This window comes from Typopeltis vanoorti, chromosome 22 (assembly GCF_054136105.1).
Source record: "Typopeltis vanoorti isolate ZY-2024b chromosome 22, IOZ_Tvanoo_1.0, whole genome shotgun sequence".
Lineage (NCBI taxonomy): Eukaryota > Metazoa > Arthropoda > Arachnida > Uropygi > Thelyphonidae > Typopeltis > Typopeltis vanoorti.
This window is the reverse complement of record NC_143570.1, coordinates 2,806,893-2,951,071: the sequence shown is the minus strand read 5'-3', so window position 1 is coordinate 2,951,071 and position 144,179 is coordinate 2,806,893. Positions and strand designations below refer to the sequence as shown.

At 35.5% G+C, this 144,179-nt stretch overlaps 2 protein-coding genes across 2 annotated transcripts in view; both read right to left on the bottom strand.

The window, feature by feature from the left end:
• LOC150094114 (lysozyme-like) overlaps positions 1-17,550 on the bottom strand; it is an 18,677-nt gene extending 1,127 nt beyond the window's left edge. The window contains exons 1-4 of the mRNA XM_090412332.1: positions 17,196-17,550; positions 11,559-11,647; positions 7,202-7,259; positions 3,376-3,451 (exon numbers count right to left, since the gene is read on the bottom strand). Of these exons, the coding sequence (XP_090268458.1) occupies positions 3,376-3,451; positions 7,202-7,259; positions 11,559-11,647; positions 17,196-17,364 (392 nt within the window). The 5' untranslated portion in view covers positions 17,365-17,550. The remainder of the gene's footprint in view (positions 1-3,375; positions 3,452-7,201; positions 7,260-11,558; positions 11,648-17,195) is intronic.
• A 27,691-nt stretch (positions 17,551-45,241) lies between these two features.
• On the bottom strand, positions 45,242-133,588 carry Ppt2 (palmitoyl-protein thioesterase 2). The gene is made up of 9 exons (XM_090412331.1): positions 133,460-133,588; positions 122,996-123,149; positions 113,960-114,055; positions 100,337-100,391; positions 87,530-87,582; positions 80,960-81,043; positions 68,942-69,026; positions 56,457-56,511; positions 45,242-45,591 (listed from the first exon to the last, which is right to left on the bottom strand). The coding sequence occupies exons 1-9, from the start codon at positions 133,583-133,585 to the stop codon at positions 45,448-45,450; spliced, it is 852 nt and encodes a 283-aa protein (XP_090268457.1). The 5' UTR covers positions 133,586-133,588; the 3' UTR covers positions 45,242-45,447.
• Between the last annotated feature and the right edge of the window lie 10,591 nt (positions 133,589-144,179).

The window sequence follows — 144,179 nt, the reverse complement described above, 5'->3', positions numbered from 1 at the left end:
CAAAATTATTTTATGATACATGAAATGTGGCCATTACTAGATCCCGAAAATATAAATGTGGATTATGAAATTGCCATTCATGAAGCTTCTCGTATAGTATTTCCACAAGCTAACATAAATGGTTGCTTTTTTCATCTCGTACAAAATCTTCGTAAGCATTTAGCTTCATGCAGTCTTTTAACCAGATAAACTTCTGATGCGCAATTCGCTTTAAATTCAAAAATGATCATTAACTTGCTTTCGTTTTAGAACGAGATATAATTTACGCTATTTCTGAACTTCAGAATCATTTATGCAATGAATTTGAACCAATTTTAGAATGGTTTACGAATACATACATAGGTCGTCTAGGAATAACAGAACCAGGGCTCCATAAATTTGCGGAAGTCTGTCATTAAAAATTGCAATTGAGCTTTGGCAGCAGCACAAGTCATCCAAATTTATGGATTTTTATAAATGGACTACAAAAAAATTCAAAAAACATATGATGTTGATTATGAAAGAGCAGTAGCAGGTTATCAGCATCAGCACAAACGTAGACGTTACGATGAAAAATATATTTTGAAAAAAGTTATAAATTACGATAGGGAAAATATAACAGAATATTTAAGGGTATTGCATATAACTAGAATCATCATCATCATCATAAAATTCCTGCCATGTACCCTCAAGGGGTGTACAGGATATGACAGTACTACATGAAAAATTTACATCATTACTAACTTCCTATCTACAATTTTCCTCCAAATCAGTCTGTTACTTGTCAAGACTCCAAACATTATCAGATCTTATATTTCTATCTTTTAAGACATTTTTTACCATATCAATCCACCTATATCTTGGTCTTCCTCTGGGTCGTTTTTCTGCCAACCTGGCAGAGAACACTTGTTTTGCTAATCTTTCCTCTCCCATTCTATTTAAGTGACCATACCACCTGAGATTAGCTCTGCTAACGCATTCCTGGATGAATACAATGTCAAGTTCTTTCCTAATATCCACGTTTTTAATATGATATTGCCATTGATGCCATCTGTTCATGCCTCTAATCTTTCTCAGGACTCTCATATCTGCAGTCTCTAGTCTTTGATCAAGTGTTTTACTTCTGATCCAGCTTTCAGATCCATAAGTTAAAACTGGTTTGAACACTGTCTTGTATACAACTAATTTAGTGTTCCGACTAATTTCTCTCTCATTCCATATGAATTTGTTCAGTTGACTTCCTACCATACCAGTTTTATTGATTCTGTTGTCTATTTCCATATTTAATTTGCCATCTTCACTAAAAATCGTGCCTTAGTAGCTGAAATGTTTTACTTGCTCGACAGGTTCGCCGTTCACAAAACAGTTGAATTTTCAACAATTCTACCTATTTTCATTGTCTTTGTCTTTTTAATGCTGACCTTCATACCATATCTATTACAACAGTTATTCAGTTTGGTCAGGGAATCTTGCAGACTTGTAGCGGATTTATTTAGAAGTATAACATCATCCGCATAAAGCAAAGAGCTGACATTAACATCTCCAATTTTGATATCATGTTTAATACCACTTTCCTTCATAATGTGATCCATATAGATAATGAATAACAGAGGGGATAATGTACATCCCTGTCTGAGTTGTAAGTCACAAATCATGTTTGTGACTTACAACTCAAATAATGACACCATATAACTGCAGCGTATTGAATAGCTTCTCCCTTGGCATTTTATCATATGCCTTTTCCAAATCGACAAAACTTAAATACAGATTTGTTATATTCCCATGCTTTCTCGACTATTTGTCGTAAAGTGAAGATCTGATTCTGACTGCCTCTATTTGGCCTGAATCCAGCTTGTTCTTCACCAAGCATTTCTTCCACAATTCTTCTCAACCGTTTCTCAAGTATACTTGCATAGATCTTGCCAGGAACACTCAGTAGGGAAATACCTCTGTAATTCTCACATTCAGTTTTATTTCCCTTTTTATATATGGGTACTATGAGAGCTCTACTCCAATCATCGGGAATTCGTCCCTCTGCCCAGGCTTTCTGAACTATGCAGTGCAGCCACTGTAAGACTCTTATACCACCATACTTCAGCATTTCTGGTCGAATATCATCTACTCCTGCTGCCTTTTCACATTTCAAGCCTTTAATGGCTTTTTCCTTCAAGTATGGATATGAATTCCTGACTATGCCTGTTGAGTGTTTTTTACCATATGTTGTTATGTAACATGTGTAAATATGTTTGTTCATTACAAAATAATATTAATAGATGAATTAAAAAACTATTTTTTTTCTTTATTTTAATATTGTGCGATTATACCTTTTCATTTCTAAATAATTTTCGGGCGACTCTTTTCAACCATCTCTTCGAAAACGAATTTTCCGAAGGAACGTTTTCGAATGATCAATTCTTCGAACTAATGGATTTTTTTAATTTATCGAAAATTAGAATATCGGAGGAAAATTCACGCAGGTAAGCTTAGGTGAAATTAGGTCGTTAGATCTGGATTAATTTTAGTCTTTTTTTTTTCAATTATGTGAAAATAACTCATAACTCATAGTTCATAACTTATAATTCATAAGTCTTAACCATATTTATATTTATATATATTTTACCAATATTTATAAAAAAAAATTAAAAAAACAAAAACACGCCAAATCGTATGTCTGCTATGCGTGCAAAAAATTTTGTTTCTGCGGTTCAAATTACGGTCGCCCAATTAACAGTCGCCCGCTTGGTTATCGCCCAGTTGTCGTGTACCCTGGAAAGATGTCTGCACACTAATACACATTGTCCAAAAAAGAAATGGGTTCGAACCGTGTGTGGAACAACGCTTGTCCAGATCGGACCCCAGTAAACTAATGATGGTAAGCTGTTCTATGGAGCGACAAACCAAAAATCCACACGAAATACCTCTTCTGATATCTCATGGACATGTTCAGACATGACGGTTACAGAAAAAAAAATGTTATTCTTCGATGCATCATCTCATCCGTTGAGTGTGATTATGATGTAGGACTGATTTTCTTGGCTTCCACTACAGATGACTCATGAAAAAAAAAAAAAAATGAACGGCAAAGGTTATATTGATATAATTGGACTTTGTTTGAGCTGTGGCAACACGATGTAAGGAAACACAAGTTTGAAATATCAGAATTGACAGCACAGAGTCATGAATTCTATAGAATCCTATTTGAATTCTTAATTTTCCTCTAAGAAGTGAGTGCTATTTTGGCGTAGCAATGAGTCAAGGTGTTAAAAGGTGGCATCTGTAAGCGACCGCAGGTGCACTCAATTTTGTGAAATGCGCAGATGTTTATAATTTTTATATAAATGATGTTTATAATTTATATAAAACAGGGTGCGTATGATGGATTAATGGTCTACTTACCACGCTTTGAAGCCTCGCTTCTTATAGATCTTGAGAGCACAGCTTGCAGCTTTACTGATATCGTCTATAACAATATCTGGGGAAAAAAGGAAATAAATAAAATAAGGAAGTTGTTTTTAGTATCGCCATCTGAAACCCTCAACCATGAGTTCAAGACTAATATTATGAAGCCAATGGCCTCGTGATATTATGATCAATCTCTTAATCTCATGTGTTCTTCTAGCAAGTCTGCCTGTTTGCGGCATACAACAACAACAACAAAAAAAAAAAACCTCTAGTTTCTATGAGGGAAAACCTTCCACCTCCATATGAAACTGGATAACTCACATTTGGTGGAAAAATGTTGCCCTAGACGAGATTCCAACCCAGGTCTTTCCTGGCCGAACGGCAAATATCGAGATGTCCTAAGGACTGCACTATCGAGTAACCTGATAATCAGTTGTGGCTCGTGGCTTGAAATCGTGGGGTGCTGCAACTTTCGAAATACACATACACACTGTAACTACAGTGTATACGTGTTTGGATAAAATATCAAAATTAGGTTAAAAATTTAAAAAAAAAAGTAAACATGAAAAAAACATTGTTTATTATCGATAAAATTATACAGTTTGGATAATTCAAATTTACTTAAAAATAAAATCCATTATCATAACCCCAATAATGTTCTAAAACAATAACTATAACAAATGTCTTTAATTGTAACGTCCACATATTTAAATAGACGGAGTAAACACGATAAGCACTACGAACACTCTACTACTGGCGCAAACTGCACATAAACAACAGTGGAACTGCGTGAGGGACAGTACAGCATTAAGCTAATAGCTCGCATCTCACTATGACGTGCATATGCTTGCGCGCGTAGCAATATGGCATTTTGATTATTTTGACTACTTGTCATATATTGAAACTTTTCACTTGCATCAATTTTATGAAACCCCTTCAATATTTTAAAAGTTTCTATCGTGTCTGTCTCCTGTTTTCTGTCTATCAACTAAACTTTATAACCACACACCTTCAGCCTATCCTCGTAGGAGTATTCCACAGACTGTCTTCATCTTGGTCACTTCTCTCTGAATCCTCTCGACCACCTACTGATTCCCAAGAAACCCAGGGAAGTTAGTAAATAACCTTGCGTGGGTAGGAGCAACATTAAAAAAAAAAAAAAAATGGAACCCTCAAAAACAAAAATGAATATTTTAATTTTATCTGACGCTTTTACGAAGTAGGGCGGACTGACAAGTTCTGTATATACAGCAAGAACAAAGATGTGAGCTGTGTGTGTGTGTGTGTGTGTGTGGTGGAGGGGAATCAAAGACTACAGCATTATTTTAAGGGAAGGAAGTACGACAGGGATGGGTAACAGGGAAACTGCCGCTGGAAGAAAGAGCCAGAGCCGCCTAGTTGTTAATAAAAGAATTAAATGAGTGGCTCATTACGAGAAGTTTAACCGGGAAAAGATTTTGTTTCATTTTCTGCATACTTTCTCTCTATTAATGTAAATCTTTCTCGTTCTTTTTTTTTTTTGTTAGCAGAGAATTCTTTTTTGGTCGACAGGCACGATGGCAACATACGAAAGGCATGTGCGTGTGGCCTCCCTGTTTTCATAGTAGCGAGCTCTTCCGGTTCCTCCTTCGAATCTGCTGCCGACAATCATTGATCTTGGAGAAGTGCCCGCTTCGGGATTACGTTCTGTGCTCACAGTTTCTTTCTTCTGTACTTTTTCGATGTTGGCAATCCTTCGCCAGCAGTTTGTCATTATAGTAGGATTGAAGTCGTGGTTTGTTTTTTTTTTTTCTTCCTTTCTGTTTCTCTCGAACACCTTGACTTTGTTTGGCTCAACAACGTAACAGCTGCCTTTGTTATTTCAGTTCTTCGGGCGGATCTCTCTCTGTAGTTAAGTCAGTTGCAGGTGGGTCGAAATCGAAATGTCTAAACTAAAAATACGCAGACTAAATTAGCTAAATATAAAGTTACGCACTTAAAAATAAACAAATAAGAAATGTTTTGAAGCTTCGGAGATAAATTGAAATCTGGGACGAAAAAAATTGGCACGAGCGGGGAAAAAAAAAAAAAAAAAAAAAGGAATGTTATGATGGTATTCATACCTCGCAATTTCAGATAATAAACTATACCCAAGCCAATGCTAACGACTGACTTTCTGAATGAAATAAATAAAAGAAATCATAGACACTTAATCTTGGGGGTCGTCGATTCGAGCTCCTAGTCGGACAGTTTCTGTTTACCCGAGGAATAGAATATTTATTCCCCTTTATGTCACTGCAAAGGAGGCTTCAAACCAGCAGTGTCCAACTATCGACCGTTTCTATTTCAAGGATAATGGTGAAGGTGGAATGGTTGGTTTAGGGTTAGAACACAAGACTGGATCGATGAAAGTAAAAATCTATAGAGAACGCAACGTGGTTTTGTTTATCTTGTTTCAGTAATCTAATTTTGAGAAGGCATTTGATAGAATACCGAGAGATAAACTGATAGTGGAAGTGAGGAAATAGGAATAAAGAATAAATTGGTAGTATTGGAATGGTTGGTTTGAGAGATATCATTCAAAATTTGCAGGGGGGGAAGTCGTCAACATATAACTTTATATGGTGACGATCTAGTTCAAGGTTTGTAAGAGAATATACAGTACTCGTTTGCAGATGGCGCAAAATTTGGAAAGATAATAGCAGAGAACTCTGATATACGAGTAGTGTTACTTCAAGGTGATTTAAACAAGCTGGTTCAAATGTGCAGAGATGGGAATGTCCGTTGAATGTGGCCAAATGTAGTTTTACACTTAGTAAGAGGAAAAAGAAAAGAAATGCGCGTGTCGTAAACGGGAAGACTTGTAATCAGGAGGTAGAGCAAGTGAAGAACTCAGATTAATCAGAGGTCAAGGGCTAAGTTTAAAATAAACATTGTGACAGTTGTGAAAATCATCGTGAAGAATGCTGACGAGTGGAAATAAAAATGTGAGTGCGCGTTGTATAAGGCATTCATCAGCTTGCACTTGGTTACTGTACACAAATGTGGTTTCCTAAATATCTAGTAAATGAAATACTGGAGACGATCCAGATGTGAATACTTATAGCAGGGCTGTCAATATTGCATATAAGGATAGATTGAGGAAGTATATGGTTGCGTAACTTAGCAGCAGGAAGAAGAAGAAGAAAGGAGGTTATCATATTATGTAGAGAAAGTGCTGTGTTTGACATTGAGTAATAGGAGGACAAAAGGCAAGGGTGCATGATCAAGAGGAAAGAGACGTGCATTTCTTGGGAGGAGGGGTAGGAGATTGGAATATGAGTTTCTAGAGTGGATTGTCAGAGTACACTCATAAGAATCAAAGTTAGATATGATAGGCAACATTTGTGTGTAAAATGAAAAGCCCTTCCATGATGAATCTGGTGACGGTGACATGTCAGACAGTATCTTTAACTGAATGCAAAAGAAAACATCTTCATATAAAGAGTGCCATAGAGGAACTTGAAGTTGGAATAGATGAGGTATTGGTTAAAATCATACTGAATCTGTTGCAACTGCAACAGTAATAACCTTTGATTCATGGATAGCTTGAACTGCTTATTGAACTAGTGAAGGCTTGAAGGATAGAGATTGGCTTCCCCCAATTGTCTTTATAAAATCAGCTACGGTTGGAACTTCGCTTTGGAACAGGACGTAACCATTTGGTGCATTCGTTTCTCATATTTCATAATGTTAACCTTAAAGTTGACTTAGAGGTATTTGCCGGCAGTCCTGTACTAGAAAAGAATTGTGAAGTATTAAATGGGTTTTCTGCTAATAGCATAAAAATGCTCATACTTACCGGTACAAGGAACGCCGCATGTGCTCTTTGCTCCCTTTAAGCAATCTTTTTCATTTATCTGCAATAATTAAAAGATAAACAAACTGTAGACAATAATTGCTAATCAGAAATTATATGTACAAAGATACAAACGCCCAGTGTGTGTGTAGTTTAAAATTAAAAAAAAATAAATTTAAAATAAAAATTTTAATTTAAAAATATATAAGGAATAAAAATAAATAAGGAATATAGATGAAGTTTTATGGTGTTATTCCAAACTTCATTAATTTCAAACGGAGATTTCAAATCCCTATGGTGGGAGTACGACATCTCCTTTTATGAGCGTATCGCTAACACAAAAAGTTGGCTTAGTAATGGAAGAGCTTGAAAATATTTTGGATACAACTTCGTGACAGAATATTATTTTCTTACTCAAATACACAAGCAGATAGGAAGACTTGAAAGAAACTAAGTTCACCAGAATGTTTCATTTTGTAAAAGCGGAACAGATAAGCACGATCCAGTCTTGTAGTCGAGGAATCCTTTAGATAAAATCGTTGTGAATAAGCCTAAATCCGCAGCAGAACAAGTGATTCTTTAAAAAGACCTGAATTTTGTAGTCTGTCCAAAAAAACTACCAAAAGAACTTATTTTAATAAAAACTAAGTGGGCAACTTCCTTCTTAATTCCACAGGAAGCTTCTGTTGCCCATCGTTTTAAATGGACTCTGAAGCCTCCAACTGACAATATTATACCACCAGAGAGGATTTACAGTAATCCTTGATACTGATGAACATAATAGAAAGATCAAGCAACTCTCTCCACACTACTGATACGTTCTCCGTGCTGGATTACAATCCTGCCAGACTCGCTAGAGAATCTTACCTGGTGAATTCAATATACCATATTACCACTCAGGTCTCTTCATCCTCTTATCCCACGACTTTACAGGACTCCAAAAATTCACAAAGATATGCATCCGCGCCCATTTGTTGAAAGTATAACTCCTCAATATAAAATCTTTACAAATGCTTAGCAAACCGCTTCTTAAAGGGCTTGATAGGGCAGTTCATTATCTGTGATTAAAAACTATGAACTTCGTTTCTACCACCCACAACATCGATTTAATGAACAGAATATCTTAATGAGTTTTGATGTCGTTAGTTTGTTGATCAACATCCTAAATGATGAACTTTTCAGGTTTCTCTAAGATAAATTCTCTTAAAAAAAATCACTGACCTTCTTAAACATTGTATAACATTTGAGTATTTTAAGTATAATTTTAAATAAAATTTATTCAACTGATATCCCCCCAATAGAATGGAAAAAAGCAATTGTGATTCCTATCTTTAAAAAAGGTAATAGAGATGACCCTAAAAACTACAGAGATATCAGTATACTAAATTCCTGTTACAAAATATGCAGCAGAATCTTAAATAACAAACTAATGAAATATTCCGAAAACTTTATTCTAGAGGTACAAAATGGATTTAGAAAAGGACGATCATGTATAGACCCGGCCTTTTGCCTAAAATTAATAATAGAGAAAAGAAGAGAATATAATTTAGAAACACATATTGCATTTACTGACTTTGAAAAAGCATTTGACAAAGTTAAAAGAAACATTTTATTTAGCATATTAAAAGAAAGACAAATACCAAATAATATCCTAAAAGCTATCACAAGTATATATGAAAATAATCAAATACAAATAAGATTAAATCACGAGCTATCATATACGAGAGAGATAAACCAAGGGGTCAGACAGGGATGTTCCCTCTCAGCAACTCTTTAATATCTACTTAAATGAAATAATAATAAAATGGAATAAAAATTTACATCAAGGAATTAAACTTTCTCCTACAGTAAACTTAAACACTCTCCTCTTTGCCGACGACCAAATAATAATTACAAATTCTGAAGATAAACTACAGAAAGCTATTTTAGATCTAAATGAGATATCCAAAGATTATGGTATGATAATATCAACAGAAAAATCAAAAACTATAACCTTTAAAGGACAAGATCCAGCAAGAACTAAAATAGTAATAGATAACAAGATCTTAGAACAGGTGAATTCATTTAACTACCTAGGATGTACGATCACATATGAAAAAGATATAAACGTAAAAATTGCAAAATATTTAAAAATAACAGGTGTAATTAACTCTATATTTAAACCAAACCTAGTTCAAAAACAAACCAGACTAAAAGTATACAATACATTAGCCCTATCAGTCTTAATGTGTGGAAGCGAAATCTGGACAATAAAACAAAAAGAGAAACAAAAATTAACAAACAGCAGAAATGAAGTTTATGAAAAAAACTGCAAAGTATACCCTATTTGATCACAAAAGAAACGCAGATATTATGAAAGAATTAAACCAAGAACCAGTAATAGAAAAAATTACAAAATATAAACATAAATGGATGGAACACGTTCAAAGAATGAAAACAGAAAGATTACCAAAACAAGCCTTAAAGTACAAGATATTAGGAAAAAGAAAACCAAGACGTCCTCTTAAACGATGACTTCTAAGGCTGGAACAGACCATGCTAGGCCTAAATCCTTGATACCATGATGATGATGATGAAGTATAATGATTTCACAGGTCTAGCATTCCACAGAACTCGGGTCCAGCAATGATGTTTCTCAGATATTAGCAAGCTTTTATATGGAAATGTTTGAGAAGAAAGCCTTAGAATAATACTTTCTCAAACTTAAGATCTGGATGAGGTATAATGATGACGTTTCCTTAATATGGAGTCACCAATCACTTTTAAGTATTGTTTTGTGTTAACCTTTTTTTTCCTGTTTAGTCATATTAATCTTATATGTATATACGAGTGCATATATATATATATATATATACACATACACTAGAGGGCCCCTGTCCCTGGCGCCCCCCCCGCCGAGTTCCTGGCTGGTAAGACAAAAAACGTGACATAAAAATGTTTCAAATTTCGGCTTATCTTTATATATAGAGAGAGTAGATATATATATACCTTTAGTGGTCAGTTGTTTATTGAGAACACCTACACGATTCATGAAATCCACCGCTTGGTTGAAGGCAATTAATGCAAGTAGGCAAATATTGAAGGTGTGTGTGTGTGGTCCATGTTGACATGATGGACTAATTTCTAGAGTATGAAGTATGTGGTAAACGCATGTAGGACAGAAGAATAAAAGCTACATATGCTTGATGTTATCTCTGGAGAAGTAATGTACTACTTCTGCACATTACTTCTCCAGTAATGTACAGAAATAGTACAGATTGTACCGTCATATTCTGCTATGTGCAGGCTGGAAAACATACCGGATCAAATGATGCAAGTCCTTTGGATGCTGTCCGTCCCAAAAGATTCAATGAAAGACTATTGTAGGAAGATGGGAAAAATTGTAGTTATGACACTTCTCTAAAACGCGCATTGCAGAATTACCATTGAGGCCGAAAGAAATTTTTGATGTCTGGTTGCTCACGATTTTTTTAATCCCCCGTTGACAAAAGATTACGGAAGGCATCGACTCTAAATTACTTGGTGTATCAGGAGATCTCCTTATTCACCAGTACAGTTGATGGAGAAGTATGATGCCGGGAGGATCAATCTATCGCGAATGCTGCAAAGATTAAGTTACAAGCTTCGATTATCTCAAAGCTGTAAGCTTAATTATTCCAAATGATGTTCATACGTGAAAAATATTTATATTAAAACAAGTACTAAAACATGCAGAAGTGAGACTAACTCCATTGAAAACCGTTTCCTAAATTTCGTACGTCTGCGAGACGGTGAAGTAATTGACTACCAGATACGCATGTTTGGTCAAAACCCTGATGGCTCAATTGCAGAAATCCTTGTGGAGCCGAATTCGGACTCGTTCGGATACGGTTACGTGAAAAGTTTAATGTTTAACTATCCTGTCGGTTCCTTTTATTTCTGACATCAGCGCTCTACAAAGAAAAGTTGATGATGCCAAATATCGTGGACCGAACAGAACTGTTTGCCATTCGTGTTTGGATTATGATAAATATCCTCTTAATATTTAACCAATATCAACTGATCTTCATGAACTGAAAGGCGATTCCGGCTATTTGTTGACGTGCAAATATTAAGCAATGAGTGGAAAGAAATCATTTACTCTTAGGGATATGTTTGAGGAGGATCCAGTGTCGCTCCCTTACAAATGAAAAAGAGATTAGTTAATCTTAATGGTTAATTTTTCTTAATAATTAATGTTTTCTTAATGTTTTAAAAAACTATTTTTTAACTCCATATACATGAATTTAATTTACAATTTTAATTTAAAAAGAAACGAACGATCAGATTACATCTTGGAAATGTTTTGCCAACATATTAAGTTACATAAATATCTTCTCACCTGGAACAGACCAAAACTATGAGTTCCGTCCGGATTTTGTGTTAGAGAAGTAGTACTGAATCCGCTTTCAACCTGAATCAGGCATATCCCTGAAAAGAAAAAAAAAATCTATTTGTATAATATTAAAATGCTAATAATAAAGACCAAAAGTGGAAAAATTACACGCATATTCCAATTTTTCCCGAAAATCACTGGTTTGACGATACTTCAATTCTGTATCTGGCTATTCTTCTCTTGACCAAGTGTTCAGGGCTCCTATAGCTTTAGATGCTAGATATTTATGCGGAACCATACAGCCTCGGTTTCCATGGTAAACCAGCTGCATACAAGCCGCATAATACCACCAGCAAATTCTATTCTGACTTGACTTGGTGGGTACAGAACCAGCCATAACTGATTCACTACCAGTTATGGCGTTCTGATATATTTATTGTTAATATTGTGATGTAACACCTCCAAGGAGTTCTGACTCATCGTGGGAGAACACACACACACACACACACACACACACACACACACACACACACACACACACACACACACACACACACACACACACACACACACACAAAAAAAAAAAAAAACGCACAACAGCATCTACTGCTCATCACCACCTCCAATAGTATTTTTTGTTTGTAAATTACGCATTTCTTTTCCTCAAGGGCTCACTTTAGTGAGTACGGGCATGGCAAACCCGAGGTACCAGATGCTGTACCATGCCTTACTTCATGTAATATACATCTATAATATTATTCTGTAGACTGGTCCCTCCTCTTCTTTCTCCTCTCCTTTCTCCTTCCCCCTGATACTATTAGAGTATTCGAGGCTTAGGAGTGAGTCTTCCCTATCTTCCTAAGTCATTTCGTCTTATGCAGCCACCGAAGGAGACAAGCTAGCCTCAATAGGTGACGATCCCAAGCCCGGATAAATGGCGAGGGTTGATGTCAGGAAAGGCATCCGGTCATAAAACTTCAATGCCAGCTCAAACTATGATATGATTCAAAGAGAAAATAATATAAGGGCTAGGGCGTACCCCTTAAGCGAAGAGCAGCCACATCGCCCTACAGCTGCGAGAAGTGGACGAGGGCTACCGCATCAAGGGCGGGTGTGGTTAAAGAAGCGAGCCCAGCAGGTGGAGAGGATGTTGCGAGTGGGAACACTGAATGTTGGAAGCATGACTGGAAGGGGAAGAGAGGTGGCAGACATAATGAGGAATTTGGACATTTTATGTGTGCAGGAGACAAGGTGGAAGGGGGTAAAGGCAAAGGAACTGGGAGATGGATATAAATTGTTCCACTCCGGAGCGAATAACGAGGGAAGAAATGGTGTAGGAATTGTGGTGTGTGGCAGAATGAAGGGCGAAGTACTGGAAGTGGGTAGAAGGAACGACAGCATCATGCGAATGAAATTGTGTTTTGGAGAAGAGCGGGTGGTCGTATTATGTGTATATGCCCCGCAAGTTGGTTGTACAGCAGAGGAGAAAGATGAGTTCTGGAACGTGTTAGATGAAGAAATGAGGGAACTGGAAGAAAATGAGATGGTGATTGTCGGAGGAGACTTGAACGGACACATAGGGAGACAGAATAGAGACTGTGAAAGGGTGCATGGTGGCCATGGAGTGGGAATGATGAACCAGGAGGAGAGAGGGTTGTGGACTTTGCAGTAGCGTTTGATCTGGCAATTGTGAACTCGTTTTTCTACAAGAGGGAAGAACATTTGATAACATTTAGGAGTGGTAACAACAGTTCACAAATGGACTATATTTTGACTAGAAGAACACATCTTAAGGTTGTGACAAATTGTAAAGTAAATCAAACAGATCAAATAGCAGAGCAACACCGACTGCTGTGCGCAGACTTTAAAATAAGATCGAAGATAAGAACCTCTGGATGCCATGGGATGAAGACAATTAAGTGGTTTTGCTTAAAAGAGGAGAGTGTGAGGAATCGTTTTAGGGAGAGGGTGTTAGAGAGGATTTTGGATGGATTGGAAAGTGTACAAGATTGGTGGAAACATTATTTAAAACTAATCCTGAGCTGTGCAATCGAAGTGCTTGGTGAGACATCTGGAAAGATTAGAGAGCAGAAGGAGGATTGGTGGTGGAATAATAATGTACAAGTGGCAGTGACAGCTAAGAGGAAGGCAAAGCAGAAGTGGGATGAGTCAAGAGTGGAAGAGGACAGAGAGGTGTACAGAGAGAGAAAGCAAGAAGCCACGAGAGTTGTGGCACAGGCGAAGGCCATGGCATATCAAGATCTGTATGATCAATTAGAAACAAAGGAAGAACAGAGAAAGATTTACCAACTAGAGAAATGTAGAAATAAAGCAGCAAAGGACATCTTACATGTGAGGTAGATCAAGGACGCTGAAGGAAGAGTATTAGGGAGGGATGTGGACATAAAAAACACATGGAAAATATACTTTGAGGGACTTTTGAATAAGGAAATGCAAGGACTCAGAGAAGATGGGTAGCCTTCTGAGGATGGTGCAGAACATCAGTAGAGTGGAAGTGACGGAGGCCATGAAGAGGACGAGGAATGGAAAATCGGTGGCCCCAGAAGAATCCCAGTGGAGGCATGGAAGGCACTGGGGGAAGTGGGAATTGACCTGCTGTGGAAACTGTTCATGAAAGTTTACCAACAGGAAAATATACCCGAGGAATGGAGGGAGAGTACTCTTGTCTCCCATCTACAAGGGTAAAGGGGATGCACAAGACTGTAAAAATTACAGAGGAATAAAGTTGATGTCCCACACAATGAAAATCCTAGAAAGGGTTCTTGATGGAAGACTGAGGAAGGAGGTGGAAATTGCAAAGGAACAATTTGCCTTCATGCCTGGTAGATTAACAACAGATGCTATCTTTGGGTTACGGCAGATGATGGAAAAGTATCGAGAGTAACAAAGGGGGCTACATCTGGCATTTATTGATCTGGAGAACGCATACGATAGAGTGCCAAGGCAAGAAGTCTGGAGGTGTCTGAGGGAGAAGAAGGTGCCGGAGAAATGTCAGGTTGGTGCGGGAAATGTACAGAAATGTGAAGACAAGTGTTCGGACCTGTCTGGGACAGACAGAAAGTTTTCAAGTAACAGTTGGCTTGCATCAAGGATCAGCATTAAGTCCGTTTCTGTTTAATATTGTGATGGAGGTGGTAACAGAGGAGGTGAAGGAATATGCGCCTTGGACAATGTTGTATGCAGATGACATCTTGCTGTGTGCAGATTCAAGAGAAGAAGCGGGAACTAAACTGGAAAGATGGAGAAAAGTACTGGAAGAGAGAGGTATGAGACTGAGCAGAAGTAAGACAGAGTATATGTGTTGCACAGTGGGCAGTGGCCAGGAGACAGATCTGGATCTGGAAGGAAATGTCATCAGGAAGGTGAGAGACTTTAGATACTTAGGTTCAACAGTGGAAGAAGATGGAGGAGCTGAGAAGGAAGTGGGATGCAGGATACAAGCGGGTTGGAGGAACTGGAGGGAGATGGCTGGAGTGTTATGCGATAAGAGGGTGCCGATCAATCTGAAAGGCAAAATCTATAGGACAGTAGTGAGGCCAGCTATGACATATGCTATAGAAACTGTGGCCCTGAGGAAAAATAACATCAGCAGGATGGAAGTAGCAGAGATGAGAATGCTTAGGTGGATGTGCGGTGTGACCAGAAAGGATCGTCTGAAAAATGACTATGTGAGGGGAACAGTGAAAGTTACGAACTTAGGAGCGAAGATACAGGAAGAAAGGTTGAGATGGTTTGGTCATGTGATGAGGAGGGAGGACGAATATGTGGGAAGAAGGGTCATGCAGATGGATGTGCAAGGAAGGCGGAAGCGTGGGCGGCCAAAGAAGAGATGGAGGGAGCTGGTAGAAGAGGACTTGAAGATGAAGAACTTGGATGTGGTGACAGCCCAAGACAGGAAGGTGAGGTATATATATACGGGATCAAAATTTCCCGTTTCGGGAGAAAAATTCCTGCTACCACAGTATGTGATTGGCTAACTCTCCAAATTATGGTATGGATTGACGATAGTTCTTCAATCCCTATCAGTCACTGGTGTTTTTAAGAGTATATATATATATCATAGTCCGCGCGGTTAGCCTAGTGGCTTTGCGCTTCGCAACCATATGCCTGGGGAAGGAGTGTCCTAGGTTCGATTCCCGTCGGAGACGTGAGGAGCTGAAGGATCTTTCTCAGCCATAGCCAAGTTAGCCGGTCTTGGGCGCGGGCAGTAGGGTTTTTTTCCGCCAGTTTATCTGGTGTTTTTCATCCCGCAAGCAGGCAAACCGGCCCCTTGAACACACAGGGATACAGCCAAGAATACCTTGAGGCATAGGAGTGACCATTCTATCCTCGTATTTCGGTTACGAAATCCAAGCATGCTTGGAAGGTTGTGGGCCTTAAAGGCCTGTTAAAGCCAATGGGATAGGATATATATCATATGCATGTAAATAAATCAACATGCAAAACATAAGTCTTTACTATTTATGCTATGAGTGCTAAGAAAAAGAAAATAAACAAAAGGTCAGGTGAAACATAAATATTTGCATTTCTTTACATGCTTTATATGTAAACCTGTTTACGAAGATGACAAACATGCCCCTGAAAATTAGCAAACAGTTCTCAAACCATACCTAATTGTATTAAACTACCAGTTCAACAACAACAAAAAAAAAAAAAAAAAAAATTAAAACGTTTACAAAACGGCGTAGAAAAGCATTCTAGCTCACCATGTATAAAATCCCATAATTTGTTGGCGTGAGATTTGAAATTGTCCATTTTACAATAGCGTGCAATTTCTAAAAGTATTAAAAGAAATATAAAATAAATAAATCCACTAACGCCTTTTATTCTCTTATATAGGGGATAGGCGAGGCCTTTTCAGTCTTAATTTTAGAGAATGAGGGGACATGCAGTCTCTATCATAGGCAATCAGAGATAGCTGGCCCATGATTACCACTCATTATATAAACGGGCACAGGCAAAGAAAGGGAGACAAGTGTCATCATCTAGTGATCCCTAATCCTAACACAGTATATTATTCGTCTGAAATAGCGGAGGTTCTAGTGTCGATTTTCTTGAGTTTAAAACCTGAGTTTTCAGGTTTTAAACTCAAATCGAGAAAACAAAATCGCTCTCCCGTGCCAGGGATTAGCGGAGGGTTAGTTTCTATAGGCTGACTAGATTCGAAAACGTTTCTTCGGGCAGCCTGGTGCTATGGGCTCAACGTCACTTCCACATTGCTACACAGGAGAGTTCTCAACTGGAGTTTCATGCGGCAAAGCAGGCAAATCGATATGAGAATACACGCAATTCACAGACAAAATACTGTGTAGAGTGAAATTCGATTGGGTTTGCAGAGTAATTCCCACATGGAGTCGTGAGATAAAAGGTAAAGGAGGATTCTCCTCCGAAATAGATTTGAGTAGGCAATTATAATTAAGATCGTCATTGAAATTACGAAAACAATGTAACAAATAATCAAATACGTTAACCTGGAGATATAGGAAAACACGTATATCTAATTTAAATAGAATAGAAATCTATATTAGCTTTATATAAAAAAATACAAAAAAAAAAAGGTTTTAATGCTTGTTTTGAATATTTGGGTGAAATTTTCGAAAACAATAGTCTGTCTATACTTACAATGGGCTATTGTGTCCTTACTGAATCCATGCTTTTCTATCAATTCTTGGGCAAGTGCACAGGGCTGATAAACTTTAGCCTCAGTAAACGCTACTGCAATGCATACTAAAACCCACAACGATTTCATTGTAAAACTCGAAGGTAGAAAGCAATGTCCACTATATAGCATATTGTCGTAAGTTTTGTGTTTTAGTTATCTAAAAATAACGTTTTACAAGTCGAACAAAGTTCGGTTATGAGTTCGTGCCTCGAATACGTTTACAATGATATCTTTCATACACATGCATGATTCTGATAATAACTTACAGGAACGGTACCGCAATTTAAAAGCTGTCTTAGAAATATATCACTTAGATTTTATCCTCTCCCCCCCCTACTCGAAATAGTGTAAGTAGTCTAACATGTGCAGTCGCAATCTTGTAAAAATTTGCTTGTCACTTGCCAAAAGGTAGTTCATTTTCGTACTTGATCGTGTGGTTATTACATTTTATCTTTAAAAAAAAAGTCTCTCCAGGATTTCTGAATTATTTTTAGTTTACAGGAAAAATGCACTTTACAAAGCAGAAGCGATTTTTTTAAAGTCATTATTAATGTTTGTTTATCACTATTATTTTACGATTATACTCCAGCTCTTTCTACTGTTGGCATGTTTGTTTATTGTCTTTGAATCGCCCACAGGCGTCTAGAAATAAAACTTTCCCCTTTTCTAGAAGACTACTTAACCATAATTGGAATTCGGTTCTAAACAAAAAAAAAAAAAAAAAAAAAAAGCAAATAAATAAATAGAAGCTTAAAGAGATGTTTAGCTTATCGCGTTATAATGCAATGGGAAGGAGGTTAAAATGGAAATAAATAAAAGTTCGGAACAGATGGCACCAGCTGTTCGACGGCATATTAGAGAATATTTGCACCTGTTTAATGGCGTGGAAACATCTGTCTTATCGATAGTATATCAGAATATTTGCATTTGCAGCTGTTTTACTTGATTAAACATACGAAAAGTTGCTAGATTTTGACGAAATGATATCTGATAATCTTAGAACCATGAAGGTAATTTGAAATTTGATTTACCCAACATAATTCTAATACCAGAATTTTCTAGGTGCGTTTCGTAATGACTAACCGACAAATTTTAAGTGATCCTAAATACAGTATCATCAAACTAGGGAGAATTACTGTTATTGTTTTAATTGTTTTTGACAATAAAAGAATAGGGAACGGAAAAATCTATTAGGGTCAGCAGATGCATACACGTTTATTAAAAGTAAATTTCTCCGTCCATGCGCAAATTATTTTGAAACTTTGAATGGATTGATTTTACGCAGATTTCGAATCGTTAATAAATGTCAGATTCTCAGTTTTGTTTCAGTTTAACTTTCTGAAGGGACTTCAAAAGATAAAACGTTTCGAGATTATAGTTTGCAATAACTTATTTTCGACTGGACGGCGTTTCATTAAATTTGAGATTTAGGATGCACACGATAAACTATTTATATGTATTTCAATTGCGAATTTTTAAAATATGGTAAAAAGTTCAACTGTATTAAAATTTACTGTACTGGTTGTAGTTAATAAAGCGCATTATAAATTAAGTCAAAATAGTGTAACACTACTCTGTCTTTGAATAAGAACTGGCATAATAGTTCTACCAAAAACAATGGAAATACGATAGAAAATTCTGTGCTAATTATTAGAATACTGTCCGCCTGGTTAGCTAGTGGCTGTGCGCTTCGCAACTATATGACTGGGGAAGGAGTGTCCCAGGTTCGAAGACGTGAGGAATTTGAGGATCTTCCTCAGCCATAGCCAAGTTAGTCGGTCTTGGGTGCGGGCAGTAGGTTTTTTTCCGGCAGTTTATCTGGCGTTTTTCATCCCACAAGCAGGCAAACCGGCCCTATATACAGCCATAAATCCTTAACCCCCCTCATGGGGGCTCAACTCGCCCCAATAGGGACGGGGGGGGGGAAGGGAGGAAACTCCATAGGAATAAATAAATTAGAATACTATATTGTAGGGTTCCCCAAAGCGGGCTCCGCGAATCTTCTTTACAAACATTCACTTATTTTCAATTGATGATATGATGCTACTACAAGTTACGTCTCCATCATACCGGACTTTGAAAAACTGCAGTTCAAAGCAACAACTGCACTGTAGTCATTAAAATGAACTTACATTTTTTTTTCAATTACGGAGCACTGAATTGTAAAATGATGAGTGTTTGATTTCTTCCTTTTCTTTTTTCATGTTTATTTTAAAGATTGAGTTGTGAAGACTCCGAAAAAAAAAAAAAAAAAAAAATGCTTGCTTTAGGGCTCCACTTCAGCAAGAAGTTTAGGAAATTCTGTATTGTATATAAACACTTATGAGTGATCAGGCCTAACAATATGGTGGGATGGATATTCTAAATGAGAAAGATAAAATATAATAATCTTTATTATATTTTATCTTTCTTCTTTTTCTAAAAAAAAAAAAAAATCTGTAGTTCATCCTTGATGCTAGGCCATTATGAGATTACTAGACTATATGTGTATTTCGGCTTTTAATTTGCATATCTTTAATTTCTACATTTTTAGTTCTCAAAAAAAAAAAAAAAAAAAATTAAAGATATGCAAAATGTATTTCTCAAAAATCTCCATATTTTTCTGCCCCGTTTTATTTTTATTAAAAAAAAAAAAATAAGCTCTGATGTATTCTATCCAAATGACAGCCCCAAATGGTTGTAGTCCAGAGTTCATTCTAAAGGTCTAAAGTTCAGTTATATAACCATTTAGGGCTGTCATTTGGATAGAATACATTAGAGCTTTTTTTTTTTTAATAAAAAAAAAAAACGATGCAGAAAAATATGGAGATTTTTGAGAAATACATTTTGCATATCTTTATTTTATTTTATTTTATTTTTGAGAACTGAAAATGTAGAAATTAAAGATATGCAAGTTAAAAGCCAAAGTACACATATAGTATAGTAATCTCATAGTGATATGATGATGCTGATCCATAAAAATATAATCTCGAAGATTCTACAAAGATATGTCAAAAAATTATTCCTTCCATATTTTCCTTTAATTTATGTGTCTTTAAAATATCATTAATGTTTTAAGTTAATTGGAGCAAAACAAAGCCAATGATGTAACAAGGGGTACTCCTTAAGAAAATAGACAAAATAGCCATAAATAATCATTATTATTACATAGGCATCCCAAGCAATCATAGACTCATAAGGATATTAAGCCCTTGTAGGTAACATATGCCATGAAAAGAACCTAGACTTCACATGCTTCCTACTCATTTTCCAAGCATGACCAGTTCTCTCTCAACTTCCATGAACTACAGCATTCTCCATATCTATACTGCAAGATTCCCTTGCTGGTTTGTATGTTTCTCCTTCAATTTCTCACACTTTGAAAGACACGCTTCTTCAGTGTTTCCTATACGAAATTCCCACAAGCCAGGTATGATTTTCATTAGCCAGTACTGAATTTTTTAGTACATCATCAATTTTCTAATGTTTCATCATCTTTATGGAACCCAAGTATAAGTGTGTGCTAAAAAGTTGTGATAATCACAAAGAAGGAATTGACATGTCTTCTTACATATCCTAAAAGAAAAAGAACAAATTTGTACAATTTGATGCAAGATGGGGTTAAAGGGTTTTAAGATATGTTCTTTCTTGTGGTATTATCAGTTGCTTTAATATCAGTTTTGTTCTAGGTGTTTATCAGAACTGAAAAGTTCTGATAAATACCTAGAACCCCCCCCCCCCCCGTAACTATATTTGTACAGATTGGTGCAAATATGGTCTCATCGAGACTCTGTAACAGGGGGAAAATAATTTCCTTATTTCTAAAATTTAGTGTTCTTTACAATATTGCAGTTATTTGATGTAATGTCCTCACTACCTTAGCAGTGTGGCTTCTAAACTTTAACTCCCCCCCCCATAACCCCTAAGTTTATTTTATCAATCACTTACAGTAAATTTCCATGCATACTCAGTCTACAACCTCTTCAATTCAAAATGCATAACTTTGCACTTAGTAACATTAACTGAACAATGTAACATTTGTTCGTGCAAGGATTCTGTACCAGACATCTCCTTAAAACTCGACACAGCATTGCATTATCACATATAATTTGCATGTTTCCCTCCAGGCAATTGCCAATGTCATTAATATATAATGCAAAGCATAAAAATCTGCAATGTCCCACAGACGGTCTATCTCTAAAAGTTAATCACATATAATCTCATCATCCAAACAGTAAGATAATCTTCCCTGAAGATTTGAACATCCACAATTCTGACTAAATCTTCTCCAACTTCACAAGACCAGGCTGGAAGACAAACTGAACTGTTTGCTGTCAGCAATGATCTAATGTATATTGTTAACCTACTACAATTCCAGATAATACCTAGCATTTTCCCAACATCCTAGGTCTTCTCTCCCTCCAAATAGCTGCATGTTCTCTCTCTCCTCTTGACAACTTCTGATCACAACCAAGTTTTTTTTTTTTTTCCCCCTACAGATCCTAAATTTTCCAGCCAATCTCAGCATCATATATTATGGCAGCAAGTTGGATGACCTCTTGGATTTCTGCCTCTTTTCCGTGGTGTGATTATTGTTTCTACTCTTCCAATCAGAGTACTTGCCCTGATCTAATAAATAAAATTATTCCTGTTGGAATGAGTGCCTTCATTGCCCATTCCACTCAAAATTCCCAACTTTTATCCTTGCTTCTTTTACAAATGTGACACTGCAGTCACATTTGTAAAACAAATGTGATTATCTAAACTCCTGTTTAGATAATCAAGGTAAATATTTCCTTACCACGTCACAAACCATCCTTGGTATGCTTCCTCTGATCTTTTGAGGAAAGGACATTTAAAAAAAAAAAAAAAAACAGCCTTGATAATAAGTCCTCTGGCTCAGATGATATATCTTTAGTTGTACCAAGAACATGTGCTCAAGAATTAACCTATAATTGTATCACCTTTCTGCTAACCTGACATCTATCCAACATCATAGTAGAAAGTTTTTATCCATTCTTTTCTAAAAAAAAGGATGCTATATCAGTCATTGAACTATTGTCCCACCCTCACCTCAATACTCTTAAAAGTGATGTTCATCAGCAATCAGCCTCTTCACCACCTGAAGACCCATCAGTGATCACCAACATGGATTTTGCCATTCTCACTCTAGAGCAGACCTAATCACCAACCTTACTCACCTCTGGACACAAGTCATGGAAAGGTCTGGAGAAGCTCATGTGGTTACTTATTTTCAAACTATCACTGTATGGTCTTCTTCCCACCCCTTTGTATGGCTCATGGTGGATGGTTCTCTCTTATCTGATTTTCAATCGATGCCAGAGTACCCAAGTCTCCTCTGTGCTGATAGATGATGCACTCTATTCCCTATACATCACTGATCTTCTCTCTCTCACTAATGTCTAATCCTAATCATAGCTCTGCTGATGAAAGTATACCTTGTAGTACTCAGATGCCTCAAGATCTTCTATGGCCAGTGCCTTAAATGCTGACCTTCTAGCCATTCTCAAGTGGAATGAAGATAATTTAGCAAATTTTAATGCTCCTAAAACACAATGCCTTATTTTCCTGAAGAAAGATCATGCCTCATTTTCCCTCACTTTTGATACCATTCTGCTCATCCAACAAGATTAGTTTTCTCTTCTTAGGCTGACTTTCACATCTAGCCTATCTCTGGCATGAAAACATGTCCACAGCATCTTAAAGAAAAGCTGGATATTCTTTTTCATTCTAAATATTACTTCTTTTCTGTTCAACTCCTAATACTTTATAAATCCCAAATCCACCCAGCCTTATTGCTCTCACTTGATGGTGTATCAAAAACCTACCTCAGAATGCTAGACTATATCTAGAAGAGAGCTTCACTTAATAATAACCCTTCTCTCACTGCCTCCTAATCACTTTCTTATAGACACTGTTTCTGCATGGTCTTTTCTATAGGTATGAACTGTTTGCTATTATTTCTCCATTTCCTTTAAATCATACATCAACACAGGCTGGTCAACATCCATTCGTTTGGCTCTGGACTTATCAAACCAACTTCTTATCCTCTTCCTTTATTCCAATTCTTAAGACCTATAACACTTCTCAAGATCTATATGTGGGAAGGGATCAGAGAGAGAGAGAGATGGGGCAGAAAAGAAAGGAATCTGTTAACGTGTTTCTTGAAGTGTTGGAATGGTAAAGGGGAGAAGATTGTTTCAATGGACAGAAACACACTAATAGATTTCTTTCTTCCCTCTAATCCCTTGCTGACACACAGCAATGTTGTGTTATAGGTCTTGAGACTGCTCATGTGTGGGGTTGATATAAGCGAAATAAGATAAATTACAACTCCTACATTAAAGTAGCAACAATTTCAATGTTACTTTTTTTTTTTTTTTTTCAGCACTGCAAAGAGAAATTCTAAATAACAGCTGAATGAGAACATGGCAGATTTATTTTAGAACTGACTAAATTTATATGACTTTCCTGATAACCATTTATAAAAAAGACATCCCATCTTCCGTATTAGCCTCAATGACCTCTCATGGCTTCCTCTGGAACCTCAGAGTGGTTAATTCTATCTGCATTCATAGCCATAGCAGACAATGCAGATCTGCAGATTTTGTTTGGCAGGAAGGAAGATTCTGCTATTTCCATGGGACTAGTCAACTCAGCTTCAACTGGAAAGTCATGATGAAGGTTCTTGTGTCCTAGACAGGATTCAAATCCAGGTCTTTCCAACCCAAGGGTTTTATCTATAATGTCTGAGCCATATATGGAGGCTCTTGAAAAAAAAAAAAAAAAGATATTTGATCTGTAAATATTAATGTCACCTTTTGGAAAAGACAATAGCAGCTTGATGCATCATGGGTGAGCTAATCTAAAGTGAACACGTTTCTCTTTGTGCTGAACCATGTGCTAGAGCAATGCATGTGCCAGAAGTTCAGCTTGATATACACAGATTTTCTGAAACAGCGGGTTAACTAAGATCAAAGAAAGTAAGGCAGGTCTAGTTAAATGTAAATACTAATTTTATTTGAAATGGAGAAGATGATGCATAAAGAATTTCCTTTCCCAAAACAAAACTATAAATCATCTACAGAGTTTTTTCCTCTAATGCCTTCAAGCTGCAGGTCATCAGAAACAACTTCACAAATGGTCTTCTGGTATGTTAGTGTCTGCACATAAAAATGTAACATGGTGCATGGCCTGAATTTCCAGTAATTCTTAGACAAGTATCTCTGCTGTTCCCCCCCCCCATAACTTTCTCTTCCTACATACTGAAAAGCGCTCTGAAGGGAAAAGAAATTCAATGCAAGAGGCTTCATTCGCCATGTAACTTATCTGTCAATACTAAACCTTAAATTCACAGTACATTCATAAAAAATTATATTAAAGCAATGAACAAGCAAGGTCAACAATTTAATTTGAGGAACAAGTTTCCAAGATTTACCGACACTAAAAAAATTTAAAAAAAAGCACTTTTATCAGCAGTGAAATTTGAAAAGACACTGAATGATGTCAAGAAAAACAGCCTCAATGTAGGTGAATTCTTTAAAAAAAAAAGAAAATTTCTAGAAATATGTCAAATCGGCAAAAATCTGCTGATGCTTATATCAGGCAATAGAATATACTGTATCCTTAAAAAGGTTTTCTTTTTTCTTGTATTCCATTTTAACTTCTGATGAATTTAAGGTGCAATTCAGTGACAAGAATAAAATATTCCATCAGGAAGCATCAGTATGAAAAATCAGTACTAGGGGAGATAGAATATGGCTATGCTGGTAGATTACAGCTGAACTGTAACAAAGACTGATTTTCCGAGTCCAATTATCCAGCATAATAACAAAAATATGCTTTCAATTTCCATGAAATTAGTACATGATACAATTTTTCAAAGAGCCTGTGTAGCTCAGTGGATGTGGCGTTTGCACACCATCGCGCTAGGCCGCACGAAGGAAGTCTTGGTTTCGAGTCTAGTCGGCGACTAGAGGAAATTTTTCTAAGCCTTTTTTCGACCGGTTCCCGAGTTAGTCGATCTCTGGCACGGGCAAGCAGGTTTTTCCTCCCGGAAACTCGGGTTTTTCGTCCTGTAAACTCAAGAAAATCGACCGTAGAACCCACATTATTTCAGACATTAAATATGTTGTGTTAGGGTTAGTCACCACGAGATGGCGGCACATTTGAGCCGTCTCTCTTCACAGCGTACCGCTTAATTAGTGATAGGCTTGGGCCATCTGTCTCTGATTGGGTACCAGTGGAGATTGAACTGCCCACTCAGTCTCCAAAAGTTAGATAGGGCTAAATGGCCTCGCCTACTCCCGTATTTACGGGAATAAAAAGGCGTTAGCTGATTTTTTTTTTTTTTTTACAATTTTTCAAAACTTACTTCTGAATTCAATGCATTAAATTCCATTAAGAACATTTCTTTTCACTCTTCAATAAAAATATTTCCAATTTGTACAAACTGGAAAATTTAGAATGGAATAGGTTAATAAGCAGTACAAATATTCCTTATTAAATGGCTACCCCTTGAGATGCAAAAACAACCCCCCCCCCCCCCCCGCCAGAGCTAATTAACAAAATTAAGCCATTTGTCTGTTGTCTTAAGTAAAATTTTATTGTTTTAATAGAGAGGTATTTTCCTAAATAAGTTATACATGGTTAATATTTTTTATAGTTAAAGCAAGAAACTTGTGTGTATCAGCAATATTATGGAGAATAAAATTTTTCTTTATTACTTTCCTCCTCTTCCCTTCTGAAGATGCCTTGGAGGAATAAGACAAAATAACAGTGCTCAATACTAAATATCATTACTAATATTTTGTTCTCTGTGTAAGGTTTTCTTCTTAATAAAATTTACTCTAAAAATCTTATTTCATACATGATGAAAAACAACCATCTGGTAAGTACAAATCTGATATACACAAACACGGATAATTTTTATTAATATCAAGAATAATAAACCTTTACAGCATAAAATGTACATCAGCACCAATATTTGAGTGTATAAATTATGACTGCTAGTTAAAAATATATTTATTTAAACTAGTCATATCAGTTTATTGTTAACAATACATTTATAACAAGGCATGAAATATAACTTATGATTAATTAAAATGGTGATTCTGACATCTAGTTTTGTTTGATGTTTTTATGAAAGAATTTACTGCAAAAATGAATATGAATATATATATATATATTAGTCATTTTTTTCTATTAACATCAACAAACGGATTCACAAGATGGAATTTTAAAAATACATACATTTCATTACACACAAAAGTTATGGCATCCATCCTCAAAAAAACAATTGCTTTCTCTCTGTTACAAGTTTTATCCATCCTGAATGGAAGTTCTATGAATATTATACCTGTAGTACAAAGCTACATATGAGTTAAGCAATATTTCATGTGCCCCTGTCTATCTTACAGATGTCAATTTTATGATAAAAAAGGTGCAAATCACCTGCCTAATATATAAATATTCTTTAGTCATGTTTTATAATTATTTTTCTAACTATTCAAACTGAGCTCATCTAGAGATCCACTTCAACGATTTTTGTGATGTGCATTTTTGTTTCCTTTCTAATGATAAGTACATAAAAAAAGACTTTCAAATTAAGGTTAATTAAAATGAAAAGTGAAGAAATCAAATGTCCCTCATATGGATCTGATGTGCAGGAGGGAGATATTTGGGAACTGAAGAAAGTCTTGTGAAGACTTTCTTCAGTTTAATAAACAGACATGCAAAAGTTTTATATCACTTTAGAAAGGAAAAGACAACAGGTGACCCACTATTTGTTCACTTTCATGTGAATATGTAAACTAAATAGCAAAATATTTACTTATATATATTAAGGTATCTATCTTCTCATACCAGAAATGCAGATTAATATCTATTTAAACTAATAAAAAACTTAACCAATAAGTTTAATCAACTGTATCCTGCATGAGAAATAATCTTAACATATCTTTACTATCAGTTATGAGTAACATAAGTATATACTGCCAAAAATTTGTGCTCATTATATAAATAAGGTAATTATCAATATAATTATTCAAAATAATTCATTACATATGTACAATATTCAAATATACAATACTGGTAGCATAGTCTTGAGGATTCCCATATAAAGACCACATAACTAATTCTAAGATAAAATGTTATCAGTTCCATAATCAGCCGGCCTGGTTAGTAGTCGAGTGGTTAGCGTATCCGCTCTCCAGCCAAAAGGCTGCGGGTTCGAATCCCGCTGTAGGCATCGATGTTGTGATTATCTGGGAAAGTACTAGTGGTGGTAGTCGGTGGTAGATGGCATTGGTGTTAGATGATGAAGGCTGGTAGAGTAGTGAGACAAAGATTTGTAGAGTAGATACCCTCCCTCGATGAGTCTTTGGACTCCCTGGAGGTGTGATGTATTAATATTAATGCTCTAATAGTTTCATATACTTTTGTGTACACTTCTGTGGGAGAGTTTGTTAGAAATAAGGTAAATGACAAAAGACCTTTACTGTGATAAAGCTGGAACAGAAACAATGGTTGAAAAATGGTTTGATAATAGACATGTACTTAGCTGGAAACTAACAGAGAATTAATTTTTATCTTAGGATTATATTTGTGTCTTTATATCAGAACTCTAAAGAATTTCAACATAACTACAGAAATTTTAGAAGCTTGTATCATATTTTAAATATATACATATAAATTGTCACATAATAATAATAATAAAAAATTGTAGCTAAAATGAAGACATCATGAATTTTTTGAATTCATGACAAATTTATTTGGAAAATGATATCTCTAAAATTTTGCATATGATAATTTGGATAAATCTAAGATAAATTTATCACTTATATTACAAGAGACTGAATCAAAGGTAATGTTTGATCATTTAGGAAAAGAGGTCAGAAATATCTGGAATAAAAAGTTTGAAAAATTTTTATCCTTTTCATCCTTGATAAAGGAATTGTGCAAAAGTGGAAATGCAAGGGGATGGTCATGAAAGCAGTTTTGAAACTGTTTGGTGTGTGAGAGAGAGACATGAGTGAGAAATGTGGAGGTGATCATTATGGAAGATTTTAAGTATAGAACCAAGAAATGGCATATGAGAATAAATGGTGAATTCCTTGAATTCCACAGAAATAACTGATGGTGAGGAAATGGTGAGGACACAAGTAGAATTATTAACAATACAGCCACTCCCTGACTTATGTAAATTCAACTTTATGTTAATTTTTGCTGGCTGATACAAACTAATAAAAACCATGGCAATGTACGTAGGCTGTTCAATAAGTAATAAGACTATATTTATACAGAAAACAGATTACCTTTAATCGTCATCATTTACTTGGTCTTTTTTGAAGTAACTACCGTGAGACTCTATGCATTTGTCCCAACGTTGCGTCCACTTCTTAAACACATGTGAAAGTCCATTTTTTGAGAGTTCTTTCAAAACCGCCTCTGCAGCTTTTACACATGCTTCGTTGCTTTCAAAATGGCGGCCTCTTAGTGGTTTCTTGGGCTGAGGAAACAGCCAGAAATCGCGCGGTGCGAGATCAGGACTGTATGGAGGGTGTGATAGGATATCTGTGTTGTTGTTCTTCTTCTTCTGCAAAACGTCCACTACACAACCAGCAATATGTGGCGTTGCATTATCGTGGTGCAAAAAGAAGCCATTCTTCAACAATGGACGCTTCCTTTTGACGTGCTTGATGATAATCGCTACTGTGTTGATCATTTTCTCTGTGATGGATGTTGAAAGTCTTCCCTCACGTTCAAGATCTTCCACATTTTGCCTTCCTTCCTTAAAAGTTTTATGCCAGCGAAAAATACTTGCCCTCGACATTACTTCATCGTGGAAAGCTTCGTGATCATGTTAAAAGTGTCCGATGCCGATTTTTGCAAACGCACACAAAATTTAATCGCATAACGCTGTTCCAAGGATGCTTCTGTTTCGAAGACTGGTCACATCTCGTAGGCGCACCAATGAGCACTTGCGTTTAGTCACGTGACACCCTGGCACATCATCCCGTATATGCCATCTATCAACCTCTTTTGTTAATACAGACAGCAACATTTCTTTATTCCACAGAAATTAATATTGTGATGAGTGGTTTTACCACAGTAAAATTAGTCTTATTACTTATTGAAAAGCCCACGTATTTTGCATCTCACAGGAAATAAATGGAGGACCTGACTAGGATGGCAAAAATATACAGACAGTGTAATTCCATAGTCCTCTGGAAGTTTGCACCTCTTGGTTGATGCTGATAATGAATAACATTAGTTGAATGAATACTTATTGTATGCTACTAGTGTTTCAGATTGGAGAGCTGAGGTTGTGCTGTCAGTGTCCTTTTTAACCTGATGTCAAGTCAACGTTGATGTTTTTTTTTTTATTCTTATTACAATGATGAAGGGAAAGTGACCAAAGGAAAGTACAAGTGGTAGCAATACTAGGAAATGAAACAAAATTGATTTAGAAATGAAGATTAAAATGATTAAGTAGAACAAAGTTTGTCATCTATTGCTGGGAATTAGGTCTCACTGCTTCAACAGTGAATACCATTTTAAAGGACAGAGTGCATATCAAAGAACATGTTAAAAGATCCACAAAACTTTTGTAATTTTTCCTGTGTGCAAGATAAAAAAAAAAAGAAAAATAATTCTGTTTACATGTTTATTTAATGAACAATTAATAACAATAATTCAACAAACATTCATATGTTCATTGAATATTTCTTTTTGGCTTCAATCAAATTCAGTGCACACAGCTGAGAGTGCTGCATAAGCATTTAGGGAAATTCTGACAGGTAAAATTTGACTTGTACAAAGTTTCGTGAAATGCAACCCTAATGTAAGTCAGGGAGTAGCTGTATCTCAGTCAGTTTGTGTTGCTGCAAGCTTCACAATATAATTTGCAATAAATGTTGACAATTTTCATCTACTGTGTATTCAGAGATATGGTTACAATAACAAATTCAAATACTCTCACTTTAGGTAAATGGTTAATATTTTGAATATGAATAGTTTTGCAGAAAGCCCCATACATGGTTCATTTAAAAATAGCGACTATTTTTTTTATAATGAAATATCATTTAGTAAGTTATTAGCAACACCACATTTTCTAACATATGAGAAACCATGCTTGAACACTTGAAGAAAAATTCTATAGCTAAAATACGGATGACAAGCACATAGATACAGAAAGCCAGTACAATAATACCTCAACCACGTATATATTTTAGCTTCTGTATCGCATCCCGACTTAAAATTTTACCAAGAAATCAACTAGTAAGAAATAAACTTAAAAAAGTGAATACAAAATAAAATTATCTCATCAAAAAAACACTAGAAACTCTTGACTAGATAAATTCTAACAGATATTTATTATTACAACAGGGAGTATCAAGTTTTATTAAGTTTAATAATGATTGCCTCACAGGATTACTTTTTTTAAACAATGACATCTTCATTAATGAGATACATATTTTAAAATTATTTGTACAAATATTAGACATTTTGACAAACACAAATATTAAAGTTTGACCCTTTAATAAAGAATAAATGAACATATGGAATGCAAGCAATATTATTAAAAAAAATAAGAATAATAAAAAGCAACATTATAAAAATTATCAAAAACAAATCCTTGTAGCATTACAGCAACTTAACCATCTTCTCAGTTAATCCATTAGTATGTATTCAAGATTTGGGGATAATCATCATCATTCAATCTTACAGAAATAGGATAGGGCCATCATTTTATGCCTAACATCTCTCTTACACTCTTCCTTCTGTCCTAATGTGTGAGATTTTTCTTTATTGGGGAGGGGGGGGGGAACCTGGTTGCCAGGGGAAAAATCTCTAGTGTGTAATTTTATCTCTGCCTATGGAGAGGGGGAAAGATGCCTAACAATGTTTCCTTCATGCTCAGCACAACCATTACAGACATAAAAGGAAAGAATAAAACCATAAATTGAAATAAAAAAATTCATAGTCCTTTCAGGGATTGCTTGGGGGATAAAAGATAAACGACAGGAGACCTACAAAAAAGCTTAAAAAGGAATGTGGAAACACTGAGACTTCTGACAAAACATCAAATCCTTACCTTCTCGTGGTAAAATCCATTACAAGTGTCACCTAGACGAAGAACGAATATAGATGGATTGACAATTTTGGACCTAGCTGACCAAAATACACTATCTACCAATAATTGTCTGGACACCCCTGTTATTTGAAGTTATGAAACATTCCAGGTTTGCTAATAACATAAGAACAAGTGTACAGATAGTGGGAGGCAGTATTTCATCATACAGTTGAATACAGATGGTATGGTAACATGACGTAAACTCAGCGACTTCGAGAGAGACATCATTGTGGGCTATCACATTGGTGGCATGTCCATATGTGCCATTGCTGCTCAACTGGAGCATCCAAAATCAATGCTTGGCAATGTGATCAACAAATGGAAATGTTCTGGCATCACTAAAGCAGGAAAATAACCAGGGCAGCTGCTGAAAATGACTGACAGGGACAGAAGGGTGTTAAAATGGGTGGCATACAAAAACCGGCTACAATCAGCACAGACCATCTGTGATGAGTTCCAGAGCACCAGTAACACCATGGTGAGCTAATACTGTATGAAAAGAACTCCATTTACTGGGTTTCCATGTGGCACACAAACTGAACATAACAATGAACAAGGTGGCTCGTCTGGCCTGGTGCAAAGAGCATGTAAACTGGACAACTGACCAGTGGAAAATGGTACTGTGGAGCGATGAATCAAGGTTCATCTGTTTCCAGTCTGATGGTAGGGTGTGGATGTGGTGGCATTATTACCACAGCAATTTGTACCCAAAGTAAAGTTTGGCAGTGGAGGAGTAATGGTGTGGGATGCATTCAGCTGGTTTGAAGTGGAAGCACTGGTCGTTGTCCATGGTTCCATGAAGGCAGCTCAGTACCTTGATATTCTAGATAATCAGGTGCTGCCTCCACTGAAGTTTTTTATTATTATTATTATTACCCAAGACCTCATGGAGTCAAAGACTCATCTGGGAAATTTTATGGAATAGACCTGTGTTACTATAAGACAACAATGCCCCAATACACAAAGCTGCAGGTGTTATCGAATGGTATGAAGAGATGAGTGTTAAACGACTGCCTTGTCCTGCGCTAAGCCCTGACCTCAACCCCCCCCCCCCCCATCAAACACCTGTTGGATGAATTGAAGCAGCAATTGAAGTCCAGAGCAGCATGTTCTTGATCTGTAAATTACTAAATTGTCCAGACAATTATTGGTAGATAATGTCTATTTCATATTGGCTCAAACATACATATTATATTGGTACAACAACTGAGATATCATTTAGGCTTGAGCATTGCCTGAAAATACAGGGTACCTCTGTATAGGAGCCATAATGAACAGTGGAAAGTGATTTACAGAAATTTTCAACCAAACTAAGGCACTGTCAACATAAGACAAATCATCAATGAAGAGGAACTAGTCGACAGAACTGGTGTGGAACTGAAGGAGGTACAGAAATATGGTTTGATGTAAAATCAGGCAAGACTCAATGTGCACACTACCTCCACTGTTATTCATCATCCATGCGAATCACAGTTTGAAGAAAAGTATGTCAAACCTCATATCAAAATTGGAGTTGTTAATCTCAGCTCTTTACTTTATGCATACAATGTTAAATAAATCCCATATAAGTTTGCAGGATTCTTTGCCCTAAGTGTTGGTGTATTCAATACACAAAATTTTGAAGTACTATAAAAAAAAAATAGTTTTAAGAGTACAAAAAAGAAAATTAATTCTAGAATATTTTGAATTAAGCTATCAATAATTAATACACAAAGGAAAAAAAACATTAAAACATTTATCTTTGATTTAATGTTGAGACAGTAAATATAATAGAAGGTTTATGCTGAGAACTTTGCAAACAGGAAAAGCAAATGTAAAAATTCAAAAACAAGTCACGTCCACCTTGTGAAACAGCTGACTAGATTCTTTGATTGTCATGTATTCTACATTTATTAATCTTCAGAAATACTTGCTGTGAGAGAGTAAGTCAATCAAAAATATCTGGATAGTTACAGTTAATTTTCATTGCTGAACAAGGCCAATGAAATAAATTTTCTTTCTTTGGTGTGGAAAAATTATATATAATAGTCATCTCTCACTAGAGCAAATGCTGTCATAATGAATTCACTCACTGTAACAGACTACTAAAAAAAGTTCCCATTTAGAACAATACTGTTCTAAAAGAAATTCGCTATAGCAAATCATCTTCTGTAACACACTATCACTGACCCATAATAGTTTACTATAGTGTGTGTGTTAAAGAATTTGCTAGCACACTCAGAACTCCCAACATTCTACAAGAAAAAGGAATTGAATGAATGCATAAACTATTTAAAGAATTTTTTTAATTTTCTCACAAAAATGGACTGAATATGACGTATAAAAAAGTTACTTGTTTGTGGATTTCTGTAATAAAATTAGTCTAATATTGGTAGTTAAAATTTTTCAATCTTTCCAGAAAACTTAGTATCATGTTCTTTTATTATTTACTTGTGAGAGAGTCATTTATGAAAACTAACTGCTCGTGTTACTGTAATTCGAGCTTTATTCTTGAGCTGAAGAGCATGTCTCTAAAGCTCATCTAACAAAATGAATATCTTATATTTTGAATTCATATCAATAATTGATTTGTATACAATTCTGATTCCTTATAAATAGTTCCTGAAATTTTCTAAACTTTAAATTTCCAGGCCAATGATGAGCTGGTGAAGTATAACATAGCTTCTCCCAGCCAAGCCAAACCCTCCTTCCTAGGGTTTCGCTTATTTTCACAAATGAGGACCAGGCAACTTTGATAAGTACTGCCATGAAGGCATATCGTCTTCCCTAGTTGGAGGACATACCAACTAGAACTTCAGATGGATGATGATTTTCATCATCTGGTGAAACACCTTGCTTATTAGTGGCTGTTGCCATGTTTGGTTCCCAGGGCATTAAAACGTTTAACGTTTTCGAGACCAAATGCTCAACTTTTTGGTTTCTTCTTCCCCTTTCTTCTAACATCATATGGGTGATGGCTTATTGGGTATGTCAAACACAATGTAGAGATCTCAAACCTCCCCCATTTGAAGGTACAACAGTTTTTAAAATAATTTCCAGTGGTCACTTTACTCTGCCAGATCATACCTAGAGGAGAATCTGAGTATGGTGATATATAGGGGAACCTATTGAAGCTGTGTAATGGACTGGAGATGGAGTGCTTGCCCTGTGTGGGTGGGTGAGTGGAGAAAGGCATACCTGTGGGTCTTTTACTCGCACCACATGCTCCTACCATTTAATCAACTCATTCCCAATGCAATTACCTCTGCAAATCATTAAATAATTTCGAAAATGCTGCTGATAAAAAAAAACTACTTCCTCAAAAAACTACTAAAATATAATAAAAAAACAATAAAATTTTAAAACAAAAATGCAGAGGATAAAAACCAACAAAAACTGTTAGGAAAAAAAAATGATATCCACTTACCTGGGTCTTAACTCCAATATAAATTGTGTGTGTGCCATCACTTACAGATATCTAAAACTGATCTGTTGTTTTTAACAGAACCTCAATCACTATTCATCTTGACTTTCTAAACTATGCCAAAAATATAAATCATGCTCTGCATGATTACTTCTGCCACAAGTCCACCCTTGTGGCAGAACCTGTACACCTGTCAAATCTGACAACCAGTGTCAGAGAATGACAAATCTTGAATCTCCTCTTTATGATATACTCTAGCTCAAAATTTTCTTTTGCCATTTAACCATATTCATTTGCCATCGCTTGAACTTTCTCCAATTCTGATAAATATGCTGACCTTTTTCATCATTTGTCTCTAGTGCAATGAATGGATGTTGATCAGCATTACTTGTGTTTGTATAGGACTTGAGAGGCATAAGATGGAAGCCAAGTCCAAATACCTAAACAGTGAAGTCATTCCTTGGGATTTCAGTCACAACTCAGACTGCATTCCTTTCTCCAATTCCACTGATCATGCTAGATGAGACGCAGAAATATTTGCTATAAGACCATCTTTTCCAAATTGTTTCTCTGACCAGAACCTTACAATCTCAATTCTTCCAACTCTTAATCTATCCTTAACTAGTTCTCCTGATAAATACCTGTCTATATTAACTCTTCCTTCCTCTTGGTAATTTCAACCATAAGTTTATCCAAGTCTTCTTACTAGCAGAATACCCTTCATCTAGATTAGTGGTCTCCAAAGTGTGGTATGCATACCCCAGGGGGTACGTGAGTTGATAGGCAGGGATACATCAAAAAAAGTTTTATAAGGAAAAAAATTAAGTAATTAATTAAAGATAAAGAATATTACTTTCTTTCATCAATTAAACATATATCTAATATAGACAAAGATGTTATAAAGATCCTGTAAACTTAATTTGCGAGTAGTGCACATTGGATGACTTTGCACACATAATCGTCTGTGGCAAAGCTGTCATGTTTTTTAAAACTAGGGAGTAAATCTCTTACTTCTTATCATTGCCATTGTTTGTAGAGCATCCTAGTGTTGACAAGCCCAACTAGAGAAGGAAAATTGGTTAGTTATCCTGCTATCTACAGATGACACCACAGTTGTATTAATTATTTGACTATTAGTAGTAAGTTTAATGATTTTTTAGTATATATTGTTTCTGTGCAATTTTACGTTTACACTAGAAATAGTAAATTAATATTATCAAAATTGCTTACATTTTTTAAAAGTGTTTGATATTATCAATAGTAAATGAATTATATTTAAATTTTACGAATTAACCCTCACAAAATAGATAAATGGTTAAAAAAATTTCCTCCAAAGAAACCACGAATTGAAGATAATTATGATAGTACTTCTACATCAGACGAACAACAAGGAAAAGATAGGATTGATTCTTCTATTCAGACAAGTTCGTTATTAGTCAAATTAAGTGATAAAAACATTCATCTGAAACTTAACAAAACCTTGCCCAAGAAAGTTCGAAATTATCAAGAAGACTACTTGAAATGGGGATTTACATCGACGATAGTCAACAATGAACCTCGTCCTACACGTGTATTGTGTCATGAGATGCTATGTAATGGAACCATCATTATTAGTAAGACACTTAAAAACTAAACATCCTGAACATGAACACAAATCTTTATAATTCTTTGAACAATGTTTAAAGACATGTAATTCTCAATCCAACAACTTAAAAAAATTTACTAAAATTAACGATAAATATTTGGAGGCATCTCTTGAGGTTGCATTCTTAATTGCAAAAGCCACACATCATTGGGGAAACACTTGTACTCCCAACCACCATAAAAATGGTAGAAATGATCCATGGAAAAGAATTCGCAAATAAACTAAAATGTATTCCCTTATCAGCAAATACTACTGGTAGATGTATAGAAATCATTGCGGAAACACTTGTACTCCCAACCACCATAAAAATGGTAGAAATGATCCATGGAAAAGAATTTGCAAATAAACTAAAATGTATTCCCTTATCAGCAAATACTACTGGTAGATGTATAGAAATCATTGCAGATAATTTAAAGAAGCAACTATTAAAACAAATGACTTAATGTGGGAAATTTGCTATACAGCTTGATGAAAGCACAGATGTTGCCAACATGTCTCAGTTATTGGTATTTACTAGATATTATTTTAATAATGAATTACACGAAAAACTACTTTTTTTGTGAGGCACTTCAGGAAAGATGTACAGGGGAAGATATCTTCTCAACAGTAAATAACTTCTTTGTTAAAAACAATATTTTGTGGAAAAAACTGTTTAAGCATAACTAGCGATGAAGCAGCTGCTTTAATTGGTACAAAGAAAGGATTTAAAGGAAAAGTAACCGAAATAGCACCATGTCAAATTCATTCATTGTATTATCCACAGGCAAGCTATTGCGGCAAAAAAAAATGCAGCCTGATACACACAAAAGACTGCAGGATGTTATCAATATAGTTAATTTTATAAAAACGAGGCATTTGAATAGTAAAATATTTACAGTACTATGTCACGAGATGGGCAGTATCCATGAAAATCTTCTATACACCACACGGAGGTTCGTTGGTTATCTCGAGGAAAAGTGCTTAAGAGAGTTGTAGAACTAAAAGATGAGTTACGCATTTTCCTACTGGATAAAGATAAGAAATTTGCAGATCTTTTCAATGATGATAAGTGGCTATTAACACTATGCTACCTGGTTGATATTTTTGAAAAAGTAAACATGCTTAATTTGTCTCTTCAAGGAAAAGGTAACATTTTAACAATGAATGAGAAAATAACTGCATTTTGAAAGAAAATGTGCTGTGGAGAGATAAATTTGAAAAGGGATGTTTAGAAATGTGTCCATCTTTATCTGATTTCATTACAGAAAATAATGTAAATGTAAAACAAACAAAAAGTCTAATATCTGCACATTTAAAAAGTTTAGAGACATATTTTTGTGCTTATTCACAGATCTTCCTGGCAAAGAATTTCAATGGATTTTATACCCATTTGCAGAAAATGTAAAAATTGACCACCTTCTGATTATTTTTCAAGAGCAATTAATTGGCATTAAATTCTGGTTTGATCGCTGCTGATACTGCGATATGAAGGTCTGGTTTCAACTTTGAAAAATGAATTTCAACAGAAATCTCTTCACAACTGGTGGATGGGATTGAAGTCCGAGTATAGCAATTTAGTAAGCACAGCAAATGATGCACTCCTACCATTTGGTTCTACTTATTTACATGAGGTATCATTTTCTGCAATGACAGGTATTAAAACAATATCGAAATAAATTAAACTTGAAACCAGACCTTCATATCGCAGTATCAGCAGCGATCAAACCAGAATTTCAAGAAATTATGAAAGAAATGCAAGGCCATTGTTCACATTAAATATTGTAATAAATATGTTTGTAAGCTGTTAATAATAAAAATAATGTGTAAAAATATCTAGCATTTTTAATTATTATATGATGATACAAGGCATATTTCCTCTTTATAATACTTATTACAATAAATTTTTGCTCAATCAATTGGGGGTACGTGCTATTTATTTTTTGTCTTGGGGGGTATGCAGTCAAAAAAGTTTGGAGACCACTGATCTAGATCATACCTGAAAGATGTTGTTCTACATTAATCTCCCTACTGGCCGAGGTGGATGAAATAGTGAGACCAAATTTCACTTCTTATCCAGGTTATTCAACAGGTGTTACTGAATCGTTTCCAGATTTAGCTGGGCATCTATAGATGTCATGGCCAGTTGGGGTATTAAAGGAGACTTAACAAGTCCCCACAATTTGTCACTCAGTGGGATGATATGCATGATTCCTAATCCATCTTTCTTGGGATTACTACTGTTTTTACTCTCCTGATCCAAACATCTACTTCAACAGAATAACCGAAATAATTCTTACCAGAATGAAGGCCTTCATTCCCCATTCCACCCAAAAATCTAGATAGATATCCAAAAAAATCCAAACTTTGATTTTCCAACATGTGTACCAATGCAGTAGCCCAAGAAACTAATTCAGCACGCTGCAAGTGGCTGGCTTGAAACCAAAATACCAGGATTCCAATCAGTCTACACTGTAACACTATTAAAAACAGACCATTAGGAAATCCAACTAAATTCTAAAAGGGCCAAGTGCAGAAAACTTGCCTCTGCTCATGTGGAAGTTAAGCATTCTGATCATTAGCTAAGGCTAGCAGACAACCTCACTTTTCCAACCAGATGATATTATTGTAAGCTATTGTATGATTAAGGCAAAGTACTCCATTCCCTACCACTATTTTATCATGAATTGCTCACTACATGCCTCTTTCTTTTATCAGAAAGACATCAGAAGAATCCTTTTAACAGCTTATTTCATATTTATCATTTCATTTCATTTTCATGCTGCCCTTCAGCATGAAAATAAGTCTATCCAAGCCATGCTAAAGAAAGGAGATAAAAGCCACCCATTAAATTATTGTGCCACAAAAATAAAGAATGTTAACAGTCAACACTTGGAAACCTACCAACATGGATTTTATCACTCTCAATCCACAACAGATCACTTTGGAACATCACCCATTTATTGATACAGAATGTTTGGTAAAATCCACATGGTTGCTCCAGACATTTCCAGAGTACATGATTGGGTCTGAAGCAAAGACCTACTTACCAGATTATGATCTTATGGTCTAGGGAATACCTCTGTAATTAGTTTGCAAATTTCCACTCCAGTCATTCCCTATATATTATGGCCGATGGCTTCCTTCAGATTTCTCCATCAATGCCATAGTATCCTGGGGTTCTGTACTTTCCATTCACACTCTTTCACCTACTCATATATGATCTTCTATCACTTGTCTCAAATCCTATCCACAGTTGTTGCCAAAACAACACTCATTTGCATCTATCCTACAGCATGGAAACAAATCTATATGCAATATATCCCAAAGAAAGGAGATAAAAAATAGCCATCACACTCTTTTCACTTAACTAATCTTGCAGTGCTCGTGTATCCAAGCTACGACATCACAATAATCAATGCCTTATGAGCTCCTCACCATACTGCCATGTTTACATGGGGTGAGAATAACCTTGTCACCTTCAATGCAACTAAACACAATCCTATCTTTAATAAATTTAGTTTAATTCTTTATCCAAGTGTAGGCAAACAAAGTTTGCGCCTGAAAATATCTTCAGGACTGAGGCAAGGTGGTACATCTGTTGGCAACTCATAGCAAAGGTGGACAAAGCTCTCATCTCTCCTTGTCTTAGTATCTCCCATAATGCAAAAAAGCACATCTCCTTGCAGACATGTATAATGCTATGCATTAAGGGAAGCCACTACCCAGACTGGTTTCGACCTTTAATGAGGTCTTGTGAGTGGGAGGCAGACCTAGAAGTGGTGATACCAAGGGCAGAAGCAATGAAGAGGTCATATTTACCTATATGAGTTTCCAGAGGGTGTACCACCTTACTATTAAATTACTCTGGATTTAGAGAAAGATGTTGGAAGTTTATTTTGCACTTGGTTAGACTATAATAAATTTAGTTTAATCCTTTATCCAAGTGTAAGCAAACAAAGTTTGACGAGACCTCAAAAGGTCTCGTCCAATCATAAATATTCCCTATATTTTCTCTTTCCTACAATCCTTAGCTTCCTAAAAATGTCCATACACCCCAACGAATTGGTTCAGCAAGCTGCAGCATACGAGGCAAAGGGCATATTCAAACATAGAAGACCAAAAGCTATATTAACCTCCTATAGCGATGCATAATCTTCATGCTCATTCAGGGTGAGCAAACTGCTCATAAATTTTACCCTCACTGTAACTGCAACAGATAGCGGGGAATATGAAAAGCATCTTGCTTCACCCCTAAAGACATAAATGCCAATTGTCAATCAAATATATATATAATATAATAAAATAAAGAAGAACAATATACAGGAATTGCATTTTCATTTCATGATGAAAGGAAGCTTCATCAATACATAATTAAACTTCCTCCTTTTCTTTTTCCTAAAAAAAAAAAAAAAAAAAAGAGAAAGAGATAAATTCAAGTGTAACTTTGATATGAATTATACTTACATTTCTATCAATATAACAATCCAAACAAATATTGATAATGGTATCAAAAAGTGCCCAAAATCATATAGCCTATATGAAGGTTAGTCAAAGATTATTCTGAACACTCTGAATGATCACTGGAAGCTTGTTGCAGAGAAAGAGAAATAAAAAGAAAAAGGGAGTAAAGGAGAGACTCTATGTTGATACTTTTAGGATAGATATTCCTAAGAATCAGTTTGGAGGAAAGAGATTTTTGCAAAGCAAATTTTTGCTATAATAATTTTTATTTTATTTTATTTTTATCCATACTAATTTAGTTTACCATAGTATGAGATGAATGTATTTTATCTTTGAGAGTTGAGGTTTTAAGTGTTTCTTATTAATGATATTATAATTAAGCCACCTTCTAGATGGCTCTATGCTGAAACTTTAAAATTATAATATACAGCAAATACAGACAGATTGATTGTGGAAACTGTTTCACTACAGGCAATACAAATATAATGCAATTGTTGATTATCTTGTTGAATATATATATATATATATATAATAGTGTATAATATTCTCAGTACACTGAAGTAATGCATATGAGTAATCCTCTTTATTTCTCACAATATTATCATTTTTTTTTTTTTGAAAATCAATATTTATTAAATATATCCTGCCTATCCTATTTTATATGACTAATCTAACTATTTTCATTTTTTTTTTTTAATTTCTTTGGTTGTGCCACTTCAAATTGTTTCACATTCTTTCCTATTAATTTTCATTACCTGGTAGATATATGTCATTTAAAATGCATTAGTTTTTGCTTTAATCTCTGATAGAAAAGTCTAAGCCTCAGAATAACATTCTATCAGGAGCAAGGATTATGTTACACACACACACACACACACATATATATATATATATATATATATATATATATCGCATGGCATTGACCTATAGCAGATCAGTGCCATGTGTGGGCAATACATTTATGCATAATTTTATTTTTAATTACCTTGTTATATCTTTTCAGTTTAGAGATTTATAATGTCTTTTTGAATACAAAATTATTTTCATTTGGGATAAACTATTCTGCTTTTTTTTTTTAATTTAAAATTATTTCATCTTTCAGTGTCAATGACTTATAGTATAAAAATATATTTTAATAAATTTCTGTTGTGCATTAGAAGTTGTTGTTATTGCTATTATTATTATTCATTTTCGACTTATTCTTCATTTTTGTTATTAGCAAACTCATAAAAACAAGAAAGGTTTACTATCTATGCAACTATATAATATAATTTGAAAAATATTCTTTCCATTATTGATTTCACAAGTATAAAAGATTTTTACATGATATGTATTTTTTCCTTTCATTTTCTACCCGTAGTTCTCTGATATTCCATTCTCAGATTACATGCTAAGTTGTAAGGTGGTCAGCTGAATTAAAAATGTACTAAAGCCAATTCCAAAAACCAGGAAATGAATAATGCAGAGCAAATAAACTGATATAAACTAATTATTTGCCATACTAGTTAACATTATCAAGGCACAATAATCAAACACCAAAGTTTAAAATGAGGGGGGGGAAGTATTCTATTCCAACATCAGCTGTATATCACAGCTTTTTCTGTGCGCAAAACTTTCATGCAGACAGCTGACTTGATGTGCCAATCCAGATTGAGCTGGTGGTCTGACAACTGTAAGTGAGAAGTGTTTAGAATCACACCTTCCTGAAGATTAGTGTTGGGATTATATAACACTTAAACAGTCTCAAGTAGGAACCTTCATAAATTAAATTTTTGATTTGTGAGGTTACATTTTAATGAGTGAAAATTGTCTTCTAACCACAGTAATATATCAATGAAGACAAATTAAAAATTGCTCTTAAAATAAATATTACCACATACTAAATCAGCTTTCTACAAGGCATCTATCTCCTTTATATGCAATGATTTGCTTCTCTTTTTTTTTTTTTCAGGTACATTTTTTGTTGTCAAGGGCTGTTAATTAATTGCATACAGAATTTCTATCACTTCACTTCCATTTCATGTTTTTAAAAATAAATAAATAAATAAATAACATATATCATAAAGTACTCTTATGTTATACCGTAATTAAAAAAATGTTTCAGAAAGCCATTAAAGAAGCATGACAGAATCAATATAATACTGTGTGATTATATGAAAGTACTTCAAGTTAATCTAATACAGACAGATCATAACAGTAACTTATAACTTTAAAAACTTATAACTTTTTACACATCTTAGTATAAAATGTAAAACAAGAAAATAAAATTTAACAAACACACAGAACTAATTAAATACTGCTAATGATTTGTGATAAACAATGCCTGATTATTTGTATATCAATAATTTATGGCACAAATTATATTATACCTATCAATCACATTCTGGCCAAAAAATGAGAAACTTTATCTAGCAGCATGTTATGACAGAGTGCATACAATATATTATTTAAGAGAGAAGACTCGAGGATTGCATATTTATGCAGTTTCAATAAGAAGAAAGGAAAGATATACAGTGGGTAACTGAGATCCAGTGGAGGAATTACTTATTTTTGAAAGACCATTTGGCATGACAATTTCTTAGGATACAAAGGTTGTCATCTCAAGACTAAATAATCCTCATGAAAAGAAGTAAATATGAGTTTAATACTAGCATAACTTGAACATGGTGATAACTAAAAATAGTTATCATCACTTCAAATTCTTTTAAGCACTCATGAACAACTATTTATTATTAAAAAAAAAAAATGGGGGGGGGATTGTTTTTGTGACCATAATCTGAGGATGATTGCGATGTTTCCTCTAAGTTTTGCTGGCCCATGTGCACATAAATAATGTTTTGTGTGCCAAGTTTCAGTCTCAATGTGTGTGTGTGCACTAACTAATTTAAATATTTCTCATATTACTGTTGCCCTTTCTTTGTCTAGCTAAAACCTGTAAAACTGTGAGCACTAAATTAATTCACTTAAATCTGTGCACCTACAAAAATCCATCACTGTTTACACAATTACTGTACTATCTAGATACAAGTGCATCTCTGCAACTTACTGACAATTAACTATGTAATTAAGTCAGAATGGGTTAGAGTAATATTGAAGTGGAGAGACATTGGAGAAATTACTAATTAAGTGACAAGTATGATTTATCATATAATTCATTTTTATAGTACATTCAAAAAGTATTGACTAAATTAGAAATTCTGAGAGGAAAAATTTTGTGCATGCAGACGCTAGGCATGTGCTCTCCCCTTTTTGACTGGTGTGCATGCATATGTGTGGACAGTTTAGAGGGAACACTGCTGGATATTATCTGGGACACACAAACATAGGTAGGTCAGTTGAATGCAAAATGCACTTTCTATGGATATGGACAATTTCACCTTACTTTGTAGTAAATGAATTTATGAATGATCCAGATTATCAAACTTGCCAATCTTTTGAATGATAAACAAGTAAAAATGACTGTAACAATGCAAAATAGTATTAACAACAAAATTTAACAATCCAAAGATGAATGCTTTGGTCAGGTGAATCCTGTTTCACTCAAATCTGAACATGTGGTGGATGTATTATGGTACAGTGTGAGCTTCATGAAATCAAGAATCCTGAATCTGTATTTTGATTGTGGAAATCATCTTTTATGCAGTCCCATTCATTAAAACCTATGGCATATTTAGTACCATAAGTGAATTAAGGTTAGATAATCTAAGAACCCTCCTCTAGTGAGCAAATATATGATACTTTTAAGACACTAGAGGCCGATAAGGAAGGCTGTAGTTTTACACTAGACAAAGAAAGTCATTTACCACCTGCAATTTACAAGCATCCATGCACTGGATGGAATTCAAATCTGCATTGAAAAGCAGTCTTGCTATTCACTTAGCAACCATCCATATTATGATATGAAGGATTTTCACACCACATAAAAGCACATATTGTGAGCCAGTGATCATTTTGCTTGATTAACAATGCCATCAACTACTTTATCATGTAAAATCAGATACATCACCATATGACATTATTTTATAGACAGTGATGGATACAATCAAGACCACAGTATCACCATTCATGTTAGGAGAAGCATGACATAAAAGTTCAGCATTTTCAATGATTAACACGGTAAGTTACTAAATTTAAACTCTATACATGGTCAAGTTATCAGATTCCAATTCTATACTTTTCAACAAAAAAATAAATAATAATAATAATAAATAAATAAAAATAACTGGATAACCAAGTAGACAAGATTTACAAACTATCAGAATTTGCATTACAACATGTGTCTCTCAATGAAACTCCAGAGTTGGAAATGAGAGGGGAGGAAGAGGAGAATATCATATACTAAGATCAAGTTGCTGATTTTTTGACCAGTAGAAGTCAATAAGCAACAAAACATAATATTTACATAAAAAAAAGATAATAACCCATTTCCATTCTTTTCCCAAAATAAATAACAATATTAGTGCACTATAGACATCTTCATGTGCAGAAAACAGAATATAAAATTTGACTATGTAAATGTTGTAACAGTCCCAACGTTAACAATTACTAGTGATGTGCACTGCACATGAGAGAGCAAATGCACAATTATCAATCTAAAAATGGTAAAATAAACCTATCAATAACAGTTGTGTTCCTGTGCCACTGGGTATGATGAACTCCTGCCATAGTGAACAAGTGCACTAATCCTTGTGAGAATAATGTCTGTAGTCCAAATGCATCATTCTTGTAGACCTAATTTATAAAAATGTGATTAGTATTGAAGAGTTCCTAAAAATACAAATGCAAAATAAAAAAATAATAATAAAAATAAAAAATCAAATAGATATTCCAATAACATATACATTTATGTTTATTTAACATATCCATGCATTAACACCAATCAGAACTACCCACCAAATAAATGCTACCATAGGTATCCAGTGCTAGCCTCAAAAAGGACCATGTGTGTCATCATGATATGCTACTGATCAGATTGCTAGGAGAATAACTCACATGAATAATATATGGAAAAATGTTGTTAGACCATTACTCAAATATTAAATTAAATGGAAGTTTTATTTTATTTTTTTATGATACTTACAGCTTTAACAAAACTTTAGTACTGTTGTATCTATTCAACTTGAATTGTATCTAATCAGGATCAGTTTCATCTTTTTTTTTATCTTTCCTTGCAATCCTTAGTATAAGTTTATCACCTCTATGCATTGAGTGTGTTACTCAGAATATGTTTCGCTTCAGCATTTTTAAATATAAATCATTTTATAATATTTTAAAAGAAAATATTTAAAAATATTAAACCATATTTTATAAGATTTTTAATGTGATAATTTTTATGCTGTTTGAACTGTTTTAACTTTGTAATTAGCATGCACATGCCACACACTTCTGTAGCACTGCATGTGTTTAAAACCTGAAGTTTACTGTATGTCTAATAATGACTGTGGAAGTGCAATTCTGCACTGTGGAGTATTTTTGAGAACTTTATTCCACATCTGAGTGGAGAATTTACCCTGTTATTTTAAGCACAGGATTGGTATGTAAGATGGGAAGCAATGTATTATATTAAGTTTGTTTTCTTCTCCCCTGCCCCTTCACTGAAATTTGCTGAGACACTGATATTCAGAAGTCAAGGAATTGTAAATCATTAGTGTTTTATCAGATCTCCCTGTCTATTTTTAGTGACTGTGGTGACTTTATAAATATTTAATAACCAAATGCAAATAACCCACATGTGGCATTAGGTCTTGCATCCTCTCAAGTACGTGTATGTGTGATCTATATATAAAAAAAAAATGGATTGAGCTGTGCTTCCCTTCCCAGTACATATGAGCTTGTGCATTTAAGAAGTTCTAAAAAATAGCTATTTGTAATGTAACAATTAAGTGATTTCTCTATGATTTCAGTTTATAAGTTTCCTTTTACAGTTCACTATATAGAGTATTTTCATATTTACTTTTTCTTGCTTTCTAGCTCTTGTTAGTGTGATTTTTTATTGCAATAATTTCTTCCCTATTCTTATTATTAACCATGTTATATATATCAGGAAGCCTGAGTGACCACATGGGTAGCATTTCTGTTTTGTAACGAAACAGGCTATGGGCACTAGTCTCACTGAGACATGGACAATTTGTGAAAATCTTTAGGTGGGTGATAGTTCTTAACAGCCATTGGTAGAGGCTGATGTGACTTGAAAAACACCATCTATGCCCTGTATTCTCAGATTACCTAACTCTCAGCCATCCATGGTAATGTACCAATATTTTCAATCTTTTATGAGTGCTATCGAGAAAAAAAAAAAACTATTCAATTACTGACTAACAGTTATTAAAAAAAAGATTGATTAAGTGAATTCCTTGAACACCAGGCATTACTTTTTTTAAAAAGGCAGTTTAACTTATTTATTTTAAAAAATTGAGATTTCTTGAATGAAGATATCATTTTAGCCATTCAGCATTATGCAACCAGGTAGATAAGCAGTTTTCCTAACAAACAGCACCTGTGAGGTCTGCAAATAGCAAAATGTAGCTAAAAACTAAGCCCATGTGTAGTCTATCTGAAAGTAGTGAATGCTAGCAAAGTCATGCTCAGATTCAAACAGGACAAAAAGAGGAGTCAAACAGAGATGATGATCTGTAACAGCTGACTAGTCTTATAACAACTAGTATTACAAGACTAGTCAGCACAAGAAGATATTGTGCTGACTAGTTACAAATTACAAAATAATTAACTTACAAAAGGATTCAGTATATTCAATATTCTCTCACTAGCTGTTTATTTCATAATGAGTGCAAGCGAACATATTCATATGTGTGAAGCTCATAAGTTGCATATGCTTGCAATCGGACATCTGTTATCTGCAACCAGTAAGTTGGAGTGAGAAAAGAAAGCTACAAATAAAAAGATTTGTTGACAATTATAACTATGGTAAAACTGGACAAATTAAAAAAATCTCTTTACATTGCATAAAGGACTTCAGAGAGTACTATCTAAACCCTCTAGGGTAAATTTTGAAATTATGCAAGGAAATGTGGAAGAAGCTTTTTTGAGGCTGATGACACTATGGTTGAGATGCGTTTGTGTCAGGAGAAGCCACAGGTGTAAGTCAGTTCAAGAAAGGAAGTCTGATCCTGTTTGGAGATTTGGGTATTATCAAGACTAAAGAGAAGTGAATAAAGCTCTATCTTTCAAGAAATAATATCTTTATATCTTTCAAGAAATAGATGGATATTCAACATTTTCAACCAAATCTGCAATATATTTTTTCTTACATTGCTTAAAGGTTATTCTGGAAAATTCATTTACAAACATCTCTACAGAGTTCATCGTTCAATTGATTTCAATCAAAATTGGAACACTGAATATTGTTTTTATAATGCTTTGGGTGTTCTAAAAATATAACCCAATTCAAACTAAAATGAAAGCATATTGGAATGGGAGAGTGATTGGAGATGTTTTTGCCTTCTCTGTAGATACCTCTATAAGTCACATCATTAAACTAGTTTTGACCAAATATAAATATTGTTGTTCAATATTCAAGGAGCAAGGGAATATTTCTAGGCTAGTCCCTATCTATGTAGACACCCTCTATGGAAAATATATTTGATCCAACTGGGCTAAAATGAAGGAGAATTGTTGGGGGGGGGGGGCAGTTCTTGGTCATTGTTCAACCAGTCCTGACAAAATTTGGAATACAGTTGTTTACACCAGTGCTTCCCAAACTTCTGGATGTCAGGGCCCCCTTTTCAAAAATTAAAATATTTCATGGCCCCCCTCGAAAAAAAATCGTAACAGAGAGATATATTATTATAATATTTATTGTATTTATATTCAATACAAAACATACACAGCGAATATTGCAAAAATGAAATGCATATATTACATTTTTTTGCCTCTTACTGTTTGGTTCTGAAGACGATGCGGGCTGTTCTGGTAAAATATGAAATACTGTCCTTTTTTTTTTTTTTTTTGAATCTGTTTCTACTTCTGATTGTTCATGGGATTTTTTTTTTTATTTTTTTTATCAGCCACTTATCCATCTCAGGGTTAAATTTTTTAACGTTGAATAGATCAAATAATATCACCACTTGCCGATACTGGCACACCACAGACTGATAACATGAAATTAGTGAATATTACCTAAATAAGGGAATCCCTGGACCAGGAACATTTTTCTCTTTTGTGACTTTTCTCCCTTTATGGTAATTAAGCCTAACACGAAACAGACACCAAAGCAAGGTTATTAAAACGTGCATATGATTGGTGCGGTATTAACAAAAGATCGCGCAACCAAAAGATAAAAGCATAGCTGACAATTGAGTTGAAATGCTAACTCTCTTAAACCGAATTCCATATGTGAAACTGCCATAACATTCATTATATATATATATTACTTAGTTTTAACACTTTTACGAATTTTAACACGTTCGGTTGAATTTTATTGCTGCCTTGGGAAATCGAACTGACACACATCTAATTAATAACAATAGTTTTTAGTTAGATACTGTGTTTGTCCATGCACCATATGGTTTTTGTTTCAGTCTATACAGCATAGTTTCTGTATGAGGGGACATGTGATTCATTAATTAGTGTGTTTTTATCCAGTTGTCTCTAATTGCACTATTTGTTGAGAAATATATTACAGACTCCTCATACCTTATTCACTGGCATAATAAAAGTACTTGTTTTTATTGCCTCTGCAGTATAGCGGTTGTTAGGGAGGGGGTGTTGTTTACCATTGCAAGCGAGTTACTATCTCCCCCCACATGAACTTGTTTAAGCTTTTTTTCATGTGTGAAGTATATGCGAAACTTTTATTGGTAACAGAAAACTAGCTCGGATGACAGTGATAATATAAAACAAGTTTTGATATGTATATAAAGTCGATATCAACGGTCCCAGATTACGAACGCATGATGAAAGGGACAGGAAGATTTGGAGCTTCCCTGGAGAGCATTCGAAGTAAATACAATTAACCACTGCTTTGAAATGAAACATGTGAATAAGCAATATTTACTAATATTCATTAAGCACCGAAATACGCAGGAAGCAAAGTTTGTGAACCAACACCAATGTGTGAATTTTTGCATTAAAATATAAAAAATAAGAAAAAAGAAATAATAAATAATAAAAGTTAAATACGTTTCTTTTAAAATAAAAAAAATCTACTTAGTCTTAAAACATTTTAAATTTGTTTTCATTATTTCACGGCCTCCCCTCAACAAAACCTATGGCCCCCAAGGGGGCCGCGGCCCACAGTTTGGGAAGCGCTGGTTTACACCATTTAATGTTACCCCTAACAAATTTGGCACAACTAGACTAAAACAAAGTGAAGGGCCGTAAAGGAAGTAAAATGCCACAAACATAGCCAATAGACACATAGGTTAGACAGCACAGCATCACTCAACTGATTTCAAACAGTTATTTATTGATTGTTTTATCAACTTCGTCTAAAAATAAATAAATAAAAATTAATATCTTACAGAAAAAGTATATTCTCTCCATATAAATTTATGTAATTTATTTTGGAACATAATTTTAATAATAATTAGTGCATATTCATTGGAAAAGTGAATTCTAAGGAATTAAGAGGTCGACTGCAATTATCAAGAAGCTACCTGGCTGACGTTATTGTTTTTAATTGTTGAGAATATGTAACTTTCATATAATATCATAATATCCTGTACGCCTCCTGAGGGTACATATCAGGAATTTGATAATGATTGATGAGAATATGGTAGTTGATAAAGAGCTCTGTTAAAGATAAGTGCTATTTTGTGTAATAATTGGTGATACTTCTAGCATTTTAGTATAATATTGTTTATTGTTGATAGCTGTTCACTGTAACTACATAATCATTAGGCTTTGTTACTGACTTTTTTTTTAAACAGAATTTTTGAATCTTGCCTTGAACAGAACAAAATGACAGTACGGCAAATGACATCTGCACGCCATGCTACATGAAGATCAAATGTTATTAACAATATGAACTTTTTGAAAATGGTTCGATTCCATGAGTGCAACAGGTATGCATGGCAAAATGTGAAAGATATGTTTGTGGAGAGACTGAACAGGAGACGAGAAGGTATGGATTTGTAGAAAGTGTGATATTTTGTGACACTATTACTTACGAGCAAATGTGAAATGGACTGAACAAAAGTCTGTGAATAATGGAACGAAAGTTATTCATTCCATTATTCACAGATAATGGAATGAATGAATGAACATTATTCACAGATAATGGAATGAATGAATGAACATTATTCACAGAATGGGAATGTTAATGAAAGAGAATGAGAGAGTGAAAGAACATACAAATGAAGAAATAAGCGATATGGAAGTAGGAATGAGGAAACAGAAGAAGGTACAACAGAATAAGAGGGAACAAAATTGCAGGAGTGAGTGAGTGAGTGAGAGTAAAACTGTTGGAATGCAGGATTTGAAGAAAGAGTTGTCCAAAATGAAAAGAGGAATATGCAAAGTGATATTAGATGCTTAGTGGAAACAAATGAAAGAGTGTAAAAGGATAGAATGAAAGAAGAAAAAAAAAAAAAGAGGTGGCAAATGTCTTGAGAAGAGCAATGTATGGCGATTCCATTATTAGAGGTTTGGTTAATGAGAAAGAGTCTATAAAGTCTGCTTTCCAGGAAGGAGAATGAATAAGATAATTCCTGCTTTGAATATGAGGAGGAAACAAGTAAGAGAGTTAGTGGTGGTTCAACAAATGATTTAGTTGGACATAAGGAGAATGTAAGGATGGATATCAGTACATTATTGAGAAGAGTGAAAGATTAGATTATAGTGGGAAAGGTTGTCATTGTATTGCGAGGTATAGTGATGATGAATTGAGACAGAGAGTGAGAATTATGAATAGTATACTGGCAAAACTGTATTAAGAGAAAGAAGTGCAGTTTGTAGATTTGTGGCATATATTTGAAGGAAGAATGGATTTATATAAAGTGACGGATTACATTTGAGTGGTGCTGGAGTGAGTGAACTGGAGAAACTTGCTAGAAGCAAGTGCAGTGTATGTGTGTGTGATGCAAGCAAGAGATCAGAAGTAAGAGGTGAAATGAAAGATCAGAAGAGTGGAATGGAAGAGACTAAAGTGCTTGGAATGGAAATAGTAATATTAATGTGAGAGAAATGAATGGAGAATGGAAAAGTAAGAGGAACAGAGAAATAGGGAGAGGAGGGGAGCCCAGTTGAAGAGCAAGACACAGCATAGGGAGAGTGCATGTTGGAAGTAATAGCAAATATCTGTATGGGGGATGATCAGCACAGGAATGGATTGAGTTGTTAAAGGGATAGTTGAGACCGAAGAATATATGGGGTGAGTGGTGATAAAGGTGATTGGGAAAGGGCAGGCATGGTGGGGAAAATCACAACCAACAGGTGAATTGGGTAGGACTGGTTATATAGAATAAAAGTAAAGCTGTGTTTATTTACAAATGCTAGGAGCATCAGAAATGAGAGAGATGAAATTGTTTCACTGAGTTTATTCATCCCCAAATATCGTTGGAATAAGCGAAACATGATTGAATGAAGTTGATGTCCTAACAGGAATAGAAATGGAATGATACAGTGTTTTTCAAGAGGATAGAAAGGACAAGGTGGGGGGAATGCTGCTGATGATAGCAGGGGAAATGTGAATTTCTTGAATTCTTGAGAGACAACTATCTTTGGCAATATGTAAAGGAGGGCGCACACACACACACACACAAGGATCAAGAGTTTTAGACCTGATCATTTCATCAGAGGATGCGATTGTGAGTGGGATTTTGCACTCCCCTCCAAATGGTGAGGGTGATCATAAAACCATCATCTGAGTGTTGTGGCTAGCCATATGAAGACTTCTGTGAGGAGAGGATATATATGTGGAATTACAAGTCTGGTAATAATGACAAACTTAGGAGACAGTCTGGAGCTATAGCATGGAATGAGGAGTTGAGTGGTAAAGAAATAAATACTGCTTGGGAACTGACAAAGAAATACATAACAGCATCAATGTGTGAATGCCTCCAAAGATCAAAAGACTGAATAAGTTAGGTGCAAAATGGATGAATGAGGGGATCAAACATGAAATCTGGAATAAGAAGGCACTTTGAAAGCAGCATAAGATATATAATAGTAATAATCAGTTGCATGAAGAGTATAAAGAGCAGGCCAGGAGAGTGACTTGGTAAGGACAACAAAGTGCAGTATAAACATAAATTAGCAAATCAAAAGTATACATTTTTCTTTTCAAAAGGATGCACATTCTTATCCCGTTCAATATAGGTGGTTATCGTTTCTTATTTATTGCTTCCCTGTGTACTCTTGTAACTTGGATCATATCTTGTCTTGTGTATATTCTCTCCATGCAAATTTATGTAATTTATTTTGGAACAAGATTTTAGTAATAACTAGTGCATATTCATTGGAAAAGGCAGTTATGTTAGGAGAGACCACAAAAGAGTTCGATGGACAACATAAAGGAACTTACCAACTTGAACTTGCAATTACTGAATTCACAAGAACCTGTCAACAGATTCCTTCTTATCTGTTAACCAAACACAACCAATACTGATGAGTGATAAGTTTTGCAACCTTTTGTATGCATATCTGATATGTATTAAAAAGAAAAGTTTACTGACATAATGTGTAGTCCTGAAATAAAATGCCTCACAGTACTCAAAAGGAATGTTGGTATATAAAACTTTAAGCGATGTTCTTAAGCAAAGGCAGCTGAATAGATGATATTCGATCAGGAATGCTGAAATATTGAGGCATAAAATGTTTTGCAGCATCTACACTTCATAATTCAGAATGCTTGCTCAGAAGATCAGCATAGTAAACCTATTATCAAAACAGAGATGTTAATCTCAGCTCTTGACTTAATGCACATGATGTTATGCATCTAAATAAATTCAAGACAAGTCCGCAAGATTTCGTGACTAAATTAAATAACTGTCATGATAAAGTTGGTATGAAAATTAACAATAAAAAGACAAAAACATTGAAAATAGGAAGAAACATTGGAAACATCAAAGATGTATCCTGAATGAAGAACCTGTAGACGTAAAATATTTCAGCTGTTTTAGGCACAATTTTTAGCAGAAATAGATGCACAATTAGCAAAACTGGTATGGCATGAAGTCAACTAAATAAATTTATATGGAATAACAGAGAAATTAGTAAAACACTAAACTAGCTGTAAACAAGAAAGTGTTCACACCAATTTGAACTTACAGATCTGAGAACTTGGTTAAAAATAAAACACTTAATCAAAGTGGAGATCACAGATATGAGAGTTCTAAGAAAGATTAGGGTAGTGAACAGATAGCATCAATGGCAATATCATATTAAAATGAGGATATTCAGAAAGAACTTGCCATTGTTAGCATTTGTTTTCTTTTCTTTCTTTCCATCAGAGGTCAGGCTAGGGTAAACGATTGACAAAACATTTAAACTTATCTTACTTTTGTGTAATGTCATGTAGCTTGTATCCTGTGCATATGTATGTTTGCCTGATGATGATGATCTCGACACAGAGGTCGAAATGTTGAGTATTATTTTCTTAATTATAAGTAAACTAATTACTCCAACACATGTGTTTTTGTCTCCATAAATTCTTTACTATGGATTGTTATCATTCAGGAATGTGTTAGTAGAGCAAATCTCAGGTGGGTCACTTAAACAGAATGGGAAAGGAAAGATTAGCAAAACCACAGTTCTTTGTTAGGTTGGCAGGAAAAAGACCTAGGGGGAAAATTAGTGATGATGCAACTTTTAATTTAGTAGTACTATCATAATGTTCTGTATACGTCCTCAGAGGGTACTTGTCAGGAATTTCATGATGAGCAATGTTCTTAAATGCTATATTTCATATCTGTAAGGATTTCATTTTTTACTATTTTTTCAAATAAGCGAAAAATTTCATTTGTAATAATGATATACACTGGTGTTCAAAAGCTAAGGACGAACTACATTTTTATCTGTATATGAAATAATTTTCACAACTACAGCCAAATGTGGACATAGATTTATTACCGGCATACTAAAAAATCATATTACATAAAAAAATGTGTCATAAATAAATTTCATACAAATTAAATTACAATACGTTTTTGGCAAAAGTTGCAAATATCCTAAGGACGTAGTTAAGTAATTAATGTACAGTGCTTTGGGAACTATGCAGAGAGACCTGACCTCTACTCTGAACTGCAACGCATTTCTCATGTTGTACCATGCTTTAGCAGCAAGTGATTGAGGAGTTTTTGAGGAAAACTGGCCCACTCCTCCTCCAAAGCAAGGTCAAGGATTTTTGTTTTCTGGAGGGAAATTTCGAGCAGCAATTGGGATGCAATTTGGGATGCATTTCCCAATTGCATCCCAAATGTGTTCTATGAGGTTGAGATTTGGGGAGAGTGCTGGCCACTTGATTCAATTAATATCCTTGGTCTTCAGAAGGATCTCCACTGCTCGTATATGATGTGGTGTTGCACTGTCATCTATAAAAATTAATTTTTTGCTTACAGCACCACCGAACAATCAAACATGGCATTGAAGAACTTTGTTGCAACATCATTCAACAATAGTCTCTTTTTCCAGCACTTGTAGCTCGGTGTGTCTATTAAGCATAATGCCTCCCCACACCATGACCCCAGCACCACAGCCATATCTATCCCTTTCAAGAATTTCTCGCAATTGTAAGCAGTATCACTTTCATGCCAGATCAAGTGTCACCTAAAATCGGAGGAAAGACTAAAACAACTCTCATCTGTAAAGAGTACATTAGCTGATTGGTGTCTTGTCCAATTTTTATAGCTATAATACCATTTAAAATGTGCTCTAGAATGAGTTGTGCATAAAGGGAAGCCAACTACAAGCCTTCAAGCATATGGGCACAATTGTTACAGATGTCTTGCCACAGTTTGTCGAGATATCTGAGTACCTATGCTTGAATGTAGCCGACTTGCAAACTGACCTGCCATGGTGTGTCGATTACATTTCGCTGTTATAACCAAAAATCTGTCTTCATGCTCTGCAGTAAAGTGAGGGCGACCTCTTAGCAAATGTCTGGAACACCAATGGTTTGAAATGCTGCCAGAGCCTGTCTACAATGCTATGTGAGATTCCAAACTCTCTGGCAATATCAGTAATTCTGCAGTCTTCAAGTTTTCGAATAATTTTTTTCTGCATAAAATCATCTACATGATGTCTCTGAGACATTACAAGACATTCAAGTTTGCAACTGTTGAATGCTATCACGTGATCTTTTGCATGCGATTCAAAAAGTAAATTGTGTACCCACTTTCTACTCAAAATCGTCAGTTATACAAATTGCCACAAGCTGATTGGTCTGAATTTGCAGTTGTAATCTTCAGAAATAGTGTTTTTCCTTAGATTTTGGACACCAGTGTATTTAAAATTGAGGGAAGGGGATCACATGAACACTCAATCTTTATATAGAATTTGTAGCAGTGAGGGGCTTTACTATATTAAGTATCTTCAAATTTGTGTGATGTATATAAGTTGGATTTCGTCATAAGTATTATACTGAATAAATGGAATTCTATATAAATACAATCTAGTTAACATAAAAAAATCTTACTCACCCACTGTTGCTTCATATTAACTACATGTTCATTAGAATCAAAGAATCCAAACTGACTACAAAAAAATAATTACAAATATATATATATATATATATGAATAATAATTATCTTAATGAATAATAAATATACCTCACATTCATTCATATTTTGGGATAGGATAGCAAAGCTAACAGTATTAGAGTAGCTTCCCTAGCCAATATATTTTAAATGGTAAGAAATGAGAGGAAGGAAACCATTGTGTATATTCATTATATGTATATATGGATTTGAAGTCAAACTGTTAGTTGGCAAGAATTTTGTGGAGTGAAAGGATTTAAAATCTTTATAGAGTGTTAGAGAATTCAGAAATTTTTCTGATTGCCTTACAAGCTTTTTGAATTTGGGACCACAGTTATTCTTCTGTGTGCTAAGGAAAGATTCAATTCAGTTTATTTAAAAGTGAATCATTGAAAATGTATACATGTGTGATTGCCAAAGAGATAGGAATTTTAAGGAAGTCAGCCACAAAGACTCAAGTTAAAAAAGAAACCAGAATCAGTTTTCACAAGGTCATCATGAGTTCAAGATAACAATTTGTTTCTTTTCACTAACAATTTGTGTTTTCATTTCTGAAAACACAAATTAGCACTTTCCTTCATAATGTGATCCATATAGATGATGAATAATAAGTGAGAGAAATGTGCATCTTGTCTCAACATCTGATTTTATCATCAAACCATCTTCCTGTAACTCCTTCAATTCTAACAGGTGACTTACAACTCAGATATAGACTAAGCATTGCTTGATATAATGTCCCATTTACACCATATAACTGTAGTGTTTTGAACAGCTTTCCTCTTAGAACTTTGTCATATGCCTTTTCCACATCTATGAAACTTAAATACAAATCCTTATTTGTATTTAAGTTTCTCTAAAGTGAGAATTTGATCCTGACATTTATCCTGTTTTATTCCTATTTATTCTGAATCCAGCTTGTTCTTCACAAAACTTCCTTTCCACAATTTTTCTTAGCTGTTTCTTAAGTATTTATTCTTTAAGACTTTTAAGACTACTCAGTAGGGAAATATCTCTAATTCTCATATTCAGTTTATTTCCATTTTTATAGATGGGAACTATGAGAGCTCTACTGTAATCATCCAAAATTCGATCCTCTGAGCAGGCCTTCTGAATTATGATGTGTAGACACTATAAAACTTTTATGCCTCCATATTTGAGCATTTTGGGTGAAATATCATTTCCATATTTCAGGTTTTTGATGGTAATTTCTATATATATATATATATATATATATATATATATTCTTGATTGCATTTCTGTTGAGTTTCTACCACCACACTGTCACTGCTTGTTTATTTTAGCAATCTTTTAAAGTAATTACTTTAAAAATCCAGAATATCTTTAACTTCAGTTTTCATTTCACTTTGATCATCACTGATTCCATTTCTAAGCTTTTTCAATAGCCTCCAGCATATATTGTCATTTTCCTGATATTTATTTCCTATGTACTTACCAAAGCCTTCCCATGACTTTTGTTTAGCTAGTTTTACACATTGCTCTGCTTTCTTATATTTTTCTCTGTACACTCTAAGGGCACAAGCTGACTTACTTTCCAGGAACTTTTCGTATGCTTTCTTCTTTTTCTTTGATTGCCTCTTTCCTGAGTACACCATGGAGTTCTGCTATTTCTATCCTTTGCAGACAACCTCACCAATGCCTCTCTGGCTGAATCAGTCAATGTTTTCTTCAGGATTTGCTGCTGAATCTGCAAGGTTTGGCTCTTGTTTTCAAAGTCTTTAATTTTTTCTTGAATAATGTTGATGTATTTGAGTCTACAATTCACCTCTAAAAGCTGTTCAACTTTGCTTCATTTCAAAACTTTCTTAAACACTCTTCTTTTCAATATGAAATTCAATTTTATCCTACTCAACCCTAAATGGTGATCAATTTCAGTTACAAATCCTTTATATTACAAATCCAGATGGAATACAAAGAGACCACATATTCCAACCAGTGAGAAACACATCACTATCAACAATAACATAATCAATCAGACTTTTCTTATTTCTTTCATTCCCCTTTCCATGTGAATTGCGCATATTTTTATGCTGATAGTAATAACTAGCATGTGTCCTGAATAGAAATCCAGTACTTACTATTATTATTAGCTTTGCTCTTTTCTCAAAATTTTCTGAAAACATTTCTATATGTCTGATAATCATTTCCTATTCTGCTGTTTAGATATACAAGAACCAACTGTTCTTTTCTCATTGTGTCAGCTGCCTTCTCTAATACCTTGAATAATTCCTCCACTTCTTCCTTAGTAGAACCTTCTGTGGGACCATAGACACAAAAGTCTCATTGTGCAGTTCTCCCCCCCCACCTTCTGATATTTTCCCGCAACACTCTACAGGTAAGTTCCGTTATACACGGGAGGTGTGTTCTCAAGAATTGCCATGTATATCGAATCTTGTTTCCAAGTGAACAAGATTCCGATCTTTCAAGATGAATTTAAGGCTAAGGCATAAGAATATTAAATAAAAATATTCAGTATGCATCAAACAAATAACTATTAAAGCAGTTCTTTATTTTCACAACTCCTACATCATAACTACATCTTCTTTAGATGGCATGTGCTAAAGTTGAAGACTCTTGAATATTCTTGAAATATCAAGAATCTCTCACTTGAAACCTGACTTGCACTTGACTGTAATCTCTCGACATGTAACTTCCATCTGTTAATGTTTGCTTTGAAGAGAAATTCAAAGTTCATTATTATTCTTCAGTGGCAACATGATTTGCAGCCACAGACTCACCAGTCATGGGGAGATTGTTGAATGCATAGTGACTGACTCATAATAGTCAATCCACCCACAACTGCCAGGTGTTGGTTACTTTTCATCTTTCTTTAGATCTTCATACAAATCTTTTATCTTTTCTAGTATGACTGCCCCAGTCAAGGCATGTTCTGATGCTCAATCCATACAGAAAATGGAAAGCATCCTTTCCATTTTCTCAATTGCACAACATTGATATTTCGACGATTGGTCTTTCTTCACATTCTTATTTTCACTTAGTTTCCTATGTTTTTTCTCTTGCCAAATATCTTACTCAGAGGGTGCAGAAATTTTTTTTACAGATACAGACAATACTGTATAGACCAATAAGGCAGTAAGGACAAAATGGACACAGAGCCACTAAACAGTGGGCAGAAGTAATGAAATCGCAAACAACAAAGTAACCTGTACTTCATATTGTCTGCCATTCAAGAAGATTACTCTCATATTTATTTTTGAATACTATAGCTACTCCTTCTTTTTCGTGATTGTTACTGCCTAAACATAACATCTTGTTTGTCAAGTGGCTTGGGTAGAACTGGTTATACACCTAAAAGTGAACTGCTGTGTTTATTTATAAATGCCAAGAGTATCATAAATAAAGGAGACAAAACTGTTTCACTGATTGAGTATATTCACCCCAAAACTGTTGGAATAAGTGAAACATGGTTGATGACATCCTAACAGGAATAGAAATGAATATCAGTGTCTTTCGTCCGCACGGTTAGCCTAGTGGCTATGTGCTTTGCAACCATATGCCTGGGAAAGGAGTGTCCTGGGTTCAATTCCCGTCACGATGTGAGAAGCTTAAGGACCTTTCCCAGACATAGCCAAGTTAGTCAGTATTGGGCGTGAACAGCAGGGTTTTTCTCCCCAGTTTATCTGGGATTTTTCCTCCCACAAGCAGGCAAACTGGCCCTGTGAACACATGCAGCTACAGTAGGTCTAACACGTAAAAAGGAGAAGAAGACAGTGTTTTTCAAGAGGATAGAAAGGACAAGAAGGGAGGAAGAGTGCTGCTGATGACAGCAGGGGAATTATGTCCATATAAGAGAGACATGAAGGAGAGAGATAGTGGCAATGGTTTTGAGGTAGTGAGGTGGAGGTCGACAGGAAGAGATATTTAATTGGATGTTACTATAGCCCAGGGAATGTGGAGCGTGATGACAAAGAAATGTATAAGCAACTTGGGTAAGTGAACAATGTAAAGGTGATTATGATGGGCGATTTTAATTATAGAGGTATATTGTAATGAAGAAATAGCATTTGGGAATAAGGAAAATGAATTTCTTGAGAAACAACTATCTCAGACAGTATGCAAAGGAGAGCACATCAAGATTGAGAATTTTAGATCTGATCATTTCACCAGAGGATGTGATTGTGAGTGGGATTTTGTACTTCCCTCTAGTTGGTGAGAGTGATCATGAAATTATCACCTGAGTGGTGGCTGGCCATATGAAGACTTCTGTGAGGAGATATATATGTGGAATTACATGCCTGGTAATAATAACAAACTTAGGACAGTCTGGAGCTATAGCATGGAATGAGGAGTTGAATAGTAAGGAAATAAATGCTGCTTGGGAACTGACAAGGAAATACATACAGCATCAATGTGTGAATGTCTACAAAGGTCAAAAGGCTGAATAAATTAGGTGTGAAATGGATGAATGAGAAGAATCGAGCATGAAATCTGGAAGAAGAAGAAGGCACCATGAAGGCAGCATAAAATGAATAATGGTAATAATGAGTTACACAAAGCAGGCCAGAAGAGTGACTCAGTTGGTAAGAACAACAAAAGTGCAGTATGAGCACAAATTAGTAAATCAGGCCAAGAAAAATCCTCGTGAGTTTTTTGATATGTTGGAAGTAGAAAGAAGAATGATTATTGTAAGATGATGTTAATGGATGAAAGTGGGGATTGGTAACTGCTTCAGAGGACAAAGTCAAGGTATTCAGTGAGCAGTTCATCAGTTATTTCATCCTCAGTGAAATTGGAAACTCACGTTTAGAGAATGAAATGAGAGAAGACTTACTGGTGAACGAGCAAGGGATATATGAAGAGTTAAGTAAGCTAGATATTGATAAGGCAATAAGACTTGATGATATATCACCATGTTTCATGGATTTAGTATCAGCCTTGGCCTACCTGTTTAACAAGTCCCAAAGAAGTGGAAGGAAGGCAAAATTGTTCCACTTCACAGAGGTGGTGATAGGGCTAAGGCAACAAATTATAGGTCAATCTGTATATTTGGAATTTCAGTTAATGTATGGAGAGGTGAGCAGATAAGATACAAAAGTGGGTTGATAACAATAGTGGTATTCTTTGTGCTTTTCAGCATGGATTTGTTAAAGGGAGATCCTGTTTTACCAACTTGCTTCTTATGTACTATAACAAAGTGATGAATGCATTGGACAAGGGGAGATGCATATACATTAGTATACTTAGATTTTTGCAAAAGTTTTCAATGGATTGCCACACCACAAGTTGGTCACTAAACCGATACAGATAGGATTGGATAACAGACTATTGAGTTGGATAGGTGACTGGCTATCAGCAGGTTGTGAATGGGGGGGGGGCACTATCTTGAGAGAGATAAGTCACTAGTGGTGTGCCACAGGGATCTGTTTTGGAACCATTCTTGTTTAATTTGTATATTAATGATATTGGGATAGGCTTCACTGGTGATATACAGCTGTTTGCAAATGATGCAAAACTAGAAAAAATGATGAGGAATCAATCAGATGTTGTGGCCTTGCATTAGGACCTGAATAGATTGTATGTATGAGTGGGTAACAGTATGGAACTGTTAATTCGATGATGCAAAGTATATGCCTGGTGGAGAAATTTTAGAGGAAAATGAGGAGATAAGAATCTGAAGTGCAGAGGTCACATTGAGCAAGTTGTGAAGGCATAACATCAGTTATGGCAATAATGCAGAGGACCCTAACTAGTAGAAAAAAAAAAATTCTGGTTCTATTGTATAAGACCTTTGTCAGGCCTTGTATGGATTATTGTGCACAGACTTGGTCCCCTGTTTTTCATGGTGATGGGGGTAAATGGTCTTTGAGATGTGGGATACGAAAACAGATTGAAGGAATGCAGTTTGCAAAGTCTTGTGAATAGGAGGAGGAGAGGGGATATAATTGAGACATTCAAGTTGGTAAAGAGTTATCAGATTAATGTGGAAGAAATTTTTCATAGAATGGAAGGAACTAGAACAAGGGAACATCCCTGGAAGTTGTATATGGAGGGTGTGTAAAAATCTTGTATAGAAGGATTCTTGTACAAAAAATCCTTACATACCGATTTTACTGGAGAACAAAAATCTATATATTGATTAGCAAATTTTTTAATGTTTATGTGAATAAACATTAAATAGAATAAAAATAAGATCGGGCCGACTGAACGAATTGAAGTAGGTAATGAAGAATGTCAGAATAACAAGAATGATTCTTCAATAGCTTCAACATCCAAAGGTAACAGTCAATCTGAGACCTACCTCATCTCAAGCATCAAAATAGTTAATAATCAAGGCAAATCAGAAAAAGAATTAAGGGAGGGTAATCAAAAGGCAGTAGAAGTAAATTTATCATAGCCTTAAAACTTACCAAGAATGGCAAAGCTGCAGGAGTGGATGGTATACTCCCTGAGTTCCTAAAATATCTTGGTCAATATGGCCAAACATGGCTGGCTGCCCTTTTCTCAGAAATCATCATGACTGGTAAACTACCAAAGCTGTAGCAGGAAGCCAAAATAATTGCCATGCCCAAACCAAGGAAAGATCCAAACGATGTGAAAAACCTGCGACCTATCTCCTTGCTTTGCTCAAAATCTAGAAAACCCCTCTGGTCCATGGACGAACTCTCTTCAGCTGCACTGCCATCAATATCTGACATATGGAGAGAACACTGGTCCAACAATCTATTAACAAACGGCTTCCTGGTAGAAGATCCCTGTGCTCTGCATCCTGGTTTTGATCTTCCTAGGAAGATTTGGTCATCAATAAACAGGATCAGAACTAGTCAGGGCAGATGTGGCTACCTTCTACATAAATGGGGGCTGTCAGAGCACCCTTATTGTGATTGTTCTCCCGTGGCTCAGATGATTACTCATATTATGTACGACTGCCCAAGGCGCCAATTTCACGGTGGTGGCCTACAGGACATCTACAAAGTGACAGATGAGGCCTTGAATTGGCTTTCCAGCCTGGTCCTAGACCTGTAATTGGTGTGGCAGTGGTTATGGAGGAAACAGAAGATCACGATCCCATCTCACCACGAAGACGTTATTCTCGTAGTCACTCTCTTAGTCCTCGTCATGGTATCAACAGAACTCCTCCTCATGTTAGAAGATGATGATGTAATGTGAAATGAGCCCCCTCTAATGGATCAAGTTTTCTCACACACACAAGACACAACTGCTCTCTAATTAAACTAGGATACAGCTACATTTGTGTTGTGAGAACATGCAGCCTTGTCATACTTGTTACAGTAGGATGATAATTGTCCCTGGCTTGATTATGATAAGTTACTTTTGCTTTATTTTTAAAAAAAAAAAAGAAATGAAAAAAAAAGGAAAGACTTAGAAAGCTAGTTGTGCCTTTTATGTAATGAACTTTTATATGTTAAGATTTTCATCATTTGTTGCTGGAAATTGTGATTGTACTTTTCACTTACCGGTTTCATGTAGCCATAAGCATAAATAAATAAATAAAGTAGAAGTAAACATCATTGAGAAGCCTAAGAGATACAGAAGTTCCTGTTACAAATCAAGGTGGAACAGGCACAGAAAACATGAAGTCGATGTACAATCTCAGCGGCAATTTAATTATGCCATCTTCACCAGTTTTCTTTTCATGCTTAGAAAAGCTATAAGTGGATTGTTAGGTTGGAATTTAGCTATTGTTATAAAGGCTGCACACTTACTGACTGATTGTGCAAGTTTTATTGAGTGAATTTAATGGAGAATTAAGTAGGTGCAAAACTTTCAAAGATAGTAAGGAAAATAGGTATAATCATGAGAATACAGCACATAGTGAAACGAGGTACAGTTTAGGGAAGATCAAAGAGAAGATCAAAAGGAAAGAAATAAACAAGTTTGTAGTCAATTCTCCTCCAGAATATATGCAGGCATGAGGTTTAAAAAATTTTCTTAAAAACATTTTTTTGGGGGAGAGTAAACTTATGTAAAATCTTGTATAGAAGGATTCTTGTACAAAAAATCCTTATATACCAATTTTACTGGAGAACGAAAATCCATACAAATTACTTGTACTTAATTAGCAAATTTTTTAATGTTTATGTGATATGGAAATATTTTTAGAGTGAACTGTTAAAACATGTAACCACCAAAATATTGTATAACATCAAAGAACAAAGAAAGTTAAGTAAAAATTAAATTGTAACAAAGATATATCCCAGACGGATTAAGATATGACCTAAGGCAATCACTATCGCAAAGGTCAAGTATGTACAGGGTTTTCCGCATTAATGCAGCAACCTAAAAGGGCGCTGTGTGAAGACCCATGAAATACCCAAGGGAATAAAATCTTAACAGGACCCAAGGTTGAGGGAGCAATATAAAAGGGAGAGACCTCGAGGGCAAAAAGGTCACAAAAGGGAGGTCTTGGTATTCATCGTCAGAAGGTGATTCTTGTCATGGTTCGTTGTTGTTGCAGATTTTTCGAAAGCTGTGGAAGAAGTCAGTCGTCTTCTGGTAGATAGCCACATCGATGTTCGAGAATGTCATACCGATTCAAGGTCGGTGACCTACATTCCACCCAACAGACGCCTGAAGTGCAAGATAACTCATTTGAGTTTTGAAGAAAGTCAGTTCCGGATTATCAGCCGCCAAGTTTCCTGACAATCTAAGAAAAAAGAAGTGACCTCGTCGATCTCGGAGAAAGGTACCCGTGTGTGTAGCCAAGATTGGAATGTAAAGGAGGAGAGTGATTTCAAGAATCTACTAGTGTGGACCAGACAACTATATACAAAGTAAGGTCTAATATATTGTATTTTATTAGGAGCATAAATTGTTTATTAGTAAGCCTGTCTATTGTTTAGCATGTGTAAGTTGGCTCTGTGAAAATTAGTACCTTAGACACGTTATTTAAGAGAGAATTGTTAACTTAGGAGGATTACTTATAATTCCAAGCATATTTTGCTGTAGAGGTATAGAGCCTGAATCAACTTGTGTACTTAGTGTTAACTTTTATTGTACATTCATTTAGCATGAATAAATTGTTTTGTTTGTCAAATAATTTCCTGATTCCTGCATACCAATGCACTGCTCATAAAATCGAATCTGTGTGACCTAGAGTGTTAAGTAGTCAAGACTGAAAATTAGTAATTTTGCGTTGCTGGATTTAGTAATAAGTATATCAGAGGAAAATTCCGTGTTTTGCTGAGGGTTTTTCTTTGGAAGGATATTCAATTCCTATCTACGAATTCTGATGGTGCAGTCAATATAAATAAATAAATTTTCATAATTCTATATAGAAAGATGCCAGTAGTTCAGACAAAGAAATTGGCTCCAGCCAGAGGCAATTTCTTAGTTCTAAAGTTTCGTGCACGTGAAGAAGCATAAGTGTGCGGCCTTGAGACAAGGGGGGATTAAAGTTGAATGAGAGGATTAAAAATATTGGCTGGTAGAGAGCATCGCCTAACATTGTGCTGAATGCAGATACATTGAATGTGTTTAAAGCATGGTTTGATGGGCTTTGTGTGGAGCAGTGTTTGCCTTCTGAGATGAATCTTTTAACTCTATGGAGGTGTAGTGTTATTAATAATAATAACAATAATATTTCTATACATCAGGAATTGATTTCCTATTCTGCTGTTTAGGTCTCCAATAAGAATCTTTTTTTTATGCTATCTGCCATCTCTAATGACTCAAAAAAATTCTTTTGCTTCTTTCCTGCTAGAAATGTTCTTGGGACCATAGGCATAAATAAGTCTTACTTTGCAATGTCACATTTTGAAATTTATCCACATCACTCTATTTGAAATTGACTTCCATTAAAAATTTATCTTCAAGTTTAGTGTTGAATAATACTAGCTGCCTTACAAATTATTCATTCATCATCATCATCAAATTCCTGCTATGTACCCTCAAGGGGTGTACAGGATATGATAGTACTACATGAAAAAAATTACATCATTATTAATTTCCTATTTACAATTTTCCTCCAAATCAGTCTGTCACTTGTCAAGACTCCAACATTATCAGATCTTATATTTCTATCGTCTAAGGCACTTTGTACCGTATCAATCCACCTATATCTTGGTCTTCCTCTGGGTCGTTTTGCTGCCAACCTGGCAGAGAACACTTGTTTTGCTAATCTTTCCTTGCCCATTCTGTTTAAGTGACCATACCACCTGAGATTAGCTCTGCTAACGCATTCCTGGATGCTGACAATGTCAAGTTCTTTCCTAATATTCTCGTTTTTAATATGATATTGCCATTGATGCCATCTGTTCACGCCTATAATCTTTCTCAGGACTCTCATATCTGTGGTCTCTAGTCTTTGGTCAAGTGTTTTACTTCTGACCCAGCTCTCAGATCCATAAGTTAAAACTGGTTTGAACACTGTCTTGTATACAGCTAATTTAGTGTTCCAACTAATTTCTCTCTTATTCCATATGAATTTATTCAATTGACTTCCTGCCATACCAGTTTTGCTGATTCTGTTGTCTATTTCTATATTTAATTTACCATCTTCAGTAAAAATCGTGCCTAAATAGCTGAAATGTTTTACTTGTTCCACAGGTTCTCCATTCACAACGCAGTTGACATTTTCGATGATTCTGCCTATTTTCATTGTCTTTGTCTTTTTATTGCTGACCTTCATACCATATCTATTACAACAGTTATTCAATTTAGTCAGAGAATCTTGCAGACTTGTAGCGGATTTATTTAGAAGTATAACATCATCCGCATAAAGCAAAGAGCTGACATTAACATCTCCAATTTTGATATCATTTTTAATACCACTTTCCTTCATAATGTGATCCATATAGATAATGAATAACAGAGGGGATAATGTACATCCTTGTCTCACACTAGATTTAACATTAAACCATCTTCCTGTACTTCCTTCAATTCTAAACTGCTGACTTACAACTCAAATAAAGACTAAGTGTTGCTTGATATAATTCCCCATTGACACCATATAACTGTAGCGTGTTGAATAGCTTCTCTCTTGGCACCTTGTCATATGCCTTTTCCAAATCGACAAAACTTTCATACAGATCTTTGTTATATTCACATGCTTTCTCACTATTTGTCGTAAAGTGAAGATCTGATCCTGACAGCCTGTATTTGACCTGAATATAGCTTGTTCTTTACCAAGCTTTTCTTCCACAATTCTTCTCAACCGTTTCTCAAGTATACTTGCATAGATCTTGCCAGGAACACTCAGTAGGGAAATACCTCTGTAATTCTCACATGCAGTTTTATTTCCCTTTTTATATATGGTTACTATGAGAGCTCTACTCCAATCAGCGGGAATTTGTCCCTCTGTCCAGGCCTTCTGAACTATGCAGTGCAGCCACTGTAAGACTCTCACACCACCATACTTCAGCATTTCTGGTCGAATATCATCTACTCCTGCTGCCTTTCCACATTTCAAGCCTTTGATGGCTTTTTCTACTTCAAGTATGGATATGTATTCCTGACTGCATGCCTGGGTCAGTGTTTTTAACCACTGTGCTGTCATCACTGCTTGTTTCATTTAGCAGTTTTTCAAAGTAATTACTCCATACTTCAAGGATATCTTTTTCTCCCGTTTTCATGTCACCTTTATCATCTCTAACTCCTTTTACAGCACACTTTCCTCAATTCCTAACAACAACCTCCAGAATATTTTGCCACCTTCTTGATATTTATTTTCTATATTCTTGCCAAAGTCCTCCCATGACTTTTGCTTAGCTAGTTTTACACAGTGTTTAGCATTCTTGCATTTGTCTCTATATTCTCTAAGAGCACAAGCTGACTTATTTGACAGGAACTTTTGATATGCTTTCTTCTTTTCCTTCACTGCCTCTTTAACTTCCTGTGTCCACCAGGGAGTTCTGATTTTTTTATCCTTACAGACGACCTCACCACATGCCTCTCTGGCAGAATTAATCAATGTTTTCTTCAGAGTTTGCCACTGAATCTCCAAGGTTTGATTCCTGTTCTCAAACTTTTTCATTTTTTCTTCAATAATCTTGGTGTATTTTAGTCTACAGTTCACATCTGAGAGCTGCTTAACTTTTATTCGCTTTAAAACTTTCTTACATGTTATTCTTTTCAATATTAAATTCAATTTTATCCTGCTCAAGACTAAATAGTGATCACTTCTAATTTCAAATCCTCTGTACACTCTGGTGTCCTGCACCAGAGAGAAAACATCACTATCAACAATAACATAGTCAATGAGACTTTTCTTATTCCTAGCCTTTTCTCTCCATGTGAATTTGTGCACATTTTTATGTTGGAACATGGTGTTAGTAATAACCAGTCCATGTCCTTGAGCAGAAATCCAACAGATATTTGCCATTATTATTAGCTTTGCTCTTTTCTCCAAATTTTCCAAAAATATTTTTGTATGTCGTTTCTTTATAAATAATATTCAGTGCCCACTATAAAACATTTTTTATGCATATTACCTGGTCTGCCAAGGACGAAGTACTCCATCATCTGGGCCACCTATTAAGATAACACGCTTCAATCTCTTAAAGTTCTTCTTGTACTCTGAAATATAAAATAATATTTGTTATATCACTTTCAATGTTAACATAAAAATGCTTCATATTATAAATTACCATATCATTTATTCTCTATTCCTCTCTATTCTTCTAGGATATTCAATTTAAGAATACATTGCGTTTGAAATCAGATTAGGAAATACATCCCATTTTAGAATGAAACATACTAATATGTACGTTCCTGTTGTCACATATGGCCTATACTTCTATGGCAAACAACAGGAATGGTTTGTTATAGTATAATGAATTTATTTTAGCATAGCACTATACCTAAAGGTCTTTGGCCAAGCCTTTTCATTAGTGAGTAAGCGAGTGAGTTTGTTATAACAATATATGCTATAGCAAGAATCGATTATACAGGGTGTTCGGGATAAATTTGACATATTTATAATTAATTATATTTTTCCGTAAGTTACATGTATTAACACACACTTCTCTTCATTTAAAAGTTTGGACCCTTCTTCATTCATATACAAGATGTCAGAAAGGATAGATAGCTGGAACCCACCTGAATCATGGAAGAGAATAACTTGTATCATGATGATTCGTGCCCGCCATCAAAATAAGGATATTACGACTGCTGCCCAATGCTCCCTGAATACAGTAAAAACAATCAGGCATGAACTAGAGACTTGCAATGGTGACTACGAGGATGTAGCAAGAAGAAAGATCCCTAGCAGACGATCTGATTGCGTTCGTACAGCAGAATTCCTCGCAAATCTGCAGGAACAGGTGTTGAAGAACCCTGGCATTGGAATTCGGGCTTTGTTCGTGGAGTTGCTAACTGTAGTCAAGCCCTGGATAACAAGGGTAGCCAATGGTAGGCCGTATGTATGGCAGCAGGATTCGGCCCCTTGCCACACCTCTGGGAAAAGTCAAAAATGGTTGTCTGAAAATTTCTACGACTTCACCAGTCCAAATGTTTGGCCTCCAAACTCCCCAGACCTTAACCCCATGGATTATTTTGTATGGGGCGCAGTTGAAAAAGACACCAATCGCACTTCCAGTAATACAAAAGCCCAGTTAATGGATAAAATTAAAACAGTTTTTGCGGCCCTTCCCAGGGAGACTGTAGCATCAGCTTGTTCGAGGTTCCGAAGCAGAATTGAAGCTGTGATCGATGCTAATGGTGGTTATTTTGAGTAAATCTTGTTGATAGTATTGTAATTAACTCTGCCTGTAATGTTTTTTTGTCAATTCATTAAATTTAATAGATACAAATAAGATTTTCTTTTTCCTTACGAAACTGTCAAATTTATCCCGAACACCCTGTATAAGGCAAACATATATCCGCAAAGTGAACTACAATATTTACATATTGTCGGTGGCATGCAAAGAACTTACAGACTATGAAAGAGGTGTTATCATATGATGTAATATCAATGACTTATCCATTTGTAATGGACAGCTCACTGATCTGGCATCATCCAAAATCACTGCAGGCAACATTATCAATCAATGGAAATATGAGGGTGTCACCTCAGCCAAGAAATGCACAAAAAAGAAGAAACAGGAAACAAAAACCCAAAGGGATTACTAGATACTTATAAGGATGGTAACAAAATCTTTGCAATATGATGCGAAAATAATAAACATGGAGTTCAAGCAATCTCTCTGAACTCCAACTGATCACTATTCTGATGTGCAGTATTCTGTTCACCATCAGAATACAATAAATCCTCAAGTTATGGTTAATTCATTCAAAAGGTTTCTGTGCAAGTTAAAAAACCATAAGTCAAATGGTGCTGAGAAAATGAAAGTTTATTCAGTATTATATAAAGTATATAAATATAAAAGAATATATAACTGTAAGAAAACTAATACAAACAGTATTACATATTCATTACAAATATGTAATAATGGATGTGTAATCTGTATTACTGCAGCTTTTTTTTTTGTTGTTGTAAATCAGTTTATAGTATGCAATAGTATATTGGGTTTTCTCATGTATAAGCATAAGACTTATCAGCATTCATTGTTGCATATCTTCGATCAAAATTGTCCATTTTTCTTCTATTTATGGAAGTGATCATGGATGCAATGGCTGAATTTTTCATATGCTGCATAATGCAAGCCTTTTCTTTTATAATAGTTCTAACAGTCAATTCATTCAATTTGTAAGCATATACAATGCCTTTGACCTTATTAACTTTTTTTTATGTTGTTCAATAATTTCTACTTTTAGTCTTCATAGTTATAATATGCCTCTTTTTTCCACTGTGAATACACGTATTTTTATCACTTTTACATTTCTCAGACATATTTAGGGTTTTTATTTTGTTTACAATAAGTACCTACCTAAAGGTTCACTAGCAAGACACAAGTTGTACACAAGGCAGAAGCAAACAAAATGCAATGACATTATCAGATATACATCAGCATGCTAGGAAAGTCATCTATTATACTAAAATAGAGGGTGTTATGGATCTAGCCATGTTTTATAGTCAAATATAGAAATAAACTTAAAACAAGATTAGAAAATTAGCAGAGCACATATGAAAATATAGATAAGAACCAACATTTTGGAACAGCTGTCAATGAAACCCAATTTAAGCACATAATAAATGTGCTTATATACATGCCAGAGTTTGTCTTTTAAGTAGTGTAAACACCAAGGCAACTACAATGCCAAAGGTTAATCTTTAAAAGTACATGTGGCATGACTATAAACAATAAATTACACAATAACCACAGTAAAGTACTATCTGTACTTTAATGAAATGAAAGCACAGATATTTCTTACTGAAAATAACAGTACATGATCAGTGCATAGAAACAAGCAAATCAAAGAAATGGGAATACAAGGTACATATCTCAGGTATGTACCTTGTATTATTTATTATTTTAATTAAATAATATTTATTAAAAATATTATTTATTAATAATATTACTAATAAATAATATGTCAGATTACATTCACAAGGTATCTGGTAAATGCCAGCTAATGATAGAGGTGATAGTTTATCTTTTGTAGATAGCAATAGATGAGAAATTTTGATAAAAATATGTGGTGAGATGATACTTCTTCAAAATTCTACCAATCGATTCAGAGATGCCAGAAATATAAGGGATTGGAACCCTGAAGTCTGTTAAAGAATTCTGAGGTGTTGGAACATAGGAGTCGATTATCTGCTGGATTTGATTAGGGTTGTAATCATTAAATTCCATTAGCGTTTTGATAGTGAGAAGTTCTTGTTGTAAGTATGAGGGAGAGGAGCACACATTATGTGCTCTATTAAAGACTTGATAACACCAATTTTTTGAGAGGTGATGAGCAGACTTTTGATGAATGTATCTACCAGTAGACGTAGGTTTTTGATAAACACTGGTTGATAAATTACTGGAGGCTGTGCATGTAAGAAATATATGCAAGAATGGTAAATTACCAGCCTTTTCTTTTTCCATGGTGAATTGAATGTGTGGGTGAAGGCTATTGATCTGTTGCAGGAAAGTGATAAGTTCATTTTCAGAATGAGCCAAACAGCAAAGACATCATCAACATAATGAAACCTATGAGAGGGTTGGGGATGAATGGATGAGAACAAGATATCTTCCAGATGGTTCAAAAAATAGTTTGCCAAAGGTGGCGACAGATGGTAACCCATGGCAGTGCCTTCAACTTCTCTATAGAGCTTGTTTTTCCAGCTGAAATATCCTGATTCTATAACAAATTCAAAAATCTTTGCAATATCAGGAGGATAATCATCATATAGTAAATTAGCAGTGTTAGATAATGAAATGTTGTTAAAAAGGGAAACAGTGTCAAAGCTGACTAACAAATATGACTCTTGTATTTGAATATCCTTGATTTTCTCAAGAAAATGTGTGGAATTCTTGATGAATGATCTGGATTGTCCAATATGGGCAGTTAATAAACGTGACAGAAATTTAGCAATTCTATAGGTAGGAGAGTCAATACAATTCACGATGGGTCTTACTGGATAACCTTCTTTATGAATTTTTGGGAGAGTCATATAAACAAGGAGTTCACTTCCAATACTTTGGACAAGTTGCACACTCATTTTGGAAGAACTCCTCATTTATATAGCCTCCCAAAAATTTTTGAAAGGGAAGCATGCCATTTTACACTTTATCTTTAAAATACTAACATGACAGTAAAACCAAAATAAATATAGTGCCACTGTGGTTAAAACAAAAAAACAAAAACAACTTCCACAAAAAATTCCCCATAAAATGTAAAAATGTAAAAGATCTTACAAAAAAAATTTTTTTTTTCTTACACATTCAAATCATTCATATCCTAACTAGAATTCCTAACAATCCTCTCCACTCACATATCTCATCTTATCTAAGTTTCATCTAGTTGAATGCCCTCACCTCAGGCATTTACAATCTTGTGTACTTTGATGCTATAGCAATACCAAGCGAAAGACCTGAGATTTCTTCTCCTTCTCATAGTCAGACTATTATTTCCGTTCTCCAGATCCAGATACTTGTAATCTTGTTACAAAAATCATCCATGTTGGAATGAATGATTTCATTCACCACTCTGTTCAAAATTCCCACCCTATACCCAAGCCATGGTTTCCAAAATGTGCCATAGTGGTCCAAGTAAATAAAACAGCTTATCACAAGCAGCTTGAGACAAAAACTCTAACTTGATTTACAACCTACTCAATCTCTATCTAGAAAGACCTCTGAGATTTCTTCTTCTTCTCCTTTTCATTGTCATACTATTGTTTCCATTCTCCAGATCCAGATACTTGTAATCTTGTTACAAAAATCATCCATGTCTGAATGAATGATTTCATTCAATAATCAACTATTCAGTAATCACCAATATGGATTTTGCCAATCAAGATCGACAGCAGATCTCCTTGCCTACATCACCCATCTCTGAACTAATCCATGGTAAGGTTTAGAGAAACCTCTGTTGATACGCTTGATATTTCCAAAGCATTTGAAGGTTGTGGCATTGACAGCTTCTAAGTAATTTGCCATCTTATAGATTGCCTTTCTCCCTTTATAATTGGATTGTCAGCTTTTTTATTCTGGATACTCACTATGTGTAATGGTGGAAGGTGCTTTTTCTCTGCTTCCAAAACATAGTTTTCCCTATTTTCTCACAAAAAAAAAAAAAAAAAAAACTTAGTTCATCTCCACATACCTTTCAAAACATTCAACTCAACAGTCGTGACTAGATCGCTCTCTCTCCTCCAACGACTCTTACTCCTAGTCTTTCCTGGCATATCACATCACTTCTATAACATCCTCAGCTTCCAAAACTTGGCATCCTTTTCAGCTAAAGACATTACTTAGTCTATACAAATGCCAAATCTGCTCAAGCTTGGACTACTGCTCTCACATTGAGATGGTGCACCTAAAACCTCTAACAATTCTTGATGCTACTGTTCATAAGAAAGCAGTTTGGATGACTGATGATTCCTTCCCCCTTCTTACCATACTGCAATACAAATTTAGTATAAACGTTTTCATTAAAAAAAAAAGGCAAAAATTATGAAAATACAGGAAAAAACAGAAACATTGGCCATTCTCAGCAAACAAGTAAAACAAAATAGGCTAGCGCTAGCCTTAGCTGTTGGGTAGAAGGTCTGAGAATTAAAGTTTCCCAAATCTTGGGAAGTTTTGGTTCTGAAACAGTCTGATTTCAGATTAGGCTGTGTTTTTTTAAATCTGCTGCTGATTCTAAAAAGAGTCTTTCAAGTTTGTATTTTGCAAGATATCCAAGGCATGGTCAGCTACATCTGACTAACCATAGTTGTGATAGCAGATGTATTTTTTTGCATTCATCTAGGCAATGTCAGCAGATCTCCGAGTTTGACCATAATATAAGTTACAAAAACAAGGAACCTTGTTAACACAATGGAACAGAGAGGGAAGGAAGTGACCTTAGGAGATTTAATGATTTTTATGGTGCAAAGACATCAAAGGTCATACTACGCCAGGACACAGGTCACAGCAGTACATATGGTAAACAGTTAATAAGACAATCACACATTCCTGCCCTTGGTGGGATTTGAACCTGCAGCCACTTGGCTGGAGAGTGGATAAGCTAACTGCTAGGCCAACTAGGCTGGCTCCTTAGGAGAGCAGAGAAGGGAAGGCAGTTTCAAATGGAGCTTGAAAGTAGCCAGAGATTTCTTTAAAGCTTTGGCCATTTTTTCTGAAGTGCCCCAGATATAGAGATTAGTAATGGCATTACTGTAGTCTGTATGTTGAGAAGGATGTGAGGAGATGGAAGCTCTGTTGACAAGGGTTTTGATGACATAATATTGTTGAGAAATCAGTCAAATCATAAAAAAAAAAAAACAGCCTAATCTTAATAAATATGGTTGTGGTTAACTTCCCAAGATTTGGGAAACTTCAATTCCTAGACCAACAACACCCATAGAGGGCATCTTTCATAGGACTTTAGGCTCTAAATAGTCTAATTTCTTCTATTTAATGTGTGTGTGAGATTACAATTTTAATATTGTATTCCTGAAGATGGCTCTGTGACAGAGATGAAATATTGCAATAACTAAACCTGCTGTTTAATTATTTCTCTTTGTACTGTTATTTGTTCCATTAAATTTTACTACAAGTGTAAACCAGCACTTAAGCCTAAATACATGTTTACACACATAAGGTCTTGATGCTATCTGGGACTGCAGGATGATGTGTGCACTGTGAAACAGTTTGTTTTTGCTCTGCTAAAATTAATAAAACAAAATATAGGAATCAGTATCAATGGTATAAAATACAACAATCTTAGATATGCTAATGATACCATTCTAATTGCAGAAAACAAACAAATTAATCAAATTATTGCACCTACTAACTGAAGATGGTAAAGATTTTGGCCTACACTTAAATGCCAAAAAAGAACAAATTTATGAGAATCTCAAAAATAAATAAATAAATAAAAAAATAGATCTGAGCCAGAAATATTCACAAACTGAGCATACAACAGAATACAAATATTTAGGTACCTACTTTACTGCAGATGGATAACAAGATAAAGAAATAAAAATAAGAACCACCATAGCTAAAGATTCCTTCTGGAAAAATAAAGATCTGTTCAGAAGTTCTGTGGGAAGAGAATGATAAGAACATTAGTTTTGCCAGTTTTCACATATGGAAGTGAGACTTGGGTATTCAAGTAGAGAGTAAGGTAACAGACCTTTGAAATGTGGTGCTACAGAAGAGCCCTGAAAATCTCATAGACAGAGAACATGACAAATGCAGAGGTACTACAGAGAATGGAAACACAGAAATCTTTATTGCAGGAAATGACCTAGAGAAAGATGATACTAGCAGGACAGAGGACACTAACAGTTTTAGAAGGAAAGATTATGGGAAGAGGATCAAGAGGTAAAAAAAGGAGGACATGGTTTGATGATATAAGATCATGAACAGGATCATGTGACTATGCTGAAACAAAAAAAAGAGCTGCCAATAGAAAGGACTGGAAGGACATGGTGCTGCACCCTTGCACTGAGGAAGCTACACAAAGAAGGAGAAGAAAATTAATAAATTAACAAATTAGGAGATCAATAAAATTATAATAGCCATCAGGTTCCCAAAACCATCCTATGCCTCATATCTGAACAAAATATAAGTCTCTTCCTAGTTAACTAACTTGAATCCTTAAGCAACTCATTTCTGTTGTTATCAGCTTAATACAAACTATCTAATTACAAAACTTTTTATATAATAAAAGAGTTTTGTTAGTTTAAGACAAATTTTCACATTGCACCAACTAGCAGAGCTCCGCTGGGAAGACCATAAAGAACTATATTGTTGTTTTGTGGACTTTAAACAAGCTTTCGATAACATCAATAGAGAAATCCTTCTTAAAGTTCTACTAGAAAAAGCAATAGACAAATATATAATACAGTTTCTGATAAAATATTACTCTAAGACAAATGCAATAATTAAAAAGGATAAAATCACAACAGAACCCATAGAGATCCAAAAAGGAGTAATGCAAGGATGCCCATTATCCCGATGACTATTCAACATATATCTAGACGAAGTTGTAAAGAAGGCAATAGACAATGAGCCTGGAATCAATGTCAATGGTTTAAACATAAATAATATCAAAAATGCAGATGATCTCGTCCTTATTGCAAGAACCCCAAATGAACTAAAAAGGTTGATAAACAAGCTAAACGAAACCTGTAAAACATATGACATGACAATAAATATACAAAAGACAAAAGTGATGAAAATAGGGAGGAACAGAACTACTATCTCAGCCACCCTAAACAGAGAACAAATAGAACAAGTAGACAACTTCATGTACCTTGGATCAAAACTAACAGAAACAATAGATGAACTCAAAACAATCAGACACAGAATTCTTGTTGAGAGGCTTATACGCTGGTTAGACATAATAACTAATATTTAAGGAATTGACAGCGTATACTGGAAATATAGATTAAATAAACTTTAATATACACTTTCCGATATTTCGGCGAACGTTACGTTGCCATCTTCTTGGGAACTTACTAAAAGGACACGTGCACACAAGTACTAATACAACAAATGAGACTGAGGCTAGGACGCTAGCGTTTTCCTAAAGTCCTGATGGTGCCCCCTGGCGGGCTATATTGGTAGTTCTTGGCCTTTGGGCTGAAGTTCTTTTGATAAAAGTTTCCCAAATTTGGGGCAGTTTCATGCATCCAAATTTGTTGAGGTTTGGCATGTTCCTAAGGGCCGAGGCTGATTCCATGAATAGTCTTTCATACTTGAACTTGCTGCGGTGTATTACTGTGGCTTTCTTCCATCTTATTCTGTGGCGAGTATCCAGAGCGTGGTCTGCAAGCCCAGAGTGGCTGTACTGGTGGAATCGGATGTAATCCTTGTGTTCTGAGATTCTGATATTTGCTGTCCTGCCTGTTTGGCCAAAGTAGGACAGTTTACAGCTGCAAGGGACCTGGTATACACCAGGTAGGTCTAGGGGAAGTGGTTGGTCTTTGGTAGAGCGGATAAGGGATGCCAGTTTTCTATGTGGTCTGTAACAAGTGGTCAAGTCATGTTTTTTTAAGATTTTATTGATTTTTTCTGAGGTGCCTCTGATGTAGGGAATAGTGATGGATTTAGAGTAATCTTTTTTGTGAGGGGGAGGGGGTGGTGGGTTGTGGATAACTGGGTTAAGTATTTTTTGGATTTTTTGGAGGGGGTAGCCGTTGGCTGAGAAAGTGTCACGGATGTGATTTAGTTCAGAGGTTAGGGCTTGATCATTAGAACAGATTATTTTTGCCCTGTTGAATAATGTTTTAATAACTCCATATTGTTGTGAGGGGGGGGGGTGGGATTGTTGGTGGATGTATCTGCCTGTATGGGTGGGTTTTCTATAAACTGAGAAAACCAAGGTTCCATCAGGTTGGCGGGTGACTAGTGTGTCTAGGAAGGGGAGGTTATTGTTTTCCTCTTTTTCCAGGGTGAATTTGATTCTAGGGTGTTGGTTGTTCAAGTGTGTTAGGAAGGAGAGGAGTGAATCCGGGCCATGTGGCCAAATAGCGAAAACATCATCAACATAGCGAAGCCATATGGTAGGTTTTTGTGGGGCTGAGTTTAAGGCTTTCTCTTCAAACATCTCCATGAAAAAGTTGGCCAAGGGTGGGGAAAGTGGTGAACCCATGGCTGTCCCCGCTATCTGTTTGTAGAATTTTTCCTGCCAAACGAAATAGCCTGAGTTCATTGTAAACTGAAATAGGGCTGATATTCCTCCCGATATCTCAGCCCTATTTCAGTTTACAATGAACTCAGGCTATTTCGTTTGGCAGGAAAAATTCTACAAACAGATAGAGGGGACAGCCATGGGTTCACCACTTTCCCCACCCTTGGCCAACTTTTTCATGGAGATGTTTGAAGAGAAAGCCTTAAACTCAGCCCCACAAAAACCTACCATATGGCTTCGCTATGTTGATGATGTTTTCGCTATTTGGCCACATCGCCCGGATTCACTCCTCTCCTTCCTAACACACTTGAACAACCAACACCCTAGAATCAAATTCACCCTGGAAAAAGAGGAAAACAATAACCTCCCCTTCCTAGACACACTAGTCACCCGCCAACCTGATGGAACCTTGGTTTTCTCAGTTTATAGAAAACCCACCCATACAGGCAGATACATCCACCAACAATCCCACCCCCACCCCCTCACAACAATATGGAGTTATTAAAACATTATTCAACAGGGCAAAAATAATCTGTTCTAATGATCAAGCCCTAACCTCTGAACTAAATCACATCCGTGACACTTTCTCAGCCAACGGCTACCCCCTCCAAAAAATCCAAAAAATACTTAACCCAGTTATCCACAACCCACCACCCCCTCCCCCTCACAAAAAAGATTACTCTAAATCCATCACTATTCCCTACATCAGAGGCACCTCAGAAAAAATCAATAAAATCTTAAAAAAACATGACTTGACCACTTGTTACAGACCACATAGAAAACTGGCATCCCTTATCCGCTCTACCAAAGACCAACCACTTCCCCTAGACCTACCTGGTGTATACCAGGTCCCTTGCAGCTGTAAACTGTCCTACTTTGGCCAAACAGGCAGGACAGCAAATATCAGAATCTCAGAACACAAGGATTACATCCGATTCCACCAGTACAGCCACTCTGGGCTTGCAGACCACGCTCTGGATACTCGCCACAGAATAAGATGGAAGAAAGCCACAGTAATACACCGCAGCAAGTTCAAGTATGAAAGACTATTCATGGAATCAGCCTCGGCCCTTAGGAACATGCCAAACCTCAACAAATTTGGATGCATGAAACTGCCCCAAATTTGGGAAACTTTTATCAAAAGAACTTCAGCCCAAAGGCCAAGAACTACCAATATAGCCCGCCAGGGGGCACCATCAGGACTTTAGGAAAACGCTAGCGTCCTAGCCTCAGTCTCATTTGTTGTATTAGTACTTGTGTGCACGTGTCCTTTTAGTAAGTTCCCAAGAAGATGGCAACGTAACGTTCGCCGAAATATCGGAAAGTGTATATTAAAGTTTATTTAATCTATATTTCCAGTATACGCTGTCAATTCCTTAAATATTAGTTATCAAACACAGAATAGCGATAGGATGGACCACCATGGGAAAATTACAGAAAATCTGGAAAACAAACAAGATATCTAAACAAGCCAAAATCAAATTATATGAAGCAATAATTATACCAACGGTCATCTATGGAGCAGAAGCGTGGACAGTTAAAAAAAGAGAGGAGAAAAAACTGCTGGCATTTGAAATGAAATGCTTAAGAAAAATAAATAGAACAAGTTGAATAGAAAAGAAAACAAACATCACAGTCAGACAAGAACTATTGTATAAAAAGACAATAATAGAAAAAATTAGAAAACAACTGAGATGGTTTGGCCACGCTGTACACATGGACGCAGGCAGACTGCCTAACGTCCTAATCAATACTTTTCCAACTGAAAAAAGAAGACCAAGAATTACCTGGCTGAAATTAATAAAGAACATCTCGGGATGCAGAACATATAAGGAACTTTTCCGAACAGCAAGGAATAGAGAAAACTGGAAGATCCTGCTCAAGAGAAGACTCAACCCGTCTTAAACAGAAGAGAAGAAGAAGACCAATGTGACAATACGTTTACATATTTCAATGGTAGTAACAAGTTTTGCTTATGTACAGAGGAGTTAGTATAAGTTTTCAATGTCACTACACTAAGATGTGATATTATGCTTACATGTTCCCATAGCAAAAAGAGGTTCTGCTTATGTACACTAGGTAGGGAAGTGTACTCTGTATATGTCAATAAATTATGTTATATTTCAGCATAATATGAATACAGTCCTAGTTAAAAAATCTGTCTTTAATAATTATTGTTTAGTTCCTGTGAATAAGTTCACTAGCAAAGATAAGAACATGCTTGTCACATATCATCAGTGAAACATTATTAAATATATTTTATAACTAACCATTATTCTTTTCATGCTTGATCTGATTGTTGATAAGTGGAAGGAAAACACTCCTGTTAAGATAGATTTCTTCATGATGAGGATCTGAAATGTATTATGAATGTTACTATAACCATTTCAATTTAAAACATCTCTTTAAAGGCATTCTTATAGAAATTCTATAAAATGTACTTGTAATTTAATATGAAAAATTGATTTTACAGACTGATTCTGAAAAATGAAGTTATCGAACAGCATTCTCCTCTTATACTAAATTGTAAAAGTCATCATTAGTTCCTGTTATGTACAGATTATTATGATAGTGTAAACAATTAAGTTTACATTATTAAAGGTTTCACGTATGTGTACAGAGGAGTTAGCATAAGTTTTCAATGTCACTACACTAAGATGTGATATTATGCTTCCATGTTCCCATACCAAAAAGAGGTTCTGCTTATGTACCTCCTATCTACAATTTTATTCCAAATGTATTATTTATCAGAGTTTATGTTTTGGTCTTCTGATTGCATCAATCCACCCAGACTGTGATCTTTCTCTGGGTCTTTTTCCTGCCACAGAATACCTATTTTGTTAATCTTTCCTCTAACATTCTGTTCAAATGACCATACCACTTATACCTCAGATTAGCTTTGCTTGCACATTCTGAAACTAATATCTGTTGTTTTCTAATATTGAGGTGAGTTTAATATCTCTGATTCTGATATCAGACTTAATGTAACCATTTTTCCTTCAATGATCTAATGCAAACTGTCCATCTACCAACCAATACCAGACAACTCTCTCCACTCACCCAAATACCCTGGATCTTTTCTTAGCCTGTTCTCCTTCTAAGCATACTGTAAAAAAGTCACCTCACCTCACCTCTTGGTAATGAAGACATATTATCTTGTACAGGCTTCATCTCCATGGAATGTCCTTCCCTTAGTCACACTCAATCTTAGGTCCTTTGGCGTTAGAATGGCATCAGGTGGAGATGACCTATCGGACTTTTATTGCTTTTTTTTTATAGTCAAACTGTTTCCACACTCCACATCAAAATGCTCACCTTAATTGAGATACGGAAATTATTCATGCTAGAATGATTATCTTCATTCTCTACTCTATCCAAGTTCTAGTTTTTCCAACAAGTGTGTTAAGACAATCAAAGAGGACAAAAAAATAAATAAATAAATAAATAAAATAAAAAAATAAGCATGACAAAAGTAGCTTAAGATAAAATCTTCAGCTTTACCCTCAAAATGATGGTGAAGCTGAAGATTTCCCTCAGCCTAGAATGAAGAGAATGACAACTGCAACACAAATCTAAATCTGACTTTGAAAAACAGTTGTCCTGTTCTCCCTCTAAAGGTTATTTGGCACAAATGCTGTCCATCTGTACTCTCTGCTCTCTCTCTCTCCCCAAATGACACTGCTGTAACCCTAAAGACAAAGCTGACTGGTTGACATCATTCTTTACCTTACACTTCTGCATAGATGACCAAGACAAATCACCTCCAACCATATCAGAAACAATATACCAAATGCTGCTTCAGAAGAATCTGGAATAACCAAAATACAAAAAAAAAAAAAATAATAAAGATCTTCTGGTCCATTAGGATCCAAAGACCTTTTCTATATCCTGGTTATGCAAGATTCTCAATTATAAAAGTTGTGCTCTAGAGCTGATTATACTAAGCTGGCGACTACTCAATGAATACATTGAATTTGGATTTCTGGGCTCTGACTGAAACACAAATCTGCAAAAAAGCATTCAGAACTGAGGCTCACAACATGGAGTTCCATGGTAGGACTGCAATATACAAATCCCATATTACCTGAAACAACATGCAGCAGCATGTACAGTGGGAGCTTGGAAAGCTGTGTTAGAGTGACAAATCTTGCTACACCTCTTCCAAGCAGATGAGCAGGCGGGGGTGTGGTGGATGCCTGGTGAACGTCTCTTACCAGAGTGTGTAACACCAACTATAAAATTTGGAGGTGGCGGTGTGATGGTATAGTCCAGTCGTTCCTGGTTTGGTCCCAGATCTCTGTGGTGAACACTGAACACCAAGAGGTATCTGAACATTCTGAAAATGCAATGCTTCCTACTTTATAGTGTTTATACAGAAATGACCATTGTCTCTTTCAGCCAGACAATGCACCATGTCATGAGACTGCTGCTGTAAGTGCATAGTTTATGGACATAAACATCACCACACTTGACTGGCCTCCACAGAGACCTGGTTTCAACCCCAATGAACATCTGTGGGATAAACTGGACTCACAACAGTCCAGAACCTTATTACATGTCTACAGAAAGAATGGTTCAAAATTCCTCATTGCTCGCTATTGTATGCTTGTGGAAGATATGCCTCATAGGATTTTTGCAGTCACTGCAGCAAAAGGAGGTCCTATATCTTATTAAGGTGGGTGCAATGGCTGTTGTTCCTCACACTATGCTATCTGTTGACTTTTTTCCAAGCACTGCATATAAATTATATGTATACAATTATAAATAACAGTGAAAATAGTGTGTTCTACTACATGATTTTATATCAAACCATCTTCTGTACATTTTTCAATTCTAACTGCTGCTTGCAACTAAAGTAGGCTATATATTGCTCTCGAAGAGCTTTTCTCTTATCATATGTTTTATCATATGTTTTTCCAGATCTAGAAAACTTAAATAAAGATTTTGACTATATTCTTGAATTTTTAACTATTTTTTGTAATGTAAAAATCATCCTGACAACCTCTATTTGACTGAATCCAGTTTCTTCTCCCCCCCCCCACATTTTTCAACATTTTGTCTTGACTTATTTTCAAGTGCATGTTCAACTTACATCACTTAATAAGGAAATGCATTTTTGAAAATTATGGAGACAACTACCGTATTTGAATAAAAACTTTAGTTTAATATCACTAAAATTTACATTTGACGTTTCGACCTTTATGTCAAGGTCATCTTCTGGAGCATACAATTTTACACAGGAAATAAGCTATACTACAATCAAACTGGGTTGTTAAAGACACTGAACAACCGCTACAACAATTGTTGGCCTGACCTCTGGTAAGAAAAAAAAATAAATAAATAATAATAATAATAAAATAAAAAATTATACATCAATGCTAGGGTCCTATTATTAGTGTTGTCTACTATATACATATATTAACATCATTCCAACCAGTTGGTATGGAATGGTTTCTAATACTAGCTAAGGATTGGCTAGAGTCCTGACTTATGCTGGATCTTTCATATTAGGTAGGCTGAATGTGTGCCATACAGATCCTTGGAATTTTCATGCCATATTTGTTGTTGATATTTGGGTGGTTTATCAGGATTTCACAGGATTCCTTAAATTTCCTTTCGTACCAGGTTTTTATGGTAGTACGAAAGGAAATTTAATGTGTCTAATGTGTTCTTTCTTGCGTATAGGGATTGTCCGTCCTGTTTCACCAATGTACGGTAAGTTACAGGTGCAGTGGATGCAATAGACTCCAGGATGTGCTAATGGGAGGAGAGGATCCTTAGAGGAGTTGAATATGGTTTTAAGTTTAGTGGGTGGTTTAAAGGTGGCATTGAGTTATAATGCTGTAGGATTCTGTTGATTTTTTCTGATAACCCTTTAATGTATGGGATGGCTATAGTTTTACTGTAATCTAGATTTGTTTTTGTTGTAGTTTTATAGAGTATTTTATTAACAGTATTTTTGTTATAGCCATTATTTATGAATGTGTCACTAATCATTTTTAGTTCTTGTTTCGGGGCTTGCTGGTTAGAGCAAATAGTTGTGGCTCTGTTTTTTAAGGGTGTTTAAGATTACAGTAAAACTATAGCCATCCCATACATTAAAGGGTTATCAGAAAAAATCAACAGAATCCTACATTATAACCTCAATGCCACCTTTAAACCACCCACTAAACTTAAAACCATATTCAACTCCTCTAAGGATCCTCTCCTCCCATTAGCACATCCTGGAGTCTATTGCATCCGCTGCACCTGTAACTTACCGTACATTGGTGAAACAGGACGGACAATCCCTATACGCAAGAAAGAACACATTAGACACATTAAATATAACCATTATGGTGTGGCAGGCCTCTCAGACCACGCACTCAACACCTTACACCAAATCAACTGGAAAAGCACCTGCTCCTTACACCGCATAAAAACCTGGTACGAAAGGAAATTTAAGGAATCCTGCAAAATCCTCATAAACCACCCAAATATCAACAACAAAGATGGCATGAAAATTCCAAGGATCTGGATGGCACACATTCAATAAGAGTAGCATTTCAACCTATAGATACTATTCGTAAACTACTAAGATCTCCAAAAGACAACCATCCTTTCTACAAATATGCTGGAGTCTATAATATTCCATGCTCATGTGGCTCTAATTACATCGGACAGACTTCGAGAAGCCTCGAAATCAGGCAAAAGGAGCACATTGGCTATGTCAAAAACAACAGACAGGACATTTCTGGGCTATCGTCTCATTTCTCCACAACTAACCATGTCATCGAGTGGGACAAAAGCTGTTCCCCCTACTTAGAGGAAGATTACCATTGAAGAATGTTCAAAGAAGCAGCCATAGTCGCCCATTCTACTGTGAACCTTAACAGAAATCAAGGCCTAATACTGCCAGAGATATGGAAAACCCTAATCAGAGCCTTAAAAACGGAAGAAATGAACTTTAATACAAACTACAGAAAGTTCCTCAGCAACAGTTAGCTGATCTTGTACACACGTGTTTCACTCACGTTCGATACTATTTCATTTGTAATTATTCTAGTCAGTTTTTATTCTTGTCAGTTTTGCAGTTACGCATAATTGCGAGAGTGTTTAAACCTATATGTAAGTGCCCTGAAGAAGCCAACAGATAAGTGTGGCGAAACTAGTTGGTCCAGTTAATTAATAAAATATTGATCAACACTTGATCGGTTAACCAAATATTATTATTTACTAATTTATGATCAAGAAAACAACCTTCATTACTCATTGTTACATTTCTCCTGATACTCTTCTGTCAATGCATATCCCATTTAATAGTTTCTCAAAGTAATTTTACTTTAGATATTCAGAATATCCTTATGTTCAGTTTTTATGTAACTTTTCTTATCTCTGATTCCTTTTGTGGTACTCAGTCCTCCATTTTTAAGCTTTTCCTTCCAATAGTCTCCAGTTTATTTTGTCACTTCATGATACACGATCTGATCAAAAAGTTCTGCAACATAATTTATTTAAAATATATACAAAAGCTTATGAGTTATAGGAACATATTCTTTTAAACTATTTTCCTTCTGCCTCAATACAGTGTTCATAATGTGTTTCCTACTTCTCCTGGAAGCATCTCTGGACCAGTTCTAAAGGATGGCTTTAAGTTGCTCTGTTGCATTCATTCTGTTTAATATCATTTAAATCTTGAAACCTTCACCCTTTAAATACAGATCTTCTTAGGGAATAAAAAGAAGTCACAAGAGACCAAATTTGTGAATATGGTGGATGAAGTACATGTGATGTGAGCCAGAAACTTGTAAGTTGAAAAAGCTGGCACGCTCTCATGATGTAAGAAACACAATTCACTTTGCCATTGCTCAGGGCTATTTTGACACATGACTTGTGTATTAGACATAATATAATTTTTACACATTTAGAATTGTAGATACAAGAATGTAAGAAAGTAAAATAGTAAAAACATTGCATTGTTTACATTTTTTTGATGTCAACTAAACCAACAAAAGGTTCAAAACTTATTACTGGTAAGGAAAGGTTAGAACCTCACTTTTGGAGATCAAACATGGTGTTATGAAACTTGAGACCTCTGCTGAGGTGATTTTTCAAAACTGGAATGAGTTTTACAAACATCCCTATCATGTTGGTATCTGAACCTATAGTCTGCTGATTTCTGTAAAGCAAAGACTTTATGCACTCATGTAGCAACTATAAACTGATGATCAGATATTTATTACATCATAAAAGCCATATCAAAATCTTTAAAAATATATATAGAAAATATATAGTAAGTGAAAAAAGCCTTCTAAAATTTAGAATATCTTTTGTGAAACTTCTTTTCATATGGAACTCATTTTTCAAAGTAAAAATATCTCACATCAAAAGGTGAATATAAATACAAATTACCAATGTTTTGAACAGCCACACATTTTATAAACATGGCAGTAGAATTGATTCCTGTCAGCTGCACAACTGATCACTAGTGGTTACCAAATATTTGCAGACTACAGTAAGTGCTAACAGAAGGGTAAATGATTTGTAATTTGCTGCATTTGGTTTCCAGTTGTACATTCAGAATAACATTCACATCAATTAGAGTTCTCAGGGTAATAATATTATATCCTACATTAAAAATGTCAATATAATATTAATGATCACTAAGATTAAATATATTCATACATATTTAGAAATGTTTATCAAAAAACCATTTATAGCTCACATATTTGATTTTAAATTACTTTTGAATTATTCATAATTAAAAATGTAATTAACATTATTACTTTCATATTACTAATTTCAGCCTGCATAATAAAAAACAGAAGAAAAAAAAAGGATGCACTGGTGTTATTACTTACCATTCCAGTAGTTGCCTACTGAAATCAACTGTCCTTCCACGGTGTAAAATAATCTGCAATGAAAAGAAAAGACGTATTAAAAATTCAGTGATACCAATACCATAATTTACTAGAACAAATTAAAAAGGACTGGCTAAAGTTGTCTGAGGATTTAGAAAATACAGAAACTTTGGAGGGGGAAAAAAGTGCACTCAGGACTTTTTTCTAAAGTTTCTGTATGTTGAAAGTACCTTTCACATGCAGTTTTTGGAATGGATAAAAAGTTCTTGTTGGGGGAACCTCGGGTAATCCAGAATATCAGACACAAAATGGTATTCTGTATTACCCAAAGTTGCTGTACATTTTGGTTAATTATATAAATAACATATCTGCTTTTCAAAGTTATTCTTTGCTGAGGGTGGGAAGTCACATGATGCCACATTTCTGAGCATAAAGGATAGGATAATTAGCCAAAATATGTAACACATTTGGTTGAGAGTGAAGTACCATTGTCACAGTTGGGAGTTTTCACTCATTAGATATTCACTTTTACAGCCACTTCTGGATACTGCATTAAACATTTGGGTTAAAACTTCTAAATATGAATGCTGGCTACAGTCCAGCACTGCGACACAAACTCATAACATCCTCATTACTGAAGAAAACACCAAAGCATGAGATTGCACTTATCATGATATCTTTGGCTGCAGTGTGGATTTTTTTTTTTTTCAGAAGCAGCATACTTCTTCAAAAAAATGCCACATGGATTTCATGAATTTTGACTGCAGTCTCACTTATTTTTCGCATAAAATCTAATACATACATGAATTATCCTAGTTCTCAGAAATCAAAGTACAATGCACAATAACAACATAACTTTCAATGCTTACTGTAAATAACTTGAACAATACCATGAGAGTAATACCTTGTGTATATGTTACTGTAAAAGCCCAAAAATTGGTAAATCCTAGCATTTACCATAGTGAGGTGGTAAAAGTCCGAAAAAGGCTTGTAAACGCTTCCATTTTGGGCTTTTACCCCATTTCGGTAAATGCCAGCATTTACCAACACCAACTGGTAAAAGCCCAAGTAGAGTGTAAGTATAGATAGGTGTGAGCAGCTATGATCTAGAATCAGTTTATTTTTGTGCTAATATATTTTACGTTTTTTTTTTTATTCCCTTCATGAAAATCAGTGATATTATGGGGAAAAAGTTTTACGATCTTTTGAGAGAATTAGTGAATAATAATAATAACAACTTTTATTTACTATTTACCAAGTGAGAGATACAACTCTCTGTTGAAAGAAGCTAAAAGTGTTAAAGAAAACAACGTTGGCAACATGGATGGAAACAAACAACACAACAAAATGGTCGGAAAGATAGGTTTAGGTTAGGTAAATAAGTTATTACTTTTATTTCATGAACATTTTCTTATAATACATTAATTAAATGTAGTAAAATAATAAAACAGTTATGTTTAATGTTATTCTGGACATTATATTTCAAATTTAAATTGTAAAATTTAAAGGCAAATTATTATAATGTAAACAAAATGGGCTTTTACCAATTCGTGTGATAAATGCTGGCATTTACCAAAATGGTTTGGTAAAAGCCCGAAATGGAAGTGTTTACAAGCATTTTTCGGATTTGTACCACCTCACTATAATAAATACTAGGATTTACTGGTAAAATCTAGGATTTACCACTTTTTGGCCTTTTACAGTAACATATACAAGCAATAGCTTGTCCATATATGCACTATGTAACTGTGGTACACTGAAGAAACAAAGTCATTTTTGATATTTTTTTAAATCTGATATCCTGTGTAACTGCATTTCAAATCAATGGTGTCTCTATCACCAACATCCAAACTAATAAGACAACTTAAAGAACTACTTATAGTAAACTAAACTAAAATAATTCGACATTGTAATGTCCACCATCATCATCATATCAAATTCCTGACTTGTACTCTCAAGGGGTGTACAGGATATTATGATAGTACTACATGAAAAACTTATATCAATACCAGCTTCACATCAATAATTTTCCTCCAAATCAATCTGTTATCTGTCAAGATTCCAACATTATCAGATCTTCAAAGATAATAAGCCAAAAGCCAAAAAATAAAACAGGATTTAACATCTCCCTCTTAATTATCAGATCTTATATTTCTGTCTTCTAAGGCGCTTTTTACTGTATCAATCCACTTACATCTTGGTCTTCCTCTGGTTGTTGGAAGTTTTTTCACTTGGTTATACTATAAATTAAAGATACCAAGAAATTATATACTTGGTTTAATCCTTTATCCAAGTGTAAGCAAACAAAGTTTGTACCTGAAGTATTTTCAGGACTGGGACAACTTGTATAAGGAAGCTATGACTTCACATCACTTGCCTTGATATCCCATAATTAGGCTGACCATACGTACCGTTTTGAATGGGACAGTCCGTTTTTTCATATTTCCCGGCCATCCTGTCGTTTTAATAAAAATGTCAATTTTGTCCTATATTCGTATATCAATATCATGAATACCAGTAATTTGTATAAACATGGAGTTGCACTGTTCGATACTAAATATCGATATCTGCAGTGATTTATTCAGATAAAATAAAAAATGCATGTTGGTAACACTTGCGCATCTCAGATGCGCCGTCTGTTCTGCTGTAGCGTTAGTTTTTGTTTTGCCTGTATGCTAACTGGGGGCTTTGTTATTCAATGCTGGTGGTTGGAATTTCATATTTTTTAAAGTTTTAAGCCTTATTTTTTAAAGTTTTAAATCTATCCTTGCAATGTCAAAGAGGTGAAACTACAGTTCTAATGATTAAAACTAAAATTACAATGACAACATTGTGGTGTCCATTTTTCCGTTGCTTATGGAGGCAGAAGTGACATCAGCCAACATCTACGTAGTCAGAAACATAAAAATACTGAAAATACTCTGGCTTCAGTTAAAAACATCAGCTCATTTATGGTGAGACGTGATGGTGATAGTGAAAGTGATAAAATTGCAGCAAGTGAAACTCTTGTTGCTTATTATACTGTGCATCACGGCCAAAGTTTTTGTGCAAATGACTGCTTGTCAACATTGATAAATAAAATATATGAACCAAAATTTATTTTCAGCATGTACCAAATCAGAAGCAATAATTGCCATCATTTTATCACTATACATATCAGGCGAAGTAACAGATCATTTGAATAAAACAAAAAGCATTAGTCAGTTTAGATGCATCAAACAAAAACGACATCAAACTGTTTCCAATTGTTGTGCAGCACATTTTGCAAAATTGTGGTGTTCATGACAAAATTATAGACTTTATTTCCTTACCTGGTGAAATATCTGACCTACAGTGTGCTATGGTGAAGGAAATAAATGACAAATTTGCCTTGCAAAACAAAATTGTTGCTGTGTGTGCAGATAACACGAACACTAATTTTGGAGGTTGCAAAAGACTTGGCAAAAATAATGTGCTGCAAAAACTTGAAACTGAACTGAAGAGGGAGATTATTGGTTGTGGGGCACACATTAGACACAATTATCTCCAGGATGTTGTTGACTGTTTACCAATTGATATTGAATGTTTTGCAGCGAAAGTATACAAATACTTCAATATATCGGTCCCGACTATTTTTCCGAATGGACATTTTTCTGAATGTATATTTTTATGAGAGCAATTGATGTTACGCAGCCAACTCAAATAATGTGTGACTTTGAATTGGCCATCATAAATAGCGTAGGTGTTGTATTCCCAAATTCAACAGTATCTTGCTGTTTTTTCCACTTATCCCAATCCTTGTACAGAAGGATCCAGGTTGAGGGGCTACAAAAACTGTATAACAACCCTGAAGATCGTCAACTAAAGGACGAATTACATATGCTACTGGCTTTAGCGTTTGTCCCTGTTGATGATGTTGTCGATGCCTTCAAGGAATTGAGAGAAGAGGTCTGTGACGATATCTTAACAATTTTTGATTACTTACTTCGATTTGAATTATATATCTGGCCGAAGAGCACAGGAAAGAAGGTGTTCAACACCCCCTAGTTATCCATATACTCTGTGGAACCAATATGAGTCCATAATCAACAATGGATGAAAAACCTGAGCGAAGGGTTTCATAATCGCTTCCAGCAAGTAGTTTGAAAGCACCACCCCAGTTTGTATTCAGTTATAACAGAGTTACAAAAAGAACAAGCTGACTCTGAAACAATGATACATGGGTTCAGAATGGGTAGAATAGTAAAGGCAGCACCAAAAAGGAAGTGGGCAGTTGTTCAGAAGAGGAATTAAAAGCATTATCCAATCATATCATACATACAAAGAAGAGGGCCAATGACTTGACTACCTCCGATATATTGGATACAATTCTCTTTTTAGTAAGTCAATAAATTCATGTATTCTAAGTCTACATCATCATCATAACACTAATTACGGGTAACTAGTGTTATGATGATGTAGACTTAGAAATAGTGTTATGAACAGACCAATATAGTCTGTTACCAGAACAGACTATATTGGTCTGTTCTGGTTTCATTATCCAACCAATATCCTTTTTTGAGGTCTACCCTGCCTTCTCTTTCAAATTGGCTTATATTTTAGTATTTGTTTAGGATGTCAAGTGTTGGCCATTTGGTTTACATGTTCAATCCATTTTTGTTTATAATTGTTTAGTTTTTCTTCTATTGATTTTGTTTTTAGTTCTTTTAAAATGTCTTTAATCCTTTTTTGATCTAATAATGTATTTTGCTGTTCTTCTCATAAATCTCATTTCACTTCTTTTTATTCTTTGTTTATTGCCCATATTTCACTGCCATATAATGTAAGTGCGGTTAGCCTAGTGGCTATGTGCCTCACAACCATATACCTGGGGAAGGAGTGTCCTAGGTTTGATTCCCGTCAACGACGTGAGGAGCTTACGGATCTTCCTCAGCCATAGCCAAGTTAGCCAGTCTTGGGCATGGACAGCAAGGTTTTTTCCACCAGTTTATCTGGGGTTTTTCATCCTGCAAACAGGCAAACCGGCCCCATGAACACACACACGATCTACAGTCATAAATACTTAACCCCCCATGAAGGGGCTCAACTCGCCCCAGTAGGGACGGGGGAGAAATAGGGAGGAAACTCCATACGAATAAATAAATAAACTGCCATATAATAATGTGGGCACTGCTAGAGTATTGTATATTTTCAAGCGTGTTTCTTTTTATACTATATTTGGGTTGAGTGTTCTATTTATCAGACCCATAATCTGTAAAAATTTTAAAGTTTTTAATTTTGTCTTTTTCTCCTTCATATGATATTTCACATCCAAGATAACTGAAAGTATTTATCTGTTATATTATTTTATTATTAATAACTATTTTGCTTCTAACTGGAGTTTGTCCACAAAATGCCATTGTTTTAGTTTTATCTATGTAAATTTTCATTCTAAACTGTTCTACTATAATGTTTAAATTATATATTGCTCTTTGTAAATTGTCTTCCTTATTTGATATTATTACCTGAATCTGCAATAATAGGTATTTATTTTGTTATTTCGAGAAATTTTTATACCTTGATTGTTTAAGGTGTTCCACTGTATTAATATTTCATTAATGTAAATATTGAAAAGTGTTACAGACAGAGTGTCTTACTCCTTGGTTTATAGATTGTTTTTCAGACAACTTTTCATTTATTTTTATTTCATTATCTTTATATATATTTAATATTGCATGTAGTAAAATATTAGGTATATTTATCCTTTGTAATATATCAAACAGTATATATATTTTTACTTTGTCCAATGCTTTTTCGTAATCTATAAACAAAAGATGAGTTTCCAAATTAAATTCTCTTCTTTTTTCTATAAGTAGTTTTAAACAGAAAGCTGTATCCATTGTAGAGTGTCCTTTTCTAAATCCATTTTGACATTCTAATAATATTTTTTTACTGTATATTTTTAGTTTTTCATTAAGTATTCTGCTGTATATTTTGTCTATAATTGTATTCAATAAACTAATACCTCTGTAGTTAGCAGGTTTTGTTTTATCCCTCTTTTTAAATATAGGTATTACTATGCTTGTATTCCATTCTATTGGTATTTGTCCATTTGTATATATTTTATTTAAAAATTGTACTAATCATGAAATTTTTTTCCAGCAAATTTATACAGTTTGGAATTTATTCCATCTTCTGCTGCTGATTTGCCATTTTTTATTTTATTTAGGTTGTTCTTGAATTCAACACATTGTTATCATATCATTTAAGGTATTTTGTAAGTTTCTGGTGTAATTATTTTTGATGCCAGTATTATCTGTCCAAAGATCTGTAAAGTAATCCAAGAATTCTTTTACATCTATGTGTTTTAGTATTTTGTACATTGGTCTTATTTTGTATGTCATTTTCTAGATATGATATTTTTCCCAGCTTTCTCTATCTAATTCTAAGTCTATTCTATTCTTAGTCTAAGCTTATTTTATTAAAAAGCCTATCTATTTTAGCATGACTTTTATTAATATTTTAGATTCTGTTATTTGGAATTGAACATTCGGAAAACTATACATTCGAAAAAATGTCCATTTAGAAAAATTGTCGGGAATCCAGTCAGAGTTGAAGGACTGAAAATCTTTTGTTAAGCTAAATTGTTAGAGCATGGAAATACAAGATTTTTATCCTTGGGTCCATCAACTGACAGAATTGTAATCATTTTTGATGGGCTTCATTATTATTTTATTTCTCAAGAAAAATGCCCTGTTATGTTGCAAAAATTGTTTGAAGATCCCTGTTTGAAATGTGGTTGCACAATTTCCTATGTTCAAACATACATTAGCTCAATTGAAAAAGATAATATTTCAGCTACAGAAATAGCCACGAACACTGAAAATCTTGTAAACAATTTAAGAGTCCAGAAAAAGTGAAGTGTCTATAACTGCTGATGTCAAAAAACAACTGAAAATATTAGTAGAGTCAGGAGAAATTAATGAGAATAAATTTTTTGAGATAGTTGAAAATTTCTATGAAACCAGCTTAGAATATGTCAACAAGTGAAAGCGCAGGTTAGGAAACATTGAGAAATTCAAGTGGGTGCTACTAAGTGTTACTAAGGAAGATGCCTGAATGGTAATAAATACAGGACAGCCTGAACAAGGAACACATCACATGCACAGAAATAGAAGAAACTCATGTATTTGATCAGTGGACCCTCATAAAATCTATAATTATGAGGCAGTTGGATACATGGAATAAAAAAAAAATAACATTCCTGTATCTGATAGATGGGTATAGATTTTTTCTGAAATGAGCAAAAAAAAAAAAAAAAGCACATAGACATTGTAGAGTTTATTCTCTGTCTTCCAGGAAGTACAGCACCTGTTGAGAGAATATTTTCTGTTATGAACAGTATGTGGTCAAAGGAGAAATCTAGATTAAATATTGAGACAATGAGTGCTATGTTAGTTGTAAGACAAAATTGTGTCATGGAGTGTGAGAAGTTTCGTGATAAGGTGTTGAAAGATAAAAATTTGCTGTGTAAGATCACTTCATCAGAGAAATATTCATGGTATGATCGTGGTGAAATACAATCCAAAAAGAATGCAGAAATCTAGATTAAATATTGAGACAACAAGTGCTATGTTAGTTGTAAGACAAAATTGTGTCATGGAGTGTGAGAAGTTTCATGATAAGGTGTTGAAAGATAAAAATTTGCTGCGTAAGATCACTTCATCAGAGAAATATTCATGGTATGATCGTGGTGAAATACAATCCTTCCCCCCCACCCCCTACGTCTATGTAAATTTTTGTATGGGTTCTGTCACTGAAGAATAATGGTAAGCTCAATACGTTTATGTAATAAAACTTTTTTTATCATCTTACTTATTACATAACCCCCATCCTGTCTTTATCTCAAGGAAATATGGCAGTCTACCTGTAATGCAAAACACATCTCCTTGCAGGCATGTAATGCTATGCATTATGGGAAGGGTCACTACCCAGACCAGTTTTGACCTTTGTTGAGGTTTCTTCAGTGGGAACCAGACCCAAAGGTGATACTAAGGTTGAAGTAATGCAGAAGTCATATTTTCATATACAGGTTGCCAAAAGGTGTCACACCTTATTATTAAATTATTCTGGATTAGAGAAAGTTATTGGAAGTTTTTTCACTTGGTTATACTATAAATTAAAGATACCAAGAAATTATATACTTGGTTTAATCCTTTATCCAAGTGTGGACAAACGAAGTTTGAGCCTGAACTATTTTCAGGACTGGGGCAACTCTTATAAGGAATCTATGACTTATCATCACTTGATGATGGCTGAGACAGCATACTTCTCACTCTGACTTGGAAAGTTTGCCTGGACAGAAATACAGGATGGTGTCTTCTGAGACCCAGGTTATACATGTGTTTTAATATGCCATATCTCCAGGCTGTGTCATAATCTTTTTCCTGTTAAATAAAACTGAAACCAGATGTTTTTGCTTCAGAAATACATCTCTTATGCAAGTTTCTAAATGAATCAAATGGTATAAAGTTCAACAATGTCTAGGGAAGCCATGGTGTGTATTGGAGAGAAGACTGTTGGCTTTCTAAATGCCAGAGAAGTCTGGCATTAACAATTTTCTCTAATATCTTAAAAGGACAGCTAGTCAGAGCAATAGATTGATAATTATTTGTTTGTGCTGGATCCTCTCCTGGTTTTGGGATAGCAATGACAACTGACTTATGCTAAGAATTTAGAAACTCTTCCTCTGTAAGTATGCTATTGTATATTAAGAGAAGGAGATTCATAGAAGATGATGGTAGATGTTTTATCATTTCATAATGGATGTCATCAGGCCCTACTGCACTAGGGTGAGACAGTAAAAGAGCTTCTTTTTTTTTTTTTTAGTTCCTCCTTAACAAATAGCTGATTGTATGGCTCAAACCCATTGATAGAAAAATTTAGCCTTTGTTTCTCTTACTTTTTTCCAGAGTGTCTAAAATAGCTTTAGGATCAGCAATAACATTTCCATTATGGTCTAAGGTAGATAAATAGTGTGTTCTATATCAACCTTTCATTTTCCGGATTTTATCCCATACAATTTTTGCACTGGTCATTTGATTAACTGATGAGGTAAATTGGATTCATGATTGTTTTTGACTCTGACATCTCACATAACGTGCCTTGCCCTGAGCATGCTTAAAAGCTTTTAAGTGTGATGTGGTGGGGTATCTACGAAATATACCCCATGCTCTGTGTTGATCTTTTTTGGTCGGCTGGCATTCTGGGTTCCACCAAGGATTTGGATAATGTGGAAATTGAGGCTTTGCTATCTGGATAATGTGGAAATTGAGGCTTTGCTATCTGGATAATGCAGTCTGTTATATACTTTACTGCTTCACTGATAGATGTGTGACTGATGGTATAATTTTGCAAGATGGGAAAAAGTGTTCCAGTCAGCCTGGTCCTTTTTCCATATGGGAATCTGTTCAGGGGAACGTGGTTCCTGTGAAGACATTGTGCGAAGAACAGGCAAACAATTGCTTTCATATATGTTCTCTTTGACGTCCCACGTGAGCAGTGGAAGGATGAAGGGGAGCAGAATGTAAGATCGATTGCAGAATATGAGAGGGTAGACATATAGAAGAAAGTATTGAGTCTATTATTCAAAAGGGAGAGGCCATTATTGTCAAGGATTCTTTCAATGATTCGAACTTGTCTATTTGTGTTAGCAATATCTCGCAGAGTATTGTGACCATTAAAGTCTCATTAGAAGTACAGGTTCACGCAGTTGCAAAATAAGGTTATCAAGATCGATTTCATTTAACTCAGCACTCAGTGGTAAATAAATTGAACATACTGTCATAAGAAATCCCATGGATAGGTGAATCGCTACTGATTATAGAGCAGTATTAAGTTGGACATAATGAAAAGGAGTATGACTGCCCACTAAGATAGCTAGGTCCTCCATGAGCAGGACCACCTCCAGTTCTGGGTCCTACTGGATCATTGGGTCATGAGTATGTTTCCTGTAGACAGAAACAGAAAGATTTGTGTTTCTGCAACAAAATCTTGATGTCATTGGCAAAACCCATGACAGTTCCATTATAAAAATTTTCCTATTGTTTTGGCTTTATAGACTTGTCTGGTTTTTGAGAACTTGAGGATTGTTTTTGAGAAGTATAGATGGCCAGCATCCATCTCTTCTTCTGGTAAAATATTCAATACATCAGATGCAGATTCAAAAAACAGTCTTTCTTTTTTGAATTTACTATGGTGGAGCATGGTGGTTTTTTCCCAGGAGATCCTGTGGGTTGTATCCAAAACATGGTCTGCAAGGCCAGATTGACTATAATCGTGATTGCAGATGTATGACTTGTGTTCTTCTAACCGGATGGTTGTGTTCTTCGGAAGCAATGTTGTTGATTGGTGGTAGGGGTTCGGTGTAGTGGTGGAGAAGGAGAGTTGTACAATAGGTGTCCTCCCGCGATGAGTCTTTGGACTCCTTGGAGGTGTCATGAATAATAATAATAACAATAATAATAATAATACTTTAGCAACCTGAAACTAATTTACTCTGCAAAATCCTGAAGTCAAATCCTCACTTCAGAATACTATTAATGCATCTAGATTGTGCCTCTAAAACCTCTCTAAAAAAAAATAAAAAAAATCTGAGTTTGCAGTCAGATTAATTAATAAACCTCTATTATTAATTTTTTTTTTTTTACTTTTTATTACATAGAAGTGCAGTTTCTGTGTAATAGAAAGCAAGGTGTGGTGTTTCACTGGGTAATAGAAGTCTATACTTTGCTGCCCCTCAGATGTAGCAAATTACAGACTTATAAGTACTAAGGTATGACCTATCCTTCAGTTTTGTGAAGGACAGGTCTTACCTCAGTAATGTGCTCGCTTTCTATAATAAAGTGACAGTTGAATAGAATAAATGAAATAGCTACAGAATGTAACTGCTGGACTGTATAAAGGCATTTGACATGATACTATATAGAACTCTTTCTTAATAAATGGAAGCAAATGGAGATGGATATGATGCTGGTGATATGGATAAGAAGATGACATCAAAGAGTAGTATATTAATTAGTAGCTAATATTTAATTTGTGCGCTGATGATACAGGAAATGATCCAAGGAAGAAATATCCAGTTGTTTGCTGATGATGATAAACTGGATAGGGAAATAGTTAATAAGATGACATTCTGCAAGATGATTTAAATAGACAATGTACGCAAAGGATAATGTAACAAAATGTAAAGTTATATAGTTTGAACTGAAAAGCTTGCATGTATTATATTGATGGAATACATAGCACGAAGTTTGTGGCCAGGGATTTGAACAGGCAGTTGAACTACAGGATATAAAATTCAAATCCAGCCAAAAAACACAAAGGATGCCTCATCATCATCATCATCAAATTCCTGCCATGTACCCTCAAGGGGTGTACAGGATATGACAGTACTACATGAAAAAATTACATCATTACTAACTTCCTATCTACAATTTTCCTCCAAATCAGTCTGTTACTTGTCAAGACTCCAACATTATCAGATCTTATATTTCTATCGTCTAAGGCACTTTGCACCTTATCAATCCACCTATATCTTGGTCTTCCTCTGGGTCGTTTTCCTGCCAACCTGGCAGAGAACACTTGTTTTGCTAATCTTTCCTCTCCCATTCTATTTAAGTGACCATACCATCTGAGATTAGCTCTGCTAACCCATTCCTGGATGCTGACAATGTCAAGTTCTTGGGTGCTTAAGGTTCAAAGCTGTATAACTGAGAGGAGACCTCCACATAGCCTTTAAAGGAATGCGGAGAACCGACCAGGGCTCCTGACCTAATGTCCAATCCTCACCTTCTCGTGGTGCACCCTGTTGGGTATCTACTTTGATACTGAACGAACGAGGATGGGCTGGCAATTTGGGATTTAGCCGACCAAATTGTATTCTTATTGGTTAAACCAAAATAAAAAATGATGGTACAAAGGATGCCTGGATGTTGAAAAACAAAATGAGGATTAAGGAAGTTATTATTCCTCTTTATAAGGCTTTGAGAGAACTACTGCGCTCAAATTTGATTGCCTGGAGTTTTTGGAGATGAGGAGGTGGTAGAAAAAATTAAATTTGGAGGCAAGTAGCAAAGATGGTGTGGCAACAAATCTGTAGGATACTCCATTTTATATGACACGCCATATAAAATTGAAGATTTATGGGTCACAAAAACTTGGTGACAGGTGAAAAAGAGGGGAAAATGAAAGAAACTTTGATTACTAAAGAAGTTTATATAGAATAGATGCAAAAGAAATTCTTCAATAAGTGACAGAAAAAAAAAAGAACAAGGGGGGGGGTGATAACTGGAAGTTGAGTGAAAGTGCAGTTGGTAAGGATGTATGGACATTTTCTTTTTTCTTCTTTTGCTTAGAGTGGTGAACAGGGGTGAAATTAATTGCCTGAACCAGTGTGAGTGCACTGCCAATGAATGAGTTTAAAGAGAAGTATGATAAGCATTAAATGAAAACAGTTAGTGTGCGCATCATACACTAATCATTTTTATGGAAACTGCAGCCTCCATGAAAATGCTTGAATAATAATAATAATAATAAAACAAAACCAGCATCCAACCATCATCCATTCACAACCAAAGTCAAATCAACAAAACAGTGTAATGTTTTCTTCCCCAAAATTTATTATTTCTGCAATTCAGAAAAACCCACCTACATCAGAAATTATAATGCATAGTTATTTAAATCAAATGCTTCCTCTCCTCTTTCTCTCTGACATTTATTCTTCCATGGACAAACAGATTATAGGTTCTACAACTTTCATGTGCAGATTCTTTAAAAAAAAAAACTTACTTGTAAGCATACTCTTTAATAAGTTTTGGGAATAAGTACTTCCATCCACCACCATCTGAAAAAAAAAAAAAAATATATATATATATATATATATATTTGGAGACGCTACACACACACACAAATATAATAAAAGATCCTGTAAATTTATTAAATGAAGCTGGATTTTTTTCCTTTGTTTATTTGAAACATTTAGTATTAAAAATAAATTGTCCTCTTTTTAGATGTAGAATGCATGAACTAATTAATACAGATCTTGACTAAGTTTCTTTTCAGGATGAATTCGTTGTTAATATTCTGTTGAAATGAGTTTGTTATTTGTCAATGATTAGTAGAATTACAACTGTAATGTGGATATTAAGGTCAAATTAAAAAAAAAAAAAAGACTATTGATGATTTCATATTTGATGCTTAGGTAACATATTTTAATAATGACTGCAGTCAATTTATAATGGAATAAATAAACACAATACCTTTGCATTCTCTCAGAGAGAGAGAGAGAGTAGGCAGAATCCATTTAGCCCCAACTTCTGAAAATCAGGAGGAAGCTGGTCTCAATGATTCATCAGTACCAGTAGTTGAGTTCATGACTACCAATGATTTTGTAAACATACAAATGATGAAAGAACAGCAGGCAAGCAACTAACCCTCATAACCCTCTGAAATAGTGTGAATACTATGATTGATTTTTTTTAAATTGCTAGGTTAAAATCTAAGTTTCCAGGCAGATGAGGACCCTATTTACTTTCACCAAAAATCAACTATTCATTTTGGAGGTTTAATGGAATATTATCAGCACTGAGAAAGGATTAAAACTAATTTTAATGCTCCCAATATTTCATCTCACTCACAGAGACATCTTCAGAGATTACAAATAACTTTTTGTAACAACACACACAAATACAATACAATGATAAGTAAAATGAACAAGTGAAACCTAAAGTCCTATCTAAGTGGTACACCCTCTATGGGCATTTGCAGATGGCCTAGGATGTAAAGTAGGGTTTTCTGATAATTAATGTTTCCCAAATTTTGGGAAGTTTTATGCAACTGTATTTGTTTAAATTATGTTGATTCCTGAATGCAGATGAAGATTCAAAAAACAGTCTTTCTTTTTTGAATTTACTATGGTGGAGTATGGTGGTTTTTCCCCAGGAGATCCTGTGGGTTGTACCCAAAACATGGTCTGCAAGGCCAGATTGATTATAATCGTGATTGCAGATGTATGACTTGTGTTCTTCTAACCGGATGGTTGCTGATCTGCCTGTTTGTCCGAAGTAAGCCAGCTTACAGGAACAAGGTACTCTATATACTCCAGGCACTGAGAGAGGAGGGAGCTGATCTTTGGTGGAACAGATAAGGGTAGTAAGTTTATGGTGGGGCTTAAACACTGTATGGAGGTTGTGCGTTTTAACGACCTGGCTATTTTTTCTGATGTGCCATGGATGTAAGGTATGGCGATGGCATTTCTGAAGTCCTTCTGAAGAGATGGTCTGGGAATGGGGAAGGAATTGATTACTTTTTTAATTCTGTAATCACTGTAGCCATTGGAAGGGAAGGTGTTGTGTATGTGTTTGATTTCTTTTGAAAGGGCGATTTCACTGGAACAAAGATTGTGGGCTCTATTAGTTTAGAGTTTTAATAATGCCATATTGTTGAGAGGGGTGGTGGTGGTGGGAGAGTTTGTGAATGTATATGCCTGTGTGAGTAGCTTTTCTATATACAGAGAAAGAAAGGTTACCATTAGGAAGGTGTATTATTATTAAGGTGTCTAGGAATGCTAAATTCTTGTTATTTTTCTTTTCCATCGTAAACTGGATTCTTGGATGTAAGGTATTGACATGACTAAGGAAGGAGTTTAACGTGTCTGGGCCATGAAACCAAATAGAGAACACATCATCTCCATATCTTAGCCTAATAGAAAGTTTTAGAGGGAAGAGTCCATGGCTCATTTTTCAAAATTTTCCATGTAAAAATTGGCAAGAGAGAGTGGGGAACCCATGGCAGTTCCCTCTATCTGTTTGTAGATTTTATTCTTCCAAGAAAAATAACCAGAATTGATGACAAAGGAAAAGAGCTCTAAGAGATTAGAAGGAAAAACGTTTTTTAAGAGTGTTAAGGTGTCATTTAGGAGAATATTGGTAAACAATGAGATGATGTCAAAGCTGACCAATATGTCTGTTTTATTTAAAGTAAGATTTTCAACTAAGTTTTTAAAGTGGGTAGGGTTTTTTACATAAGATGTGGTAAGACCAGTGAGGAGGGGGGGGTCAAAGAGTTAGCTAGTTGCGTTGACAATTTGTAGCAAGGTGTACTAGTTGCATCTACTATAGGTCATAGGGGAGAATTAGGTTTGTGGATTTTAGGTAATCCAGAGGGGAGGGCAGATGAGAACTGAAAGGTTTGAGTTTTTTTTGTAATGTCAGGAGGCCAGGAGAACACTTTTTTTAAGTAATTTTTAAAATTTTTTTAACTTGAGTTTTTGTGAGATCATGTTCAAGTGGTATGTGGGTAGCACGATCCCGGAGAATAATATCCATTTTCCGATTATATTCTGAGGAGTTAAGGATGACTGTGGCATTACCCTTATTAGCTCTGGTGATGATGATACTTTTTTTTTTCCGTAATTTTCTGAGGGCAGAGAGTTGTCTGGAAGATAAATTACTTTTTGGAGGTGACGACTGGGAGAGGATGTTAGCTATGTCAAGTCGGAGCTAAGTGACAGATTCCGCATTCGATGTTGTACATGATATCTAGTACCAGAACTGCTTTAGGTGCAACGGCAAATTGTGGCCGAGGCTTAGGGCACTGATGGTATCTTTGCTGAGTCTTTTTGACAATAGGTTGACTACTGTATGGAGCAGTTGAACTTGAGGTAGTGGTTTCGATTTACAAAGGTTATTAAACTTTCTAATGTGCTTATTTTTTATTTTTTGGAATTCTTTCTGTGCGGAAGCTTCTGAGATGTCAAAGAGAATGGACTTTGAGATTGAGTACCAATATTCCCCTAAATGACACCTTAACACTCTTAAAAAACGTTTTTCTTTCTGATATCTTAGAGCTCTTTTCCTTTGCCATAAATTGTGGTTATTTTTTTTGAAAGAACAAAATCTACAAACAGATAGAGGAAACTGCCATGGGTTTCCCCCTCTTTCCAATTTTTACATGGAAAATTTTGAAAAACGAGCCATAAACTCTTCCCCTCTAAAACCTTCTATCTGACTAAGATAAGTAGATGATGTATTCTCCGTTTGCCCTCATGTCCCAGACACATTAGACTCCTTCCTCAGTCACCTCAATATCCTACATCCAAGAATCCAGTTTACAATCGAAAAGGAAAATAACAATAGTTTACCCTTCCTAGACACCTTAGTAATACGCTTTCCTAATGGTAGCCTTTCTTTCTCTGTATATAGAAAACCTACTCATAATGGGATTATTAAAACTCTAACCAATAGAGCCTACAATCTTTGTTCCAGTGAAACTCAACCGAACTCGAACACATACACAACACCTTCCTTTCCCAGTGGCTACAGTGATTACAGAATTAAAAAAATAATCAATTCCTTCCCCATTCCCAGATCATCTCTTCAGAAGGACTTCAGAAATGCCATCGCCATACCTTACATCCATGGCACATCAGAAAAAATAGCCAGGTCGTTAAAAAGCACAACCTCCATACAGCGTTTAAGCCCCACCATAAACTTACTACCCTTATCCGTTCCACCAAAGATCAGCTCCCTCTTCTCTCAGTGCCTGGAGTATACAGAGTACCTTGTTCCTGTAAGCTGGCTTACTTCGGACAGACAAGTAGATCAGCAACCATCCGGTTAGAAGAACACGTCATACATCTGCAATCACGATTATAGTCAATCTGGCCTTGCACACCATGTTTTGGATACAATCCACAGGATCTCCTGGAAAAAAACTACCATGCTCCACCATAGTAAATTCAAAAAAGAAAGGCTGTTTTTTGAATCTGCATCTGCACTCAGGAATCAACCTAATTTAAACAAATACAGTTGCATAAAACTTCCCAAAATTTGGGAAAATTAATTATCAGGGATTTTACATCCTAGGCCACCGGCAAATGCCCATAGAGAGTGTACACCTAGATAGGACTTTAGTTTCACTCACTTGTTTTACCTATCATTGTATTGTATTTGTGTGTTGTTACAAAAAGTTATTTGTAATCCCTGAAGATGTCTCTGTGAGTGAGATGAAATATTGGGAGCATTAAAATTAGTTTTAATCCTTTCTCAGTGCTGATAATATTCCATTAAACCTCCAACATGAATTCTTCACAGCACATAAGCCTCAACACACAAAAATCAACTAACTTGGGAACTGGTGCCCAAAAAACAGGCCCGGAAAGAGTTCCTCTGTTAGTAGAAATACATCTATAAGGTGCTAGATCAGCAAAAGAAGTTACTACAAGGCTATGTAAGGCAACATTATGATGGATTCTCTTTAAAATTAATTAAAAGATTAATATTATATATAAACATCCATAAAACCTACATCCTTATGAAAGCGTTCTTATTTTTTAAGCATATGTTTAACAAAGCTGACTATTTATCACCAGTACTAGAAAATCAGGAGGATGCAATAGTATGCATTCATCTTTATTTTTTTTTTAAAGGAAAAAAGAAATTCCACCCACATATAACTGCAGTACATGTAAACCACAAATAATGTGTTACAAGTAAATTCTTCTATTTTGTGAGTGGGACAAAATATTATGAGTTCCCTATAATTGTCTTATCACTTTTACTTAGAGACTGGTTCTACAAAAATAATTCACTAATAAACATTAGTGTATAAAATAAAAAAAAACAAAATCTATAGCAAACTCACAGAAACCAGAGAAATGCTTTATTATAATGAATAGTTTGCAATAGTGAATTCCTATTAGCCTAGCATTAAAGGACTTTGGTCAGAATTTTGCTATAGTGAGAAACTTTTTTATAGTGGTGTTTGCTATAGTGAGAGTCAAATGTATTTTTATATATGTTAATTCCTAACATCAGCGTAAGGTTTTAACATCGTGACCAAAACTGATCCTGATATATGGAAAATGAGGTAGAAAAAGGCTTTACAGTCCTGTGGTGGATTATCTGTTATATGATGCTACACCTCGGACGGCTAAAATTATCAGGTCAGTGAGAAAGCTCTGATAAGACCATTCCAAAATGTTGCCATACTTTTGCTCTCTTGAGAGATAAATACTTCTATAAAGATGCTGTTGGAAGAAAAAGAGGCCTCTTTTAATGTTTTTTGATACTCTTTGAATATACATTAGCCAGCAAATCCAGGACTACTACTACTTCTTCTCTTCAAAGATTAGGCATTTGCCTGTTCTGGCTTCACTGGTTTTTCCATCTTGTCACTGGTCTTCCTCTCTTTCTTTCTCTCTCTCTCTCCGTCTGGTCTATATCTCTCCATATCTTATGGTAGCAATATCTTTCCATCCTAAATGTGTTCTTTCCATTTCTCTCTATATTCTTTGATCTTTTCATTTATGTTATAAATATCTTTTCTGATGTCTTCATTTCTGATATGGTCCAATTTTCTGCATCCTTTAACAGTTCATAAAAATCTCATCTCTGCAGCTTGTTTTTACTTTCGTTGTCTTTCTTTTTAATAATCCATGTTTCTGAACCATATAGCAGAATGGAGGTGGCCATTACTTTGTAAAATTTTAGTTCTGTTTCTTATCTTGTTTTTTTTTATTCAGTGTCCTTTTAACTGTTCCACAGATTTTCTGAGATTTCTTTATTTTTTCATCTATATCTTTATCTTGTAGATATATTATTATGCAGCCTAAATAATTATCCTGTGTCATCTGTTCTATTACTTTATTTTTTATAACTATTTTTGAGCTAACATGATCCCAAAAAAATTCCAAGAATATGGAAGGCATATATTCTACTCACATAACCTTTCTCTCTAAGAGTTAATTATAAATAGGATTATAGATAATCCAGAATCTTAAATCTAATATAACAATTAAATTAAGACATCACTTTTGCTGTAATAAAACTATCTACGTAAAAAAAAAAAATTCTCTGATGTTGTCATAAACAGAATATAGCATTCATGTAGTAATTTTATTTTATTATTATTATTATTATTATTTTATTATTATTATTAAACAAGACCTCATGGAGTCAAAGACTCATCTAGGAGGTCCTTTTATCTCACACACATCTCATCATACCGGGTCTTAAACACATTCAAACTCCTTGCAGACACCACACTCTCAGGCAAGGCATTCCAATCATTCACAACTCTGCACGAAAAAAACCTGCCTCTCACTCCCCTACTCACACCCTCTTTATACAGTTTCCAGGGATGACCTCTGGTTCTCCCCTGATCTCCCACTATTCTCTGTAGAACTTCTCCACCATTGATCCTATAACAACCCCTTATCAACTTGTAGGTCTCTATCATATCTCCCCTCTTCCTTCTCTCCACTAGACTCTGCAAATTACATCTTTTCAATCTTTCCTCATACTCGACATTCCAGAGGTCAGAAACTACCTTAGTCAGTCGCCTTTGGACCCTTTCCAACATCTCTTCATCCTTCTGAAAACCAGGTGACCAAATCTGGGCACAATAGTCCATGTGTGGCCTAATCAAAGCCTTATACAATGGAACAAGAATCTCCCTACTTCTACACGTCAGTGTCCTCCTCATCATTCCCAGAAGTCTTTGTGTTGTCTTCACAATTTTGGCGATGTGTCCCCTAAATTTTAGATCCTTATCCACTATCACTCCCAGATCTCTTATTTCCTCTACTTCAAACAATATATTCTCACCAAGCATAAATTCTGCATCCCATCTTTGTTTTCCAAATTTTAAAACCTTACATTTTGCAACATTGAACTCACATCCCCATTTGCTTGCCCAATCACTCAATTTATTCAAGTCTTCTTGCAAGGCCACAACATCTTCACTACTCTTTATGGTTCGTCCCAACTTTGCATCATCTGCAAACAACTGAATATCTCCATCCAAATCTTCGCCAATATCATTAATATACAAGTTAAATAGTAATGGCCCTAAAACAGATCCCTGAGGCACTCCACTAGTGACTTTCCTTTTCCTGGATATTGCACCCCCATACACAACTTGTTGATACCTATCAGATAGCCAGTCTCCAATCCAATGCACTAATCTAATATCCAACCCCATCTGCTCTAGTTTGACTGTCAACTTATCACGAGGTACTCTATCAAAAGCTTTTGCAAAATCCAAGTATATTACTGTGTATCCTTCTCCTCTGTCCAAGGAAGCAGTCACTTTATTGTAATAAGTAAGTAGATTACTTACTTATTACAATATTTTATTTCATTTATTTATTTTTTTTTTTTTTAACTAGAGGTCAGGCCATAGAATAACCGTTGATCAAATCATTGTCTCTTTAGCATACTATGTGAAATGTAATATAGCTTGTCTCTGTATATATATATACATGTATACTCCAGATGATGACCTTCATATGAAGGTTGAAATGTCTGGAAATTAAAATAATTATTTCTAACACGGTTGTAGTCTCCATAATTTATCTGAAATGAATACAATCTTCTATGCTTAGTCAGCACTTATCCCAAAGTGTGGAAGCAATCATATATCTCTAGCCTATTCCAAAAATGGGATACAGAAGTCTGAAATGACCAACCAATCACAATCACCTAAGCAGCAACTACTAGTATTCCACTATTCAAGGTCCATTGATGACCTTATAGCCTACATTACCCTCCACTGGACACATGCCATGGAAAGATTCAGAAAAACGTGATGTCACTCTTGACATTTCCAAAGCATTTGAATGTGCCTGGCATCAAGGTCTACTAAACAAATTGATTATTTGCCAATTCTGTAATTGAGTAATCAGCTTTCTCTGGTCATTCAATGTAATGATAGTGGACAGTTCCATCTATTTGAGTTTCACACTAATGCAAGAATTCCTCAGGGCTCTGTTCTATCACCTACTCTCTTTCTACTACAAATTATTATTATTATTACAGGCAACTCCAAGGAGTCGATAGACTCATCGAGGGAGGCCCTAACATCATGTCAAGAACAACTATTCAACATTCACACAGTAGCTATCATACCTCGCCTTGAACTCATTCACAGTCATGGCACCCACAACAGACCCTGGCAGCTTATTAAACTCATTCACCACTCTCCAAGTAAAAAACTTAGCTCTAACACCCTTGCTAATCACACTCTTGTCCAGCTTTCATGTATGCCCCTAGTCCTCTGACCACCAGTCCTATTCTACCCTTACACTTTGCCATATTAATCTTATAGAAACCCTTCAGTAATTTGAATGTCTCAATCATATCACCCTTTTTCCGCCTATCAACCAATGTCTGCAACCCACAAATCTTCAACCTGTTCTCATAAGGTTCATTCCATAGACCTGCTATCATTTTGGTCACTCGTCACTCGTCTCTGGATCCTCTCCACCTCCTCCCCATCAAGAAGAAACCCTGGTGCTCATATCTGGGCACAGTAGTTTAGATGGGGTCTTATCAAGGCTCAATACAGAGGAACAATAACCTGTTTGTCTCTGCTTGTTAAAGTATTTTTCAGCAACCAAGTGATTTGATGAGCTGATTTAGCCACTTTTGCGATGTGCCCCCTAAACTTCAATTCCCTATCCACCAACCCTCCCAAATCCCTGGCCTCGTCAATCTCCTGGAGTACAGTTCCACCAATGTGATATAGTGCTGCTAATCTTTTCACCCCAAAATGCATAACCTTACACTTTGCCATATTAAATTGACAACCATTCTCCTTAGCCCAGTCCTCCAAATTATCCAAATCATCCTGCAAAATTTTGACATCCTGTGCACTCACTATTGCTCTACCCAACTTTGCATCATCAGCAAACAAATGAACATTTCCTCTCAGATCCTTTCCTATATCGTTAATGAATAAATTGAACAGTAGTGGTCCAAGAACAGAAACCTATGGCACACCACTAGTCACAGGTCATCTTTTGGACTCTACTCCTGAATAAACCACTCTCTGACATCTCTCCATCAACCACCCTCCTATCCATCTTGCCTAACCTTTTATCCATCCTGATATGCTGCAGTTTTCTGATTAGAATTCCATGTGGTATCCTGTCAAAGGCCTTAGCAAGGTCCAGTAGAATCACTGTAAACCTATCACCCTTATCCAGTTCAGCCGTCACTGTGTTATAAAACGTGAGCAAGTTACTGAGACATGATCTACCTTCACAAAACCATGCTGTCCCCCGTACAGTATCCCATTTTCATCTATCCAATCCTGTATTTTCCTCTTGACTATTTTCTCCAAGACCTTGACAACGATTCCTGATATGTTGATCGGTCAGTAATTTACAACAGCAGTCTTGGAACCTCCTTTATGCAGTGAAACTATTTTCCCCTCTTTCCACCCCCTCGGGACTAACCTAGACCCGAGACTCAAATTAAACAAAATGGTCAAGGGCACTGACACTTCTTCAGCTGCCTCACGTACGACACAAGTTGGTATACCATCCAATCCCACAGATGTATTGACATTGAGGTTTTGTAATAGACTATTCACCTCCACTTCATTCACCACAATTCCCGTATAAGCTATTGGTTCATTCATTCCTGCAATGTCATCACTGGATGATATACTCTTGCAAAGTGCTCGCTCAGTAATTCCACTATATCAACTGATTTGGTAACTTCCCTACCATCGGCATTCTTTAAAATCATTCTGCCATATATATTTTTTCTTTTACTTTCAACACATTGAAAAAACTGTTTGAGATTCTCTTTAGTTTGCATGGCTAATGTTCTTTCATAATTCGCTTTTGCTTTTCTTACCACACTCGTTACCCTTCTGGCCTGCACTTTATACTGTTCGTGTGCCTGCTGGTCACCTTTCTCCTTAAATTCCCTCCACAGTTGTTTCTTTTTTTTTGATGAATAACACCATTAAGCTCAAGCTTAATGGTGTTATTCATCCATTTAACCCCTGCTTGATTTATTGTTCGGACTCTAGGTATACAGTCAGCCATTGCCTCCTGCAAACACTTCTTAACTACCTCCCATGCACTATCAACATCCAGCCCTTGCAGTTTTACATGCCATGGCACTGAACCAATCAAACTCCTAAGCTTGTCATACTTACTAGCCCGATAATTCTAGATGTACCCTGTCTTAATTGTAAATTCCACACCTTTAGCCACCTCCCAAGTCAAGACCCTATGATCACTCTCACCAGTTGGTGGCAACGTGGTCATATTCATTACAGCCAAATTCTCAGATGCAATTACTAGGTCAGGCACTCTCTAACCCCTAGTATTTTACATTATATGCTGTCGCAGATAGTTATCCCTTAATAACCGCATAAAATCCAATTCCTTCCTCCCATGTGTCCTCTCCTCCTTCCAATCAATGTTACCATAGTTGAAATCTCCCATAATAATTACCCTCCTTCCACTCATTTCTTCTATTTGCTTATGCATACTATCTTCACCATCTATTCCATCACCTGGTCTATAGCAGCACCCAACTGTATATTTTGTTCTGCCAATCTCAATCTCATACCAAATAGCCTCAAATGTGCACTTTTCTCTATCCTGCAGTTCCACCTCTATTCTCCTTGGCTGCAGCTCATCAGCTATCATCAATAACACTCCTCCCCCCCATTTTATTCTCCCTGTCACTCCTGAACACACCATACCCCTCACATTCAATCCCACTAGCTATATCATCTTCTGTCAGCCTTGCTTCACTAATGCCAATAACCTGTGGCCTGGAAGTACCAACCAAGGCCAAAAATTCTTCCTTCTTGTTCCTAATACTTCTGGCATTAGTATACATGAATGGCAGAAGCCCATTTGTCCCATCCCTATTTTGATGCCTTGTACTATAAATGACTTACTTTCAATCGCCACTAATCCTATTTGCAACTTTGCTGATAAAAGACTCTGTATTTATCTTACTCATTTGATAAACCATGCAGCACTCAAGACATCCCAAGCTTCAAGATCATCTTCAACCAGGTGCCTTTCAACACTGATCTTCAAACCATCCTTCAATTGAGCAGGGACAACCTGGTCACCTTCAATGTCACCAAAATACAGTCTTGCTTTTTCTCTCGTAAACACAGATCTCAGTTCACCTACGCTTAACCTCCAAATAACCAGAGAATCCTGCATGGTCTGACATTTATCTCCAGCCACCCATGGCATAACACATCACATGAGTAGATTCCTCAGCCTCTAAAAAAACTAGGCATTCTCTTCCACTTAAAGATACTATTTTTCACCCACTCAGTAACTAACTCTAAACAAATCTCAAATCTGCCTGTCCTTATAATATTGATAGAGACTGAAGTAAGTCTGAATCTCAGAGATGCAATGTTTTGGCACTCCTGTCTGTTCTACAGGTACTTCCATGATCACTGCTCCACTGAACTGAAAACCATAATCCCTCTACTTTCTTCTGGGCCCCTGTTAAAACAAAAGCAACACTACCCTATACCCCTTTTCAGTTCAACAAACACACCAAACCATCCCCCCCCTCTTTCATTTTATTTCCTTTGTCCTCTGAAATAGCATTCCTCATGAAGTATTCTCAAACAACTTTAACCTGCAACTCTTTAAGAAAAATTTCAATAAATATTTCTTCTTTTTTATCAATCTCACCTACATCCCACACATGTGACATTAATGTGCTTATAGGTTGTTCAATCTCTCATGTGAAATCAATATATATATATATACATATTTTTAAAAAGTGTCATTAGTATAAATCCCATTCATCTTCCTTTTAAATATTATGCTGTCAAAAGGAACAGAACAAAAAAATAAGTCTCTTATTTATGAGATACAAACAATCAGATTCCACCATATTTCTCAGCTTTAAAAGCATGTGTGATTTATCAAAATGCACGTACAATGTTACGATATGTTGATTTGTACATTTTGAATTTGAAAGCTGATTCATAAATACTGATTCTTTCACTCTTACAGACTAATATTTTTAAAAACTGTTAATTCCAGAATATTGTTAAGAGCCTGATGAATTTCTAATTCATCTATGGTTATCATGTTTTTCTACACATGATATGTGGAAAAACATGATAACCAATTAATAATAACATACTGTAAAATCGCATATTCAAGGAACTTTATTCAAAAACCTCTTGTATACTGATTTTACTGGTAAGCAAAATTCACTAAAAATACTTGTGGGTAAAGAGAGAAATTTTCATATTTTTAATTTGGAAATAATATTTTTTGTATATTACTGAATATTGTCACCTCAAAGGGTTTTGTAAAAGAACAGAAAAATAAGTGTAAGATTAATTGTGTCTAAAGAAACCTCTTAGTCACCGGTAATTCCAGATGGATTAAGGTATTAACAAATGACCTGGGGCAACTGCAACCGTGAGGGTCAACAGTGCACGGAGGTTTCCCATCTGAACTCAATGACCGAGAAGGGTGGTGGGTGTAGACCACCGAAGTACCAAGGGGCGATGACGTAAGCAAACCCCAAGGTCATCGGAGCCAGATAAATAGCGGGTTGCAATGGCGAGAGAACGAGTTCAGTGCAGCAATTCAGTTTGGTTCCTGGCAGAGCAGTTCGAGTTCGTCCAGTCCCGTTCACGGGTCAGCGAGAAGTTTTGAGGTCACATGGGGTTCCGACCTGAAGTTACGATGTACGCTACGGCAGCGGAGTTTTGCTAACATCATGGGAGATATTTTGTAATCACCATCGGAGACCTGCATTCCAGATAGAAATTTGCCGAGGGACCGATATGACCTAACCTAACCTAAGCCTGCAGAATGTTATGTAAGATTAATCTGAGTATAACCAAGTTTAACAAGAGAAAAACTATAGACACGTGGTCTTACTAGAATTGAATATGATGAGGAACTAAATTGTAGACGTAGTCATTAGTTGTAATTTGAAGCATAGAAGCAAATTTACTTAGAACTTAAAACTGAGCCATTGTACATTTCGTTGATGTTAAATAAATTGTTTTCTTGTTTAAATAACTTGCCTGATTTCTGAGTCCAATGCACTACTCATTAAACTCAAATCTGTGTGAGCCTTGAAGTAGATATTGTAACGACTGCATAACAGAAAATTTTAGGTTGCTAGATTTAATTAAAATTAACAGAGAGAGAGAGAGGTTCCGTGTGTTTTACTGTGTGTTATTCTTTTGGAGGGAGATTCAACTCCTACCCATGAATTTGGTGGCGCAGCTAGAAACCAAATAAACTTTCGAAATTCAGTTGAGAATAAATACCAGTAGGTCAAAGATATTGGCTCCAGCCTGAGGCAATTTCTTTGTTCTGTAAGTTTTGCACATGTGAGCTTTATTATTTGTGGCCATAAGTCAGAAGTATAATAAGGGTCAAGAAGATAAGCTTTAAATGAGATAACTATAGTTTTTTACAAAGGCACAGAAGACAAGATATAATTGAAGATTTGATAACATATTTTAATAAGATAATAATACAATTAACAGATTTTAACAATACTATAAGGGTCTAGAGAAAACAGAAAAAAAATTTCTTTCCATTAAGTAATCTACCTATACCATAAATCATTTCTGTATAATTCTTCACCTTACCTCCATACTGTCCCATCTGAGGGGAACTTAATGATATAAAAGTATTTATGTTGTGATCATCAAGAGATGTAACCAATGCTCGAGCTATCAGACCTCCTGAAAATAAAATAATAATTATTATCATTAAAGTGAAAAAAACTGCTGTCAGAAAGGTCAGTTGCTTATCTTGACAATAAATATAGTTGATATTGGTTTGTAGAATGTTTATTTCCCCATAATACAATATACAAAAAATGATTTGCAATGGAAAAAATTAAAAAACTAGAGAAATGGCTATGGAGGTGGAGTTATAGGATTGGACAACAAAAACAAACTGCTATTTTACCACTGCTAAACCATTAGCTAAAAAGAAGACAATAAAAATAAATGTTGCTTGCATTTGCTGTCCATCTATATACACAAAAAAGATCTCCATACATGATATTGGGATATCTCCCTCATGGAAAAAATATTACCTTTTTAAATGTTATATGTTTCAAACTCTCACTTTAATGGACTTCTACTCTATTTAATTTAAATAAATTAAATTAAATAACATAACAAAATAATAAAAATGACTTATTTTTATCGGTATTAACAACACCAAACAATTTTATCAAAAGATGTTTTATTAACTGCTTATATTTCAAATCAGCATCATCGGAGCACAACACAGCTTTTATACGTGACAGTAAGTGAAACAATACAATTATAATGGAGAAAAGATCTAAAGTCCTATTGTACAACACAGCTTGTATACACAACGAGCAAGTGAAACAATACAACTGTAATAGACAAAAGATCTAAAGTCCTATTTTGATACCCTCTTTAGGGTGTCAAAATAGGATTTTAGATCTTTTATCCATTACAATTGTATTGTTTCACTTACTCACTGTCCCATATACAAGCTGTGTTGTGCTCTGATGACGCTGATTTGAAATATAAACAGTTAATAAAACATCTTTTGATAAAATTATTTGGTGTTGGTAATACTGTTAAAAATAAGTCATGAATAACCATCAATACCAAAGTTTATCTATTAGATTAAAATAATAAAAATAAATAGTTATAAGATGTATTAATTTAAAATTACAAATAACAGATATTCAATCTTTCATTATAATTCATGAGTGGGATCAATTATCTCCAGTGACAATTATTTGATTTTTTTATAACATGTTATTTATATACAGGATTATGCTCAACTGAATTATGGTTATTCTGATTACCTTCAATACTACCAAAATGAATTCTTTCTCATAAAAAAAGATTCGCTTGCTTTCCCTTATCTTCAATAATAATAATTATTATTATTATTACCAGCTACTCTATGGAGTCCTTAGACTCATCGAGGGAGGTCCTAAACATTATGTGAAGCACTATCCAATATTTGCGCAGTATCTATCATACTTTGCTTTGAACTCATTCACAATCATGACACTCACAACAGACTCTGGCAACCTAATTCTACTCAATCACCACTCTCCAAGCAAAAAACCTAGTTCTAACACCCTTGCTAACTACACTCTTTCTCTATATAATCACCCCCTCCCTGTAAAAAAAAGAAACAATTTGATTATGGAAACTGCAAATCTGGATGAACGAATGCTCCTGGAAACAGACATGACTTGTGAGACATCAGAAGACGGTTATCTAGCCTGATCTGATGTGGATAACGTATATATGACACACACCAAAGGGAAAGCCTTTTGGAACCTTTGATGTTGAAAGAGTCGCTTATGAAGTCACAAAAAATTTTAAAAATTGGATCATGGAAGGTCAGAACACTGTGCCAGGTAGGAAAAACTAGACAGGTAACAAATGAAATGGACAATTACAAGCTAGACATCTTAAGTATCAGAGAACTCGGACTGGTTTTGGTAGACTTATAACTAGAGACAACAAGACAATATTGTACTCCAAATCAGAGGAGAAGCGCGAAAAAGGAGTTGCTTTAATATTGTACCCAAAAGTAACCAAAAGCTTGATAGAATGGGGACTAGTAAATGAGAGAATTATAAAAGCCAGGTTCTATTCTAAATTTATCAAACTTTTGATTGTGCAGGTTTACGCACTTATGCAGATGAGGAAATAAAAGAATGTTTTTATGAACAACTCCAAAAGGTAATAAATTCTATTTCAAAACACGATATGATAATACTCATTGGTGATCTTAATGCAAAAGTGGGTAAAAGGTCATGTGTAGAAGAAAACTCATTAGGTTTTGAGGCTTGTGGAGACCAAAATGGCATGATGTTTGTATCCTTTTGTGAAATGAACAACTTTGTCAAAGGAGAAAGTAAATTTAAGGCATAAAGAAATACATAAACTGACTTGGACCTCACAAGACAGCAATACAAGAAACCAAATTAATCATGCTGTTATAAATAGTAAATTTGTAAGATCCATGCTTAATGATGTGAGGGTCAAACGTGGTGCAGAAGTTGGTTCCTACCACTTCTTGTTAGTGACAAAGTTGAAATTAAAACTCCAAAGTGTATTAAGAAAGAAAAGAAGTTCAAAAACTTCATTTAATACTGAAATATTAAAAATTAAAGAAACAAGAGAAAAGTTTGCTTTGGAGATAAAGAACACATTCAATACATTAGAAATAGAGGAAAATCAAGATGTAACAACAGAAAATGACAAAGTAGAAGAATACTGGAAAAAGTTACCAATTACATCTTCAGCAACTTCCTACAATGAAGTTGCTGAAGATGTAATTGGTAAACGAAGAAAAAAGAAAAACAAAGAATAGTTAACTGCAGAAACTTTGAAGATCACCGAAGAGAGGAAAAACTATAAATTATTAATGAATAATACAAATTCAGAACGATTATACAAGGTATGTATATAGCAAATACGTTACAATAAACTAAATAAAAGCATAAAGCGAGCTGCAAGAGCCAACATGAGAAAATATATTGATGAATTAGCAAAAGAAGCACAACATGCTGCGGAAAAATGGACAAATTAGACAACTTTATCAGATTATATATAAAAAGGATCAACGGTAATAAAAAAGCAACTCCTTCCTCCATTAAAGACAAACAAGGAAAGTTTTGACAATTGATTCTAAAATTGAAGCAAGATAGAGGGAATATTTTGATGAAACCTTGAATGTAAAGGCAGATACAGGATCTCAACAGGCGCAAAATATTACAACTAGTCTAATACCCACTTTGAACATTTCCATAGACGAGATCTCATTGAGTGAAGTAAGATGCCCTGAAGGCACTAAAATCTAACAAAGCATGCAGAAATTACAGTATCGATGTTGAAATGTTAATAGTTGATCTTAACATAACTACCACTACTGAATTACAAAGATTATATAACGAAATATGGAAGACAGAAAAAATTCCTCAACAATAGAAAGCAGTAATTATAAAAATTCCAAAATGTGAAAATTGGAGAGGAATAAGTCTGCTTTCAATTCCTGCAAAAGTTTTTACCAAAATTTTAATTAACAGATTAAAAAAGGAAATCAAAAACCTATTAAGAGAGGAACAGGCAGGTTTCTGGACCAGCTGTGGAACTATCCAACAAATATTCACTCTTAGAAATATAATAATTGAACAATGCATAGAATGTCAAGTTCCGCTCTACCCTAAACTTCATCGATTTTAGTAAAGCATTACTCAGTAGATAGAGAGAAACTTTGGAAATATTAGATGAATACTCTGTATTCATCATACCTTATACATTTCTCAACATTATCAAGAGTATGTATAATGGCAGCAAGTCTTGCATGGAAGTAGATAGAAAAGTTAGATTTATCATAGAAACTGGAGTTAGGTAGGGTTGTTTTCTATCTGATCTATTATTTATAATCCTAATCGACTAGATTATGAAAAACTCAATTAATCATCAAAAGAGAGAATATGTTGGGACTTTACATCCACACTGGAAGATCTTGATTTTGCTGATGACAGTGCTCCTGTCCTCTAAGTTAAATGACTTACAGCTAAAAAAATTGATGACTTTGCTCATTGTGCAGAAACTGTGGATCTTCATATAAACAAGAATGAAACCATATGAATAAATGAAAATTCAAATAGAGAAATTAAGTTAAAAAATTAAACAATTGAAGATGGTGATACTTTTACATACCTTGCATTTTACATACAGGGTGGCATTGCCGAAGATGTTTTACAAAGAACTGCTACAGCACAAAACTGTTTCAAGTCATTAAATAAATTATGGAAAGCTTCAAATATTACAGTTAAAGTGAAAATTAATATCTATAAATCTATTGTGCAAGCAGTACTGCTATATGACTCTGAAACTTGGAAATTTACCCAGGCACAAAGTAATAAATTGGATATTTTCCAAAGCAAATGTTTAAGAATTTAAAAATTATCTGGCCAAATACAATTACCAACAAGGAACTTTTAAAGAAAACTTTCTCCAAGTCAATAGATGAAGACATTTGCCTAAGAAGATGGAAATGGACCAGTCATATTTGACACATGGGGATAAACAGAATTCCCCAAGTAGCATTGAGTTGGGCACAAGAAGGGAGACACTCTAGAGATCACCCAAAATTAACTTGGAGAAGAACGATGGAATCCGAAATGAATGAGGCAGGATAGGCGAGCTGGGTGGAAGCAAGAGCAACTGCGAAAGACAGGGGCAGTCGGAAAACCAGAGTTGCAGCCTTATGTGCTAGCAGGCACAGAAAGCATTAATGATGATGAGGCCAAGAATAATGATGATGAGAGTGGCAGCAACAAGATGTTGCTGCCACTCTCACCAATCGGCAGCAACATGGTCTATAACCAATACTGGTTATAGATAAATTCTCAGATGATTACTAAATCGATTACTCTCAAACCGCTAGTATTTTCCATAACATGCTGTCTCAGATAATTATTCCTTAGTAACTGCATAAATTCCATTTCCTTCTTCCCATGTGTCCTCTCTTCCTTCCAATCTATGTTTGAAATCCTCCATAATAGTTACCCAATGCATGCTATCTCCATTATCTTTTCCATCCCCTGATCTATAGCATCACCCAACTGTATATTTTGTTCTTCTGGCATCTATCTCACACTAGATAGCCTCAAATGTGCTATTTTCACTGGTCTGCAATTGAACTTCTACTCTTTTCAGTTGCAGTTCATTGGCTATCATCAATAATGCTCCTTCCCCTCCCCCATTCTTTTCTTTTTTTCCTCCCTGAGCACACTATACCGTTCACATTCTATCCCACTAACTATATCATCTTCTGTCAGCATAGCTCACTAATGCCAACAACATTTGGCCAGGATGAACTATGAACTAACCAATATCAAAAATTCCTCCTGCTTGTTCCAAATGCTCCATGCATTAATGTACATAAAGTGCAAAAGCTCCTTAGATCCACTGCTATCCTGACACTTTATAATACATAAGTATAAAATACCTAAGTTAGTACCCCTGGTAACAAACCAGAATGGGATAGTTACCAGTGGTACTAACTTAGGTGTTTTATACACATTCTTACACTCAACTGCCTCATTGATGTCGGCATATCTGCTCAACAGTTTCCCCCTCCTCCTCCTCCCCAAAAAAAGCTCTAATTTCCTTGATTTTGAACATCCACTTTATTCAACAACACTTTTTCCAGAATCTGAACACCAAATCCATTCGGATGCAAATCATCCTTCTTGTCATTTTGCCCGTCAAACCCACACATTCACAAACTCCACACCACTCCTCCTGCATAACCTACACATTAAGTCATTTGCTATACAAATCACCAAACAAGATCAGATCTCTCTCTCTCTCTCTCTCTCCCTTCAAACTGACATTTACCTCTAGTTGTCTTTCCTGGAATAATCAAATCAATAGCTTCCTCAACCTCTAAAAAAAACTAGGCATTTTTTTTCCATTCAAGATGCTACTTTTCACTCATCCAGTTATTAAGTACAAATCTGTCCATCCTTAGAATATGCTCACATTTAGGGTAGTGCACTTAAAAGACTCTGTAAAAATCCTTTGTCATTCGTTGGATATCAATTTGGCTGACAGATGATTCTTTTCTTACTGACTTACTATAACCAATATCTCACAGTCTGTTTCAGCTCTGTGTCTCTTTTACCAGTATCTCCATAAACACTGTTCCACTAACATGCCATCTACCAATCCTCAAGTTTCCAATGGTCTGAACACAAGCAGTAATTACAAACACCCCTTTACAGTTCAGCTGCAATTCAACAAACCTACTTCTCCTCTTGTTTTATTTCAACTGATTCTGTTCTGTGGAACAGCCTTCCTCATAAAGTAGTTTCCAACAACTATAATCTTCAACTTTTTAAGAAAAATGTAGATTCATCCCTTCTTTACAAAACTTTGGCTACACACTACACTAATATACTATAAGTTTTGCTAGCTCTTGTGTGTTGGACCAAACAGATGAAAGTCACTTGAGGCAAGGTCAGGTCTGAAAGATGGATGTTGAAAGAGTTACCACTGAAGTTCTTGAATTCTCTCCAGGGTTCCTGTAGTGGTATGAGATCTTGTATTGTCATGCAGGAGTAATCCTCCTTTGTGAATCGCATCCCAAAGCTTCAATAAAATTTTACAGTACAATGTGGGATTCACATTTTCACCATGCTTCTGAAAATGGACCTGCAGTACTCCTGAGAATTCCAAAAGACCATAAGCTAAGTTTTCCTGCTGATAGTGTAGCCCTGAACTTGCTTGTTGGTACTTCCATTGCACAGAAATGCTTTAATTCAGGTTGATAGTGATGATTCCATGATTCATCCCATGAACCAATCCTGTTTAATATTTTGCAATGAGACATTGCAAGGCCAGATCCATTCAGTTCATTTTGTGCCCAGGGATCAGTTCTCTGGACATGCAATGTATGCACACTCTCCAAAAATTTAAACAATTATGTATTATGCTGTAGGCTATACCATGAGAATAACCTACTGCACTATGCTATGTATCATTATCTTCCTGTCATTTCAGATCACATGTTCCACCCATCTCACAGTAGCTACTCTCACAGTCTCAACAGGGCAACAAGTCACCCTTCATCGTTCATCCCTATAAAAATTTCTAGACGCAATTGTGCTACATATGACAGACTTCTTCACTCCATAAATAGGATACATCTCTTTATGAATGTCCTTTGCAGGAAATCCTTTTGCCCACAAGGCTTTCTGGATTTACACATCCAAAGAAAAGAAGACAGTTCCATCTCCACCTCTGTCTATCACAAGCCGACATTTTTAGGTCGCTACATTCACCATACTTCTGCTCACCATCCCTCTCAAAAATTTGGCATCATTAAATCATTGGTAACCAAAGCAAACAGATTTTGCTCCTCTGAGGATTCTCTAAAACAAGAATTGGAAATAATCAAAAACACAGCCACTCTACATGGATACAATCTCAAAACAACTCAAAAAATCATCAGCAACTTCTCTACACATCAAACAAGCCCATAGGATTTCTATACCTTATATCAAAGGCATCTTCGAACGGCTCTCAAAAATTATGAAGAAATACAATCTTACTGCCACCTACAAACCCATCGACCTGCTACCTTCACCCAAAGACAAACTTTCAACTATGCTACTACCTGGTATATACAAGGTTCCATGCTCCTGTAAACTCTCTTATTATGGACAGACAGGCAGATCAGTTTTTAAATGCATTTCGGAACATCAAGACCATATCTGCCTCATCAAACCGCAAAAATGGCCTCGCTCAACACAGAGTTGAAAACCCAAACCACAAGATCCACTGGGAAAAGACAAAACTCCTACACAGATCTTCATATAAATATGAACGCTTATATAAAGAAAGTGCTGAAGCCCTACTTCACAAATCAAATCTAAATCACAATGATGTTCTTGCCATACAAAATTGTGTAAAAATAACTTAACTGTAATTTAATTTTAATTCAATTTAATCTAATTTAAGTTCAGGCCGCAATGCGCCACTGCACGCAATTTGGATTCCATTGTACGTACGCACCCTATCCATTGTGTCGTTCCTAGTATTGTTCTACTGTACTGATGATGTCTTAAGATACCTAGGACAAAATATTTACATCATAAAAACCTACTACTGTGGTTCACGTGTTAATTTTTGTCACACAGCAGAAGTTGTTCAATGGTTGTATACTTATCGAGCATGGTCACCATTTTGACTGCTGAAAACAGTTATAAAACATGCACATGTGCATCTACTATATATATACTATCATCTTCCTAGACTGTACTACCTAGCAATATAATGAAACCCTTCACTTCCAATTCATTTGTTCTGTTTTTGCTTGACTTACTGACTTTCCTTTGTGTGTGTATATATTTAAGAAAGAAAAAAAAAATCTTAAAAGATGGCACTAAAATCAGTAACAGAAATAAAAATAAAGAAATTAACTGGAAATGGAAAGCTGGCACATTGTCAACTGCTAGTCAACACATCAGTGATCAGAGAGTTTTCAATGCAGAGAGCTCTTTCTATAATGACAACAAGCATCAAGTCAAAAGAGCAATATATATGTAGGGAAGGAATACTGTATCAGCTTTCTTATATGTCACTGAAAAAAACTATTTCTGCAAGTATTTCATCATAGGATACCCATGTGTTTACATATTATAAACAAAGGTCCCTCCAAAACATAATGCAAACATAAGCATGCCATTCAATTTTACACACACAAAATGTTGCGAGCGCCTAAGCAATTATGAAGTGGGTACCATACCACTAAATTGCATCTCTGGCATTAACATTATATTTCAAAAATGGATATCAATTACTTTCTGATAGTGAAGTATCACTATAGAACAAAATGTACTACCAACTAGAAAGCATCTATCTAAACCTCAGTGTTGTCATTCATTATTTAAAGAAAAAACATTTATCACATTCATAAATTGATTTACCTTGTGAATATCCAATCAAATGTATTCTTTGGAACTATTCTTCATTAACTCAGAAAGCTTTTGTCCAAAGTATCGTACCTGCACCCACATTGGGATTAAGCTTAACCAGTCATTAAACATATTTAAACAAGTGACATTAGTTCCAGACATTCATAAATTGATTTACCTTGTGAATATCCAATCAAATGTATTCCTTTGGAACTATTCTTCATTAACTCAGAAAGCTTTTGTCCAAAGTATCGTACCTGCACCCACATTGGGATTAAGCTTAACCAGTCATTAAACATATTTAAACAAGTGACATTAGTTCCTGGATGCATCTGGAACATGAAAAATAAAAAAAAAGTTGGAGTAAATATGTCATTCAAATAGATTATATTAAATATAAACAAAAGATCAACCGTTCAAATAAAATTGAATGTTAAATGTTGATGTTTAATTTAATATTTAATTTAATATGACTATTTTATTAAGTTTATAAAATAGCATATTTGTGGGAAAGCTTTGTAGATACTCTTCTACAGATAAGCAAGATAAAAATGTACTTGTTGCACTTTTGACTTTGGTGCATACTTGAAAGTCTGAAATTACAATGGTGCTGATATTTACATTCTTTTTTTTTTGCCTCACTCTCTATCACTATGCACAGGACTTGAGCAAAGTCTACTTTGTCAGTGACAATAACACTGACATTTTGCTTCACACTTTCATGATAGTAGGTTCTATATACTTATGAGAGTAATAATTAGTAGGAAAAAAAAAATCTGCTTTGGAACTAATGAAAACTAATTCATTTTGAAAAGGTTTCAAAGGATTAAAGAATTACAGATAACGAAGTTTGCTACAGACCTGGTAATGTGGAGGGTGTGACCAATAAATGTATAAGCAAATTAGCAAGTAAATAGGAAAAGGATAATAATTATCAGTGATTATAATTATGGCAATATAAATTGAGATGATGAAATAACAACTGGAAGTAAAGAAAATGAATTTCTGGAGTTTTTCAGGGATAACTACCTCAGATAGTATGTAGCAGGGGGGATGCAAGAAATGAGGATCTTGGATTTGATCATCTCATCAGAGGATGTTATTATAAATGAGGTGTCAAATCTCCTTCCAGTTAGAGAGAGTGATCATGAACTGATTATATGAGTAGTTGCCAGCTATGTGAGGAGTTCTGTGAGAAAAGAGTATATGTGGAGTATATTACTACAAGGCTGGGTTAAGAGGCTCAGGAGATATACTGAAGCTATCTCCAGTAGCATGGAATGAGAAGTTGGGTGGAAGGAGATAAACGCTGCTTGGGTGCTATTTAAGTACTATCCAGCAGAAGCAAGTCTAAATGTATTCCAAGGATCAGAAAGTTAAATAAGATAGGCGTGAAATGTGAAATGGATGAATGAAGAGATAAAACATGCATTACAGAGAAAGAAGACATTATTACTGCTCAACATAAGATGAGTGGTAATAATCAATGTCATACAAAGAACAAGCAAGGAGGGTAATTCAGTTGGTAAGAGTAGCAAAAGAGCAGTATGAACAGCAGTCAACTAATGAAGCCAAAAAAAAAAAAAAAAAACTTACGGATAGATGTTTTTTCACTTGGTTATACTTTTTTGGCATCTTTAATTTACAGGATGATTATAATTAAAGTTCGCATTTCAAAAGGCTGTAGCTGGGTAACTACTAAAAGAATGATTTAATATTTAACGTGATGATGTGTGTGGCAATGGAATTTTATTTTGTGCAAAAACCAACATTATTTCTAAAAGTTGCCAATAGGGTAATACATGTTGCTGCAATACCGTAGTAGGATATTCAAAATGTCACAAAACATAGGGTACACACAGCACATTGTGTGGTTACACAACAACATGTTCGACATGCTAGCCTCCATTATTGGCAACATGCTGAAATTGCCAAATCACATGCTCAACCATAGAATGTCGAGTTTCACTCGAAATGTTGTAGATATGGCATGTAATACTGCCATCTTGAGGTCACTTAGTTGGCTATGTGTCCACAATATACAACGTCTTTGAGATGTCCTCATAACCAAAAGTCACAGGGGTTTAGATCTGACGAGCACGTTGACCACGTTGTATAAAAATGGCAGCTGATAATTCTGTCCTCAGCAAAATGTGTCTGAAGTAACCACTTGATAGATGTGGTGATGTGAAGAAGGGCACCATCCTGCATAAAAACTGTTGAATCCAGGCACTGATGCTATTGAAGTGTTGGAATCATCAGAGATGCATCTCACTGGCCATTAACAGTGAAGGAAATGAGACCAGTAGGACCGAGCTCCTCGAAAAAGAAATTACCTCCAGAGAATGAAGTGGAATCTGTTGCACAATGTGTGGGTTTGCAGTTGCCTAAATTCTGTAGTCATGTGCATTCACAGCATTGTCCAGATGGAAGTGAGCTTAATCAGTCCAGAAAATGTTCCATAATCAGTCGTTGCCAGGTCAAATGTTTCTTGTTCGCCCTGGTCAGGATTAAGCAATTGCTGAATGTGGGAAATCTTATAAGGATAACAGTGCAGAATTTGCCTTATGACTTTGTGAATCGCTTACGGGTGTCTCTAAAGACCGTGCAATACGCCATGCGCTGCTGTTTCCTATGACATTTACCATCCTTTCATCCTCTAACACTGTGGCTGCTTACTCCACTGTCTGCCATTCGATGGGCTTCCATCCTCTGCCAGGTTTGACATCTAAGGAATCTATCTCTTCAAATTTCCAGATCATTTTGTGTAAACCATTTGCAGTCATAGGACCCGTTTTTAATCTTTTAATATTCTGAACTTTTACAATGCTATCAAGGCACAGATGTTATTTTGGTAAAACAACTTCACAAGAAGTGTGCGATCCTTCGGTAATGGTGATAGTGTGCTTTAACATTGCTTGCTCACAGGGAATGAACTGATGCATTATGCAGCTACCTACTTTTATAGAGGTTTCTTTTGAAGCATATATCATTGGAGGCATTTGTTGTTTGCATAAATAGTACGGTTGCAGCATTTCACTGCATACTAGGAGTATCATATGTAATTTACATGTATTACAGGGCCATGTATCACCCTAGTGGCAACTTTTAGAACTAATATTCGTTTTTGTGCAAAATAAAATTTCATTGCAGTACACACCATCATGTTAAATATTAAAGTGTTCTGCTGAGTAATTACCCAGTAACAGCCTTTCAAAATGTGAACTTTAATTATAATCACCCTGTCTATTTTAAAACCCTAGAGAGTTCTTTTGATATGTAGCCAGCAAGAAAAATAATGATTATGGTAGGATGACAGTGACTGGACAAAATGGTATAAGGACAACTACTGCAGAGGATACAGTAGAGATATTTAATGAGCATAAAGCTGTTTCATTCTTGGAAATGTGACATATATAATTTGAGAGCAGTAGATGAGGAGGAAGAGAAACTGACTGTGAGTGAGCAAGAAGGCATGTGGGGAATTGAGCAAACATGATGTTAATAAACACTGTGGAATTTGATGATATATCACCATGTATTTTCAAAAAATGCACTAGGGAGTACATCAGCCTTAGCATATTTGTTTAATATGAGTCTTACATTGGATCAAGTTCCAAAGGAGTGAAAGCAAGGAACTGTACAGCTTTATAAGGGAGAACTCTATCATCAAATTATAGGCCAATTTGTGTGTCAGGTGTTACAGTTAAAGTTGGAGAGGCTAGTGAAAACCAGGATCTAGAATTGGATTGACAACACTAATATTATCTTTAATGGACAGCACAGATTTGCTAAAGGGAGGTCATGTTTTAGTAATCTGTTTACTTATTACAATAAGGTGAAAGCTGCATTGGACAAGCGAGATTGATATACAATGTACTCAGATTTTGCACACACTTTTGATAGATTATCACATAACAAGTTGACAGTCAAACTAGAGCAGATGGGGTTGGATATTAGACTAGTACATTGAATTGGAGGTTGGCTATCTGATACATATCAGCAAGCTATGTATGGCGGAGCAATATCTCAGAAGAGGAAAGTCACTAGTGGTGCGTCTCAGAGCCCGTTTTAGAAATTGCTGTTTAACCTGTATGTTAATAATATTGAAGAAGATTTGAATGGGAATATTCAGTTGTTTGAAGTTGATACAAAGTTGGAAAGAACTATGAGGAGTAGAACAGATGTTGTAGCCTTACAAAAAGACTTGAGTAGACTGAATGAATGGGCACTGGAGTGGGATGCCAGTTCAATGTTACGAAATGTAAGACTTTAAAATTTGGAAAACAATGCAGGATTTACTGTTGGTGAGGATATATTGTTGGAGGTGGAGGAAATCAGAGATCTTGGGGTGATGATGGATAGGGATCTAAAATTTGGAGGACAACACAAAGCAAATTCCAGCAATCATGCAGAGGACACTGACTTGTACAAGTAAGGATATTCTGTTTCCATTGTATAAGGCCTTGATTAAACCACATATGGACTATACATTATGTGCAGATCTGATCACCTGCTTTTTGAAAAGGAAGATATATTAGAAAGGGTTCAGTGATGATTGATTAAGGTAATTTCTGGTGGCTAAAATGTTGAGTATGAAGAAAGGTTGAGAAGATGCAAACTGCAGAAGTTGGTAGGGATTGTTATGAGTAGAAATTGGTAACGGGTTGTTACAAGATTTATGTTGAAGTTTTTCATAAAATGGTGGGAGATGGGAGGACAAGAGGTCATCCCTGGAAGATGTATAAGGAGGGTGTAAGCAAGGGAGTGTGAGAAACATGTTTTTTGCATGGGAGTTGTGAATGATTGGAATGCATGCCTGAGAGCGTGTGTCTGCAGATAATTTGAAAGTATTTAAGGCACACTATGATGGGCTGTGTGTATGACAAAGACTCCTGCAATAAGTCTTTGACTGCATCAGTCTTGGGATAATAATAATAACAATCTAGCCATAATTGGCAGCCTTACAATGGCCATGGAAATATTATCTATAACAGAGGAACAGGGAAAAAAATAAGCATCTGTATAATAAAAGACGAATCAGCTATCTTAGACATAAAATATTAGAAAACAAAATATAATAAGAAATTATATACAGAACAAAATTTGCAACCAAATATTCAAATGGCAACATGGAAGTGAATTAGCAAATGCATGTTTAGGCTTAGGTGCTGGTTTACACTCATAATATAATTTAATGGAATAGCTATAGCACAAAGAGAAATAAGTAAAAAGCAAGTGTAATCATTTCCATATTTTGTGTCTGTCACAGAAACATCTTCAGGAATACAATATTAAAATCTTCAGGAATACAATATTAAAATTGTAATAACACCCATACACAAAAAAAAAGAAGAAATAATAAGTGAAAGAAATGAAATTAGACTATATAAAGACTCAAGTCTTATGAGGGGCACCTCAATGGATGCTGTTGGCTAGCCTTAGCTTCTGGCAGGAGACCTAAGAAGTTTAACACAGCCATATTTATTAAGATGAACCTGTTTTTTAAATCTGCTACTGATTCTAAAAAAAAAAAAAAAAAAAGTCTTTCAAGTTCGTATTTACTGTGATGGAGCATAATAGTTTTCTTCGATCTGATTCTGTGCAAGGTATCCAAGGCATAGTCAGCTACACCAGACTGACCATAGTTGTTGTGGAAGATATTATCAAATTACCATAATATGATAAGTTGCATGCACAAGAAACTTTGTAAACATGAGGAGGAAAAAGTGGATCCTTAAAAGAGCAGAGAAGAGAAGCTAGTTTCAAATGAGACTTGAAAGCAGTGCAGAGATATTTCTTTAAAATTCTGGCTATTTTTTTTCTCACGTGAGCCCTCAATACAGGGAATAATAACATTACTGTAGTCTTTATGTTGAGATGGATATGAGGAAGCAGAAGGGACAGATAATTTGTAGATCTTGGCATTGTAACCATTGGACAGGAAGGTTTGGCAAATAAAGGCCAGTTCAACTGTAAGGGAAGCTTGGGTGGAATGTTAATAAATATGGTAGTGTTAAACTTCCCAAGATTTGGGAAACTTTAATTCTTAGGCCTCCCGCCCCAACAGACCAAAAGTCTTATGAGGGACACCCCCTGTGTGTGTCCCTCATTGTATTAATTTGTATCCGAATTAATTTGTCCTGAATTAATTTGGGCTAATTAATTAGTTAATTAATAAAAATTTGTCCCAAATTGTATTATGGGAAGTGAATTAGATAATAATGCAAACTTATTCAAAAGCATAATGTAGTTATTTACTTCACATTATCATAATGAGCCAAATCATCCAAATAATCATGGAAGAGTACATCACGATGTTACTGAGTATGCTGAAGGGGGGGGGGGGGATATTGTAAGGCAAAAAATAAGCAAAAATTGACTTATTTTCCACCTTACGAAACTTGCTGGCTTACTTAAGACAGCAACTATTATCCATAATAAGGATTCTGTGAATGAATTGTCTGATTATTATTATTATTATATGACACCTCCACGGAGTCCAAAGACTCATCGAGGGAGGGCACCTACTCTACAGCTCATTCTAACCTCAACTACACCAACGCCATCTACTGCCCAGCATCATCACTAGTATTTCCGCAGACAATCACAAACATCCATGCCTACAGTGGGATTCGAACCTGCAGCCTTTTGGCTGGAGAGTGGATACGCTAACCACTTAGCCAACCAGTCTGATCATGATTAAGCATTTACTTTCGAAGGCATTTACTGCTAGACATTTCAATTTTTGCTGCAACAATGATTTGGCATGTTTTTATCCCAGCCAAGAGGGATAACAAAGTTATCCCTCTGAGGATGAATTTGAGGGATAACTACCTCAGACAGAGGGCACACAAGGATTAAGGGTCTTGGATTTAGTCATCTCATCAGAGGATGTAATTATAAATGAGGTGTCAAATCATCCACCAATTGGTGAGAGTGACCATGAGGTGATTACCTGGGTGGTTGCCAGCAGTGCAAGGACCCCTGTGAGAAAATGGTATATGTGGAACTACAAGAGGGGGGGGGTGATTATGAAGAGCTCAGGAGACAGCTTGCAGGTGTAGCGTGGAATGAGGAGTTAGCTGGAAAAGAGATCAATGCAGCTTGGGGGATTTTCAAAAACTATCTAGTAGATGCAATGTCTAAATGTATTCCAAGAGTGAGAAGGTTAAATAAGGTAGGTGTGAGATGGATGAATAAAGAGATTAAGCATGCGATACAGAGAAAAAGGGCATTGTGGAGGCAGCATAAGAGAAGTGGAAATAACCAATTTCATGAGGTCTACAAAGACCAGGCAAGGAGGGTGACTTGGTTGGTGAGAGTAGCTAAAGAGAGGTATGAACAGCAGTTAGCTAATGAAGCCAAAAAGAATCCTAGGGAGTCCTTCGATATGTAGCCAGCAAAAGAAAGAATGATTATGAAAGGATGACACTGATTGGAGAAAATGGTATAAAGACAGCTGTTGCAGAATGTGTGTGTGGTGGAGATACTTAATGAGCAGTTCATAAAGATCTTTCAATCTTGTGAATGTGACTTCATGGAGAGATTAAGAGCAGTTGATGATGGGGAGGAGAGACTGACTGTAAGTGAGCAAGAGGTGTTTGGGGAGTTGAGTAAACTAGATGTAAATAAGGCTGTGGGACTTGATAATATATCACCACGTATTCTGAAGGAATGTTCCAGGGAGTTGACACCTGCCTTGACATATTTTTTTAATACGAGTCTTGCACTTGGTCAAGTTCCTAAGGAGTGGAAGGAAGGCAAGATTGTGCCACTTCATAAAGGAGGTGATCGAACTCAAGCATCAAACTATAGGCCTATCTGTGTGTCAGGTGTTGGTTAAGTTGTTGGAGAAGCTTGTGAGAACTAGGATCCAGAGTTGGGTTGACAAGAATGGTATTATCTTTGATGGACAGCATGGATTTGCTAAAGGGAGGTCATGTTTTAGTAATCTACTTACTTATTACAATAAAGTGACTGCTTCCTTGGACAGAGGAGAAGGATACACAGTAATATACTTGGATTTTGCAAAGGCTTTTGATAGAGTACCTCATAATAAGTTGACAGTCAAACTAGAGCAGATAGGGTTGGATATTAGATTAGTGCATTGGATTGTAGACTGGCTATCTGATAGGTATCAACAAGTTGTGTATGGGGGGTGCGATATCCAGGAAAGTCACTAGTGGAGTGCCTCAGGGGTCTGTTTTAGGGCCATTACTGTTTAACTTGTATATTAATGATATTGGCAAAGATTTGGATGGAGATGTTCAGTTTTCTGCAGATGATGCAAAGTTGGGATGAACCATAAAGAGTAGTGAAGATATTGTGGCCTTGCAAGAAGACTTGAATGAATTGAGTGATTGGGCACAGGAATGGGAATGTGAGTAATGTTGCAAAATGTAAGGTTTTAAAATTTGGAAAACAAAGATGGGATGCAGAATTTATGCTTGGTGAGAATATATTGTTGGAGGGAGAGGAAATAAGAGATCTGGGGGTGATAGTGGATAAGGATCTAAAATTTAGGGGACACATCGCCAAAATTGTGAGGACAACACAAAGAATTCTGGGAATAATACGGAGAACATTGACATGTAGAAGTAGGGAGATTCTTGTTCCTTTGTATAAGGCTTTGATTTGGCCACACATGGACTATTGTGCCAGATTTGGTCACCAGGTTTTCAAAAGGATGAAGAGATGTTGGAAAGGGTCCAAAGGCGACTGACTAAGGTAGTTTCTGACCTCTGGAACGTTGAGTATGAGCAAAGATTGAGAAGATGTAATTTGCAGAGTCTGGCGGAGAGAAGGAAGAGGGGAGATATGATAGAGACCTACAAGTTGGTAAGGGATTGTTATAAGATCAATGGTAGAGAAGTTCTACAGAAAATAGTGGGAGATCAGGGGAGAACCAGAGGTCATCCCTGGAAACTGTATAAAGAGGGTGTGAGTAGGGGAGTGAGAGGCAGGTTTTTTTCGTGCAGAGTTGTGAATGATTGGAATGCCTTGCCTGAGAGTGTGATGTCTGCAAGGAGTTTGAGTGTGTTTAAGACATGGTATGATGAGATGTGTATGTGATAAAAGGACCTCCCAGATGAGTCTTTGACTCTATGAGGTCTTGGGGTAATAATAATAATAATAATAATAAAAGAGTTAAAGATAAGCTACTGATGATTTCAAAGTTAAGTTGTTACCAGGAAATAGAAATATGTTGGGTCAATTTGAAGAATTTTATCCAAAATAAAATTAGCATACTTAAATTTTAGAATAAAGCATTTTATTCTTCATTTTATTGTTAGCTACCTAACTAGGTAGCTTTTGCTGCCACTAGCAGAAATGGGTTTGTCAGCTTGTGTTATGATCTAATGAATGAACTAATAATCCATTTAATTATGCTAAGTCATAATTATTCATAATTCCAACTTCAAAATGTTACTTTCCTATTAAACATGCCTTCTAGTTTTCTGTCATGCAATAATGCATATAAACACAATTTATATCTTTTTTGGGACATTACTACTATTACCACCAGACATCCGTGGAGTCAAACTCATCATGAGAGGTCTCTCTCTCTCAGTCTCACACACACACACACACACACACACACACACACACACACACACAGCTAATCATATTGTGCCTTAAATTCACATTCTCTGCAGACTCCACACCCTCAGACAATTAATTTCAATCACTCACCACTCTCCATGCAAAAAACCTGCTTTTCAATCCTTTGCTCATATCCTCCTTATACAACTTCTGGGGATGATCTCTTGTTCTTTCCCAACATTTATAAAAGACCTCTTCAACATTAATTTGATAACTTCAAATTAACCCTTACCAACTTATACATCTCTATCATATTACCCCTCTTCCATCTGAAAACTTTAATATTAACTTATAACATTTTGATTATCTTTTCTGATAGTGTATATATTTTATTGATTTCACATCACTGACATTGTGGTTGAAACAACTAAGGCTACAGGACCATTATGCTTTTATCTGTTTCGAAAATTCTGTGCTATGGTCATGTTCAGATTTTGTGACTTCTTATGTGGATCAGATATTAAAAAAAAAAAAAAAATGTAGAGATGAGTGATACTGTTGTGATCTGCTTATAAACTATATATAAAAGTTCATTTGCAATAAATACATGAAAGAAAATAAAATAAGTACGGAATTGATGCATAAATCATACAAAAAGTGGATTTTAGAGCAATTTGTACTTTTTCAAATGAAAGTGAAACAGGATCTAAGGTGAATTTTTTGCTTGTTTGTTTACTAATTTTGTTATTATTATATATTTCCTGCACACAAATCACTTCATAACCTATTATTCCCTGGAGGTCTCTCAAAATAATAATTCCAAAATCTGCTTCAATATTTCATTTGGAAAATACTGAAGTTCTAAAGAACATGTTCATATATTACTTCATTGTTACATGACAGAACTCTAAAAAAAAATTTTTTTTTAGAGTTCTCTCTTATATGATAAAAAGTTATTTGGGCACTAATAGTTCAATTCAAACTAAACTGCAATAAACTTTGCTAAATACGAGTAATGCTATACTTCACCAAAATCTAGATAAAGAATAAAAGACGGGGGAAAACCGTTGACTCACACAGATATGACTCATCTCACCTTCTCTATATATGATGCTAAAAATTCTAAATTTCGAGCATCGCTCATTACACCATGTATTAAGACGACTGGTTTATAAGATTTCAACTGCACCACGCCTTGAATACCGGCTGTAATAAAAAACATAAAGCATAAATTCAAAGCTCTCATTTGTACAACCGACAACATCGTTTGTGTTTACATTTCTTGAAAGAAATGTGATGTCAAAAAGTGATGTTGTGAAAGACAACGCCACCATGCAATCGCAGGCTTTAATGGTATTTAAAATTTTCATTTTCATTGAATTGTAGAAGGAATATTATAAACATTACAACTCAAATACGATCTTAAAATATATTTTTCATACACACACACACACATATAAGTTCACATATAAATATATGAAATGGAATATAAAGGAATGGTGAACGAAGAGAATGACGTTTTTATTTTTTATTCATTTATTTTTCTTAAAATACGTTTCCAAGGACTGTGTAGCTCAGTGGAAGTGACGCTTACGTCCTTTGCGCTTGGCCGCTTGAAGGTTCTAGTCTAGTCGCTGAGTGGAGGAATTTCTTTTAAGCCTATTTTCGACCGGTTCCCGAGTTAGTCGATCTCTGGCACAGACAAGCGGGTTCCGGAAACTCGGGTTTTTCGTCCCGTAAACTCAAGAAAATCGACCGTAGTACCCACATTATTTCAGACAGTGACATATCTTATTAGGGTTAAGTACCAAGAGGTGGCAGCACTTGTTTGCCAGCCTCTTCATCGGTGGATGCTATAATTAGTGATAGACATGGGTCAGCTATCTCTGATTGGCTACCGGTGGAGATTGAACTGCCCACTCAGTCTCCAAAGCTAGATAGGGTATGAAGGCCTCGCCTACTCCCTATTAGGGAATAAAAAAAGGAGTTAGTTGATTTTTTTTTATTTTTGAACACGTTTCCTAAGAAGGTGGTGAGTTTAGACACCAGATCTGTTTGTGTGATGCGACTGACTTTGTGTTTAGCTGTGTGCTTGGGTGAGGTATTAGAATAAAAATATAATTTCTAAAGATCTCCTACAATGAGTCTCATAATGGCATGGAGGTCCTGAATAATAATAACTAAAAAATAAATCTCCTGATGCCTTTGATTTCTCGGAGAAGTGGGATCTTTAGCCTTACCTAACTTACAAGGGAGTAGCCAGTTTCCATCTTTCGTCCTTCGCTGATAGTGAGCACAAGATATCAATGAACCAAGGCTTTCGAGAGTAGGAGGACGATAGACAACTGCCACTACCTTGTTGCCCTAAACCCTCACATTCCTATTATTATCTATCGTAGGGCTACCTTTATGGTAAAATATTGTGAGGCAGCAAAATAAATAAATTAATTAATTTAAAAAACGTTTCTAGTAGGGAAAAATCCTATTTGCTCATGCTAAGTTCGATTAACTCTAGCGTTTTCTTCCATACTGGGGAAGAAAACGCTATTTTCACATGGTTGCACAAATACCAGAATAATAACAATAACCTCACGAATTAATTTGAGTATACGTTTTCCTGTTCAAAGGTTTTATGTATTACCAATCGAGTATTAGTTGGCCTGAAAAGAAGGAAGAAGATCGCTTGTATTGACACAGAAAAATTCTGCTTATATAAAGAAAGAAAGAATTTTGAGAATCATATTGTTTATTGATGGCGAACTTTTTCAAGAGAAATTTTACCAAGCTGCATGACAAAAAAAGTAAAATAATAATAAAGTGAATCCTCTTATTCTCCAAAACAGGGATACTGTTTTATCTCTTGCATCTGGAAATAACTGGACTCAGTCTCCAGCCTAAAGAAACCAACAGGAATCAAACCTGTAACCCCCTTTCTTTTCTAATATGTATCATTGATCTAGTCTTGCAACAGTGCAATCGGAAAAAAATCACTTAACGCCTTTTATAACCGTATAGGGAGTAGGCGAGCCCTTTTTATCCCTATCTAACTTTTGGAGATAAAGTGGACAGTTCAAACTCTACTGGTAGCCAATCAGGGATGGCTGGCCTAAGGCTATCACTAATTAAGCAGCATGCAGTGAAGATACGGCACAACAAGTGCCACCATTTCGTGGTCCCTAACCCTAACACACCAACACAATATTTTTAATGTCTGAAATAGTGTGGGTTCTATGGTAGATTTTCTTGAGTTTAGGGGATAATAAACCCGAGTTTCAGAGTTGCCCGTGCCAGAGATCGACTAACTCAAGAACTAGTTAAAAAAGCTTAGTAAAAGTTCCTCTATTCAGAGATTAGACCTGAACTTGAAGTCTATCTTCAGGCGGTTTAGGGCTGAGGAGTGCAAACACCACTCCCACTGAGCTACACAGGGAAAATACAAGGATCAAATAAAATAACTTTCGAATTAAAAACAATACAACAATCACACTATGCATCTAAACATAAAGACCACTGAATTAGAAACTTTTATTTAATAACGGGTTGGACCTCATTTAGCCTGAATTGGATATGCGGACATATGCGGTTTCACATATATCCCACAAGATGGTAGAATCCATCTACGTCTACAACATGCAAGGGTATTCACCAGACAATCCTTTTACTCGCTCAGTTTGCTCTCGGATCTCTTTTCCTAACTTCCCATGCATTCTTAAAAAAGTTCAGATACCGCTTTTGTAATGGCACAGAAGATGGTAAAAGTTGCTATCATGCTCACTGAACGATTGCTGAACAATTGCTGAGAAGAATATTTCATCTACGACAATACTGCTCTCTTGAGCAATGGAGAGCAGCATTGTCGGAGATGAAACAACCATCACCTGATGAATAAAAAGTCAGCATTGTAGAATGGACTTGGTCTGCAACAATGTTCCGATCCGTTTCGTACCAACAGAACATGGCAAGCTCATGGGGGCTACACAAACTGCCTATACCATGTACAACATGTTCTGTACCATAAACAAGGTACAGAACATGATGTACCATAACTCGTAGGACGACATGACTTTTTGCAGTCTTCCAGTGCCCAGTCATGGTGTTCTTGACCCCAGTGAAGACGAACATTCCGGTTCTTCACAGAAATCAGAGGTTTCGGTATAGGCATGCGACTGCCAATACCGATTCTCTTCAATTCCATGCGATTAATTCCGTAAGATATGGGTCAGGAGCAGCCTTCATAAAATGCTTCAGTCAATTTCTGCACACGGGAAGTTCTGTTTGACCGTAATATTCTTCTCAGACCACAGCGATCTCGTTCCTGACAGACTGTCTTAGGATCACATTTATGCTTAGATAAGCAATGTGGGTTATTTTAGTACTAATTAAACTTCTGGGATATCTCATCTTTTGAGAAATTAATAAAATTAATAAAATTAATAAAATATTTTATTAATTTTGAGAAATTAATAAAATAAAGAAATTAATATATATATATATATATATATATATATATATATATATATATATATATATATATATATATATATATAAAGTTTTTTAACTTGGGTATATTATGTATTAACGCTATCAATATATATATATATATATATATATATATATATATATATATATATATATATATATATATATATATATTAATTTCTTTATTAATTCCAAATCAATATTAATATTAATTTATTAATATATATTAATTCCAACAAATTGTTGTCTCATGAAGCGAAACACATTGTTGGACGTGAAACGTTTCACGTTTCGGCTTATCAGCATAAAGGCTTACTCGGCTTATCGGCCCAATATATATATATATATATATATATATAAAGTTTTTTAACTTGGGTATATTATGTATTAACGCTATCAATATATATATATAAGGCTTACTCGGCTTATCGGCCCAATATATATATATATATATATATAAAGTTTTTTAACTTGGGTATATTATGTATTAACGCTATCAATATATATATATATATATATATATATATATATATATATATATATATATATATATATATATATATATATATATATATATATATATATTGGGCCGATAAGCCGAGTAAGCCTTTATGCTGATAAGCCGAAACGTGAAACGTTTCACGTCCAACAATGTGTTTCGCTTCATGAGACAACAATTTGTTGGACGTTTCAAAACAATGGAGAGCCCGTTTACCAGCCTGGAAGTCGGGGGTTTGGGCGCCAGAGGCGCCATAGCCCCCCCTAGTGTGTGTGTAGAAAGTTTTTTAACTTGGGTATATTATGTATTAAAGCTACCAAGTAATTTTATATAAACTTGGTTTTAATCCTATTTCCCAAGTAAGCAAACAGACAAGTAAGTCAAGTTTGCACCTGCACGTAGTGCAAGTCAGGCAACTCGTGGTAACGTAGTGCAAGTCTGAGGCAACTCGTGGTAAAGGTGGAGTAAGCTCCGATCACTTACCTTAGAATTTTCCCCTAATGCAAACCACATCCCCTTGCGGAAATGTATGATGCTATGCATTAAAGATAAGGGTCACTACCCAGACCGGTTTCGACCGTTATTGAGGTCTCATTAGTGGGAGCCAGTCCTAAAAATGCCAAGGTTGAAATAATACAGAGCTTATGAATTTTACATAAACAAGTTACCATAAGGTGCTTTGGCCTTATTAAATAAAATCTCAGGATGAGAGATAGATGTAGAAAGTTTTTTAACTTGGGTATATTATGTATCAAAGCTACCAAGTAATTTTATATAAACTTGGTTTTAATACATAATATACCCAATGTATTATAAGTTATTATAAGTTATTAATAAGTGACGTTTGTGTACAAGCAAAGATTCAGAAATGCAATATCCAAGGTTCCTCTGTAACGCAGTCGGTAGAATGGCATCGTTTGAATGAAAAGAACTCATTCGAATCTCGTCTAAGGAAACAAAGAACATTTACAAGGGCTTTTCAGCTAACTGAAAGTGACTTAGTAGAGCCGAATTCTGAGGTGGTAGGACTTCCTCGAATGAAGCATACTAACCAGCACGACAACACATGCTTGATATCGCGAAGATTTATCGCCTGGCATTCATTGCATTAAATTAGGTTTATGGAAATTATTATATTTTAACTCGTATGTGACGAATTTAACACGTAATGGAATAGAATGGGACAGGATGTGAAGTTCAAATATGAAACAGTACAGTAGTTGAATGTCTTTTAACCATTAAGTTACTAATCTGGTTCATCGAAGTTTTCAGAAATTTTTTATTTTTTTTATCAATTTAATTAAATCCACTTTATGATGACTGCATAGGTTGATAGCTTCGGATTCACTTTCATTGAATTATCTTTTTTTTATTATTTTTTTTTTTATGGTCAATGAATACGCCTTTAAGCAGAAGTGTTTTTGTTTGCTGTTTTGAAAATCAATCATTTTTAGTTTGATAAATCAGAGCGAAATAATATGAGCTACTAATTCAGTAACATGTGGCCATTCTTTTAATATGTTTACCTAAATTACGTTTTAATAAACTTAAAGGAATTGTTTTGATTTAGTTCCTGGCGATGAATGCATAACTTTATAGCTTGTGGAATGGCATGTTTATTTAACTGTTGTAAAGAAATTTCAACCAGTGGAGCTTGCAAACAAGGCATTGCGGATGTCGTTCATTTAATAACATTATCGTGCATATTTTTAGACTTTTGACATCAATACTTTTTAGAAGTACCATTCAGATATGCTTATTGATATGATTATTTTTTAAAATATTTATATTAAAATTGGCGTTACATTCGTAGCACTACGCTGCTTGAGGAAAAAAGGTTCGATTCTTCTCGGGGACCTTTTCTAATCATATTTTCGACCAGTCCCCGAGTTAGTCCATCTCTGGCAGGTACAAGGAGAATTCATCTTCATAAAACTCAAATTTTTCACCCCACAGTTTAAGAAAAACTAACCGTAACACTCATACTGTAACAAACAATAACATGGAGGTTCTAATTTAGTGTTAAAAGGTGGCAGCATCTGTCTGTCATCACTTATTATTATCCGTTTCGTTTCAAACAGGTATGAGCTTTGCATTATGGGATGCTAAGGCAATTGATGTTAAGTTATTAGCCTCTATATACAAGCAGCCCAGTCGTGAAGATACTTCACGCGCAAACTTCGTTTGCTTACAATTGAATAAAAAATTAAACAACAATGTAATTTTTTGGAATCTTTAATTTATAGTCCATACTATGTAAATGTGGTTTAAAAGATTTTAAATATTTAGAAGATTAAAAAAAAAAAATAGAGGAGACAGAAAGAACTACACAAATGTTTTGGGATGTACTGTCCGCAGAATACGAGAACTTTGGCTGGCGCTGTGCCAAGAAGGGTCAATTCATATTGAAGGGGAGAAAGGAATAAGGCGATGTACGAATTCGTCACCAACACGCGAATCAGGTGCTTTATGCGTAAAATTTTCCAACTGTTATTATAAGAAAAATAGTTACCACTTTAAAAAGTAGAATTTTCATTAAAAAAACTAATTTTCCGACGTATAATAATAAACACTCATTCAACGAAACGCATTGATTATCCTATTATGGGAATGCCTTCGCCTTCTTCTGTCATCGCAGAAGTGTCGAGGGGCCACGCATCTGTGGTTGGATAGTATATTCTGCAAATTAAATAAAATAAAAAGGCATTTATGAGAAGCTATTTCTGTGATGCATTTATGTCAGTAAAAAGATTTTTATATGAATTCATCGCACTGTATATGACAACGGAATAGAGGACTTTGCATGCAGAAATAATTAGGTTAGGGTGCCATTTTATAATGCCTGGATCAGGTCTCATTTGGATTGTTCGGCATAGATTTGGTCACCTGATTTTCATGATGAGGAGAATCTTCTTCTGCAGCTTCTCCCACTTAAGTGGGGTCACTGTTGATAATGAGTCTCCTCCACACCTTCCTGTCTTGGGATGTCACCACATCCAAGTTCTTCATCCTCAAGTCCTCTTCTACCAGCTCCCTACATCTCTTCTTTGGCCGCCTGTGCTTCTGCCTTCCTTGCACATCCATCTGCATGACCCTTCTTCCCACATATTCGTCCTTCCTCCTCATCACATGACCAAACCATCTCAACCTTGCCTCCTGTATTTTCGCTCCTAAGTTCGTAACTTTCACTGTTCCCCTGACATAGTCATTTCTCACACGAAACCTTTCTGGTCACACTGCACATCCACCTAAGCATTTTCATCTCTACTACTTCCATCCTGCTGATGTTATTTTTCCTCATGGGCACAGTTTCTATAGCATACGTCATAGCTGGCCTCACTACTGTCTTATAGATTTTGTGCCTTTCAGATTGATCGCCACCATCTTATCGCATAACACTCCAGCCATCTCCCTCCAGTTCCTCCCACCTGCTTGTATCCTGCATCCCACTTCCTTCTCAACTCCTCCATCTTCTTCCACTGTTGAACCTAAATATCTAAAGTCCCTCACCTTCCTGATGACATTTCCTTCCAGCTCCAGATCTGTCTCCTGGCTGCCGGACACTGTGCAACACATATACTCTGTCTTACTTTTGCTCAGTCTCATACTTCTCTCTTCCAGTACTTTTCTCCATCTTTCCAGTTTAGTTCCTGCTTCTTCTCTTGAATCTGCACACAGCAAGATGTCATCTGCATACAACATTGTCCAAGGCGCATCTTCTCTCACCTCCTCCGTCACCACCTCCATCACATATGTTAAACAGAAACGGACTTAATGCTGACCCTTGATGCAAGCCAACTGTTACTTGAAAATTTTCTGTCTATCCCAGACAGGTCCGAACACTTGTCTTCACATTTCTGTACATCTCCCGCACCAACCTGACATATTTCTCCGGAACCTTCTTCTCCCTCAGACACCTCCAGACTTCTTGTCTTGGCACTCTATCGTATGCTTTCTCCAGATCAATAAATGCCAGATGTAGCTCCCTTTGTTTCTCTCGAAACTTTTTCATCATCTGCTGTAACCCAAAGAAAGAATACATTCAAAAAGAGTCCAGAGAAGATTGACGAAGGTAATAAACGATCTACGGAATGCTGGGTATGAAGACTGATTATGGAAAAGTAATTTGCAAATCCTTCTGAATAGGAAGCGGCGGCAAGAAGTAGGCAAGGGATTGTTATCAAGTCAGTGTGGAAGAAATTTTTCATAGAATGAAAAACGAGGTAGAAGAAGAGGCCATCCCTGGAAACCGTATAAGGAGGGTGTGTGTGTGTGCAAGGGAATGAGAAGAAGGTTCTTTGGATGGAGATTGGCTGGCAAGTAGAATACATTTCCTTACAGTGTGATGAATGCAGGCACATTGAGTGAGTTACGGCACCGTTTGATAAGGCTTTAAATATGATTATGTGTACCTCTCACAAAGTCTTTTAAATACAATAGTAATAATAAGGATGTTGATGACGATATAATTTCTGTTTTCGTACACTTACTTTCCTTCTTTTCTCCTCAACTTCCATCAAATTGTCAGCGATATTCCTTGACGCGAAATGTGCATTAAGAAAATGAAAAGAAATGTTTCCATTAGAGGATCCAGTTAATAAGCAATTTCCACAGGCAAATCAATAGGGTTAAAATACAAGTCAGCACCTTCTGGGTTAAGCCGTCTGTTATTCCTCCGCTGCTTGTGCTCTCAGCTGTTATGCCCACAGTGACTTTGAGTAATGGGAGTACATTGCTAGAACCCAACAATTGGATGTAGCTGGCTTTGTTTTCCGTATGTGCCAACAACATTTAGCATTTCCTTCTTGACCGAAAACCTTCTTCTCGTGTATTTTTCAAAATACATAAGCACTTACGGAATCTAAGGCTTATCTATCCATCTTGGTTTAGCTGAGACGGTGCCGCTTTTATTATTATTGTTGTGTTGTTGTTGTTTTACGTGATGACACCTCCAGTGAGTTCAAGGGCTTATCGTGGACTTTGGATCATTTGTCCCAGTGTCCCGAAATATACCAGTTTTGTCCCGGTGTTTGAATGTACAATTAAGAAAACAAAAGTGACGTCTTCTCAAATACATTTAAAATAATCGAACTGTAATTGAAAATAGTAACCATTTAAATGTCACTTCCTTACAAGTCACAGAAACGACGGTATTTTCACTATTTATTTACTTATTTCAGGTAAACAAGTACGTTGTTCGTCCAAGCTTATTCGCATTCGGCACAGTCTGGGAACTCTACAATCAGACTGAATCAGACTTTGTAACCTTTTGAGCGATATTTATGGCAAATAGTACTAATTTGATGCACCATTTCGTAATTTTATAAATTTTCGATATGGCTTCTAAAAGAGGAAGTAAATTTAAATAATGCTTATACAGGGAATTCAGTTTTATTAAGAAAACAAAATCTAAGAATGAACAGGAATGATATCCAATATTATTATTATTATTATTATTATTATTATTGTTGTTGTTGTTGTTGTTCCGGGAAACTCCAAGAAGTCAACAGACTCATCGATGGAGGCCCTAACATCATGTCTGAAACAACTATTCAACATTCACACAGTATCTATCATATCTTGCCATGAACTCATTCATGGTCGTAGCACCCACAACAGATTCTGGAAGCTTATTCAACTCATTCACCACTCTCCAAGTAAAAAACCTAGCTCTAACACCCTTGTCAACCACGCTTTTGTCCAGCTTCCATGCATGGCCCCTAGTCCTCCCACTACCAGTCATATTTTCAGAAATATCTTCTGGATCAATCTTATAAAAACCCTTCAGTAATTTGAATGTCTCAATCATATCACCCCTCCTTCGCCTATCGTCCAATTTCTACAACCCACAAATCCTCAACCTATTCTCATATGGTTCATTCCACAGGCCTGCTATCATCGTGGTCACTCGTCTCTGGACCCTCTCCACTTCCTCCCCATCACGAAGAAACCCTGGTGCCCATAACTGGGCACAGAAGTCCAGTTGGGGTCTTATCAAGGCTCGATACAGAGGAACAAACAACTTGTTTGTCTCTGCATGTTAAAGTATTTTTCATAAGCCAAGTGATTTGGTGAGCTGTTTTAGTCACTTTTGCAATGTGCCCCCTAAACTTCATCTCCCTATCCACCAGCACTCCCAAATCCCTGGCCTCATCAATCTCCTGGAGTACGGTTCCACCAATGTGATATACTGCTGCTGTTCTTTTCAGCCCAAAGTGCATAACCTTACACTTTGCCATATTAAATTGACAACCATTCTCCTTAGCCCAGTCCTCCAAACTATCCAAATCATCCTGCAAAATTTTGACATCCTGTGCACTCACAATTGCTCTACCCAACTTTGCATCATCAGCAAACAAGTGAACACTTCCTCTCAAATCCTTTCCAATATCATTGATGAAAAAATTGAAAAGCAGTGGTCCAAGAACAGAGCCCTGCGGCACTCCACTAGTCACAAGACGTCTTTTTGACTACACTCCTGAATAAACCACTCTCTGGTATCTCTCCTTCAACCACCCTCCTATCCATCTTACCAACCCTATATCTATCCTCATCTGCTCCAGTTTACTGATTAGGGTTCCATGTGGTATCCTATCAAAGGCCTTGGCAAGGTCCAGTAGTATCACTGTAAACCCATTACCCCTATCCAGTTTAGCTGTCACTGTGTTATAAAACGTGAGCAAGTTACTGAGGCATGATCTACCCTTCACAAAACCATGTTGTCCCCCCATACAATATCCCATTTTCATCTATCCAATCCTGTATTCTTTTCTTGACTAATTTCTCTAAGACTTTGACAATGATTCCTGATATGCTAATCGGTCGGTAATTTACAACA

Excerpts from the sequence above, each read along its gene's own strand:
- Ppt2 (XM_090412331.1), bottom strand. The coding sequence starts at position 133,585 with ATGTTTTTTATTACAGCCGGTATTCAAGGCGTGGTGCAGTTGAAATCT. Across the intron at positions 114,056-122,995 it reads TTTGATTGGATATTCACAAG|GAGGTCTGATAGCTCGAGCA; the intron begins GTAAATCAATTT and ends TTTTATTTTCAG. Across the intron at positions 87,583-100,336 it reads ATTAAAGAGTATGCTTACAA|ATTATTTTACACCGTGGAAG; the intron begins GTAAGTTTTTTT and ends TTTTCATTGCAG.